The sequence below is a fragment of the Rhipicephalus microplus genome, chromosome 7 (genome assembly GCF_043290135.1).
Source record: "Rhipicephalus microplus isolate Deutch F79 chromosome 7, USDA_Rmic, whole genome shotgun sequence".
Classification (NCBI taxonomy): domain Eukaryota; kingdom Metazoa; phylum Arthropoda; class Arachnida; order Ixodida; family Ixodidae; genus Rhipicephalus; species Rhipicephalus microplus.
Genome location: NC_134706.1, coordinates 146,970,869 through 147,104,141, shown reverse-complemented (window position 1 = coordinate 147,104,141; position 133,273 = coordinate 146,970,869). Strand labels below are relative to the sequence as shown.

The following is a 133,273-nucleotide window of genomic DNA, read 5'->3' as shown; positions in this document are numbered from 1 at the left end:
GTAAGAGTACAATGTCTAGAAATATTTCTACACGCCGTAGTAAGGCACCGGCTGTCTCAAATTATTTCTAGAGACTGTAGTAAGCGACCGGGTGTGACCTTTCCCCATTAGGACCGTTTCACAAGGCACAAAAAGCATAAATCTTGAGGCTTCGAATTCACTCGCAGCGAAACAAAAGGGAATTTGCTCCCGCCGGAGCGACTTGCGGTGAGCTAATGGCATGTTGGAAATTTTCGCTCTGATCGCCGTGGAAAGAGTGACTTACAGCCGAAACCCGCCAAAATAGGTCCAGGCAGGTCAAGCTGTCGAATCTGGGTCGACGTGTTTATTTTAGTAATCGAAGCTGTGCATTTTAAAATAAATTTAGATGACAAAGTGTTCTTGAAAATCGGCAGATCCCACGTACAGTGGGAAGCGATGATATGCGAAGCACGAATAAGAAAGGTTGATATGTTACTTTAAAATCAGCACAACGTTACGAGGTGGAAGTAAATGATGCCGTACATTACTTCCGTGTCATGATTATCATGCTTAGTTGTGTCGTTTACCTTCGTCATTCATTCACGTCACGTGATACCAAATATAGGATATGTGAAGCTAGCGAAATGGCCGCGAGCACGCTATTAGCGTGGTATGTTGCCGTGTTCTTACATGACACGCGTGTCACGATTATCATGTTTGAATACATGTATCAAGTTTGCATATAGTCATAAGTTTCGTCATCCATTGACGTCAGGCAACACAAAACATGGTATATTGGGAGCTAGAAAAACGGGGCGCGAACGCATCATGAAGGGCCCAATGTATTCTAATGTAGCGTTGCAGCACGCGCACACTGGCACAGCGACGCTACGTTAGGAAAACGTGAGCACTCTAATGACGAGAGCACGCCTATCTTGCACCCCAGGCCTTCGGTGGTATACCCTCACTCCCAGGGACGCCATATTGTGTTTGCAACAGCCAAGGCGCGCCTCGCTACTATGGAATGCAGTGGCTCTGAGAGTTTAAAATGCAAAAAAAGCGCCTGTTCTCGCTAGGCCCACCTATACAACGTCATCCGGATAAAACTTACATCTGATGCACTAAAACCAGCGCTATAGGAAAAGATTGCTGAGCACTGCCTGTGAAGTTCATAGTGTATCGTGGGAATCGTGCCGGTGAGGTGTTTTGTGGTTGCACAGATTTCCGTTCTCAACAAAAAACGCCGAGCTCCGCCGCCTTAGGATATAATCGCAGCCAGCGGTAAAAACTACGAGCCTAGTGAAGTGTGCATACAAGTATACTTATTGCGTTTATTCAAGCGCGACTCCAGCTCTTTCACTTTACAGTAGGGATTTACGTGCAGTACACTCTAAGGCAAAATTACACGAAAAAAGAGTAACGAAGCCCAATAGGCGTGCGCCATTAACGGATAGACCATTGAGGAGCAACCACAGAGGGAAGCGTGCCGCGTGGAACCAAGGGATGAACCGCCCGGACATTGCAGGCAGCGCGAAAAGCGTTGCCAAGGTGACCAGCCCTCCCTCTCCTCCTCCGCTGGCTGAGTCTTTCTCCGCACTTTACCGGCGACGGTTCGCATTGCGTCGCGCTCGGAGTGCTCGACCACGGCTGCCTGGATTAGATGGTCTAAGACTTACAACGGGGTGCTTGTGTATACGCTTGGATGAGCGTTGGCTGCTGTTTTTGCGTTTCGCTGCACCCATGACGTCTGGAGCAAGTCTCGACACGTCATCATGCAGCGCTGTATATCTCTGGCTTCAAGCTAGTCACGACCAATACACCACAGCAACAGTTGGGCAGGCAAATATGGCTGCTGAGAAGACAACAGGCCTATCGGATATATATTTCAGTCCGACTCAGGGCAGAAAACATCGCTGGATTCTAAGGCAAGTAGGTTGTCATTCTTTATTCTACTCTACTTGACGCATGTGCGACACGGATCGCGCTTGCCGGCAATGGGCTTGGTCGTGTTGTATATCGTGCGCACGAAATGCATCGCGAAGGTCAGCTTCGGTATCTGCAGGTCGCCTGTGCTTTGCGACTGCCTGGAAAAAGACCGCCATTGCTGTCGGCCTTCCGTACGCTCGCTCGTCGAGTGCTCGGCTGTGTTCGCCGCCGCGATGAGCTCCCGGCTGACGATAGTGGGCTGAGTCCTCGTCGATGTGTTGGGAGTCGTCAAAAACACGTCGTGGGTTCTCGTAAAGGGCTTGGTTGTAGTATGTCGCACGCCGTAAGTGCACCATCATGGGTTGGCGGGGCTTTCGCTAGCGTCGGAACTGAAAATTGGGCACCATTACAGTTGGCTTTCCCGTCAGTCAGTCGCAAGCACCTCGGTGCCATCCATTGGCCGTGGCGGCGGACTCGCGTTTGCGCGCTGCACTCACTCGGGTTTGTGGAAAAGGGCCGCATTACCGTCGATTTCTTCGGCGCTAGCTCCAAACCAGCTCAGTGCTGTACGTGGTGGCAGCCAAGCGTGTGCTCGCTCTCCTGTTCGAAGTTCGCTGGCGGCAGACACTCCGCGTGCAACGCCGTGTTTTGTCTCGCGTTCGCTTGCTCGAGCTGAAAGACGTCGCTCGCTTACGACTCGCCGACTTGTTAGTGGCACGGTGGTTCGCAGAGTTGTGGCTGCGGCCGCCGCTCCTAAGCTGTTGCGCTACGGGGATCGAAATGAGTCATTGACGATGTGTGACATCGCAGTGAAAATATGAGCATGTCATATCTCACGTATGTTTTCATTTCAGCTTGCACGTATTTCTCATGTGCATTTGCATTCATCCTCTGTCACGTGTGACTCGCGATTTTACATACAGGGGGCGCCGACCAGTGCGGACGCGAGAAGGTCGGCTCCCGTTTCTGTTAATGTTTTCGTTGAGATTTTTGTGGTGCCTGTGCTCGAGCTGCGTTTCATTCGACGCAGTTTTTTCTGAGGATCACGTCGATACCAGACTTTTTTCGGTGAGTGGTCTTTTTGCCGAATTATTGGAACTTTTCTTGTGGAACGCGCCGCGGCTCGGCTAACCCTACCGGGCTCATCCTAGCGTCGACGGCGAGGGGCGGGAGAAAAGGGGCAACATGCCCGAAGTAGAGATGGTGGAAGGAGAGAAAATCTCTCACGAAGAAGCCAATCGCCCGGGTTGGACGACAGCGCTGGGCAGGAACAAGAAAGCTCGTGTAGAAACGCCAGTTTCCGCGGGCAACGCATCACATGTGGGCTCGAAGGGAGGCCGCCGCACGGCAGCCCCACAAGGTGCAATGAAGCGCCTCGTAGCTGCATCGAGGCTCCGGCGGCTGCCGAGGGACCACATACGAATTATCGTCAGGCCGAGGGACGGACTTGACGTCAGAAAAGTAAGCCAAATTAGGCTCGCACAGGCTATTGCCATGGCGGCTGCTCTTGCCCCGGCAGAGACGGAAGGGGACATCGTTTGCCCAAACATCGCCCAGGACATTCTCGTAGTTTCCACACCGGAGCAGAAGAACGCAAACGCCTACGCCGCGATCCAACAGATTCGGATAAGCGAAGGAATGTACCATGTGGCGGCATATTCGCGGCCCCCGATAACACCTGTAAAGAAGTCATACGAGGAGTGGACACTGACATCAGCGAGGCCCAGCTCCAAACGATGATCGTCAACCAGCGAAATCCAAAGGCTCTAGAAGCCAAAAGGATCAAGAACACCACCACTGTGGTAGTGCTTTTCGACGGCATGAAGGTACCAAACTATGTCATGTGCGGCGTCAGCATGCTGCGCTGCACGCTCTACAAGCGCCAAACCGACGTGTGCTACGCGTGTGGAGGACTTGGTCACAGGGCCGATGTTTGCCCCAACCCCAACAAGAGGGTGTGCAGGGGCTGTGGGCTCGTGTCTCCACCCGACGATCACCAGTGCTCGCCGAAATGTGCCCTTTGCGGAGGCCCACAACCGACGGCGGACAGAACGTGCAAAGAACGCTTTCAAGTTCCTTACGTCGTGCAACGGAGAAGGCGACGGCGCCGAAAGCGCGTAAAAAAGTCTCAGCACCAGCTGGCCGAAGAGGACCGGTCAAGGGATTCCAGCGTGGCAAGTGCTCCCAAGCAGGGGCGTTCCGCCACGCCGGCTGGCCGCCGGCGCGACCGCTCCAGGGGCCGCGCTCGCACCAAAGGGCGCTCTTGCTCCCGGGCACGAATCCAGGAAGTACCTACCTGGGCGGATCGAGCCAAGTCGAAGCCAGCGACGCCGCCACCAGAGGTAACGCAGGTACCATTGCCAGAGCATAGGGAAGACCCCAGGGTAGCTAAGTTGATCCAAGAGAATGCTTGCCTTAAGGCAGAGATTCAACAGCTGAGGGCTGACCTTGAGTTGTTCCGCAAACATTACTCCTCGCAGGGTGAGAGACAACAGATTCCCTCACCAGGGGACGTGCAGGCGCGCTCGGGAAAACGTAGAGCCTCACCCCCCCCCCCCCCAAAGGGAGTGGGATGCTATGGAGACAGAATCCAACAGCAAGGCTCTGGAAAGCATGCGGCAATCGATTAAACAACTGGCTGATAGCATGACTACCCTACTGAAAAGGGTGTCATCTCTTGAAGGTACACAGGCAGCGCTAGCTACGGGTAGCTCGCCTCCGAAAAGCCCGAACAGAGCACAGTCGCCTGCAGGCGCGGTAACAGTCAACCCGACAGGAGATTGGCTGTCTCAGAACAGTAATTATGGCGGACAACACTAATGAACTGATCGTGTGGCAGTGGAGCTGTGCCAGTTTCAAAAGGCGCAGGGCTTTACCGCTGCACTTTATTGCTTCTCAGGTGGTCAAACCGCACGTAATTGTGTTACAAAAAACTCTCGGTGATGCGCTAACTTTTCCGGGCTATCGAGTCGTCTCAGTACGCGAGCAAGGGAAGCGCGGTTTGGCAACCTTGGTCGCAAAAAAGTGCTCCTTTCATGAACACAAACTACAGCTTGGCAACAGTAAGGCTGAGGTCATTATCCTCGTAATAATCCCCAACAGCTGGCTCAAGAACAGCGTATTCCTCCTGAATGTGTACAGCTCGCCGTCGGACAGGCGGCAGGGGTTCGCTTCGATCATGGCAAAAGCGGTGGCTCTGGCCAGGGGGGGCCCCATCGTGGTAGCGGGAGACTTTAATGCTCCGCACGACGCTTGGGGATACGCCAGGCAGTCCCCCAAAGGCAACAACCTCCTAAAGGCCGTATCTAGCTGTTCTCTTGAATTGATTACGGACCCGCAATACCCGACAAGAATTGGCACATCGGTGGTCCGAGACACAACTCCATTCTTGGCGTTCGTCAAGAACGTCGCCGGAACAGGGTGGCGAAATTTGCAAGAGAATCTAGGTAGCGACCACATCATAGTGGCTATTACCTTAGCAGTCAATGCAGCTCCCTCGAGGCAATTTAAAGTAACGTACTGGGATGCCTTTCGTAAATTGCAAAAGGAGGACCAGGATGAATACGACAGCTTAGACAGCCTCTTTGCAAGGCTCAAGGAGGATGCTAATGCTGCGACCAAGGTTTTCAAAACGAACCTGAGGGTTGATCGGATGAATGCACGCCTTGCGCATCTCTTAGATGCTAAGAATTCCATCCTGTCCCGGTAGAGAACGCAAAGGCTCAATCGCCGACTTCGAAAGAAAATTGCGCAACTCAATCGCGAGATCGAAGCCTACTCTATTGAACTCTCCAAACAGCAGTGGAATGAAGTATTGTCTTCAATTGACGGACAGATGAGAGTGGGGGCCAAATAGAACCTCCTCAAACAATTACTTGATGAGTCACAGTCGAAGGGAAATCAGCGATTGGCTATTGACAGAATCGTTCACAACCAAAAAGCGAAGGGAGTGTCCGAAAAGGCCCTCCCGAAGAGGGTAGCGGACAGCTATCTTCCGCTGGGCCCTTCCGGCAATGTGGACTATCCGCATTACAGGGGTGGATAGGTGGCGGAGCTGGACGCACCTTTCACTGAACCAGAAATCTGTAAGGTCCTCCACGAGCTCAACGGACGCTCTGCGCCGGGCCCGGATGGAATCTCAAATAAGCTCTTACGTAACTTGGATGGCAAATCCATCGAGAAGCTTACCGAGGAAGTCAACAAGATCTGGGAGACGGGGCACGTCCCCGAATCCTGGAAGACAGCTTCGGTAGCACTCATCCCAAAGCCAGGCAAACCTCTGGCTTTGGAGAACATGCGACCCATCTCGCTTACGTCCTGCGTAGGCAAGGTGGCCGAACATGCGATTCACCATCGGCTATCCGAGTACATAGAAAGCAGAGACCTATTTCCACACAATATGGTAGGATTCAGACCTGCACTATCCATACAGGACGTGATGCTCCTTATCAAAAGACAAATCATTGACAACAACACCAGGGATACTTGAGGCATACTAGCTCTAAACCTAGCCAAAGCTTTTGATAATATCTCGCACAAGTTTGTGCTTGAGGCAATTTCGGTTATGGGTCTAGGACAATGGTTCCACGCATACGTTAGGTCTTTTCTCAGGAATCGCAGGGCTACCATTAGGATCGGTCAAATCCAATCCACGGAATTTACCTTGGGAGCGAGAGGCACCCCACAGGTGGCAGTTATCTCTCCTATACTCTTCAATATTGCCATGAAGGGCCTCTCGGAGCGACTCGCTACGGTGCGCGGGGTTAACCATGCTCTCCACGCGGACGATATCACCGTGTGGTGCATGGGAGGGTCCAACGCCGGGGTAGAGCAGGCGCTTCAAGAGGCATTAGACATCACGGAGAACTTTCTAGTCGGTTTGGGCCTGAGCCTGTCATCGGTAAAGTCTGAGTTACTACTATACAGACCCACCCGACAAGGACTGAGGAACCTCACTCATTTAGAACAGATTCCCATAGCTTTATACACACGGGATGGACAGAAAATACCCAGGGTGGACTCCATCAGGGTCCTCGGACTCCTGCTAGAGTCCAAGGGGGGCAACTCACGAACTATAGCCCGCATCACCTCCAAGACGGAGAACATGCTTACGCTCATACTCAGGGTCTCGAACCGCAGGGGTGGGCTGAGCGAGAGCAATCTCCTTCGGCTCTATCATGCATTTCTCATGAGCCACATTAATTACGCCGCTTCCGCGTTGCGCTGGTCCAAAAGAGAAGAGGCAAAAATTGATACACTAATGATCAAAAGCATAAAGCGAGTTTTAGGCTTGCCTATCCACACTAGCACCGAGAAGCTCATACAATTGGGCATGCATAACTCCCTCTCGGAGGTGATTGAGGCCCAGCAGATGGCTCGGGTCATGCGACTATCGTCCTCGAGGGCTGGTAGGCGCATCCTGGAATCCATAGGCTGCGGTCCTACGGCGACTAACCAGCCTAATGTAACACTACCACCCTCGATCAGAGGCACGTTTTTGGTAGCTCCACTTCCAAGAAATGTCCACCCACAATACAATGTAGGGCGCCGCATAGCTCGGCCCGTTCCTTATTAAAATCAGTTGCAAACAGACCGCATCTCGCGACCTTTGTCGATGCAGCCCAGTACGGGCGTTCGGATCGCTTCGCAGTGGTCTCGGTCTATCATAGTGGCACACTCCTATGCTCTGCCTCGGTTAGAAAGGTTTCCGCAATGGTGGCTGAGCAAATCGCCATCGCTATAGCAATGAAGGACCCATCGCGTCCTAATGTCTTTACAGATTCGCGTTCCGCAGCTAGGGCTTTCGCCTCGGGCTCGATCTCGCGTGAGGCAGCGGCCATCCTTGGCTGTGAGGGGGCTGTCGGGTTTCACACCATAACATGGTTCCCGGCCCACATGGGGGCCAACGTACATCCTGATGTCCCCAACGCCAATGAGTTTGCCCATGACCGTGCGCGAGGTATCGCTCACCGCGGCGGTTTTCGCAGATTCGCAGGCGGGGACGCCGGAAGCTACAGGGACTCGCTACTCACTTTCCACGAGATCATGACTCATTATCATCTATCTCGGAGGGCTTTTCCACTTCCTCATTCTAAACTTAGGCGACCGCAATCATCGGCCTACAGGATGCTCCAAACGGGGTTTTTCCCTTCGCGAGGCAGGTTCAGTCATTTTTCGCCCAACATCGAGCCGCATTGTCCGGACTGCGGAGAGGCGTATTGCTCATTACCTCATATGCTCTGGCAATGTCCTGCATTACGTGACGCAGAGTTGAACAAAGAAGAGGACTGGGAGGAAGCCCTTAACAGCGGCGACCTCTTGGTTCAACTTCGGGCTGTCCAGAGGGCCTGCGAGAGGGCGGAGGGCCACGGTCTTCTGGTCCCTACGTGGGACCGGCCCGCAACTGCTACAGATTCCCCCTAAACGGGGCCGTTACAGCGCAGTTCCTCAGGACCTGAATAAAGTTCTTTGTCTGTCTGTCTGGCGCCAGACACTCCTCGTGCAGCGCCGTGTTTGGTCTCGCGTTCGCTTGCTCGAGCTGAACGACGTCGCTCGCTTAGAACTTGCCACTTGTTAGCGGCACGGTGGTTCGCGGAGTTGTGGCTGCGGCCGCCGCTCCGAAGCTGTTGTGCTAGGGGATAGAATTGAGTCTTTGACGATGTGTGACATCACGGTGAAATTATTAGTATGTCATATCTCACGTATGTTTTCATTTCACCTTGCACGTATTTTTCATATGCATTTGTATTCATCCTCTGTCACTTGTGACTCACTATTTTACATACTTATTGTGCAGCTGTGGGCACACACCACGCTGAAGACTGTGTCGCTGGCGTCTGCGATGCCCGTCATCCATTCCTTTCGTCAGAGTAGCCTCAGAAGGACTGTGCGAGATGTGAAGGTAAAGTATTTGTGTGTCATATTTTAACGCTTGTTTTTATATTAACGTGCACGTACTTGTCATATGCGTGCATCTTCATCTTGTGTCACGTGTGTCTAACCATTTTTACTATAATATTGTACGCGCAGCCGTGGGAACACAACATGCACAAGGCTGCTTGCGCTGGCGTCTCCAATGCCTGTCATCTATCGCTTCCGTCGGAGGAATTCCCGAAGGATTGAACAAAATTTTACGAGACAGTACTGTACACTTCACCATGAATTCACTCAAAAGAATGGAGAAACTTCATGTGTATGTAGAAAAATAAAGACTCGATGTCTCACTTTTGCCTTTTGTCGTAGCCGTGACTGCGAAAGCAGTTACACATAGGTGGCTAACTACCTTCTCGCGTGTTCTTTTCTGCGCAATTTGTTGCTCACTGCGCAGAAAAACAGGCGAAAAAGTATTAGGCCTGGCAGAAAATGAACAAAAAGCAATGCTTGATCTAGTTACAAAAAGTCCGTCTGATTGGAGTATTTGAGTTGATCAACCGTGCGTCCGGCAAGGATCAACTGTGAGGACTAACGGTTGCCCGGTAAAGCGTAAATGTGGGGATTAACAATTGCTCTATAACGTGCAAATGTGAGAACTAAGTGTTAGCCCTTTGAGGTGAATTGTGGGACTAACGGTTATTCACAGCGGTGTAAATGTAAGGACTTAATGTTAGTTCCTTGAGTTTGTCTGGGGGAACTAACTGTTAGACCTGGTGCTGTTAGTCCTTAAAGGAAATAATGGTTGTAGCAGCCACTTTAGTCCCGTGTGCTCACATTTGGGTGCACGTTAAAGAACCCCAGGTGGTCAAAATTTCCGGAGCCCTCCACTACGGCGTCTCTTATAATCATATGGTGGTTTTGGGACGTTAAACCCCACATATCAATCAATCAATCAATCAGCCACTTTAGTCCCCAAAAGAACGAACCACATACTCTTTTAACACCCTTTTGCCTTATAAAGTGTATGCCTGTGGTATGAGGCACAAAACCATTACCGTACTCTTTCGCAGGCCGCATATCAATAATAGGATATACGTATTACGACTTACGCGCGGTAGCGCGCACCGCGCATGTTTAGTGCAACCGTTACGGCCTACTATCGCGATGCGTTAACGGCGCCGAAAGTATAGCTTTCGACCCGGTCAAACTGCGACATCCCTTGACTGTCACTAGGCGAATCTACATGTGCTTTCAGCCGGCATCACCTTGCGTGTCATGTAAAACATGCGTGTCACTTGTGTTCGACATGCGTGTCATGTAAAAACATGCGTGTCATGCGTGTCATGTAAAAACATGACTACATGCCACGCCCATGATGCGCTCGCGGCCGTTCCGCTTGCGTCACATGTACCAAATTTGGTATTACGGTACGTGAATAGATGACCAAGTTATTAAACTGGTGCAAACATGCTAATCATTAGACGCGTCTCGTGTAGCAACAAGACTACATGCCACACTCATGTTGTGCTCGCGGCAGTTTCGCGAGCTTCACATATGCCAAAATTTGTATAACGTGACGTCAATGGATGATGAAGGTATGTGACTGGTGCAAACATGAAAATCATGAGATGTGTGTCTTGTGAGAACATGACTACATGTCATAGTGAAGGTGCCAATGTATTTTGATGTGACGTGGTGCGCGTGCTCCCCGGCGTTCATCTCGTCGCTTCACGCCGGCGTTGCCACGCAGGCGCCAGTCTTGCCATATAATCGCAGGCGCGCGCCGCGCTGCGTTGCTTTGACGCATGCGCGTTTCAGCGCGTCCGGCGTCCCTTCGTCGAGAAAACAGGGTTACGCAGTGTTGTTTGGGTAACGCATCGGCACGAAATGCAGGAGGTCGCAATTCACGCCGGTTGTCGTAGGGCCGAGCCGACGGACGCTGGTCGCGACGGTCGCGCCTGGCGTCAGACTCTAGAGTGCTCGCATTTTGCTAACGTAGCGTTGCTCCGTCCAGCGTGTGCGTGCGTCAACGCTACAAGGAAGTATACTGGGTCTTCTATGATGCGCTCGTGGCCGTTTTGTTTACTTCACATATACCAAACTTTCTTTTTACTTGACGTTAATGGACGACGAAGTTATATTACTGGTGCAAACATGATAAGGCTTGCAAGTGTGTCATTTAAAAAAATGACAACAAACTACGTTCATAGCGTGCTTATTAACGTATTGCTAGCTGCACATATAATAAATTTGGTATCACGTGACTTGAATAGATGACGAATGTAAAGGACACATCCAAACACGGTAATCATGATGCGGAAGTTACGTACGCCATAATTTACCTCCACGTCGTAAAACTGTGCTAATTTGGAGTGACATATCAACCTTCCTCAATTGTGTTTCTCATATCATCAATTCCCACTTCACATGAAATTTCCAACTTTTTGTACTTTTGCTTCCACAATGATTCTTTCGGTGCATCGCCTAGAAACGCAGCGCCCAAATGAGCTCTAAAGGAAAGATTAGCACACGCCCATCTTTGCAGCCAGTACCCATACAGCCCCTCAACTGTCGTTTTTTACTATCTGCAGTGCTTGTGAGGGGAGAGGATCCTGCACATAGACACGAATAAGGCTAATTTAGTTTTTTTCAGGGACTTTAGTCACAAACAGCAATTAGCGCCGACTAGAGCGGACGCGTGAACATGGGCTCCAAATTCTCCAAGTATTTTTATCATAAACGTATCCATTCGTCAGCAAAATTTTTCTACCATTTAACGCAGTTGTTCTCTTTTTCGGGACTTTTGACCCTGACGTTGGGTTATGGTTGTTTGGCGCGTCGATTCCGAGCTCTCAAACGCCTCCGTACATTCACTACTCCCAAGTAAGTTTTTGCAAATGAAGTTCGAAGGCCATCATCCCCGAAGAGTACCTAGGATTGGTACGCACCACAGCTTTTTCGAAGCGGAGGTAGCAAAGCTAGCATGAAGCAAGCGTCGGGGCAAGTTCGGAAAAACCCGGCAGCAGACGCGGTGGGTCCCGCACACCCGCCTCAATAGACGTCAAAAAATCGCGTTTTGCCAGCTCACCCACCTACCAAGGAAGCATTTTAGGATTATCATTCCGCCCAGCGGTGCCGTGGACATCAGAAAGATGAGCCTGAGTAAGGTGACACTGGCTCTGACAATGGCTGCTCACCTCGCTCAGACTGAGACAGAGGAGGACATCGTTTGCGCCAACGTGGTTCAAAATATCTCTGTCGTTAGTACGCCGACGGAAAAGAATGTTCGTGCTTACGCGAGAGTTGAAGCTTTACATGTAGGGTCCAGCCAATACGAAGTCAACTCGTACCTTGCATGCCGCATAACATATGCAAAGGGATAGTGCTGGGCGTCGACCTCGACTTTGACCACAACAAGCTGCGCAAAATGATCGTTCAGCCGACGAACCTGAAAGCCCTCGAAGTGAAACGCTTCAAGGACAATACTATGTTCAATTTTCTCATCTATGAACTCAAAGGGCCGAATTAGGTCATGTGCGGTGCCAGCGTGCTTTGCTGTACAACCTACAGTCGCGAGATAGACATTTGCTACGTTCGTGGCAGGCTGAATCACCGTGCCAAAGTATACCTGCTCAGAAGACCATAATTTGCAGGAGATGCGGCACCGCGTCTTCTCCAAGTTGGCCCTCCGTGAGGGGCCTCAGGTCACAGCAGACAAATATTTTAAGCAATGCTTCCAAGTGTTATATATCGTCCGCCGCATAAGGAGGCAGCTGAAGCGCGCAACAGAAGAACCTGCGTCACGGGTGGAATTTAGCTGCCAGGAACATAATTACCTGCTTCTCTTCTTGTTAAAACTTAGTCGAAATAAAAACTACGTCATGACTTCAAATTTCACGAGCAATTTTGAGCAAAGACAAAACAGGGAATTGCTAAATCAAAACGGCAAACAATAGCCTTGCTTTTTGGGCCGAGAAAATGGGCCTGAAATCAATAACTCCCGCTGAAACATCTGTTTTTCAGCGTATTCCAAAATGCGGGCCAGTGAAAACGAAACAGGAAGCGTAGGTTAGTAGCTCTCACCAACCAGCATTCGCGCTAGGGTCGACTGAACCGCCAGGGTCTATGGGAGCGTTCGGTTTTACTTCTTTTTCTCTATTATGAGAGTTTCTTTATGGGAGTGTCCGCTCCTGACTTTTTCGTTCCCTATGAAGAAACGGCGAGGATGCTCCACCAAGGCTTCGGAACGAGTAACAGCATCAGAAACTATGTTGAATTCTTGGAGTGCTTGACTTGCAAGCACGGGTTAACTTCTGACGAGGTGCCAGGGTTGAACGGAACTTTAAATCAACCCATGCCCGGATTCACGTGCTGCTCACGGTACCCTTTACTGGGAGATTGCCTCACCTTTAGGAACGATGCTCTTAGGGTTGTGGGTCATTTCCTCTATTTTAGTAGTAGTAGTGGTATGAGTACTAGTATTAGTAGTATGTAGCCGCGTCTTGTTAATGAATTGCTCAAGAGATGTCGTTGTGTGTATATGTCCTTGGAAATATTATCACTAGATAACGTCAGTGGTTTTCGTATAGTTGACAATTTCGTGTAGTTCACGAACAGACAGACAGGCAGACAGACGAATGGACAGACGGACGGACGGACGGACGGACGGACGGACGGATGGACGGACGGACAGACAGACAGACAGACAGACAGACAGACAGACAGATGGATAGATGGATGGATGGTGGGATGAATGGACGCTTCACTGCACACATCATCATTCATTCCGTGGATATGCTGGGAAATTTTTCTCGCATCGAGGGGTGGTATTATAGAAGCCGATGCTTGCTGTGGGTATTGTTGCCACCTATTGTTGTGTTAATGCATAGACAAAATTGCAGTTCTACTACTAGAAACCTGCTGAATATTAACGATGTGTTTAATAACTAATCATGGATGTCAAAGCCTTCATGCAATACTTTGTTCGGCCAAGAGACCTGTCAAAAGACAGTGTTACATATAAATAACACGTTCCAGAGCATGTGGCCGAAACAAGATGGTAGCGTGCCCGGCCTCAGAAGTCGCACGCCGAAAGTTGAGGATTTGGCTCCCGTTGACGCAACATAGCTTCTAATCTTGTGTATTTCTGGACGTCCTTTCCGCGACGAAAATACGTACCTGAAGTCTTGGTGGACTCCAGCATGAATTATTTTCATTTTAAAAAATTCCTCTTGGGTATTGTGAAGACCTCCATTGCGGCTGGCGTTTTTGAACGTAGAACAGTTCATGGTGACCACCTTTCGGCGTGGATATTTCAGAAATGCCAAGATCACTTAGGACGTCCCAATATACATTGACACATTTCAAGAAGCAATCTCCAGATGAACTCAAGATGGAACTATATCCTTTTAGATCTCATCTTTATTAGGATCAGAAATGTGTTATTTCTCTTGTTGTAACACAGTAAATAGAAAAGAAGTGTGATATCTCTGAAATCCGTCAAACCGAAGTATCAGTCTTTCAAGGAGTCTTAGTAAAGAATGCGTATACTATCAGCGAATAGCTCTGCAATGCTGGCAACAAAAAGGAAATGGAAACCGTGTAGGTGTTCTTGAACCTCTGACAACTTCCATAATCCCAGCTCGAAATGAACACCTGCGTTAAAGAAAATAGAGGTATTATTCAGGCATTGCACGAACAGTATTTGGTAGATTCTGCACTGAAATGTGCCTCGTTAAGGGTGATTCACACCGACTACAAGCACTGGTCGCGTCAACATTTCGACTGGTGACCGAAAATACAACTGGTGTTCACACAGGCAGAGGCTGCAGGTGAGTGAACGGAAGTCGCAAAACCGGGGAGTCAAGTCCGATTCTCGCTTTTGGGCTAGAACTCTGGAGACCAGCGCTGATCAATTGATTGCCACCACCTGAGTGATTATAGCGAACCGAGCGCGCGGTAGTTATTAATTTCGTCCGTTCTGGCACAGCGTTCCCTGAAGCGTGAAGAAGTTTCATTCAAGCAAAAAATGGCAGCATATACACGGAGTGAATGATGGAGAGTGGGGCGAAGAATCTGTCCGTCCATTCGTTCTTGCTTCCGTCCATCCATGCGTGCGTCTGTGTGGCCGCCCGTGCGTCCTTTCCCATCCGTGCAGCCATCCGCGCGTCCGTCTAAGCATCTGTCTGTTTGTCCGTTCGTCCACCTATTCAACACTCCAAGTACCATCATCTCGCATCTTTTCTACAAATATTCCTGGTATAGAAGCACCGCCATCCAGTGAACATTCCAAGGACTGAACGAGAGGAGGCACACGCACACTTTCTTAGGGCTTGCGCTTCGTGTGTCCTTCCCACCTTTAACCACCCCGAGTTCATGGTATATACTAAGGTTAAGGATGTTGTAGGTAGCCGGCGGATCTAGCCTTGCATTTTTTGGAGGCAATCGCCCCATCCGGTTTCCTATTTGCTAAGTGAAGCTAGTCCTTTGTTTGTTTTTTAATTAATTACGAGCAGGCTCTTGCAATAAAAATCGTTCATAGCGCGACGTAAGCCAGCATAAGACACCGGCCTTTATGCTATTCCACGTGCAGTACTGTGCCGGTACTCTATCTCGCTGAACTATGCACCAAACATAATTGTCACTTATCACCAGTCACATGCGAGGTCTGTAGCAATCACAATTTCAGCAGAAGTCACGACACTTGTTTCCTGAAGATCGAGGAACCACGCGGAAGCGCATAAACCTTAGAAGGTTACGCCCAGCGAGTATAACGTAGCGAGCCTTTCTTGTCAGATAGTGCTCAATGTACATGCCAATGGCTTTTAAGGGCAAATGAGAGTAAGGAGAATTCGGCTTTTATTTAACGCGCACGCTGCGAGTTATTACTGTTCAACAACGCACAGCAGAAATCTCCTACAGGCACCACCTTGCAGGTCAAAAGGTAAGACTGGTTACAGACTACGACTTCTACTTCTACTACAAGGTACGAAGGGGCGCCGCTTTAAGCAGCTTCATCCCTAAAACAATACATTGTCATAGCGCTGATGCTCTATGCCATGGTTTCAGCGCTGACAGCACAGAAGCCTCCACAAAAAAAAAAGAAAGCCGGTGGTGCTTGTGACCGTTCCTTCGCTCGCGAGAGTTGGCTGGCCATGCAAGCCACCTACCTCTCGAGCTGCGCTGAGACAGCGATTAGTATTTCCGAAAGTGGTACGTATCCAAAAACGCTCCTTGAATTTAAATTGACTTGTGACAGCTTCCTAAGCAGCAACGCGTCTCGAACGTGGTGTCTTTTAGTGAGGGCCAAAGATTGAACACAAACGCGTTGCAAAGACGCTGCATTGGAGCTGATAAGAAGTAAAGTCAAAGACGAAAAAAATTCTGAATTGAGGAGAGATAGTGCAAAATATATTTTCTCTTTATTTTAATGGTGTTCAGCTTCTTGCAAATGCCGCCACGTTATTTCGACACTTTGCTTGAGCTGCTGCGCTGCGCCATCTACAAGCACAGTACTCCGTGGTGGTCGTGGCGCCACAGACCCAGAGGGAGGCACTCGTTTGTATTTAGTGACAGGAAGCCAGCACGATGAAAAAAAAACAACGAAAAAGTCGCAGCTTTGCCGCATAGGCGAAGCATTGAACGCGAGAGCAACAAATTGAAAGGTCACGCGCAGAACGGCAAGCAGATCGGAACATGCTTCACGTTTATCACGCAGCAATAACGCATGAAACGTACTCACAGGTACAGATGAACTTGAATGTGTCTCAACTGTTACTTCGCCCTGTCTGAAAAGCGCACCCTTTTAATAAACGAATGATGTGCTACGATTGCAGTGACCTTTGTGAGCTCGGTAACTACAACAGAATACGTAAAAGACGTACGGTACTCCCCACTGCAAGATAAGGGTGCGCGTTAGAGCGTACACGCTCTTATTCTCTACGCGGGCCAAACTATGTGTGAGAGATGAGAGCCGCCACGCGCTCACTGTGCCATCTTTCTTATGATGCTGAAAACACAATTGTTCCCTTCGAGATGCCCGCAAACGGAGGTGGTAAATATAAGTAAAGTGGTAGCCATAAATGGCTTGCCGTTTGAACGTCTCTGAAGATACCCCACGGTGGCTCAGTGGTAACGCATCGTATTCACAAGAGAGATGTCCCACGTTCGATACCGCGCGTGGTTGTCTGATTATAGATATGTAGTATACCTATGTGGTGCCCTACATCAACGCCCACGTTGAAGCCGACACTGGTGGTGAAACCTAGCCGTGAGTGTCCATATAATTGCTATTGCAATAAAACGAAAAATGAGCCTGCCTATAATGAAAAGCTGAGGTCACATCTGGGCTTCACTTATTGGTTTCAGCAGTTTAGCGACAGCAGTCGCGCGACAGAAAATCAAGCAAGAAGCGATTAGCCAAACCGGTCGCTTCGAGACTGTTGGCGACCAGTCACGAATGATCACGTGACCGCTGCTTTTCGCCAGTGTGAACAAACCATTAGACAAGCATGTGACCAAGCAAAATTATAGCACATTTGTTCAGGGTAACTGTTTATATAGCACTGAAGAAATTTTTCAATAATGAGCTTCACATTAAGGCTCTGAATGCATAGTGAGACGGATATATCCACTCTATGCAGCACGAAAATCGAGTCGTTCGGACTACAGGAGTGATGTTGTGAACACTTACAGGCAACCCATAACTTTGTATGGACGGCCAACAGCAATTTCAGCGTCATCTCCTAATAGCGATCAAATGGTGGACTACCTAGGTCTAAGTTATATGGTGCGTTGTATGAGGCCAATGAATGGCCTATAGGTCTTATTGATAGTAAATATTGAAAGTGATGAATTGAAGTATCTACTTTATATTACACAGCAGGTGTACAGACACGACTGCTCAAACAAAAGCCAATATTAGTCGGCATCAAGAAATTTCGCCAAAAGCTCAGTCATCTTCTAAGGGGTTTTGTGAAGATACCTGAATTGCTTCGTATGTGCTCTTGCTCATGTCTTCAGTGCTTTTTGTTTTCAACCTATGTGTGAGAACTTTATGTTCGCATTTTTGGCGGCGTCAAAAAAAACGGCGGATTCCTAATCTTCGCTTTCAAGAGTCGAAGGCAATAGCACCATTCTGTCCCTAGTGCCTACTTTAACCACTTGGCGCATATTTTTATCGTATCTTGTTACTGCAGAAGTTTAAATTGTGATTTACCAATAACTATACATAAAGTTTAAAGTAGCTTGTATCAGTCAAGATTTCGCATATTGCTGCATTCTGTGTAGTGCGTAGCGTGCTTCAAAGGGACATTAAAGGCAACTATAGGTGTAAGTTGATTGTTGAACTAGCCATCCAGAAACCTCATAGTGTTACTTTTCTGCCAACGAAGTTTTTATTTCTAAACGAAATCACGTTTTATAGATTCTCATTGGGTTAGTGCGCTTCAAATAACACGCTTCAAGCAGAGAGTGTCATGTCACTGTAGCCGAGCACAACGTTATCCGGCTTTACTGCGTGGCTGCCGATACTAAAACCAGAAGAATAAAAGTAGCGGCAGCCACAGCAGCAACAACGACCACAGCAAACTTTTCTGCCATGACCTGTAAAATGACAGACGTGTTTGGTTCAACTGTCCTCCGCTAGAAGGCACGACTTGTCCGTTCTATAAGGAGGCGAAAATTTAACTTTTAAATCGCTAGCGCTGATCGCCATAGTAATACCGAGTGGTTTTTTTTTTGTGCGTGAATAAAGCAGGAACAAACAAGCAGCATTTTATTTTGTCTCTTGATGCACAGAAGCTTTTCTTTATTTAGTGAAGCTAGTTTGATTACTAGAAATTATTTCTTAGTGGTACCTCTGCCGGAACCAGGATCATTTAGCGAATGGCTGGTCACATCACATGTGTTCTCGCAGTTTACAATAATTTCTTGGAAAGTAGGGCTTTGCTGTTGATGACATGGTCATTTTAGACATTGTTATACAGTGAGCTTTCAATCTGACATAAATTGTCATTAGCAATTTGTGTCCCCTTAAGCACCAGGAATTACGCGCATAAAATCTTTGCGAACTTGCTTTCCGTGCGCATTACGTAGTATGAAGAGAATACCCAAATATTGTGTGTACCATTTGTAATTAGTGGCCGGCTCTAGATCCCTAATTCGTTGTGATAATCACATGTTCCTGCGCTCTAGCGCTTGTACTATGCAACAATAATGGAGTGTTCATTGTTTTATAGTAAAGCATATATATACAGGACGACTGTGTTTGCGAAGCCCGAGATATTTTGACTGCATCTTCAGGCAGACGCGTGACTATGGAAAGGGCATCTGCTTCCCATGCAAACGGCCCGAGTACAATTTTCACTAGGACTAGATATTGTACTTATTTTATGTGGATTGTGCAAAACAATCAGCATAGCCAAGTTGATGATATTTCGGCCACAACCAACGTCGCTGACATGGACGCTACCATTTGAGCAAAACAACATTTTTAACACTTTTGCTTCATCAACTATCCACCAGTTTTCAGCGCCATGATTGGAGCTTTTAATGAAAAAAATTCATGAAGTGAGCAAGAAAATAAGAAAATGGAAATTTAGAAAACTGCAACGTGAGCTGTAGACCACGCTATAGTGAGACGGCTCGCAATAGAGGGATGCGTAGTTCAAAATGCCATTTCTACGAACAAAGCAACGACAGTTCCGTTTGTTTTTGTGGACAATTTGCGGCTAGTTCCAGTTGCGATGTTCACCACGCCGTCCCGAGCAATATATGAAATATTGGTTGATCCTACTTTCATCAAACTTTACAGGTACCTGTCAACAATCTTTTGCAGCCCACGAACCTCCGCCTATATTATAAGTTTTCGAATACGAGTTGACTGCCTCTTTAGAGCCAGTAATATACGTGGCAAGTCAGCGTCTAAGCGACCAAGAGGATAAAACCGTGTAACTCAGGGTCACGCACGTCCGCCACTGCTACTTCTATGATGAAATAACTTTGATCCTTTCGGGGCTGTCTAACCCGTTTTCCCTGTTCTTGAACAAAACATTGTAAAGGACGTTTTGAACTTATATTTATCTGATATATTTATGAAATTTTAACTGAACAATGGGCAGTATTTTGCTGTGGTCGAGAAGTTCTAGGGCTTCGGTGATCTCCATCTTTACTCGCAGTTCACGGGCTGACACGTTTGTGTGGAGTTGTATGGATAAACTTCCTGAGAGTTATAATAATTTTCGTTATACTAGTTTTTAATCCTAATATTTTTATAAACATAACAATGCTTAATTGTTACATCGAAGGCGTTATAACTTATAACATAGATCTAGCCTAGCTTGCTGGTTCTAGTTTGCAATGTTGCTTATGAGATATACGATGGTCACATATGCGCACCAATCACACAAAAATTTACTGGTACAAAGGCGCAACAAATTATTGATGAAACGTCTTAAGCTGTAAAGCATTGAAAAACATCAAAGTCGCTTTGTCATTGCACTTTGCACAGTGCGGCTTTTCTGAGGACCGACACGTTGCCCCAGCTTCAATTTAAGCACCTCTGCAATGACAACATGAAGAATAAAGTGAGAATGGTTTTACTTTCAACTGCGCAGTATATATTTTCATAACGCTGATTCGTGACGAATAATATGTTCCATTCACAAGAATTGTTTTTTTTTGCTGCTAGCTTGAAATTCAGAATATGAGCTTTCGGGGAGTGGGATATGCTAAGCAACACACGCTTTTATGTATGTCATGTTCCCATTTGTTTATTATCATTACGTCGCAAAAGAGCAAAATTTAAATAACAAAAGTGCCCTGTCATCTGTTGAGTTTAAGACTGCTGTGAAATGATGTCGACAAGGACGACAATGCCATTGAGCCACTGTGACACAGACAGAAAACGAAAAGAAGAAGATGAAAGACGTGGTTGACTAACCCTATCTAGAACTAGAGAAGGCCTGTGCAGGGCTGCATGACGTCAGCGCAGTGAGATCAGTTTAAATGTCTGCTTTACTCAATGCTACGTTCTTTCATTCTGAAGTCGCGATTTCTCTACATTATTTTTCTTACTATTTGCTTTGCTTTATGTGCACAGTATATTTGCTATATGGAAGCTTTTCAGTATGTTTTAACTGAACGCTCGATATAAATAATTCACAAGGTACTTGTGGAATTTTTATCAGGACGCGCAGTCATTTCGTGAGGTTTAAAAGAGGCTCAAATTTCGATGTGAGACATATTTTTACATGATACATAATATTCCAAACACCCAGAACCATTCGGTAAAAAGGAACAATATGCTTGAATTGTGCTCAGTTTCCTCTTCGCAGCCTTGCTTTTAGTACAGTTATTTTAAGCTTTGTCCTGCTTTGCATCCTTGCTTTTATTCAGCTGGTTATTTTTAATTTTCACAACTTATTCAGAAGCGTGTTGGCAGCAGCACTGAGAAGATAGTTTAAAACAAGTTCAGATTAGAGGCCACCATCACAGAAAACCAAGTCATCATAGCATTCAACAAGGGAAGTCGCGAGGCTTACAAGAACTTCTTTTTGTTTTGCGCAATGAAAAAATTGTGACGCGTACTTCGGACTTCTCAGTTTGTCAAGGACAATTTCAATTATGACAATGGCGTTCAGATTTACAGCTTGTAGAAATTTCAGTTCACCACGCGTTGCAATTGCTTTCAGCACATCACCTTCCAATTAAATGATCAGATTTTCAACAGTTAAGTTTTCTTGGCAAGAAGAGCAGGCAAGTTTCTTCACTGCAGCATGTACACAATATCCTGCTACATATGTAATAACTGATGCCATTTTCGCTTTTTTCTTCACATCTTCGTCCACAATAGCAACATCAGACTGTTTAAAAAGGAAATTCAAAACAGTGGTAGCAATGCAAGGTGCAATGGTATTCAAGTTTGGAAGATCGAGAAGCTTCTGGAGTTTAAGCTTCTGCTTGGATTCATAAATCTTACGTATAGAAACGTGATATTAGGTCCCAGACAGCTGCCTGTGCCTACCAAGATGTGCTCGTGATGTGCTCGCGGCAGTTTCGCGAGCTTCATTTATGCGAAATTTTGTATAACGTGACGTCAGTGGATGATGAAGGTATGTGACTGGTGCAAACACGATCATCATGAGATGTGTGTCATGTGAGAACATGACTACATACAATAGTGAAGGTGCCAATGCATTTCGATGTGACGCGGTGCGCGTGCTCCCCGGCGTTCATCTCGTCGCGTCAAGCCGGCGTTGGCACGCCAGTCTGGCCATATAATCGCAGGCGCGCGCCGCGCTGCGTTGCTTTGACGCATGCGCGTTTCAGCGCGTCCGGCGTCCCTTCGTCAAGAAAACAGGGTAACGCAGTGTTGTTTGGGTAACGCATCGGCACGGAATCAGGAGGTCGCATTTCACGCCGGGTGCCGTGGGGCCAAGCCGACGGACGCTGGTCGCGATGGTCACGCCTGGCGTCAGACTTTAGAGTGCTCGAACTTTGCTTACGTACCGTTGCTCTGTCCAGCGTGCGCGCGCGTCAACGCTACAAGGAAGTATACTGGGTCCACTATAATGCTCTCGTGGCCGTTTTGTTTACTTCACATATACAATTTTTTTTTTTACGTGAAGTCAATGGACGACGAAATTATATTACTGGTGCAAAGATGATAAGGCTTGCAAGCGTGTCATTTAAGAAAATGACAACAAACCACGTTCATAGCGTGCTTGTTGCCGTATTGCTAGCTGCAAATATAATAAATTTGGTATCACGTGACTTGAATAGATGACGAATGTAAAGGACACATCCAAACATGGTAATCATGATGCGGAAGTCACGTACGCCATAATTTACCTCCACCTCGTAACACTGTGCAAATTTGGAGTGACATATGAACCTTCCTCATTCGTTCTTCTCATATCATCGATTCCCACTTTACATGGAACCTGCCAATTTTTGTACTTTTGCTTCCTCAATGATTCTTTCGGTGCATCGCCTAGAAACGCAGCGCCCAAATGAGCTCTAAAGGAAAGATGAGCACACGCTCATCTTTGCGGCCAGTACCCATACAACCCCTCAACTGTCGTTGTTTACTATCTGCAGTGCTTGTGAGGGGAGAGGATCCTGCACATAGACACGAATAAGGCTAATTTAGTTTTTTTCAGAGACTTTAGTCACAAACAGCAACTAGCGCTGACTAGAGTGGACGGGTGAACATGGCTCCAAATCCTCTAAATATTTTTATCATAAACGCATCCATTCGTCAGCAAAAGTTTTCAACCATTTAACGCAGTTGTTCTCTTTTTCGGGACTTTTGGCTCTGACGTTGGGTTATGGTTGTTTGGCGCGTCGATGCCGAGCTCTCAAACGCCTCCGTACATTCGCTACTCTCAAGTAAGTCTATGCAAGTGACGTTCGAAAGGGAGACCATCATACCCGAAGAGTACCTAGGATTGGAACTCACCATAGCTTTTTCGAAGCGGAAGTAGCAAAGCTAGCATGAAGTTAGCGTCGGGGCAAGTTCGAAAAAACCCAGCAGCAGACGCGGTGGGTCCCGCACACCCGCCTCAACAGACGTCAAAAAACCCCCCACCGCGGCCGTTTTGCCAGCTCCCTCATCTACTGAGGAAGCATTTTAGGATTATCATTCGCCCTAGGGGTGACGTGGACATCAGAAAGATCAGCCAGAATAAGGTGACCCTTGCTCTGACAATGGCTGCTCACCTCGCTCAGGCTGTGACAGAAGAGGACATCGTTTGCGCCAACGTGGTTAAAACATCTCTGTCGTTAGTACGCCGACGGAGAAGAATGCTCGTGCTTACGCGAGAGCTGAAGCTTTACCTGTAGGGTCCAGCCAATGCGAAATCAACTCGTACATTGCGGTGCCGCATAACATATGCAAAGAGATAGTGCTGAGCGTCGACCTCGACTTTGACCACAACAAGCTGCGCGAAATGATCGTTCAGCCGAAGAACCTGAAAGCCCTTGAAGTGAAACGCATCAAGGACACTACTACGATCATTTTTCTCATCCATGAACTGAAAGGGCCGAATTATGTCATGTGCGGTGCCAGCGTGCTTTGCTGTACAACCTACAGTCGCGAGACAGACATTTGCTACGTTCGTGGCAGGCTGGATCACCGTGCCGAAGTATACCTGCTCAGAAGACCGTAATTTGCAGGAGATGCGGCTCCGCGTCTTCTCCAAGATGGCCCTCTGCGAGGGGCCTCAGGTCACAGCAGACAAATATTTTAAGCAATGCTTCCAAGTGTTATATATCGTCAGCCGCAAATGGAGGCAGCTGAAGCGCGCAACAGAAGAACCTGCTACGCGGGTGGAATCCAGCTGCCAAAACATAATTACCTGCTTCTCTTCTTGTTAAAACTCAGTCGAAATAAAAAGTACGTCATGACTTCAAATCTCACGAACAATTTTGAGCAAAGACAAAGCAGAGAATCGCTAAATCAAAACGGGAAACAATACGCTTGCTATTTGGGCCGAGAAAATCGACCGGAAATCAATAACTCCCCCTGAAACATCTGCTTTTCAGCGTATTCTAAATGCGCGCCAGTGAAAACGAAACAGGAAGCGTAGGTCAGTAGCTCTCACCAATCAGCATTTGCGCTAGGGTCGACTGAACCGCCGGGGTCTATGGAAGTGTTCGGTTTTAGTTTTTTTTCTCTATGATGAAAGTTTCTCTATGGGAGTGTCTGCTCCTGACTTTTTCGTTCCCTATGAAGAAACGGTGAGGATGCTTCACCAAGTCTTCGAAACGAGTAACAGCAACAGAAACTACCTTGAATTCTTGGAGTGCTTGACTTGCAAGCACGGCATAACTTCTGAAAAGGCGCCAGTGGTGAACGGAACTTTAAATCAACCTATGCCCTGATTCACGTGCTGCTCACGGTACCCTTTACTGGGAGATTGCCTCACCTTTAGGAACGATGCTCTTAGGGTTGTGGGTCATTTCCTCTTTGGTAGTAGTAGTAGTGGTATGATTACTAGTATTAGAAGTATGTAGCCGCGTCTTGTTAATGAATCGCTCAATAGATGTCGTTGTGTGTATATGTCCTTGGAATTATTATCACTAGATAACGTCAGTGGTTTTTGTATAGTTGACAATTTTCTGTAGTTGACGAACAGACAGACAAACAGACAGACAGACAGACAGAAAGACAGAGAGATGTACGGCGCTTCACGGCACACATCACCATTCACTCCGTGGATATGCTGGGAAATTTTCTCGCATCGAGGGGTGGTATTAGAGAAGCCGGTGCTTGCTGTCGGTAACGTTGCCACCTATTGTTGCGTTAATGCATAGACAAAATTGCAGTTATACTACTAGAAACCTGCTGAATATAAACGATGTGTTTGATAACTAATCATGAATGTCACAGCCTTCATGCATTACTTCGTTCGGCCAAGAGACCTGTCAAAAGACAGTGTTACATATAAATAACACGTTCCAGAGCATGTGGCCGAAACAAGATGGTAGCGTGCCCGGCCTCTGAAGTCGCACGCCGAAAGTTGAGGATTTGACTCCCATTGACGCAACTTTGCTTCTAATCGTGTGTATTTCTGGACGTCCTTTCCTCGACGAAAATACGTACCTGAAGTCTTGGTGGACTCCAGCACGAATTATTTTCGTGTTAAAAAAATTCCTCTTGTGTATTGTGAAATTCTCCATTGTGGCTGGCGTTCTTGAACGTAGAACAGTTCATGGTGACCGCCTTTCGGCATGGATATTTCAGAAATGCCAAGAAAACTTAGGACGCCACAATATACATTGACACATCTCAAGAAGCAATCTCCAGAGGAACTCAAGATGGAACTATATCATTTTAGATCTCATCTTTATTAGGACCAGAAGTGTGTTGTTTCTCTTGTTGTAACACAGTAAATAGAAAGGAAGTGTGCATTATCTCTGAAATCCGTCAAACTGATGTATCAGTCTTTCAAGAAGTCTGAGTAAACTATGCGTATACTATTAGCGAATAGCTCTGCAACGCTCGCAACAAAAAGGAAATGGAAGCCGTGTAGGTATTCTAGAACCTCTAGCAACTTCTATAAGCCCGGCTCGAAAGGGACACCTGCGTTAAAGAAAATACAGGTATTATTCAGGCATTGCACGAACAGTATTTGGTAGATTCTGCACTGACATGTGCTCCGTTAAGGTTGATTCACACCGGCTACTAGCACTGGTCGCGTCAACATTTTGACTGGTGACCGAAAATGCAACTGGTGTTCACACAGGCGGAGGCTGCAGGCGAGTGAACGGAAGTCGCGAAACCGGGGAGTCAAGTCTGAATCTCGTTATGGGCTAGAACTCTGGAGACCAGCGGTGATCAACTGATTGCCACCACATGAGTGAACATAGCGAACCGACCGCGCCGTAGTTATTAATTTCGTCCGTTCTCGCGCAGCGTTCTCTGAAGCGTGAAGAAGTTTCATTCAAGCAAAAAAATGGCAGCTTATCCACGGAGTGAATGATGGAGAGTGGGGCGAAGAATCTGTCCGTGCATTCATTCTTGCTTCCGTACATCCATGCGTGCGTCTCTGTGGCCGCCAGTGCGTCCATCCCCGTCCGTGCAGCCATCCGTGCGTGCGTCCAAGCATCTGTCTGTGTGTCCGTTCGTCCACCTATTCAACACTCCAAGTACCATCATCTCGCATCTTTTCAACAAATATTCCTGGTATAGAAGCACCGCCATCCAGTGAACATTGCAAGGACTGAACGAGAGGAGGCACACGCACACTTTCTTAGGGCTTGCGCTTCGTGTGTCCTTCCCACCTTTAACCACCCCGAGTTCATGGTATATACTAAGGTTAAGGATGTTGTAGGTAGCCGGCGGATCTAGCCTTGCATTTTTTGGAGGCAATCGCCTTACCCGGTTTCCTATTTGCTAAGTGAAGCTAGTCCTTTGTTTGTTTTTTAACTAATTACGAGCAGGCTCTTGCAATAAAAATCGTTCATAGCGCGACGTAAGCCAGCATAAGACACCGGCCTTTATGCTATTCCACGTGCAGTACTGTGCCGGTACTCTATCTCGCTGAACTATGCACCAAACATAATTGTCACTTATCACCAGTCACATGCGAGGTCTGTAGCAATCACAATTTCAGCAGAAGTCACGACACTTGTTTCCTGAAGGTCGAGGAACCACGCGGAAGCGCATAAACCTTAGAAGGCTACGCCCAGCGAGTATAACGTAGCGAGCCTTTCTTGTCAGATAGTGCTCAATGTACATGCCAATGGCTTTTAAGGGCAAATGAGAGTAAGGAGAATTCGGCTTTTATTTAACGCACACGCTGCGAGTTATTACTGTTCAACAACGCACAGCAGAAATCTCTTACAGGCACCACTTTGGAGGTCAAAATGTAAGACTGGTTACACACTACGACTTCTACTACTACTACAAGGTACGAAGGGGCGCCGCTTTGAGGAGCTTCATCCCTAAAACAATACATTGTCATAGCGCTGATGCTCTATGCCATGGTTTCAGCGCTGACAGCACAGAAGCCTCCACAAAAAAAAGAAAGCCGGTGGTGCGTGTGACCGTTCCTTCGCTCGCGAGAGTTGGCTGGCCATGCAAGCCACCTACCTCTCGAGCTGCGCTGAGACAGCGATTAGTATTTCCGAAAGTGGTACTTATCCAAAAACGCTCCTTGAATTTAAATTGACTTGTGACAGCTTCCAAAGCAGCAGCAACGCGTTTCGAACGTGGTGTCTTTTAGTGAGGGCCAAGGCTTGAACACAAACGCGTTGCAAAGACGCTGCAATGGAGCTGATAAGAAGTAATGTCAAAGACGAAAAAAATTCTGAATCTAGGAGAAAATAGTGCAAAATATAGTTTTTCTTTATTTTAATGGTTTTCAGCTTCTTGCAAATGCCGCCACGTTATTTCGACACTTTGCTTGAGCTGCTGCGCTGCGCCATATACAAGCACAGTACTCCGTGGTGGTCGTGGCGCCAAAGACCCAAAGGGAGGCACTCGTTTGTATTTAGTGACAGGAAGCCGGCACGATGAAAAAAAAACAACGAAAAAGTCGCAGCTTTGCCGCATAGGCGAAGCATTGAACGCGAGAGAAACAAATTGAAAGGTCACCCGCAGAACGGCAAGCAGATCGAAACATGCTTCACGTTTATCACGCAGCAATAACGCATGAAACATACTCACAGGTACAGATGAACTTGAATAAGCGTCTCAGTTGTTACTTCGCCCTGTCTGAAAAGCGCCCCCTTTTTATAAACGAATGACGTGCTACAATCGCAGTGACCTTTGTGAGCGCGGTAACTACAACAGAGTACGTACGAGACGTATGGTGCTCCCCACTGCAAGATAAGGGTGCGCGTTAAGCGTACACGCTCTTATTCTCTACGCGGGCCAAACTACGTGTGCGAGATGAGAGCCGCGACGCGCTCACTGTGCCATCTTTCTGGTGATGCTGAAAACACAATTGTTCCCTTTGAGATGCCCGCAAACGCAGGTGGTAAATATAAGTAAAGTGGTAGACATAAATAGCTTGCCGTTTGAACGTCTCAGGAGATACCCCACGGTGGCTCAGTGGTAACGCATCGTATTCACAAGACAGATGTCCCACGTTCGATACCGCGCGTGGTTGTCTGACTATAGATATGTAGTATACCTATGTGGTGCACTACATCAACGCCCACGTTGACGCCGACACTGGTGGTGAAATCCAGCCGAGAGTGTCCATATAATTGCTTTTGCAATAAAACGAAAATTGAGTCTGCCTATAATGAAATGCTGAGGTCACATCTGAGCTTCACTTATTAGTTTCAGCAGTTTAGCGACAGCAGTCGCGCGACAGAAAATCAAGCAAGAAGCGATTAGCCAAACTGGTCGCTTCGAGACTGTTTGCGACCAGTCACAAATGATCATGTGACCGCGGCTTGTGCCAGTGTGAACCAACCATTAGACAAGCATGTGACCAAGCAAAATTATAGCACATTTTTTCGCATAACTGTTTATATAGGACTTGAGAGATTTTTCAATATTGAGCTTCACATTCAGGCTCTGAATGCATAGCGAGATGGATATATTCACTCTATGGAGCACGAAAATTGAGTCGTTCGCACTACAGGAGTGATGTTGTGAACACTTAAAGGCAACCCATAACTTTGTATGGACGGCCAACAGCAATTTCAGCGTCATCTCCTAATAGCGATCAAATGGTGGACTACCTAGGTCTAAGTTATATGGTGCGTTGTATGAGGCCAATGAATGGCCTATAGGTCTTATCGATAGTAAATATTGAAAGTGATGAATTGAAGTATCTACTTTATATTACACAGCAGGTGTACAGACACGACTGCTCAAACAAAAGCCAATATTAGTCGGCATCAAGAAATTTCGCCAAAAGCTCAGTCATCTCCTAAGGGGTTTTGTGAAGATACCTGAATTGCTTCGTATGTGCTCTTGCTCATGTCTTCAGTGCTTTTTGTTTTCAACCTATGTGTGAGAACTTTATGTTCGCATTTTTGGCGGCGTCAAAAAAAACGGCGGATTCCTAATCTTCGCCTTTAAGAGTCAAAGGCAATAGCACCATTCTCTCCCTAGTGCCTACTTTAACCACTTGGCGCATACTTTTATCGTATTTTGTTACTGCAGAAGTTTAAATTGTGATTTACCAATAAGTCATCAATAAAGTTTAAAGTAGCTTGTATCAGTCAAGATTTGGCATATTGCTGCATTCTGTGTAGTGCGTAGCGTGCTTCAAATGGACTATAAAGCCAACTAATACGTGTAAGCTGATTGTTGAACTAGCCATCCAGAAACCTCGTAGTGTTACTTTTGTACCAACGAAGTTTTTATTTCTAAACGAAATCACGTTTTATAGATTCGCATTGGGTTAGTTCGCTTCAAATTACCCGCTTCAAGCAGAGAGTGTCATGTCACTGTAGTCGAGCACAACGTTGCCCGGCTTTACTGCGCGGCTGCCGATACTAGAACCAGAAGAATAAAAGTAGGGGCAGCCACAGCAGCAACAACGATAACAGCAAAATTTTCTGCCATGACCTGTAAAATGGCAGACGTGTTTGGTTCAACTGTCCTCCGCTAGAAGGCACGACCTGTCCGGTCTATAAGGAGGCGAAAATATAACTTTTTATTCGCTAGTGCTATTCGCCATAGTAAAGCCCAGTAGTTGTTTTTTTCGTGCATGAATAAAGCAGGAACGAACAAGCAGCACTTTTTTTTGTCTCTTGTTGCACAGAAGCTTTTCTTTATTTAGTGAAGCTAGTTCGATTACTAGAGATTATTTGTTAGTGGTACCTCTGCCGGAACCAGGATCATTTGGCGAATAGCTGGTCGCATCACATGTGTTCTCGCGGTATACATTATTTCTCGGAAAGTAGGGCTCTGCTGTTGATAACATGGTCATTTTAGACATTGTTATACAATGAGCTTTCAATCTGACATAAATTGTCATTAGCAATTTGTGCCCCTTACGCACCAGGAATTACGCGCATGAAATCTTTGCGTTCTTGCTTTCCGTGCGCATTAGATAGTAGAAAGAGAACACCGAAATATTGTTTACCATTCGTAATTGGTGGCCGGCTCTAGGTCCCTAATTCGTTATGATAATCACATGTTCCTGCGCTCTAGCACTTGTACTATGCAACAATAATGGAGTGTTCAGTGTTTTAAAGTAAAGCATATATATACAGGACGAGTGTGTTTGCGAAGCACGAGATATTTTGACTGCATCTTCAGGCAGACGCGTGGCTATGGGGTAGGGCATTTCCTTTCCATGCAAACGGCCCGAGTACAATTTTCACTAGGACTAGAAATTGTACTTATTATATGTGGATTGTGGAAAACATTCAGCAAAGCCGAGATGATGATATTTCGGTCACAACCAACGTCACTAACACGGACGCTACCATTTGAGCAAAACAACATTTTTAACACTTTTGCTTCATCAACTATCTACCAGTTTTCAGCGCCGTGGTTGGAGCTTTTAATTAAAAACATTCATGAAGTGAGCAAGAAAATTAGAAAATTAAAATTTAAAAAACTGCAACGTGAGCTGTAGACCACGCTATAGTGAGACGGCAATAGAGGGATGCGTGGTTCAAAATTTCATTTCTACGAACAAGGCATCGACAGTTTCACTCGTTTTTGTGGACAATTTGCGGCTTGTTCCAGTTGCGATGATCACCATGGCGTCCCGAGCAATACACGAAATATTGGTTGATGCTATTTTCGTCAAAATTGACAGGTACCTGTCAACAATCTTTTGCAGCCCACGAACCTCCACCAATATTATAAGTTTTCGAATACGAGTTGACTGTCTCTTTAGAGCCAGCAATATACGTGGCAAGTCAGCGTCTAAGTGACCAAGAGGATAAAACCGTGTGGCTCAGGGTCACGCACGTCCGCCACTGCTACATCGATGATGAAACAACTTTGTTCCTGTTGGGGCTGTGTTACCCGTTTTCCCTTTTCTTGAACAAAACATTGTAAAGAACGTTCTGAAGCATTGTCAGACGTTTTGAACTTATATTTATCTGATATATTTATGAATTTTTAGACTGAATAATGGACAGTATTTTGCTGTGGTCGAGAAGTTCTAGGGCTTTGGTGATCTCCATCTTTACTCGCAGTTCACGGGCTGACACGTTTATGTGGAGTTGTATGGATAAACTTCCTGAGAGTTATAATAATTTTCTTTATACAAGTTTTCAATCCTAATATTCTTATAAACATAACAATCCTTAGTTGTTACACCGAAGGCGTTATAACTTATAACAAAGATTTAGCCTAGCTTGCTAGTTCTTGTTTGCAATGTTGGTTATGAGATATACTATGGTCACATATGCACACCAATCACACATAATTTTACTGGTATACAGGCGCAACAAATTATTGATAAAACGTCTTAAGTTGTAAAGCAAAAAAAACACCAAAGTCGCTTTGTGATTGCACTTTGCACAGTGCGGCTTTTCTGAGGACCGACACGTTGCCCCAGCTCTGATTTAAGCACCTATGCAATGACAACCAGAAGAATAAAGTGAGATTGTTTTGACTTTCAACTGCGCAGTATATATTTTCATAACGCTGATTCTTGACGAATACTATGTTCCACTCACGAGATTTTTTTTTTGCTGCTAGCTTGAAATTCAGAATATCAGCTTTCGGGGAGTGGAATATACTAAGCAACACACGCGTTTATGTATGTCAATGTTCCCATTTGTTCATTATCATTACGTCGCAAAAGAGCAAAATTTAAATAACAGGAGTGCCCTGTCATCCGTTCAGTTTAAGAACTGCAGTGAAATGATGTCGACAAGGACGACCATGCTGTTGAGCCACTGTGACACAGACAGAAAACGAAAAGAAGAAGATGAGAAATGTCGTTAACCAACACCACCTAGAACTAGAGAAGGCCTGTGCAGGGCTGCTTGACGTCAGCGCAGTGAGATCAGTCTAAAAGTCTTCTTTACCCAATGCTACGTTCTCTCATTCCGAAGTCGCAATTTCTCTACATTATTTTTTTTAACATTTGCTTTGCTTTAAGTGCACAGTATATTTGCTATATGGAAGATTTTCAGTAAGTTTTACCTGAACGCTCGATTGAAATAATTCATGAGATACTTGTGAAATTTTTAACAGGACGCGCAGTCATTTCGTGAGGTTTAAAAGAGGCTCAAAATTTCGTTGTGAGACATATTTATGCATGATACACCATATTTCAAACAGCAAGAACCATTCGTTTGAATTGTGCTTGAATAAATTGTGCTCAGTTTCCTCTTGGCAGCCTTGCTTTTAGTACAGTTATTTTAAGCTTTGTCCTGCTTTGCACCCTTGCTTTCATTCAGCTGGTTATTATTAACTTTGCACAACCCATTCAGAACCGTGTTGGCAGCAGCACTGAGAACATAGTTTAAAACAAGTTCAGATTAGAGGTCACCATCTCAGAAATCCAAGTAATCATTGCATTCAACAGGGGAAGTCGCGAGGCTTACAAGAACTTCTTTTTTTTTGCGCAATGAAAAAATTGTAACGCGCACTTCGGACTCCTCAGTTTGTCAAGGACAATTTCAATTGTGAGAATGGCGTTCAGTTTTACCGCTTGTACAAATTTCAGTTCACGACGCGTTGCACTTGCTTTCAGCACATCACCTTCCAAGTAAATGGTCAGATTCTGAACAGTTAAGTTTTCTTGGCAAGAAGAGCAGGCAAGTTTCTTCACTGCAGCATGTACCCACTACCCTGCTACATATGTAATAACTGGTACCATTTTCGCTTTTTCCTTCACACCATCGTCCATCATAGCAACATCAAACTCTTTAAAAAGGAAATTCAAAACAGTGGTAGCCATGCAAGGTGCAATGGTATTCAAGTTTGGAAGATCGAGCAGCTTCTGAAGTCTAAGCTTCTGCTCGGATTCATAAATCTGACGTATAGAAACGTTATATTGGGCCCTAGACAGTTGCCTGTGCCTGCCAAACCTGTCTTCCTATCTGTCGGCTTGAACTTTCCCAAGCAAAACATATTTGAACCCAAGTTCTTTATTGCAATACATTGACACCTCAACAAAGGCATGTGAGGTATGTCGCAGTGCCTTGTGCGTTTCACGAGTTGACTGGCCAGCATCTTACTTCAAGCTCTGACATTGGCCACACAAAACTACGATCTTGTTTAGAAACTCATTTTGGTGGCATTGCAGCGCACTTATCAGCTCTTGAAATGGGTCTCGGAGACCAATTTCAAAAGCTTATAATATCTTGACACCGACTACATTCCACCACGTAAAAACAATGTTAATAAATTCGAGTGTAGCAGCTTATCCTCAAATGCAGCTTTCGTGTTTTTTGGTGCTGCAGTAGTTGAACTGTTAAAGATACTCAGTGCGAGCTTTATATTCGGTCGCTATAGATTGAATGAATTCAGTGACTTGAAGAACAAAGTTGGTGCTATTCGCGAAAGGTCATTTTTGTCTCCTTCATGCAACTTGCTTAGTGTGTTAAACGAAGCTGTCAGGAGAGATGAGTTTTTCGAGAGGGCACTGAAATTGGAAAAGAAGACGCATCTTCCACAATTACGCTGATTCAGCCAGTTATTGCGAATGCACTTTAATATATGCACTGAATCCCGAGTATAAATTGAGGGTCTTGATGAGTCTTATGGGTGCCTGTGTACAATCATCACTTTGGAAGGATCAGCAAAAAATGACAGCCTTTTGGTTAATCGGGCTGTTGTCAGACACCACTGCACCTACCCGTATTCCAATGTCTTCCAGGTGTCTTATCAGCATATCTAAAAATTCGTGGAGCTGTTTCGCTTCTATTCGTGCTACTGGATATATATGCACAACATCCTTGTTTGATGATAACAAGCTTTGTATCATGAAGACGTATGCTGTCTTTGTCGCTGCACCAATGACATTACCACCATTGTTCTGAAAGAATTCCTGTAGGTGAATCTTGTTCACTATAGGTGTCACAAAGCGCTCATGATCTTTCAGTATTGATGCTAGCCTTCTTGCGTAAGAGAGGAAGGAATACTATTGATAATCTCTGAATGAGCTAGCAGAATAAGAGGCCAAAATTTGTCTTATAGTCTGTGGATGTGGGAGCTTTTATTTTGCTGTACTCCTAATGAATCTGTATGCGTGTAACGATATTGTGTACACAAGGCTGCAGAACACCAGAAGGTCAGCTGGGTAAGTCGACGCCTTAGTAATGAGAACTTGAAGTTGCCGAGTCACAAATTTGACGACTTGATATTGCCACTCATGCGAAAGAGCTGAAGATGACAGTTGCTCCATGAGTGCCACGACACGCTTCAGGAGAATTTCTAGTTGGAGCTCATTATTTGTAGAATTCCTAGCAACATCTTTCACATCGCACAGAACTTTGTGAAGCACTCTCAAGTTAGAAATTGTCGTAGGAACCACATAGGAACCTAGGTTTTGTAATCTCACTTTACGAACATACACTGCCAAAGAAAGGTCGGATGCCACTCTCACTGCATGATGCACAACTGGAGAACCTTGATCGCTGAATTTGAGAAAAAGTTATTGTTTCTCGGTGACCACCTTGAACCAGAAGTCGACAAGAAAGAGGCCCTCTACTGCTGTAAATAGGTCTTCGAAAGTGGCAATGCCATTCTTTTTTTCTTCCGCTTCGTAAGACTGCTCTGATAATCTCATTGCCTCCTGCAATGCTTTTGCGTCCAGACGAGCGCGCTTTTCTGCTGGGCTCTCGCGTGCAGAAGTTTCTTCACAAGACAAGTAAGCAGGTCAATTAGGGAAAACGCTTGGTATTGCAAAAGGATTCAAGCGCCTCATCTTGAAGAGTACTGCAATTTATTTTGCAGTCATGCTGTCAGTGTAACTGGTGCAGTCTACAAAGTCACTTTTAAGAAATTGATGCTCACGGACCTTGAATGTAAGGTTATACGAGCTGAGTGTGCCTTAATAAAGGTTAAGACAAATTATTTTGCTTTATTCATCTGATAAGTATGGGAACTACGGCCACGCAGTCAACAAGATTGACGACTCACTTAGCGAACCTTGCGCTGAGTCGTTAAACCACGAGCCATCGTTTTTTCGGCACTCAAGTAGTAGCGAACGCCCCACTTGCAAATTAACTACGCTGTCTACATTTTAAGTTCTACACATGCAGATTTACTCGCAAATACATTGCGCCAAATTATATTTTGAATAGGCAAAATCACACATGGGAAACCTGAGCCGTAAACATAGCACTATACACTTCTCAGCACGAACAAAGAACAGTATTACACTGAAGCGCACTTTTTGCTCAGTTGCCATTCCTTATTGTGTATTATGCGTTGTAACTGCTGCATGCGTCACGCAATCAACTAGAGCTTGTTCACATGAGAATCACGACTGCCGGAAAACAAAGGGGAATATTTGCTTATCACAGTGAACATCGTAGGTGCGAAGTTTTCATCGCACGGCCTTCGTCTACACTGAATTTTCGGTGGGGTCCAACGGATATCTGTACACGCGTGCTCGCAGTCCATTAGCGTATTTGGACCGACAATTTGGTGCACAACAGCACCCAGGCATTTTCGACAGCACACCAGAAAAAGCTCATTCAGCACTCCTGAACAATTGAGTACAAAAAAAGAACCTGCATGCCAACATACAAGCTGCTGCATACTGCAGCACTTCAGCGTTGCCAGATGCTTTGGCTGACACTGCTAGCATTGGTCCTCTTATGTATTCAAGCCTCCAGTATACCGCAATTTTTATAAGCAGTACTGCACCACATGAATAGACGAGGACGTAAATTACGACACATAACTTTTCCTTATTTTAAGCATAAAAACCACACGGCAGCCACATTCAATAAACTGTTTTTTACTCCCAACGCGCATGCTGGCAGATCATTTTGGTACTAGTCACAGCCGGAAGCCAAGCCGAGTCGCGCCGTGTTATCTCTCTCTGTCGCGCACATGGCGCGTAGTCAGGCCTGCAGATCTCACAGTCGTGAAGTAGTTGGTGTGGGGAAGGGGACATGCGCGGGCCTTCTGCTAGTTCTAGGTGGTGTTGTGTTAGCGCTCCTGGCACGAGCACTGGGGAAAATAAAACGAGTTCAGTGGAAGAACAAGTAGCGTGGGAGAGAGTTCCCGACGCTTCTGCCGACGCTTAATGTCTCGGGGCCTGTGGCTCTGAATAAAGAAGAAGTCCTTGGGCCTCCCCAAAGTTCACAAGAACGTGCGTAACTACGAGGCACACGCACAATATTCATTCGCGATTCATCGGTTGACCCCAGCGGCGCATCGAGTCCGACTTAACGCCGCGAGGCGTCACATCATTGACGCTCCTTATGTCTCCGGCCGAAACGCACGGTGATGTGACGTCCTTGAATTTTCCTGCTTCTTTGCATGTGAACTGTAAATTGGTTCTATAACTATAGGCATTTATCTGCACATTGTATATAACGCGACTTGCTTGTATAGTTATCCTTCTATGAACTAAATGTTTGAATATGTGTGCGCCAACGAGAATGCCCGCTTCGTCCTTATCATTTCCTTCGAACCTGCTACAGTACATTAACTTCACCGTGACATGCCTCAATGAAGATCTATAAAGTTGAAAAAAGGCACCTTGTTCAGAAAGTGTCGTCTTTGTTCTTCACTTTTGTGGTTCTTCATTTTTTTGAAAAACGTAAACAGAACTCCTTGCAAGATCAGTTCAAACAGCTCATATAAGACTCTGATACACGCCGAACGTTCGTCGAAGCTTGATTTCCTTGAGGTACTAAATACATAGTTCCTAGAATTGGAGATTAAGCATTCTTACGTGTCAACCTTGAGTCCGAGTCCATCATTCTGGCACGTAAGCCGAAGACAAGGAGACCTCAAGGCCAAAACTTCACCATTCTGCATCATGTGGTTCATAAATCTGCATCCTCCTGAAAAATGAAGTGAAATTCCCGTTTGTGCTTGCTACCATTGAGCTCGATGACCGTCACTTTCAATGCGCCACCAAAGGCATCTGCAGCATACCGGGTGCGCTGTGGCGAAATAAGAGTATGTGGTCAAGTAAAACTGTCCGCAACTTGAACATTTTTGATGGTGAGACTACAACCTAAAAGCCTACTTCTTGACAAATTAAATTGTAACCAATGACCTGGAGTGATAACGCGTTCAGATGAGTGAAAACTAACAAGTGTCCCAGTTCTATATTCGCTGTTTATGAAAAGCGTGCTCTTTTCGCTAAGTGACCAGAGTGAACTTTGTGTACCCGGCAACTACAACGCAATTGTTCCTCTTAAGACCAAATGTCCACCATTTATCCACGCCGCACCACAAGTGCACGCGCATGGGCATTTGACCTCCCCCCACCCTCCGCGGGGCAAAGTACGCGTTCTAGATGAGCGCGCGTCGGTGCCCCATAACCAGCCGGGAGCCGAGCGCTCATAGTGCCATCTCGCTGGTAGTGTTCAAAATACGCTGAAATTTTCATCGTTTTCGGCACCGTCAGTGGTAAGTGGTACGGTAAGCTTGCCGTTTGAACGATGAAGGAGGCAATTCTTCGTGGCTCTGTGGCTCACGTCACGCGCTTAGGAACGAAAGGTCAGATGCTCGATTCCGTGTGCCGAAGTCTTTTTACTAGTTATTTTTCTTTCTCCCGTTCTTATATTTAGGGCTACGTATACACATCTTGTGAAGGACGACGGTGATAAATGCCGACGCTGGTTGCAAAAACCAGCTGAGAGTGTCTGTATATTTGCTATTGCAAGAAAAACCCTTGCTAGAGGCCCGACAAGAGACTCCTAATGTGCTCACTCACAACACGTGAAGCCTACGTTAAAGAGAAAACCAGAACGCAAGTTTTTTTTTCAGGTACTCTTGTGCAGGAGACGGTCTAAATAAAACTAGCGTTTCCTGAGGCGAGGATCACACAACAGTTTCACTTAAGCGAGCACAGTAATATTGCTATAGCATTAGTTGGACAGTCTCCTCTGAATGAATATTGCCGGCGCGTCACCGTCACTGACCGTGTATGTATATATATATATATATATATATATATATATATATATATATATATATATATATATATTATATATATATATATATATATATATATATATATATATATATATATATATATATATATATATATATATATATATATATATATATATATATATATATATATATATATATTGAAGAAAAAAAGAATTGTGAAAAAGACTCCGGCGCGTATAATCGAACGTACAACCACTGCATAGTGAATGCGATGCGTTAACCACTGAGTATACAGAAGAACCTGCTTCAATATTCAAAGGGCAAGTTATTTATATATACCATTTCCCAACGTTGGCGGGCACCATGGGAGGAACAATTGTGGTTCAGCATTACCGTCAAGATCGCGCAATAAGCGCGCGTTGCGACATCGTCACGGCGCGGTGGCGCGCGCTCTCATCGGTAACGCGTAATTTGGCCCGCGGAGAGAAAGGGAAGGATTGTACTTCTTGTCTGGACTGGGCTTTTCTGGGAACAATTTTGCTGTAGCTACTGGCGCACAAAGGTAACTGCAATTGTTGCAAGGTCTAGGTTTGCGAAAAGGGTTCACTTTTCAGACACAGCAAAGTAACAACTGAGACGCTAATTCGCGTTCATCCATAGCTGGGAGTTTGTTTTATGCTTCATTTGTGCGTGAGATCTGCATTTGTGCGTGAGATCTGATTTGTGCGTGAGATCTGCATCTGCTTTCTACTCGGCGCATGACCTTCCAATTTGTTGCTATCGTGTTCGTTGCTCCGCCTTTATGGCAGAGCTGCGACTTTTTTTTCTTTTTGCTTCTTGCGCTTATATTGTGTGCTTAGGTCAAAAAGGCTAGAATTGATTTTAGCTCACAGCTTTCAAAAGCCCATTGCTGCGTTGAGAGCCGTCGCCGCTGCCTTGGCAGCGTAACCAATTGAGCAAACGAGGAAGAAATAGAGCGAACGCAGGGTCCATAAATATGACGATCCATTTGCCCTTCACCTCGCTCAATAAAAACGAAGCATTAATTGCTTATTGCTGGCATGTATATCATATATCTAATTATCTATCTATCTATCTATCTATCAGCCTAGGTTTGGGTGCTCGCGTGATCACCACTTGACTTGGCGCCAACCATGTTCAGCGTGGAGGGTAAGATATTGACAATTATGACTCGCCAGTAATGACCTGAAAAAAATTCGGGGTCTCCTAAAGGCCAACACTAGCAATTTTTCAAGCTCGATGTATCTTATTAAAATTGACTTAGCGGGCTCATTTGCATGTTTGCGCCATTCATGAAAAGTTGAAAGCTTGAGTTTCCGCAGTTTTTTTTTTTCAAATGAACTTTATAGCTTGCTTTCAAACGCGCACATCGCTTTACATAATCAATAGCAACAGTGTGTGTGTGACGTTCAGTTTTACCTGACGGAAGTGACGGAGCTGATGTGCCACTGCAGAATCGGCTTGTCTGCTAAGGATTGTGTGGGTTAGCCGGCACTTGCTTGGTTGAGCGTGCGATTTCCTTTTTCTTGTTGGTGGGCCTTTCATAGGCACCAAGTGGTGTTGTGCTGTGGGCTGCACCCGATTTCCTATATATTCACCATAACAGCGTTAGTGTTTTAGCCGATAACCACAGGCACAAACTTAGACGACGTGTACACGTAGTGCCATATGGTGGGCCATATGCGTATCAGGATGTTGATCCAAATGATTACGTCACACGTAGAAGTGCACTCGGTAGGGTTTTGGTATTGTGGTTTTTAACAAATTATACCTTATTTCAGAATTGGTTGAATATTTCAGCTATATGGCACGTGCTAAGAGTGTTTCAGGAACAATAAAACGCAAGGCCGGAACTGAATGCGCAGGAAAGCCAACGCAAAAGCTAGACGAGGAACGTTCTATGGAGCCATTATGATTATCCCATATTCTCACGGCTGAAGGCAATGTGCGTTTGTACCACGCAATATTACTGCAATATTTCATGTGGTATTGTGAATCACGTATACAGAATGCGCGTGTTAAAAAGCATGAAAGTTACTATGACTACTGTTACATGCAGAGAAAATTATTTTCACTGTAATGCAAGGCAGAGGCATGGCTTTTTGCTAGAACACTCACTCGCCACTCAAACGAGCCAGGTCGGAACCCCGCTCAGAATGCTTTAATATTTTATTTGCATCTTTCTTAAGTTATTCATTGAGTATTTATACAAAGATCCTACAGGTTCCACGAGGGAACAGTATGTGAGAGAGTGTACATCCTCCGTGTGCTCAGATTTGGGTGCACGTTGAAGAACCTCAGGTGGTCTAAATTTCCGGAGCCCTCCACTACGGCGCCTCTCATAATCATATAGTGGTTTTGGGACGTTAAACCCCACATATCAATCAATCAGAGTGTACATCCTGATTTACAAAAGTAGATAAAAAAGAATGTATACATGTACATATGTAAATTAATGGCTGTGAATAAAAAAGAAAACAACAAACTAAGCCGCAAACAATAACACTATATCTTGGAACGATAATAAATAAGTGTATATTACAAAATGTGTAAATATTTTTCGGTAAAAGTCACATGAAGCACGTGGCAGCACAAAATTGAAACGAATGAAAGAAACAGCAAAAAAAGCTTTATACAATTGTTAACAATATTACCTACGTATATAACACTACCTATGTATCTGAAGCGTTACAGCGTTAGAGGCTGCTGAATTAAGAGTCAGAATATAGGAGGAGTACATAGGTAGGACGAACACTACTAGTTCAAAAGGCAGTTTTTCATATATTATAATATATATATATTTCAAATATTATAAAGCTACAGGACGCTGTGTGGCCCTGCCTGAGGAAACAGCACCACAACAAACAAGCCTTTCAGTCGTGAGAGCAGTTCATGCACAGCACTGAAAAGTTATGAAATGCTACCTTCAATGCTTTTCTTCCACAAGAACGTTACGATGAATACGCACTGATGCAGAAGAAAGCCATTACTCAAATCGGGCTTGTATGCACCGACGGCAGATACTTGGACCTGCATTCTTAACAATATGCTTCAGTACAACTCTTGAACATACCCTCTAAGGGGCTGAATGCAAGTGGACGAGACAGGAAGGCAGACTACAATGCGACACAATAAACATGTCAACCACCAACCATGAACTTATGCCTGAGTGGATACCGCAAGAAATCGTAAACACTAGATCCAACTCAGCATTGCCAACCGAAATATCGACCTCCCAGACAAGATAAGACTGTTCCGATGACCTGCTGATCATCGACATGATGTGAAACAGCATAGATGCACAGATGATTACTTCTGTATAGGAAGTGAATTATCTGTTTTGTTTTATAAGACTACAGTAAGAGTTAATTGAGAGAAAGGTTTTTTTAAGTTGGCAGCATGACACCGATGAGGAATGGTTAACCCATATATTTCATTAGGCATGCGTGAACAGAGGTCTAGTTCACTGCTACCATATGTGCCTTACAGTGTGCTGTCACAGAGCTATAGGAAGAATCTTCTTTATGACGTAACAGAGACGAGATGTGTAGTCACTGGCAGGAAGGTGGGCCTCGTGTCCATCGGAATAAAAAAAAATGGTCACTGGGTAGACCTACAGTCATGCCTAAAGCAAGTTTTACAGCGTTGCAATCAATGTCTGCCTTGAATGTCATGCACATACATTTCATTATTTGCATTCTCATTGAGAGGTAGGGCTTGATAGAATAATGTGGGTTCATATGGGATTTCTCTATCTGCTGGGACCAAGGTTGACATGAGTGATGCAGCCAGCACCTCTAAAAGCTGAAGGAACAGTGCATAATTTAGTACTGTCTGGAGTAAGAATATATTCCACCAAACGCTGAACCATGCAATCAACACAAGCCTACAAGTTTGTCAGTTGCAAGGCAGCAGTATAGTCAATGGCACGGTAAGATCTTCATGAACGTGGGTGAATCAAGTGTTTTGAGCCTGCAACATTTCCTGCATTGTCAATATGTGATTCAATCTTGAAGTGCTGCAAAGCATTCAGCACAGGTGGTACGTACACCCTATGATGTCATACACCTTATGTTATCTGCGTGGGGAAGCCATGGATTTCCCGTGTATTTGGACATAAAAGACAGTCTAGTTGTGCCCATGTGCCTAGTGGGGCTTGCAAATGGGCATAAATTGTCAGTTCTTGGGTCACAGCATGTGCTGAAGCAAATATGTCTCCTATTACTGGCAAACGACTCTGCATCACTGCAGCAATGTTGACAGCTCTGCGACTCTGCATCATTCTTGACAGCTCCTATGATATGTTTCTGATATGTTTGACATCTGGTGCAGTTCACGGGAATATGGATATCACGATTGTAACTGAGAAAGTGTAACGTGTACTGATAGGAGATGTGGTCACATAATCCATGACAGAGAAATCGCTTAATTTCTTTCATGTAATAATAAAATTACATAAGCACTAACCATTTATGCCCACTTGTAAGCACAATTAGGTATACCACAATTAGAGAATCTTTCACGTACACCCAAGAACAGCGGAAATTCAAAGACTTTCCCAGGTAAATTACATAAGGTGTAGTATAGCATAACGCGGGTACCACCTGAGTTGACTGCTTTATGGCACTCAAGATTCAGTCGCATTGTGACATTGCTGGATATGTTTACAGGGTCAACCACAAGATTTGGTGAAATTTGAGAGGACCTATTGGCTTCAGTCTCCGCCAAAAAATGCTGTGATGCTGCTCAGATAGTGGGAAAAGTGTTTAGGACATGTCAGGGAACTGATTGGCCACCATATGTACTCCTTTGACGAGGCGGCGATGTAGTACAAATTGCATTCATGATGTCGTACGATGATGTATAGTGTAACTTTCATTTTATCTTCAGAAAGTACCATATACTGCCGCGCAAGCATTTGTTGATCCCCAAAAGTTTGTATGAGAGATCTTGGTCTATGGAGCTCAATATATTAGCATTTCTGCGTATCAATAACACAAGTGGAAGGAATATGCATAATGGTCTGGCACCATGATACAAAATGTTAGTGTAGCACGTAGTTTACAAAAATAAGACGAAGGAGCTTGTAGGGCTTGTCAGCATCTAGTATTCGGAGATTGGAAGCTCTCAACACCTTTAAATCTGCCTTCGTAGTGCTGGAAACTTGATGCTTAGATGACAGGGATAGACAAGGTGAGTTTTTGGACATCAAGGGCACACCTGCTTATGCTGACAAATGTGCCTTGTTCAGGTGTTGGATTACAGAATTCAAATGTGAACTATGCTAATCTGACGAACTCATGATGAGTATGTTGTTGAGGCAAGCATTACAAAATTCAAGGCTGGAAAATTCGTAGAAATGTCTGCCTGGAAGTTCTCATGCCACATGGTATATGTAGTGGATCAGACACGATGAACGCTGTCACTATCAGTATGTAATTTGAAATCTACACGTCTTCTGAAAGGATTTGATGATTGGACCGCATAAGGCCAATTTACGAGGAAATCGCTGCATCATATATCTGTGATATTTTATACAAATGTCAGGTGCTGGGTATATTGATCAGGTGAGGTTGCTTTGTTGAAACAGCTAGGGTCAGTTGACTGTTGGAACAATAGCATCAGCATCCCGATTTAGACTTCAGCACCATTCGCAGAACACAGTAACACCAACACACAGCAAACAATTGGCTGAGTGAAGTCAGCGAGATTTGTAGATATATACGTAATTTGGTATGGCTGCCTCGAAAATTCTCCTAAACTGCAGCCCAATTGAGATGTTACTTCTAAATAAATTTATGTTGTACATCAATTTTATGGTTGAGTTATTATCATATGCTATATTCTTGTTTCTCTGTCATCAGAGCCCTGAAGGAACCATCCCATATTGAAGTGGCGGCTCCGTGGTTTATATGAAACAGTGATAATGTAGTGTGCAATAATATCGTTGCAACGAAAAGAAGCAGGCACGTTGCGATGAAAAAAACGAGTAATAATCTGACCGATCGCTCTGCACTAATGCAGAGCTTTTCTTAGCGATTAAGCTGTCAAAAATGTGGAAATTTAGCGTTCGTGTTGCGCACATTCCTCCTTAGTCTTGGTTATTTTTGCGATGCTTTGCTTATACGCTCGCTGGTAGCATAATCTGGTACTTTTTCGTAGTGTATATATGTAATATTGTTAGGCCTAAGTCAATGGGGGACGGGCGTATACGTGGACTGTTACGGCTTTGCGTACTTCTTTCTAATCCATGCACGTGTAAACGCTTAGTTATTGTACTTTACGAGCTGCCGTATTATGTTCACGCGGTCTGTGTATGTTGCCGTCAGAGCGAGCTGTATCCGAGATTAAAAGTACACACACATGTGACCATGCTGGGTCACCTTTTCAAAGGTACATCTGCCTTGCCACGGTGGTCTGGTGGATAAGGTACTCGGCTGCTGACCCGCAGGACGCGGGATTGAATCCCGGCTGTGGCGGCTGCATTTCTGATGGAGGCGGAAATGTTATAGGCCCGTGTACTCAGATTTGGGTGCACGTTAGAGAACCCCACGTGGTCTAAATATCCGAAGCCTTCCACTATGGCGTCTCTCATGATCATATTGTTACGGGTAACTTATTTATTAAATTAAATAAGATGCGCTGTGCTCGGCGAACAAGATGGCGACAGTTCATCAACAACCAGCCACCAACGTCGTCTTTCTGTTTCTTCCAGACAGGCTGTGCCGGCTGTTACGTATCAATATGTTGGTTTTAGGATGCTAAACCCCACAAATCAATCAATCATTCAATTCAAGGGTGCAGCCAGTATTTATTTCTGGTTGAAGTGTCGAGCCCACAGTGTGTTTGAGCCGGTCATATTATATTGAATTGTATAGTTTGAATCCAACCTTGTGGCAACGCCTAGCACCTTAAGCTACGACTTGATTTAATTAGGACAAAAATTGTGCGCTTTTTCGCCTCTTTACGGCCGTCATTCTCGCTTGGTGTTTACGCGTCATTCTCGCACGTACAACTGTGACTTTTCACGCATGTTGAGTTCAAGACTACTGCAGCTGCATACTGTCCGTAACAACGGATGATGAAATGATATTTATGCTGCAAACGGATCAGCTGATGCGGGTTTTCGCGATTTTGCGAGGATTCCCTGAGTTTTCTTGCTGATTCCTTGTAACGGTGTCTTTCGATCGTGATCAGGCCCCTCAGGCTGTGTTTGGCACAAAATCACACAATCATTTGGCGCAGACGTCAGCTAAATCATGGCCTGAGAGTCGGCAATCGTGATGCGCAGATCGCGACTGTCTTAATCCTACCGCTATGATAAGTGTCCGTGTGACACGCAACGCAAGTTTAGCACAGTCATAAGAAGTAGCACGCTTGGTTTTAGTTATACAGCCGGTTGGTGCTGTATAAGAGCTATAGGTTGCATGATAATTTATTTTAAAACATTTCGTTTCGGAGTCTTTTTGCGCCAACCACGACCTCGGTCATGATGCCAACTTGCCAAGCTGAGTGACAGTGAATTTTGGCATTTGGTGGTTGACTTCGCCATCTATGCTTTTCTAAGTGTTAAATATCACTTGTGTTAAAGGGGCTTTCTATCTGATCGATCAATTTAATCTAGCCTCTTATATTAGGGCACTCTGTGATCGTCTCCTCAACTTGACACCTTAGTTCAGCAACTCACTTATGCGTTTACTTAGTCAAGACTCGCTCGTACTCCAATTATGCAATGTGCTTGAGTGAGTAAGGGTCAGAAATATTTTAGCGAGCTTGAGGCCAAGCGAGTATGTTTAAAAAAATGTTGGTAGGTCAGTATGGAGCGCCAGGCGCGAAGTATGTATAAGTCAGTTCAAGTGAGCTAAAATTTTGTGCCTACTGATGTTCGACTTGAACTAAAACTTGCATGACAGGACAGAGTATGTTTAAAAGGGTTTTATTCAGTAGTTTACTGAGATTTTGTTTTCATGTGTTTATTTAGACTACTTAGAATTTTGTTAGAGTGCCAAGAATCTGTGGTTGAGTGTTTTTGAAAAGTCTTATGCCACTGTCACGCACGCGCCATGATCTTGAGCACTTTCTGAGTTTCCTTTTTCTTCGAACGCGCGCGCATACACGTTACGGCCTTCCTCTAACGCTTGCTGCACCATCGAGTATACCAAGGGTCGGTCATCCAGTTTTCCTAATTTATTGGGCGTGAGGCCTACCACCGGAGGCGTGATCTGCAATCGCTGTGACGTGCAGGGTTGGATCACAGGATCTCGCATCGTACTGGCACAAGAGAGGTGGCAGTTGCATGTGTGCTTTTACCATGACTTTTCAGTGTCTTCATTTTCGAACAGCGCTGTTTTGCTCTGTCTTCAGTGTGCGGACATCTGCAGACTACCTAATCCAGAAAAACAACAAAAGTTACCGCCGGCATGCCACAGTGCGCTACGTACTTGAGGGCACCCTCATGGCTGCTTGCAATGGACTGTCACCTCTCTCTTTTTGCGTCGTGGTTGTTATTTCGAGCCAGTGGGGTTACATTAGCACCGACCATGAATGCTCGCATGAAAGCGGAATGTTTAGGTTTCCGCGCAGTAGCCACGCTCCCAACTACAAATGAATGTGCGAATAGTCCGCTTATTGATATTTTGAACTGGGGTGTAGAAGTGTACTTCTGGGGGCCAAGAAGTTGCCGTCATTACATTGAAGAATGGGCGACATTGTTGTCCAAATTGTCGGAGAGTCAGTATATAGCCCAGAAGTCCAATTCTTATCGCTTTATTTTGAATAATTTCACCTTATTCCAGTTTATTTTGTGGCCAAAGTCTTCTGTGTGCTCGGCCAGCACGTTGGACGAAACCTACTTTCTTTCATAATACATGTGCCGCTCCAGATAGAGCTACCTCTCTCGCCAAGGTAACCTAACCGCAGCCTGTGCCACTCAAACCCTCCTCCTAAGCTCTCCCTCCCCATGTGTGTACCCGACCACACGGGTATCCAGCCGCAAGTAGCGTAGCCAGGGAGAGCACCAGGCCCGTGCCTCGCCCCCCCCCCCCCCCCCCTAGTTTTTTCCTATGGTATATAGCGGCACAGAAAATAATAGTCTACCACATCTGCTTGCGTAGCTGGAACTCATTCTAATCAAGGTGGCGCCTCTTCGAAAAGTATTTCTGGCAACGCCCTTGCCATCCGCGACTTCAGCTCACAGGGTTCTTTGCTCATAGATTACGTAAGTAGAACGGGCTCATAGCTACTGTCAGTTTCTCTCAATGTTGTTTTTATCTGCAGGCAAAAACTTGGTAAGCTTTGAAAACTGATTCATCTGCTGAAAGCTGCCGTGAAATATCGCACAGCGTGTGAAAGAAGCTTAAAACAAACTGAACACTCCCTATTACACTGAAAGCTCTAAGCCCTCCTCTTCCTATTTCTATTGTGAAGTTGCGTCATCCAATCCATAGTCCTGGTGACAGACATCCACGGTAATGTCGGCAGGCCAACCGGTGCACGCCGTTGTTACTTTACCTGGTCGAACGTGCCATCTAGATGGGGTGAAGCGTTACCCGACCACACGTTGAAAGAAAAAAAACAACGTGGGAAGTTTGGGAGGAAGAGGTGTAGTGGTTAGAAAATTTCTTGGCTTATATTCTAACCCGAGCTAGGAATCCTGCTTAGGCAGGCTTTCTCGTTTTACACTGTTACCTTGCTGAAGAGCGTATTGAGATTTGGAAAGGGCCGTTATCGCTAGTCACGGCACACTGCACATGTTGTTCAGTTACTTATGCCTTTGTACGCTGCCTCATTCTGAGTATCAGTATCATACTGATGTTTAAATATGCTACTGGAAATAGTTTGGAGCAGTGTATCACTTTTCTCCTTCCCTAAAGAAACCAACCAAATTGTGCACTAGTTCTTTTTTTACCAACCGTACTCTTTGGTCTCAGGAATCTCCCCAATTTAATGGTCGCGAGCTTGGAAAATCCCTATATAAATTCGCAGAGTCTGTCAAATGATTTGACAGGCACAGCAAATGCTAATATGGACTTTATCATTGTTGGCCTAATGGGGTGGTTCAAAAGAACCCTTTAATTGAAATATCAGTGGTCATGTTTACATTGCACAGTTTAGGTGAAGTCGAATAGTTTATACATATTTTGTTTTTAAATGTAAGCCTAGTTTTTTTATACTGCTCTGAATTTCGTATGTAGTGATAAAAATTACATATTTTTCACCTATAACCTGCTTCCATAGGAATATTTTGCTGCTCTAAAACTTGCTCCAAATTATATTTTGACTGTTGCTCCCCTGATTTTGGTAAACAGTAGTTTTCAGTGACGATATGTGCCAAGAGCACACAAGTCGGATTGTCGGAAATTCTTTCCGCATTTCTTCTGGTGCCCCCGTAATCTAACATGCACCTACTTGTCTGACTAATATAACTGTTGGCGTATGAAAGAGAAATCTTGAACACTACTCCTGTAACACAAGGAATGGAGGCGTTTTGGTGTTTCTAACCACATTCACCTTTATTTTTGGTATTGGGTCGGCCCAGAGCAAGTGTGCAAGTGCTGCTCAGCCTCTCAAGAGCCGTACATACCATTGCCGCATCATATCTGGTGCGACACTCTTAATTGTGCGCCATCTTGTGAACTAGTCTAACAAGTGTGTATTTTCATGTACTAATAAGAACTTGTACCAATAAAGTACTTGAACGTAGGGCAGCAGGCTCAGGCGGCTTTCATGATCTTTCTCACAGACCTTGCATTTGCTAAAATTTTTTATCCGTCTCGCCGCCTTTACTCAGGATCTAGCGACCACATATACTGGCAACCCTGCTGTTAGGAACGTCTGGATCTGAGCATGAACACTGCTCAATACCTTGTGCCGACATGACTTGCACACAGCCTCCTGTACCGAAGATGCAGCCAATTCATCTTTGATCACTTTAAAATAGGCTGATGTGTAAGGCAAAAGAGGCTTTTGTGAACTGGGCCTGTACTGCCCACACGTATGCATTGGCCAAGGGTGAAATGCACATATTGCGCAATTTTGTTACATTTCTTTTTCTTGCACCAAGCTGCTCTTAAAGCATAAATATCAAGATAAATGCACCGAACTGCTCCAAAATAGCCTCGAAAGCTAAAATTTGAATGCCAACCCCAGCTTTAGTGGAGAAAAAAGGGCGAGTTTTACTAATAAGACGCACCCAATTGTGTTTTGTTTTCACTTTGCACCTTTCTGGTGACAAAGGCTCCAGTGGTGCCGCCATAATCTTTAAATTTTAGCAAATATGCGTGACACCGCAAATATGTGCTGCCGTGCATCGAGCGTGCTGCTTCTACTAGCTAGGCTGTGTGTTCAAGTGCCACCGTCGGTTAGCGAAAACCACCGAGTTGGATGGCAAGCATAGCGGCGTTGACTCTCCGGTTCTCTGTTTTGCGTAGTGCGTTCCTTCAGTCACTGTGGCTTTTGAACCGATGCTGCTGAATGGGGTCACCTACGAGTACCTGTTTGCTGTGAGCGATTAACTGTAATTGTGGAGCCTTTTTTCCTGCATCCGACGCGTCTCCCAGATGCTCTGGTGCGTGTACATGGGTTTTTGAAGTGGGTGCCGTCAGCGGCAGAACGTGTGCAACCCATTCCTGATTTACACCCATAAGCTGCTAATTTAGACAGGCGACTTCTCTTTGCATTTTTCACTCAAAAAAGTCATCGCAACGAAAATCCGCACATCGGTGTCTGCAGGTAGAGAAAAACACTTGGTTACATGTGAAACCGTGTTAAAAAAACGAGTGTTCAAACCACTGTAAACGATATTACCGGCACATTGTTGCTTTATTCATGACTCATTACGCATCGGCAATCACTTGGAACAGTTTGCATGAATGGCAATTTGCCACTGCTCTGTTTTGTAATGAACACTCGCAACAAGGCGTCGCTGCATGCGTGCTGGCCCCGTGCTAGACGAGCTTTTGGCTTATCTCATTCGGTGTTTCGGTTGGCGGCAGTGGGACTCCGTTTTCTTTCTTTCCTTTTTTTGCAATAAAACCTGCCTCTCTATGTTCAGCGGCTTGTTTGCGTAGACATGGACTTTTTCACCTGTGCTGCGCGAGCACTTCACGCGAGTCACGGAGTGGCGCGAGCAGCAATCACATGTCGATGTAATATTGGGAGTTCTTATGCGACGGCGACGACCTATAGGTAATGTAAAAAATATGGAACGTGCCCACTTGTGCTGTATTAATGAGGCGTATTTGCTCATGTGTAGAGGCGTTAACTTATTGGTATCACTCGCTTATTGCTTAGTGGCTTATGCACGCACTTTATGAGATAGTCGATGTGGTGAGATGTCTTGGCTCTCACGCTGCACTCTTGGAAGTGGTTCTGCATGATGTGGCCGTGAATGGCAGTTCAGCATGCGTTTTTTGTCTGTTAAAAGCTCTTGACGCTATCATGGGAGGCTTTACTTTCTGTGAACAACCACTGTTACATCACTAAGACTCTTATGCAACCACAATTTTTTAATTTCTCTTTGAGTGTGATGCGTTTTTTATGTTTGCGCGAGACCTAGCTTTCAACAAAACATTTTTTTAAATATCATTTCACATGTTACGAGAACTAGATAGGTCACGTAGTATGCAAAAAGGTAGTTCAGTTAATAGCTATTGATAATCTGTTTAAAAAGTTTTTTCGTAATCTGTTTTAGTGTAATATGTATTATAAGCCAATAAAATATGCACTGGTGCCCCCAGGTTGCTAAACATTGGTATTTTTAAGCTCCAAGGCAAACCTATAAAGGCTGCTAACTACTCCAACACTGAAATTTTACTGCTTCGAAAACTTCTCCCAATTTAGTTTCAGCTGTCTCCTCCCTGTTTGAGTAAAAGGCTTGCCTTGGATAAAAAAACTGAAGCTTTAATTTTTTCAGCAGTTCTGTCTTAAGGTAAATTACGCTTTCAATCTCTTTATGGAGATACTAAAGAGCAAAAATTTTTTTTCTTTTAGTAACTGTAATTTCACAATCCCCAAAACACCTCTCTTACCGCGACATGATGCTTGGCAACAGAGATAACAAGCAAGAAGAAAACTTGGGTGGAGATTCCACTGAGATTCCCGTGCCAATCACAGTGACGTACAAAGTATTGAAAGCGTGCACTGGGGGGTCCAACATAGCTTCTACTCAATAAAAATAAAGTACATTGTCTTCAATGGGTGCCCTAGACTAAGCATACGAAGGTTTGGAAAATTTCATTGAGCCATTATCGTAAAAATACTTAAAAGACGTTTCATAATTTGCTGCGTGATGCACAAAAGCAGAGGTGCAACAGCGCTGATTGCGCCAATTTGATAAAATTCCTCATTTGGCCGCCAAGCTGAGCCGAAATCATGAAGTTTGCCGAAATAGCACCACCCTGCGCCGAAATGCCCGACCAGCCTCAAACTTTTCTCCCGTGCCCGAATTTGGGCAAGAGATAGAGACACCTTTGCCAACCTGTAGTTTGCGTCATCAATCTGTGTGAGCAGACTCTAAACGCAATGTAAGATAGCTTGCTCATTAGGCCAAGACACTCGCGAATCGCGATCGAAAAGATTAACTAATGACGACGCGCACCTTTCAGTCTGCTGACCACCGCAGATATTTACCGGCGGGATGACGCAACTACAACAAAAAAGATGTGTTGCCGTAGCCAGCAACACTTCGTGAGAAAAATGAATTTCCTAGTCAGCAAGTGCGGCCATGGCATGTTAGGAACCATTAGGAACTAAAGCTGTAAGTCTACAAACTCTCAGCACGTCGAGCTTGTACGCTTCCAGCTTTAGTTCATGCCGTGACCACGTCTGTTGCCATAGCAACGCCACATGTGATAGATATCTGGTGCTGGTGCGTGGCGAGGTCAACAGTTGTGCGCGATTATTATTTTATCTTGTTAGACGCGCCTTGCAAGCAAACCGAGAAGTTGTGCCCTAAAACTAACGCTTTCATGAAAAAAATGCAGGAGAGAGGGAAGGGTTTGTGGTTCGAAAATATCTTGGTCTTGTTCTAATCTGGAGCAGAAACAACGCTTAAGCCACTTTCGACATAATACATGGGTGCCGGTGAAAAAGCGTTATAAGACTTAGAAGGGGCTCATAGTTGTCTCTAGACACTGCACAGTTTGTTCAATGACTGATGCATGTATACGCCAGATAATTGTGAGTACTAATATGCTCGCTGATGTCTAAAAAAAGTTACTGGCAAAATGTTTTGGAGTACAATATGACATCCATGTAGCTGTAAAGAGCCAGTTTTTTTCCAGTTTTACAAATCTCATGGTCACCATCTTGGGGGATCCTCATTTGAATTCTCAGACTCCGTGGAAAAAATTTCACAGGCATGGTGACTTCCAATGTGGACCTTATCAATGTTTGTTGGGTGGGGTTGATAAAAAAAATACTACTTTGTTGAAATAGCAGTTCTCATATTCACTGTGCATATTTAGGGAATGGTAAATGGCTTGCACATATATATATATATTTTTGAAATTCTAAGCTTCATTTTCAAACTGCTTGAAATTCGGTCTTTCATGGTAAAAAATGAATGCTTTTTGTAACCTCCTCTAAATTTGGGTTTAGAGCTCCGAAAGTAACATTTTACTGCTCAGAAAATTGCTCCAACTTCTATTTCAGCTGTTGCACCCCTGGCAATCGTTTAGGCACAAAAGTTAGCAATGAAACTTTGACCTTGATTTTTATTCATTATTAATCATACGATGACAGTGAAGCTTCTAGCATTATAATTTTCATACTGGAGTTTGTCAATTCAAATCAAGTCATTTTGTCTCTTTATTGTCCCGAGTATATCTACGTGCGGCCGGTCAGCAGGCGAGCGTTCGATTTCTTTACGGCATGTGTACAGGAAGGAGGCTCTGCTTCTACCTATCGCTGAAGTCTCACTCCAAACTAACTCGTCACCGTTCATTGCAAAGAAAGGCTAGCGCGTTCAAATAATGTTGAGGTTCATTTCTATTGTTGCACTTCCTGGTGGTACCAACGCAATAGAAACATAATAGAAAGCATATATGACAACTCTTGCTGATACTTCAAGAAATGGGTGAATTGATGAATATTCCATTCTGCATGCATGTACCATAGTACGTCACGTTCAGAAGGCTCGGCCACAAGATCCGTCACCAACTGGTAGACAAAAGGACAGACAACGTAATCTTTACTTTTTTTTTGAGAAAAATGGTTTAGGGACAGTTTACTTTGAATCCATATGCCGGCATCCAGTGCCCATGAAGATGATAAATGTTCCACATTTTTGTGCATGGTATCGCAGTTCATGCCAAATGAAATAAGTACTTCCAAAAAGTGAAAGTAAAAGCAAAATATGGATGGCTACAATTTGCTCAAGTAGGTACGAATAGCAATCGTAATAGCAGGAGTAATAACAATAATAATAGGAATGTCAACAAAAATAATAAATATTCAAAATGAAAACACAAAAGGTACAAACATGAAAGAGCATATAAGGTTAGAGTGTTAGAATGTCGTTATAATACAGTAAAAAAAACCTAAGCCGAAGCACACCACGTTGAGTCCTTGCAAACATACAAAATCCCAAGCCCACAGAAGCCTATACGCAAACTTCAGTGCCCATGAAAAGATGTGAAACATATTTTATGCAATAAAGCTCGCCATAGACGCAGGGGAACAGTACAATTTTAGAAAATCAGAAAATGTTCTCATTAGTACTAACATATTTTCATTGCAACTGAAGAAAAAAAAAGCACTATTGGCAAAACGCTGTCGTGAAGCTTTTAGATGAAGCAGCGACATTGCTTCTAACCAGAAATGCTTTTGTATTGGCTTATAAAAAAAAGCCAGGCGGCATGTCATTTTGATCCGTTAGCATTTTTATGCAATTAACCTATAAGAATAGGAAGAAACGTTTCAGATGTAATTAGCTCAGACCCTTCTGCCTGCCTCCTGTTCACACTTTCTAGACAGGCCAGTAGCAGTGATTCTTCAATGTATGGCTCAGAATCAACTGCGATTGTCAGAGATTTTTGTTCGAGGAAGTTATTTCACTGATATATTAATGCAGGACGCCATTGCGGAAGGCTTTGGGAATTTTCACCAGGGGGAGTTATTAAACGCGCACCTAAATGATAAATACAACCACACGAGCCTCAAGCATTTTCGCATTCAACGAATAGAATGTGTTCGAGCCTTCAAAAAAATTTTTGTGCTGTTGCATGTGCTTATTCATTACCCAATGCATGAGTGCCAAAAATGCTAGCTGTGCCCACACACACCTCTACTACTCTCACTGCTTCCTACAAATGTATAAGTAATTGGCACGACAAAGTGGCCGGGGACAGCTGATTTACAATGCAATGCCTATGCGGCAAAAGGCGTTTTGAAGAGTTGGCTCTAGACGCCCTCATGTGGAGTGCGCTGTCATTGTATAAAAACAACTATATTTTACTCGCGACGGCTGCTTAGGTCAATAAAGCAGAGAGCGAGCCAGCGCCTATACACCAGCCGTGATCTACCATCCACTCATTATTATTTTTCCCTTCACAATTGATCAGGTAAACATGCATGTACCGAATTACATAATGCCAAAGCATCTAATATTACTATCTTGATTCATGTTGTTGGCATCACCTAAAGGACTACTGAAACGAATTTCCAATATTTAAGATTTGTTGTTCTATAGAAGACGATTGGTTTCAAAAAGAGAGTTTTGTGTTGCCTGGGAGAGCATCGCATATACTTTTAATACTGCAGCCATCCCTGAGAACCCTACTGCCGACTCCTGGCTACGAGCCGTGATCCGCAACATGATACGCCAGGAACCACAGTCGCTCGAGTTTACAGCGTGTCAGTTTCCTTCTGACACCCCCAGTACCAATTTACGGGATGTCATAAAGGAGGAGTTGACAGTTATGACTGTTAATGCGTACACAGACCCTCACCTCTGTAAAGCCGCACTGGCTTACGCGGAAGTCGCCGCAGATACTCCAGCCTTCATTCCACCAATACCACCGATGACGACGCGAGCCCATCTGGTATCCCTGGCGCCCAGCACGCAAAACCTGGCCTACTATGCTCCACCGGTGCCAGCACACTTGGATTTCATAATCCCCAGCCGAAACAACCAACCCTACTATTATTCATGGCGCCCGACGATACCTACATGCTACTATTGCGGATATCGTGGACACATCGCACGTGTCTGTCACGAGCGTCACCGTGACGAACGTCGTGGGTGTGACACTTACGAACGGGACGACTATGCCTTAGCAAGCACTTTCCAGCCCCATCAATACGCTACGCTTCTCGGTCGCTCTTCCTCGATATCAGATAGATAGATATGTGCAGTTGAACGTCCCAAAACCACCATATGATTAAACGAGACGCCGTAGTGGAGGGCTCCGGATATTTCGGCCACCTGGGGTTCTTTAACGTGCACCCAAATCTAAGCACACGGGCCTACAAAATTTCCGGCTCCATCGGAAATGCAGCTGCCACAGCCAAGATTCGAACCCGCGACCTGCGTGTCAGCAGCCAAGTGCCTTAGCCACTAGACCACCATGGCAGGGCTTTCTCTATATCAATAACTCCTGAAATGGCTCCTCACTGTTGTGATGCTAGGCATCGCTCGCCGTCCCCTCTCCGTCGCTCTACGTCACCACCTCTACAAGCGTCACAGTTCGCCGACCGTCGCCCGGAAAACTCAATTACGCAGCTTCGGGGAGAAAAGCTGCATTCAGCGAAGTAAAAAAAAATTCCTCCAGAATATTCTCATATTATGATATCTGTTTCGGTGGTAGGCATAAAAGTGGAAGCATTAATAGACACTTGTGCTAGTTTCTCGGTCATTCACAGAGATTTGTGTGCGCGTCTCCGCAATGTTACTACGCCCTACGATGCACCTAGGTTGCTCGCTGCTCAAGAGTACGCCATCCGACCTTCCGCCATGTGCACTGTTCTTGTCTACATTGATGGACTTCTCTGTTATTTGCAATTTGCAGAGCTTATTTCGTGTACTCAACAGCTAATATTAGGTTGGGACTCTCTTTCCACGGCGTACACGTCCATCTGCTTCCGGCAACGCGTCCTTCACATGAACAATACCGCCTATTTGCTTCACGCAGATGACGCACCACTTCTTTTTATGCTGCGGAAGAGACTGAGCTACCTCCGCACAGTCAGCGACTTGTTAGACTTTTGTCTGGTGTCATCGACTACAGCGATGTGCTAGTACAACCCTCCGTACACTGTGTCACTAGAGGAATAGCCTTCGCATCAGGTATAATATGTTTCGAAGATGGCTTCGCATTCGTTTGCGCAACAATCCCAACGCTAGAAAAAATTCTGGTTCCGAAGAGCTCAACGTTGGCTTGCGTCGCTACACCGGAGCCTTTCTCTGTGGTAACTTTTCAAGACGCTTCTCCTGGAGATTCCCCTGTTGCACGTTCCCTATCCACCTCCACTCTCAAAACCACCATCACCTCTGGCCTGACCCTTTCAGAGACACAACTGCTTGCCTTGCTAAGCACGTAGCTTTGTTTGACGTCGATTCGCCCGTATCGGCACAGACGTGCGTCACCACACATTGCACTGAGACGGAGGGTACGGCAATCGTACGCCGTCAGCCATATAGCGTATCAGTAGCTTACTGGAAGGGTAGTGAAGAAAACGTCGACGACATGTTGAGACGAAACATAATACGCCCCTCTGCTAGCCCTTGGGCGTCACCTGTCGTCTTCGTTCGAAAAAAAGATGGTTATGTGTGCTTCTGCGTAGATTACCGGACGCTAAACAAGATCTTGCGCAAGGATGTATAATCTATACCACGTAGAGATGACGCCTTCGATTCGCTACAAGGAGCTCAATACTTATCAAATCTCAATCTACGTTCGAGATAGTGGCAGATAGAAATTCATGAGGACGTTAAAAAAAGACGGCATTATCGACACCAGACGGACTTTACGAGTTCAATGTAAAGCCATTCAGCCTGTGCAACGCACACGCGATATCCGAACGCATGATTGACATCATTTTGCGCGGCCTGAAGGGGAAAACGTGCCTGTGCTATCTGGACAACATCACTGCTTTCTCGTCAACCTTCTCTCAACACTTACACCATTTAGACGAAGTTCTTATGTGGTTTTGTGCGGCTGCCCTTCAGCTGAACACGAAAAACTGCCATTTTTCCAGCAGGACAATTAAGGTCTTAGGCCACATTGTGAGTAAGGATTGCATTTGTCCTGATCCCGCTAAAGTGTCGGCCGTTCTTCATTTTCCTCGTCCTAGGAGGACCAAGGACTTACGCAGTTTTCTCGGCCTGGCTTCATACTTCCGTCAATCGATACGACACTTTGCCTCGATAGGGCCACGTTTCCCCAAGTTACTCGATTCCGGCGTTTGCTTTGTGTAGTCTCCTGCCTACGAATAAGCGTTTAGCCATCTGAAAAAAAAAATGCCCTCACATCTGAAACAGTACTTCGCCATTTCAATGAAACAGCACCCACACTCTTGCATACTGACGCTAGCGGTTACGGAATCGGAGGTATTCTACTAAAGCGCAATCATTCACTATGTGAAAGGGTCCTTGCGTGCGCAAGCTGCACCCTGACCAACACCGAAAAGTATTACACCATTACTGAACGGAGTGTTTAGCTGCCGTGTGGTCGGTGGGGAAATTTCGACCTTATCTTCATGGCCGTCATTTTACCAAAGTTACAGACCGTCATGCCTTATGTTGGCTTTTCACGCTCAAGAGTTTGTCAGAACACCTTGGTCGATGGAATATACGTCTTCAAGAATACGCCTTTACTACTACCTACAAGGTTGGCAAAAAGCACCAGGACTTAGATGCGCTTTCTCGCTGCCCGTTTTCTAGGGCGCCGTTCACTGCTTCCTTTACTAACTTCAGCGAAGAACGCTTGAATAGCCCTTCCACATCTGTTTCGTTCTTAGCCGCCATTAACAAGATCCTTCCTGACGGCCACGGCTCCATCATAATGCATCAACTCGCTGACGGTTACTGTGGAGGCATCACAGATAGCCTTCAGGGGAAATCGTGATCGCTTACTGTCCGCTTTCGGCGACAGCTCAGGCATTTTGAGCTCAATAACCGCATTCTTTACCATCACATCTAACACCCGAATGGTCAACGCTGGGTACCCGTTCTGCTTTGCTCTCCTCGAGCCGATATTTTTAACGTTTACCACGACTACCTCACTGCTGGTCACTTTGGGTTTCAGAAAACATACGATCGCATTAAAGGTCATTTCTACCAGCCAGGGATGTCCGCCAGCGTAGCAAAGTACGTCGCCTACTGCAACATCTGTCAGCGCCGAAAGCTTGCGACATCACCTCAATATAGAGAGTTGCAACCACTTCCATGTCCGTCGGCACCATTTTAAGTCGTTGGCATCAATTTATATGATCCCCTTCCCACGACTATCATAGCAATCGATGGATAGTAACAGCTGTGGACCTCTTGACACGTTACGCTGAAACTTCCCGCGTGAATTCGGCTTCCGCGTTCTGGCGTGGCTACATTTATCTTTGAAGCCTTAATCTTGCGACACAGTGCTCTTCGTGTTATCCTTAGTGACCATGGAAAAGCTTTCCTTTCACAAGTTGTGGAGTAGTTGCTAAAAGGCTCCGGCACAAGCCGGTGGCTTATAGAAATTGAAGACAACCTTCAGTTATCACCCCCAAACCAAAGGGCTCACTGAACGCTTTCATCGTATTCTGTCCGACATGATAGCCATGTACCTTGAGCTATACCAGACCATCTGGAATGCGATTTTGCCGTTCGAAACAATCGCTTATAATACCGTCGTAGAACGCAAAACTGGCTACTAGTCGTTCTACGTTGTCTACAGCCGATCGCCATCTTCCTTTCTGAACGTCTCGTTCTTGATAGCCCCGGTTACACCATCTGCCTCCTCCTGTGAACAATATGTGTCCCGCCTCCATCACTGTTTCCAGCTCGCCAGACTCAACGCTGAGGAGAAACAACAAGCCATAAGAATCTGCATGACGTATCCCACACCACTGTGACCTTCCACCCCAGTGACATGATGCTACCGCGGACACCAGTTCACACCCCTGGCCCGTGCTACAAATTTCAAATTCGATTCCTCGGCCCATACACACTCTTAGAGCAGACCTCGTCCGTTAATAATCGCGTTCAACCTGCGATTGCTCTAAGTGACCGGCGCTGTTGCGGTACCGAGATAGTGTACGTCTCGCGTATGATGCCTTTCGCAAAGCGTTCTCTGCTTCTATAGGTTGCGGTCAGAATGGCCACACTCATGCGCGGAAAATTCGTGTGGGCATTTGAAGCACGCCTCTTCATCTCCTGTACAAAACCATCATCACCATCATCATATTCATTGCTAGTGGGGTTGACCCTTGAGCCGGTTCTGTGCCTCAGAGGTAACTGTTTTGGCCACGTCTTCCAGGCCTAATAAAGGCGTGTAAAGGACTACGTCGCAATACGTCAACCTTCAAACGACACTTTCAGTTTCGATATGAAGTTGATGACTTCTCCGTGACATGACAAGGCAGTCTGACAATGCGAGAACTTGGCAATTCACTACGTACTAATAACAGATAAGAGGTCTGCTCGTGGTACATATTGATACAAAACAGCCGCTAAACACGGCTGCATGAAAGAGGAGGACGAAATGGGTTTTTCCGTGGGATGCTGGTCTGGCGCCATCTTACTCGTCGAGTTCTGCGCGCTCCAAATAGAACATTAAACAAGTTACTCGTAACACTATTGGTGGAGGTCGACGACCCCTGTACTTCGATGGAGACGCGCAGCGGTCGCACCATCGGCGAGCTTTCGACTGCTTCGACTGCTGGTACTTCCTCTACGCCGCCCTCGTCAGTCCAAGCCACCACCTACGTCACACTCCCGCACCTCCGGAATCCCGGCACTTTCTCCGGTGATGGTACGATCGACCTAGACACTTGGCTGAAGCGGTACGAGCGCGTCAGTGCAACTCACCGCTGGGATCCCACGCTCATGCTCGCCAACGTGCTTTTCTACCTGAACGGCACTCCCCGAACATGGTTTGAAAGCTACGAAGCCGACATAACGAGCTAGGATCTCTTCAAAGAAAAGATACGTGACCTGTTCGGCGATTCATCTGGTCATCAGCTCGCTGCGAAGAAGGCTCTTGCCACACGGGCCCAATCTTCCACCGAATCGTACGTCTCCTACATTCTTGACGTTTTGGCCCTTTGTTCCAAGGCCGACCAGTCCATGTCCGAAGACGAAAAGGTTAACCACGTCTTGAAAGGCATTGCCGACGATGCATTCAACCTGCTGGTTTTTAACAAAATCTCGAGCATCGACAACATCCTTAAAGAATGCCGACGTCTCGAACAAGCTAAAGCCCGCCGTGTAGCCAAAAACATCGTGCGCCTTCCGAACACAGCGGCCACCTCTTCGTGTGACGACGTCTTCCACCAGGCCCCTCCATGTGACAACCTCACACGCATCATTCGTCGAGAGGTCGAGGCAGCACAACCGGTAGCCACGCCACTACCGACGCCTACGCCTTCCCCGACCACGATTTCTTTGATACAAGCCGTCGTTCGTCAAGAGCTATCGAATGTTGGCCTACATTCTGTACCTGCCGTATACTCTGCTGCGCCTTCTTTTCGTCCCCCTTCTGCTCCTCGCATACAACGCAATCCGTCCGAATGGCGTACCCTTGATGACAGGCCCATATGTTTCAACTGTCGACGCGTTGGTCATATCGCACGTCACTGCCGCAGCCGCTGTGCTCCACCGTCCCATTATGCACCTCAGTATTACACCACTTCTGCTCGCGAATCGTCCCCATCACTTTCTCCATCAACGCCGACCACGTTTTCCGCTCCTACAGCACCTCTCAGCAGACCTCGCTACAACCGGTCACCGTCCCCTGCTCGTCGTCAGTCCCGGTCGCCCCCACAACGCCGTGCTGCCTCGCCGACCTATTCGCAGCATCTCCGACCGGAAAACTAGGCCGTGCAGCTTCTGGAGGTGGAGCTGCGTTGACGACCTTCGTAAGAAATCCTCGATTAACGTTAACAACGAACCGGAACATTTTGGACGTTACTGTCGACAATGTTCGTGTCCGTGCGTTGATAGATACTGGCGCGCATGTGTCCATTATGAGTGCTAACCTTCGCCTCCGACTTAAAAAACTTGTCACGCCCGCCCTCAACCAAGCTGTACGAGTCGCCGATGGATGAACTGCCGCAATTCTTGGCATGTGCTCTGCGCGAGTGTCTATTGGGGAGAGAAGCACTGTTGTTCTTTTCGCTGTTATCGAACATTGCCCTCATGAACTCATTCTCGGTATGGATTTTCTAGCCACGCACTCTGCCCTCATAGACTGTTCAGCTGGCTCTCTCCATCTCGATTTACCCCTCTTTTCCGACCCGCCTAGCCCACCGCAAACCAGCCTCTGCTGCATTGATTTCACGCGTCTCCCTCCTATCTCCGTCACACATGTCGACTTATCCTCCACGCCGCCAGTACCTGATGGTGATTACATGGTGGCCCCGATTCCTGCAGTGATGCTTACGCAGGGGGTTGCTGTGCCGCATATGACTCTGACGATTAAGAGAAACCGCACCTTCCTTCCACTGGTCAACTTTTCACTCACCACCCAAGTTCTGCCACAGGGTATCTCCCTGGCCAAAATTGCTGCTCTCCAAGATGACCATGTCGAGCCCTTCAGAGTTGACAATTGCTGCAGCTCAGTCAGTGGTTCCACTCCATCACGTTCTTGGGGTGCCGACATTGAGCGAATAGTGTCATCGGACCTCACGTCTGAGCAAGCTTCAGCGCTTTGCCACGTTCTTAAAGGCTATCGTAGGATTTTCGACTTTGCGAGCAACTCTTTAGGCCAAACGACCACTGTCACCCATCGCATAAATACTGGCCATGCAACCCCCATTCACCGACGCCCCTACCGTGTGTCGGCGTCGCAGCGTGCAATATTACAACATGAAGTCGGCAAAATGCTTGCGAAAAACATTATCGAGCCTTCATGCAGCCCCTGGGCTTCTCCAGTCTTCCTTGTTAAAAAGAAAGATGGAACATGGCGCTTTTGTGTCGATTACCGTCACCTTAATAAAATTACCAAAAAAGACGTTTATCCTTTACCTCGCATCGACGACGCCCTCGACTGCCTGTACGGTGCCACCGATTTTTCAACTATTGACCTTCGGTCAGGGTACTGGCAGATAGCCGTCGACGAGATGGACCGCGAGAAGACCGCATTCATCACTCCTAATGGTCTTTATCAGTTTAAGGTGATGCCCTTTGGACTCTGCAATGCACCAGCCACATTTTAAAGAGTGATGGACTCATCGCTCCAAGGGTTGAAATGGTCCACCTACTTGTGTTACCTTGACGATGTGATTGTCTTTTCGCCCACATTCGACTCGCATCTTGATCGTTTGTCAGCTATTTTGAACGTTTTTCGTCGAGCCGGACTCCAGCTTCACGCCTCCAAGTGCCACTTCGCTCGTCGCCAAATTTCCGTGCTTGGTCACCTTGTCGATGCCCAAGGCGTGCGTCCAGATCCAGAGAAAATTCGTGCAGTCATGAACTTTCCCGTTCCGAGGACCACAAAGGATCTCCGCAGTTTTGTGGGGTTGTGCTCGTATTTCAGACGCTTTGTTAAGGACTTTGCGACCATTGCACGCCCACTCACAGACCTCTTGAAGAGAGACGCCTCGTTTACCTGGGGCCATGATCAAGCATCATCGTTTTCGCAACTTACGACACTGCTTACAACGCCACCAATCTTGGCTCACTTTGATCCATTAGCTCCAACCGAGGTTCACACGGACGCCAGTGGACACGGCCTAGGAGCTGTGCTATTGCAGCGACAACGCGGACACGACCGTGTTATAGCCTACGCAAGTCGACTACTATCTGCAGCTGAGCGCAACTATTCCATCACGGAGCGCGAGTGCCTCGCCCTTGTATGGGCAGTCGCCAAGTTTCGCCCATACCTGTACGGGCGCTCATTCCGTGTTGTCACGGATCATCACGCGCTCTGCTGGCTAGCCTCCCTGAAGGACCCCACGGGACGTCTCGCTCGTTGGGCTCTACGCCTTCAAGAGTACACGTTCTCTGTAATGTACAAAACAGGGCGATTACATCAGGATGCGGATTGTTTATCCCGCTACCCTGTTGACGAAGCAACCGATACCGACGCTATCACGGACGTTTTTTCTGTGTCGCAGCTGTTAAACATTGGCGAAGAATAACGTCGGGCTGCTTCTTTACGAGCCATCATTGACAAACTGGAGTCAACGCCACGCGACCCGTCCCTACGAATGTTTTTGGTGAAATACGGGATCCTATATCGCCGAAACCTTGATTCCTTCGGATCAGGCTTACTTCCTGTCATCCCAGCGCACCTGCGTTCCTCTGTCCTGCACCAACTCCATGACGCTCCCATAACGAGACATTTGGGCGTTTCTCGCACGTACGATCGAGTACAACGTCGGTTTTTTTTGGCCTAGACTTGCCCGCTCTGTTCGACGCTATGTCGCCGCTTATGAGCCCTGTCAGCGTCGCAAAACGCCGTCTGCCCTCCCAGCCGGTTACCTTCAGCCGATCGACGTTCCCAACGAGCCTTTCTTTCGAGTTGGTCTCGACCTGTTGGGCCCTTTTCCACTCTCCACAGCCGGAAATGAATGAATTGCTGTTGCCACAGACTATGTGACGCGGTACGCAATCACACGAGCACTCCCGACAAGCTGCGCTACCGGCGTTGCGGACTTTCTGCTGTACGACATAATATTAGTGCACGGTGCTCCCCGTCAACTTCTCACCGATCGTGGCCGCACGTTCTTATCAGCTGTCGTTCATGAAATCCTGAGGGCTTGTCATACCAAGCACAAATTTACTACGTCGTACCATCTCCAGTCAAATGGCCTCACGGAGCGCCTTAACAGGACCCTAACCGATATGCTTGCCAAATAAGTTGCGCCAGGCCACCACGATTGGGACATTCATTTGCCGTATGTGACGTTCGCCTACAACTCATTTCGTCACAACACTGCCGGATATTCGCCCTTCCATCTACTATATGGCCGGGACTCAACTCTACCTTTAGACACGTTACTACCTGCGGCCACTGAATATGCTGGTGAAGCCATCGCCCGCGCCGACCACGCGTGCCAAATCGCCCGTAACCGTCTACAGGCTTCACAGGCGCGCCAACAACAGCTCTACAATTCTTACCATAGGGACGTGCACTTTTCTCCGGGTTCTCTCGTGCTCCTCTGGTCACCTACTCGGCGTGTGGGACTGTCGGAAAAACTGTTGTCGCCCTACACTGGACCATTCCGTATCGTTCGCCAAGTGACAGACGTCACGTACAAGATTGTTACAACTGATCCAACAAAGTCATCGTCAGCTCCGAGCGACATCGTTCACGTGGCTCGGCTAAAGCCCTATTACCCCCCTTCGACATCATCTGCGTAAATTTAGCACCGGGACGGTGCTTCTACCGCCGGGGGTTATGATACAAAACAGCCGCTGAACACGGCTGCATGAAAGAAGAGGACGAAGTGGGTTTTTCCGTTGGATGCTGGTCTTGCGCCATCTTACTCGTCGAGTTCTGTGCGCTGTAAATAGATCATTAAACAAGTTACTCGTAACAATATAAACGATGAGTGCATTGTCCCTATTGACCTTGATAGTGATTTCTTTAATTTAGGCTGCATAAAAACTTTGTTTGCAAACTCGGAAGAACCTTGATGATTAGTCACGATAAGGTCCGCTCCCAATACTGTGCAAGTAAAATTTTAATATCAAAGTAACTATCCGTGCACGCTGCCTGACTATGTGTGGTATGTGGTAATACTACTTGCATACGGATGAAACTAAAATTGTCCCTGTTGCGCTGTCTAAAAACTGCCTCGGTACACCTTTAAAAAAAACTAAAGCAAGCAATATTTTTCGCGTTTTAGTTAAGTACAATCTCTCAATCCAGGAAATACCACTTGTACCACGAAACGACGCTTGGTAAGTGAGAAAACGCACGAAAAGGAAATGTGGATGGAGATGCCGCCTTGATCTTCTTGCACGAAACCGTGCGACATTATCAAATTCAAACGCGCGTACTGAGTGTTATGTAGATATTATTTCATAAAAGTTAAGTACATTGTCATCTGTCAGTGTGATGGACCTAAATACGAAGTTTCAAAAATATTCATCGAGCCAATGTTGCGAAAATACAATACATTTTCAAAATTTGAGCATCATGAAATTCAAAAATAAACTTCAACCCTAATTTTCTCCACTGATAATGAACTTAAGATATGAACAATCTCGGTGTGCAGCCTGTCAGTCTAAACAGAGACATTGGTTCTCTTTAGTGTACCTTTGAGAAAATATTGCCAACTGCTGGTTCAACACGAGTCATTGCAAACACTGCTTTGAATCAATATTTGATTTTAAATCTCTACAAAACTAGATTTTATGTAAAACAAAAGAGGTTCACTGATATTTTAGTCCTATTATTCCATTGAAATTGGCCTCGTCGTTGACCTTGTGTTCTAGTAACTAAACAGCGGTCATGAGTTCTTTTTGGGGCATGGTGTAACGTTATTATGATCCTTTTCTCGTGCCCGATTCAAGTTCTATTGTGATATTTCTGAGGGCAGAATGATCCGAAGACATGCAGTGAATTCAGCTTAGATGTCGAAGATCTCTACTACCGTGCATTGGGATTACCTTGTGACAAATTTTTCATGTTTTCCTTCCCTTGGTGGAGAATCGTCAACATAAAGACAAATGAATATTGGCACAACCTTTACAAAACCTTCCCTCGCACGACGGAACGTTCTACCGATCCGCATTATTAATACAAATGGCTCTATTGAGGTCGGGAGCTGAGGTGGGGCAAATGACTCTACGTCATGGGGGGTAACTTTGTGGCAACGTTGTTTTTGCCTGAATATGATTGGGGAAAAAAGTCTAGCACAAAGCTACACCACCAAAAGTTCATTTCAGGTATCTACAACTGGTCTCTGTTCTAGTAACCTCACAGCTGTAAGAACATTTATTCATACATTTGCTTCCTCAACCAAAACGTTCAACCTCGAAGATACTCCAATGCCTACTGGCCTAGCGGATTCAATTGAATACAAAATTGCGTCTTCGCAGTCTGGCCATCTCCAGTTTTTTTGGGTCCTCCGCATATTACTGATGATGTGCATATCAGGTTTCACTGCTGCTGCTCATCCCAGGTAAAGGGGTCGTTCAAAGTTTACTATGTCGAAGTTATCATTCTCGAAAGTTTTTCTCCGGAACCCACACTATCGAATCCGAAACCTTGCTAGTATAGAAAAGCAGCGCTGCAGTTTCCACGGCCACCCTGGAGGTGAGAGCGCACACTTCTCAGCCGCTCCCGCAGATGAGAGTGGCGGCTGGCAGAGGTAGTGTGTGCGCGCACCGCCGTAACAAAACTAAAGCAGTGGCTACTTGGGCTGGTTGGTATTGCATTTTTTGAGAGAAATATACTTCCTTAGTGCACAGATAATGTTCAAGATGGCACATATAGCAGAGAGATAGGACAGAGCGGACACTTACAACCAATTTTATTGCACAAATGGCGGCAATATATGTAGTGTCAAGAGGGCAAAGAGATCACACACAGAAAAAAGGACAAACGATGGCGCATGCGCCAGACTACTTTATTCCAATTCTAAAATGACAACTTAACTGAAAAGATACCTGTCAATCTAGCAGCAACTAGACTTGTGCAGTCCTATGCTTTATATGCGGGGAGGGTACTTGGCAATGCAAGAAAAAAGGCGAAAATGGACGATTTAGTGGAATAATGCAGTGTTTCTACACTAAGTCAACCAGTTGTCAGTCGCCTTGATGTATACTACACTCGAAGCTTGTACGGGGCTGCTATAAGCTGCTAGGAGGAGTTCTGGCGGCGTAATGTAGAGTCTACTGGCTAAGGAATTTCAGCAGTAAGAAGCCCTTAATAATATCAGTGGAATATTGGCAAGCCAATGGTAGCCAATAGTCGTTGAAAGCGAATGTGTGCGTAATAATGGCATTTCATTGGCAACAATGGGGTCCGAAAATGGTCATATGTTTAATGTGTGTTGTCAACTGTGTCGGTGAAAGGACAGCTATTAATTAGTATATGTAGAGCGGGCCGGCGTCGGCTGGATATTGAAAAATGCAACGGCAGAACGTCGGGCCCATGTCGGCTTGAACATCGCTCCTACAGCATAGGAAGTTGCACTTGGCCGAAATGCCAAACTTGGGCCAATATCGCGGCCGACGTTAGCCGATATGGGTCCATGATTGGTTCAATTCCGGTGTGGTGCCTGGGTAGTTTGCTCGGGGGCACGACGCAGCGGCTTCTCCACTCCAGTGGCGGCGTCTGGCGTGGAAACGCCGCACTAGCACCGGTGGCCGCTTCCCATTGAAATCCGCTTCTTCGGCCGGGAACTAAAAATACAGGAGGCACTGGCTGCGTGTACGAAAAGCGAGTGGCTGTTTCGGCAGGGAATATGAATTCAAGTAACAGGGCCACACCAGACCCTATTATCTGCTTTTTTTTTCTTGGCACGCTCCATGGAGTCACGCCGCTCTTTCGGCACGAAGGGTACCGACGTATTCCTTGCCTCTTCGGAGGCACTGGGGGCCCGCACGTGCAAGCTGGTAGTTCTAATTCTGGGCCTCCCTTCACCTCAAGATCTGAGGACCCTGAAGTCTTAGGTCTCTGTTGGCGAGTAGGCGGAGTAGTTCAGACTACAGCCGCCTTGTGGGCAGGCGCCAGAACCACTGGCTCACAACGCTCGGGTCGAAGGAGTGACGAGGGCTGGTGCGCTGGTGTCCCTGACACACCGCATCAGCGTATGCTGTGCCATAGAATGGCGCGACACTTTCTTGCTTCCTTGAAAGAAATGTTTTCTTTCACCTTCAGCGTTATTATCTCTTTTTCGTTCTTCCAATATAGACTGGAATGCGAGTACACGGCATGGTTTCCGTCACAGCTTACGCAGTGTGGCTGCTCTTTGCAGTTCTTAGACACGTGGCCCAGGACTCTACATTGTGGACAACCTTGGCAATTACGACACCAATTATAGCCGTGGCCACATTTTTGGCATTGGAAGCAACGACAAGGGTTTGGTATGGATGGCCTGACAGAGGTCTCCGTGTACCTTGTTTGAATGGTTCTGGAAGTTTACAGGAAGAAAACGTGAGTATTAGGTGTTTTGTTGGTGCTTGCTTGTTATCTCTCCTGATGATGATTCTCTGTACACTAGTCACATTTTGGCCCTTTCACCCCTCTAAAAGTTCAGTTTCGGTAAGGTTGAGTCTGCATCAGATACCACTCTGCGAGTTGTCTTCATTTATCTGTGGGGTCTTACGGTGATCGGTACGCCACCGAAAGTTGAGAGGTCGCCTATCTTTTCAAATTGTTCTTTGTCCCGAATTTAGAGGAGGAGAATTCCACTAGCTTTTCTGGTTACCTTGTATTCAGCCCTAACAGTTTCAGTAGGACACCTGGCAACTACAAAATAATATACGGTCCTGGCTTGCTCACCTTCACCTTCAGCGTTATTATCTCTTTTTATTTCGTCCACTATAGACTAGAATGCGAGTACACGGCATGGTTTCCGTCACAGCTTACGCAGTGTGGCTGCTCTTTGCAGCCACATTGCGCTTTGCAGCCACACTTGGCTGCTCTGCAGTTTTCTCACAGTGAATGACGTGAAAGTGAAGAAATGTTTCTATGGGCTGGTTCAAAAAGTTTATTTCACTGGTTCGTACCCGCTTCAAGCCGATACGATCGGTAAGTAGTTGAAATGCTTTATGCAATACAGTCTTATTTTTATTCCGCAGCGTCGGCGACCAGCCGTTATGGAGCCCTACGATGGGACACTACAAATTTGTGAATACTAAAAACTTGAAGACGCCTATCATAAAACGCTACCATAATCTTATTCGCCTAGACAAAGACAGTCTATTAACACAGGGTTAACCCTCACCACCAGACAAATTGGAAGTGAAAAAAAAAAAGAAACAGGAAAGATAAAAAGGGATGAAAAGATGCAGATGTAAAGAGAGAGAGAAAGGAATAGAAAAAAGCGACTACAATTTACCCTGGGTGGGTCAGCCCAGGGGTGAAATTTATGTGAAGACGGGGTCAAAGGGGCATCTTACCTCAGCCGGGGGGCCTTAAAGGTCCAATAAACTGTCGCGGCTCAATGCCCAGGATCCCATTTTTTCCGCATACGGCTCGGCCACGCACATCTAGGCGTGGGAGGGAGTCAGAAACTCTCCCGCTAGCTCGGGTCTGTGGTACCGCTACAAACCAAACGCCTGCCTACACAGACGCCCCTGCGGGCTTCGGCAAACTTTTTCTAAAGCTTGTTAAGATTAGCATATGATAATTGCGACCATATAATCAAATGGCACAAGTTTTCACGTGGATTCCCGTGAAGTCACGCCACGTAAAAGGCACAAACACGAAGGCTCTCTACATCATGTTTACGCGGCACCGTCTTGTACTGCCATTCAGAAACGTTTTTGGCCTATATAGCGCTGTAGACGTTTTTCTCACACAATAAAAAGATATAGCTTACCTTCAAGTGAAACAAAGGCAGAAATGCAAAGTGTTAAAAATGGGTGTGCTTGTGACCAGTAACCGAACAATGCAGGCACAGGTAAAGTTTTTACAAAAAGGTACTGAACAAACATAAGGTTGTACATGCTGAGCTCTCTTTTGGCAATATATTTTCACAGAATGTGCCTGTGGGGAAACTAGTAACACTATTGAATGCTTCTTGGGGATGTTTTTGCAATGTACCCTTAAAGATATTGTTACGGGAAGACAGCAAAAGTTACGGGCAGACGCCGCATTGCATAACAGTATCAATGCAGGGCCGCGCATTGTTTTGTTGGACTATAGAAATGTGCATACATATGTATACATGAAGGAAACGTTACGAAACACAAGGTAGCTTGGTGACGCATCTCGTGCAGTTTATTGCAAAGGCGCCCGTTTGTCATGGGTAATGGTGACAGTTATGGGTGACAGCCCTGTAATTGGGAAGTGGAGGCGGAGTATGAGGTGAGACGGCACGCAAGCTGGCGCATACGAAAGCTCGCACTGAAATCAGCAACCGCGGCAGCGTGAATACGCGTAGAGAAGTGGTTTTTCATATATGCGTGCGAATCGACTACACTGACAGAAGGCAGAACAAGAAACGAAGAGTTGGGTGGTGGCCTTGGCACCGCCAAGAGAAAAAAAATCACAAGACCTGATGAAGTAGGCCACCACCATACCTTAACAGGTTAAGTACAAACGGCATAGAACCTTGGTAGCGGAAAGAATAGACAAAGTACGCTACAACACAGTCCATATAAGGAAATAAATGGAGTAGGCGGGTTGCTTATAAGCGTGCCCTGCTTGTGATCTTCCAATGATTGTAAAACTACTACTTTAATATTGGTATATTTGACTTACAGGTCACTAATGTGTATAAATTGAAAACTCTGCGTATAAATAAATGTACTGTATTTCAAAAAATGAAAAATAATTATTCTATTCCCTTCTATTCCACGAAAAATGCGCTTAATTCCATCGTCATTTCTTTCGTTCAAGTGTTTTCCTTAATTCATTCCCATTTCATTCCGAAGTCCCGAAAATGTGGACTAATTGTGGAATCATCTTGATTCTGGAGTGACAACACCGCAACAGTGGCATCCACGTCTCTTCGCGGTAGTGGCTAAATTCACGACTTGACGGAAGTTTCCAAAGAACAACCGCCCAGCACCTTCACCAGATGTCATTTCGTCAAGACGTTGACGAATGCAGGAGTTGGTATGTCAAGACAAAACTGATGAGATGGCAGAACTTGGGGCCAAGTAAAGAATCACGCCATATCCACCGAGTAAATTATGATAAGTGGGTGAAGTTTGAGAGGGAGAGGTCATCGGTAAACTGTAACTCTGCCGTGAAAACATTATAGATCATTAATAAGACGTAAGGCTGTGCGTGTATAATACAAAACAACTTTAGTCTTATTCTTACTCGTTTGTTGTTTCATTTCTTTGTTGGTTGTTTTCATTTCTTCGTTATCGTGGTGGCTGTATTGCGAGGTCGCGTCAATATTACGGCTTTATGATCCGTGAAATAGAGTGAGAGGGAATTCTCGTGCTGGCTGCAGTGGGAAATTTGCAAAGACCGAGTGCGTGCACGTCCCTCCGATTGTGGTAGGTTGCATATCAATGAATGAGTTAGTATTCGGAAAGCATGTGCTACACGATGCAGACATTAGGAATGATGTCCATCCTTGCATGAGTCCGTGTGGCCTTAAGTCTATGCACCCGTCCGTGCGTCTCTCCGTGCGTCCGTCCGTGCACGGAAGGACGAGTGCGTTCGTCTGTCTGCCGCATGCGTCCATCCATCCTTACGTCCATCTGTGTGTTCACATATATGTATGTCTCTTTGTCTCTCTGTCTGTCTGTCTCTCTGTCTCTTCTCCGTCTGTTTTTCACTAACACTAGCATCACCTGCTGAGTGAGTCAAACAACTAGGTGGTTACGAACCAGTCAAAAGAGGCGTGCAGGAACATACCCATGACTTTAGGAGCTTCATCCCTAATACAAAACATGTGACCTTTGCATACAACACGACAGTGCAGGAGATTACGCCAGTGCAGATATGTCGACATGCAGTTCAGTATACGGAAGGAATACCTTAACGACGCTCGACGCGATGCTGCGAAGCATCGCTGACAATGAAATCTTCTACTCCGCCGTCTACCTTCAGCGCGCTGAAGAAGCTCGACAACTCGCCAGATGAAAATCACTATACAGCACAAAAACACAACTGACACAAAGAACCTAACGCAAGCGAGCACCATGTTGCAGAAAGCACCTAATAGCTCAAAAACAAATATTTCTGCAGAACTTGTTCACCTGTGCATCATAAATCACCAGACGACCAACAGCAGCTGTTACACTCTTCGACAAAACTTCGTGGAATGGAAGCTCGGTGACCGCGTTTGGGTATGAACGCCGATAAGCAGACGTCAATTAAGTCAAAAACATCTTCTGCGATACTCACGGCCCATACAAGGTGCTTCCACATGATCACAGTTTTGATTCCTATGTTATCCCATACGACATTACTAACTCTGAACGGCACCGAACTCGACCGGCAGTCATTCACCTCCTGCTTCTAAAGTCGTTTGCGCCCTTGAGTGGATGTGGGGATTGTTCTTGTAGCTTTATTTTACTTTCTTGGTTTATGCCTTTTTTTTCGTTGGATGCAATCCCCCTTGCCCTGGTATTCCGTTTTTTTGTTCTTTTTTTAAGTATGAGTTGCAGTAGTAGCCCATCAAGAACACTTTGTATATATCCCTTGGACAGTTACGTCAAGTGGTGATCACACGAATTGTTGATTCAATTAAAGTACACTTACTCAGGTTCTGTGATAAAAAACCCGCAATTGCCGATGTCCAGTATGGAACTACAAAAATTACTTCATTATGAACAAAAAAACCCGAAGAGTTTTATGGCACATTTTGTTGCAAACTAGGGTGAATAAATTACGTAAGTGAAACAGACAAAGATGAACGCCAAAATGTTGCCCCAGCCTCGTCGTGGTGGCCTAGTGGCCATAGTACCTGGCTGCTGACCCGAAGGTCGCTGGATCGAATCCCGGTGGCGGCGGCGGTGGCTGCGATTTCGCTAGAGGCCAAAATGCTGTAGGCCCCCGTGCTCAGACTAGAGTGCTTGTTAAAGAACCCCAGGTGGTCAAAGTTTTCTGAGCTCTCCACTGTGGCATCACTAATAGTCATATGATGATTTTGGTACGTTGCCCCCCACATATCAATCAAGAGATTGGCACAGTAGAGGAGAAAATGGCCGTGCAACTCGCAAGCGTATGTTTTAATTGAGCAATTACTTGGATGGCAGGAATATTCCTGTTTTTATGCCTCAACATGTGCACCTTCTAAGGATACATGTAAATACGTTTGTTATTGAACGTGTCACAAGGATTTTTTTCCACGTCTTGAAGAGGTTGTGACCACTCATTTCGCACACCGCTTGATTTGAGAAGGACGCTAAGCTCATTTCGTTGGTATTTCCAAAACAATTGCATAATCTTCTTCTAAACAACAAGACATGTTGATAAGAAAAACGAGAAGTTAAATCACAGCGCTCTGATGTGACCGCTCTTTTCCTGCATACGATGTTGTGCGCGTCCAGCAACTCTAAATTAATTAACAAAAGTACGCACACTACCAGAAAATCCAATCCAGAACAGAAATATGGTATCTTTGGGCAAATATTTCTTAATGTTAGAAGAAGTAAGAGCTATAAAGACAGGAAAAGTAGTGCCACAAGTACAACAATATATTGGTGGGAGTTTAGTGATATTCAGTAGAGTTATGCTGCTGATATATTTTAAAGGTAAGGACAATTTTCTCTCTGCTTCAATTTGCAACTCAATTGTGTTTCAGAAAGATTGCTTTTACAGTACTGCTGCAGTATAGTATGCAAGCGTGCACTATTAGTTTCTCAATATGCAGAATACCAGTAGCAAACATATCAGCGTTTTTTTAAGAGTTGTAGTCAGTATCACTGCGCTCAGGCAAAACTATTAGATACGGAGTCCAAACTACTATCTCGGCTTTCACAGTGGTCTTCTCAATGCGTGAGCAGCTATGCTATACATCATTACTGTACGGTATCATCACAGATCTTCAATTCAGAGTCTTCAATGCTCCTTACTTTGAGGGTCTCCTCTTGCTATGCACCCATCACATAAAGCAAGAATCATTTGCGATGTGAACACGATCATCACAACGAAAGCCTTCATGTTGATACAAGATGATCAGTTTCTCTCATGTACCTGTTGAAGAAGGTTGCGATGCTTGTAATTCCAATGGCGAAGTACAGTAGTACATTGGCATGAAAAAAATAAAGGATATCCAAGAGTGGTCTAACTTAGAACTATTCTATTCTGTTTCTCTTCCATTAAGTTTGACGTGCATTTATTGTTATTCTGAATGCAAGCTCATGCGGCGACGAGCAATTGTATTTTTAAGTGGCCTAAGCTAACGCTCCTTCTGTTGTCCTAAAATCAGCTGGTTCATTAAAACGTCACGTGTTAAAGATAACGAGATAGGTAGCTGGCTTTTTGTCTGTGGCCGTCATATGGAAAACTAGTTCAAGAATATTTAAAAATGCTAATAATATTTAAGGTTTAATTTTTCAAAACCACAATATGATTATGAGAGATGCTGAATATAGGGCTCAAGAAATTGCCACCACCTGGGGTGTTTTAACGTGTCCGTAAATCAAAGTACACGGGCGTCAAAGAGTGTCGCCTCCATCAAAATTGCAGTCATAGTAGCCGGGACTTCATACCGAGAACTTCCGTTTATCAGCCCAGCGCCAAAACTAGTTTACTTTGACGATAGAGCAGTTCATAAAACGTTATTGTGTCATATGTCTTCTGCTTCGCTTTGCACGAACACCTTTACGCTTTTTAGAGAGCTTGCATTTGCAACACCAGATGGCAAGTTGCATTGTAAAAGCTTTGCTTATGAATGTTTTGATGACATAAGTTGAAGGAAGTTCACCAGCGCGAAATGCAGTGTTGTAAAAACTCATTAATTACAATATCATACGCCATCTGTCGAGTGTCACTTCAGGGATATGCGCAAGATCAAATGTCACAGGAGACCACAGCTCTTAGTTCGAACTACGGAGAAGAAGGCCGACACACAAACTCCTCCGAAAGAATGGTCAGGCGATGCCCTTCAAAGCGCACCTTTTGTCCCTTTGCACCATCTGTCGGGTAATTGGGATCAGATCACAGCCATGCTGAAGCACTACAGAGATCAGCGTTGAAGCGACGACATATGGTGTATATAACTGGTCCATACTAAATGCACGAGCTGTTGTCGTTGATGGGAGCAATATGTGGTTGTACAACTAATATTCATATTATCATAAATTACTCCAGCGGCTTTTTATGAAATCGAAAACTTCGATTTTTCACTCACGGGTGATTTTTCGCTCACTACCAACGCTGCCAACGCCAACGGCGCAATTTCTGCGACACGATCTCTCAAACGCTATAACAGATAATGTGATTGTGGTAGGGCCTGCCATTTCGTGAAGTCTCGTTTAAACCGAACAGTATTGCTTCTGTGAGAAGTAGTCTGTTGCGACCCGGGTTGACGTTATCCAACCACTGCCACCAGTTGTTGCGATTCTGTGTCCCACGGGTCTCAGTTAGGTAGCGGGCCACCGTCCTAGAACCCCTCGTTAAAAAAGCCAGGTGAGGCGCTCGTAAGAACGGTAACAATTTATTTACATGGTTAGTAACTGAGAATTTGAAAGGAGAACGAGAAGTCAAAAACAGTACAGGAGCATTGTTGAAATGTAAAACTTAAAATATACAAAAGTGTTCCGCCTATATAGCGCCACGTTTCAAACCCTGGGCGCATTTTCCGTGTATTCGGCCTATACGGCGCTATGGTTTAGGTGCTCCACCCACGAATGAAGGTAAAGACACCATTAAATGTATGTGTACAGAGCACAGTTAACACGATGTCAAAATATGGTCACAAGAGCACTGCACTGACTTTTCGCACACGTCACCAAGATTTCGCGTACGTTTGATGATCTTAGATAACATTGGTTTCTAAGACATTTCTGACAGTTGGGTGAGGTTCGAAAAACTGGCTCCCAGTTCACGTGTCAAACTTGCCTGACTGCGTTCGGGTAAAACAATGTAGTGGTCCGCCAGCATAACGTCAAAGCATGCCGCTTCATTCAGGCGATATTATGGAGAATGGTGAAAGAAGGAGTGGTCGACTAATCCCTCGTCGTGGAAGCCGGCTCCCGCAGCAGATATTGCCTTTTCTTTTCCTTCAACCCCACATTCGATTCCTCGTTGATTGCTGGAAGGTGAGGCTTAGCTGCGAATTTCCGGGGCTCCGCTTTTCCATGCAAGGTGCACTCACAACCAGTTTGGTTTTAGTTTTTAGACCAAACTGCAAATACTACGCCGGTTCCGGTCTGTCCAGATCCTCGGTGACCTCAAAAATGGTCCCGCTGTTTCCTTGTTTGCCTCGAAAGCCTTGCATAAAGTCCAGCTCACAAGGGCCTTTCTTGGCTCGTGCATTTTTTTGCGCGAACTGGTACCGGACCCCTCGTGCACGTTTCGCTGACAGGGAATCGACCCGCCTTGACGGTACACCCTTGCTTGGAATGCGTCGAAATATTTTTGTCCAGTTCACAAAGACCGAAAGACTTCGACAATGATGACGGTCATAACAAGTCACATAGTTCAAATGTATTTCTCGTTCTTAGTGATAGCAAGGGGCAGAGACAGCACTTTCTTGAGGCAAGGTCGTTGATTGTTGCCAACGAACGCCTGCCTATATGGCCACTTTGGACACCAGTCTCACATTTCTGTCTTTATGGCCACGTTGCTCAAAACCATGGCCTCCTGCCACCTTACTACAGCCTGCCCTAAAATCCCACTGAACTCGAACCTTTGAAACACTCACTGTCCACGCAGTCTCTTAAGATATTCTGACTGCCCCTTGAGGATTTCCGCACCACATGGCCACACCACTGTGTAAGAAAAGTTAAAAAAACAAAGCGAGAGGCCGCCCACTTACGTCTTCTTAGACTGATGGTACCATTGCCTTCAATTGGTCAGGACTGACTGTGTGTGTTCCCCCTCTAATTTTTTGCGCCTCAATATTGTCTGACAGGCCAAAAATGCTCAATTAACATAATATATTTTTCATCAGTTATGCATTTTCAGTTTTAATTGGTCACCCTTTCTCTTGGCGCTAATATTTTGTGCAAACCAAGTAACTTCTGAGGTTTCTCTGTTTTGTTTGCGACGACTCATTTCATCCCTTTCACTTACTTTTTACCTTTCGTATATCTGAACTAGGTTTTTTAGCATGTACCTAATTGGACAAACTTGAAGTTATCCCGCCTTTGCAATATTCTTGCAGAAAATTCACCAAAACGCATCAAAGAGCTTCTAAGCTGTCAAATAAAAATACCCATGGTGGTCCACGTTCTACTGCAAATATTCAGTACTTCAAGAGAAATCTAGGCAGCACAGAACGTTGGGCCAGTGTTGGGGATAGAGTGGCAGTTCATGGCCCAAGGAGGGCCTAGTTTGACAACGTACCGACAATGATGGCTGTGCCAGCCGAAGAGAACGGCGATGTTGGACCAGCATAGACAACGTACCGTCAATGACAGCTGTGCCAGCCGAATAGAACGGCGTTGTTGGACCACATTGACAACGTTCCGCCAATAATGGCTGTGCCAGGCGAATATAACAGTGATTTACGACCAGCATTCAGAACTTTCCGCCATTATTGGCCGTGCCAGCGTATTAGAACGGTCACATTGGACCGAGTTGTAGAACCAGTAGCCAATATGAGCGGAGGCTTGCAATTTAGACTGGCATTATTGGCCCGTCTCGAAACTTTATGTCGACGTCAGCTAAAGAGTCAACCTCGTTGGATAAACATGGACCGGTATGAGCTAATTTCTGGGTCTGCTGCTTTTGGCGCTGTTCTGTTATCACTCACGTGTCGATTTTTCAAGTTCGAGAGAGTAACGTGCTGGGCGCATGAGTATAATATTTTTGTCATAAAATCATGCACGCCTAGTTGATAGGCATAATTGTTGACTGAAGACTATTTTACCGATAAACATGGATCGAGTTTGTCGCCTGTAAGACGCCCGATTCAGTGCTTTCCCAAATGAAAATTGTGCAGATCTGTGCAATTAAGCAACCACGGATGCCACTGCTGAACGCGACCCACTTCGGAGAGTTCATTTTGTCGCATCACGCTGGCGATGGCACACCAAGTGCTTTGGACGTCGCGGATATCGGCCGCGAAGCATATCTCATTGTGTGTCCTGCTATGCTATCGCCACGACCGACTTGTTTTTTTCGCGTTCACAGCGCTTGCCAGTTAACGGCACAAAAGTGCTGGACGTGTGGGAACTCGGGGTTATTAGTTGCGTTACGATGATTGAATTGTACAACACACGCATTTGCTGTAATTTGACAAACGCACGGACGCTCGCGTCCGGTGTCGCAACGGCCACACGAATCACCTACAACGTTGCAGCGAATGGTTGGTAAAGTGTGGTGGAATGCGTGGGCGTCGGGCACCTTGCCTCCATGGGTCGTCGCGAGTTACAATTTTGTTGTGGGACGTATTTTTGTTGATTATTTTGACATATATGCGTTGCCCTACTGCAGCCAAAACATCAGCTAGCTTATGAAGTACGTAGACTTAATTGAGCCCGGCCGCAGTACGACGTGCTAAAAAAAACGTTTCCGTGAGTTTATATGTGCTTATGCATAGAACACATAACAAGTAGGCTAAATTGTTTATAAACAAGAAACACGCATGCCAACGGTGCCGTGTAGTTTAATGAAATACAAGACCACAACCCCTCTCCACCCCTCTCCCTTCTGCTTTTTTTATGTCTGTCGAAAAAAGGAAGTGCTCTGCACAGACCTGGCAAGCTGGTTCCTGTAAAGTAGAGAGTTTTATTTCAAACTCGCTCTCCTTTATCAATTTTCCGTTTAGAGGGATGGTTAAGGACAGCTGGTTGTCTTTCGAGAAATCAATGGATGTACACATACAAATCAGAAAATGTGTCAAAAATCGCTTTAATATCGAGCACATTAGAAGGGTAATTTGACAACTGGTGTCAGGACTGGTCCTCAAAACTGAAAAGCAATATGTATGAATAAATCTTAAGGTACGAGTGAGTGACTGATTCTAGTACTGAAGATCATTGTCTGCGCTGTCAGCAGCTGTGCATGTTTTTGGTATATTTGGCATGTGAGATCTTGAACTTTGTTTCTGACATATATTCTCAATCTCGCTCAGTTGTATGATTATACATTCCTTTCTCTAGGCTCAGTGCAGACGAGCAAACAGGACTGTTCTGATCAGCAAATAACTAGTTTATTTGTCTTAATTATCACATACTCTGTGTGCAATTTTGTGGTGTATGTGTTTTGAGGACGTCCAATAATAAGTGGGAAAGCCAAACAGAACTAACAGCAAGGAACGGCTCAGTTGGCGAAAGTAAGTGGCGCATATTACTCTTCCCATATTTTAGTCTGTGGAAAGAAGAAAGTGCTCTGCGCAGATCTGGCAAGATAGTTTCTGTAAAGTAGAGAGTTCTGTTTCAGACCCGCTGTCCTTAATTATTTTCAGTTTAGTGGGGTGGCTAACGCCAGCTGGCTGTCTTTAGAGAAATCAATGGACGCACACGTTACAAACCGGAATAGGTGTCAAAAATTGCTGTAATCTCCAAAACATCAGGACGATCATTTGACAGCTGGTGTCAGGACTGGTCCTCAAAACTGAAATGCAATATCTATGAATAAATCTTAAGCTACGAGTGAGTGACTGTTTGTAATACTGAAGACTGTTGCCTGTGCTGTCAGCAGTTGTGAAGTTTTTTGTATATTTGGCATGTGAGATCTTAAAATTTCTTTCACACGGTGTTTCTCAATCTAGCTCGGTCATATTTTTATAGTTTCCTTTCTGCTAGGCTCTCTGTGGCGCTGCATCCAGCTGGTACCAGGAGGCTTCAGCGACAAAGTCGTAGTTACAAAACCCTCACCAGCTGAGAGGAGAAGTACTGACGTGTGAACCATACGAAGCAGATTGCCGGAGAAAGCAGCGACAATTACTTTTACAGTCCACAAACCACGCTAAGAGTTGAAAGTTGTAACGTTGATGAATTTCCAGCTAAGGATCAAAGTACACTAAGAAAAGATACTGAGGATACGCCATAAGCAAATCACAAAACAAGAACTGACGGAGGTTTGTCTTCATCACATGAACAGCCTTCGACTGATAGGGCGGTTAAGTAACTGACAAATAAGAGTGCACGAGGGAGAGCTGTCACACGAGGTCGTCAGCAGTCAAACGATTCAGGCTGGAATTGGGGATGGTGCCAGGGTAGGCACAGGGAGACTGGAAACCCCGTCCTCTCCCAATATTTGCCTGACTCCTGTGTTGTATTATGACTATGCGTTACGACTATGTTCCCAAGAGGGAACATAGTCGTACTGTAACACAGTTGTCCAGTTACCTGCCTTTCTGCTCCCCTTTAAGGAATTCGCTTATCGAGGGGTTCACGCCTGGTATATAACATTTTTTGCCACCAACCCTGCTAAAATACATTATGAACAACAGAAAACTCAGAGCAATTGTTGCCACCATACTTTGATTTTTTGCTTTGTGTGCAAATGGATCTAGCGAGAAGTATGTAGAACACCAAATAAAAGCACCACATTCATCACCTGCTAGTACCTCCTTTCATATTAGTACAAAGTACTGAAGAAGCATGCCAAGAGCAGTCCTACGAAGCGAAATAATATAAAGCAACAGGAGGCTGAGTGGTCCTAGTATCGTTTATCTCAGAGACAAGACGACGATAAACACTTGGCTGGGCCTCGCCATGACGAAAGACCCCTCGCCGTTTATTTGCTGGGCTTAAATATCCGCGCTCACAGCGGGGAAGGGGGAAAGAAAGAAAAGGAAGGAACGTAAAGTGCACGAAACGGTGGAGAGGAGGAGAAGACGATATCGCCTAGGGCGAAGGCTGATAGCAGATAGTCCGGTCTGTTACAGTAATGACTGGTACAACACCACAACAAAAAGACCTTTCAGTCATGTTAGCAGTTCATGCAGGGCAGTGAAAAGTCATTAAAATTTACCTTCAATGCCTTTCTTGCACAAGAACATTAAAAGAAATGCACACTGATTGAGAAGGATGCTACTACTCTAATCTGGCTCTTATGCACTGATGAAACATACTTGGACCTGTATTCCTAACAACAGCTTCAGTACAACTCTTCAACATACCCTCAAAAGTGCTGACTGCATGTAGACGAGACATGAAGGCAGACTACGATGCGACACATTGACCACGTTAACCAACAACCATGAACTTAGGCTAGAGTAGATGCCACAAGAAATCTTGAACACTGGGATTTCCGAACCAAACTCTTGACTTCAGAAACACAATAAGAATGTTCTGATGACCTTCTGCCCAACGTCATGATGTGAAACAGGGGCATACACACACACACAACACATCTTTACATGGTAAAATGCCCTTGCTTTTAGGTTTATAGAAAGTGTCTCACCAAATTTCTCTGTAATAAGCTCACCACCTTCATCGTTGCTGGGAGTGTGTTCAAATTAAAGGAGACAGAGGGCACAGAGGGTGGGGCTGCATGCAGATGGTGTTCTTCGAATAAATAAGCAATGGCCTGCATGGTCATCTTTGACCACCTTTCACTTCTGAGCTATTTGTTACATTCAAATTGCCATATTAGTGTAGTAGTTGTGCCTAATGAAAGGTGTAAAGACATATATATTAGTAAGAAAGGCGTGTAAACTTTGAGACGTCTTTTGATTATTGGAAATTGAAACTGCGTGAGAACTAAAATTACAAATTGATTGATATGTGTAGTATAACGTCCCAAGACCACTATTTCATTATGATAGACGCCATAGTGGCATAGTGGAGGGATCCGGAAATTTCAACCACCTAGGGTTTTTTAGAGTGCACCCAAATGTGAGCTCATGGGCCTACAACATTTTTCCTCCATCAAAAAAAATACAAATTGTTGCTTTACTGACAATGTGTGTATTATAGAGAAGTATTTTTACCGTGTGTCTGCTATCTTTCCGCTTGCATTGAGTGGATAAATGCAGGCTTGCTTACGCTAAAGTGAGGCTTGAAAGCTGATCAAAGAATGGCAATCAACGTGCTTTCTTGAATAGCCCCTGTCAGCCTAGGCTCTCATGTTCATTAATGTTAATATTGAATGTCTATAAATAGGGTGCGCATGTTCCTCAATTTATATGGCCTTTTTAAAACCTAATGCTCTGCCCTGCTGCAAACAACTTTTTAATAAGAAAAATGCCATCACTAGCTGTCCTTTTACTTGATTGGCCTTGAATAGGTGTTTGATTCAGTGAACTGAAGGAACACTTGCTGCATTGACTAACTATCAGCGACAAATTGAGTTCATATTACTAAAGCTTCCGGGAATCTAAATGTTAGCATTACTTCAGTGTGCTAGATTTGACTCAGAAAAGAACTTCTCTGGCAGAAGATAGACAAGAATTATGGCAACAGTTGAGTCGAAAAGAGTTCATACTAGTGGATTTTCACATAAAAAATTAGGGGAAGAACTACTATATGTAATCTTGAGATCCAGTAAGCTTCCTGGATTTTAGACAGGCATGACAAAGAAGGAAAAAAGACTATTGAGAAACGTTTGCGAGCACAAGCTTCCTGAGTTGTTTCGTAATGAGGTTTTGAAAAAAAAGGCAGCTTCATGCAGGCTAACAGGAAGTCATAGGTGCTTGCTTGACCAATTGCAGTATATTTATTCTGCACGTCAGATTCAACTTCTTCAGGTCTTGTGCCAGCCCGAAAGGCATGGAAGATCGTTTCTTAGAATTTGTGGAACACTGGCGGCTTGTTGCGCTGCCACGTGGAGAATCATGGATCATGCAGCATTTTGCATATGATGCACTTGTATACTTTTAACGAGTGAAAAAAAATTTTTTGGGGTAGTTTAGGGCCCCTTTAATAGACCAGAGTGGTGGCCGGATTTGAAAAGAAAGATTGCTTTAGTGATTTGCTCTTCTCAAGAGGAACAACGCAGGGTGGCTGCGAAGAGCCTATAGCGAAACACAGCTTCGGGCTAAGGAGGCTGTGTTACACCTTTGCAAAGCTTAATTTACTAGAAATGGTATATGTCGACGTGGATGTTAATTTGTAAGCGTTTTATTTAGACTCAGAGGAGATACATTGAACGAACAAGAGGAATCAAAAAGCTTGTAGGTAAGCTAAAAGAATTCGGAAATGCTTTTAACACATGAAAAACGTATAGAATGAATATAGCGCGCCATCAATATTGGCAAATGTTGTTTTTTAAAGCTTGAGATTGCAGAATGGGATGACTTGAGCCATTTATTTGTGTCTTGAGTAGATTCTAGACGATGTTGCTATTCGGAAGAGTCATTTTGTGGTGATTTTCACAGCAGGGTTAAGGTAAGTCAGGTGCAAAACAGGCTAACTGTATTCTTTGGGCTCAAGTGCTTCATTTCAGTCGAAACTACGTTGTTCGGATACCACTTTGTCTGCATTTTATTGACGCAATGCAGCCTCCACCTGTTCTATGCACCTTTCATGGCTATTCTCATGTTTTGACCATGAAAATAGCTTTGACCAATCTAGTGTGGCTCCCTTTCATTCTTCAGTTTCATGTCTGCCCTGTTGTAGATAGAATACCTACGAATTAGCCCCTCCTATTTATTGTACATATAACTTGAAAAGAAACTTTTTACTCTTTCTTTATATTCAAAGAAACAATGCTTTGATGCTGTAGTCATGAACGTACGCTATTTTAGCATTAACACACAAATGAATTTCTTATAACTTTCAGTCTTCTCTGCATGAAAAAGAAATTGAAAAGCGTATCCATGAAGTAGGTGCTGATTAGCTGGTACTTCATTGAATACCCTTTTTTTTGGGGGGGGGGGCTTGTGCTCGTAAACAGCACTGTAGTTATAAAATATTTGCGTTCACGTCTTCACTTTCGGTGCTTATTTGACCTTACAATTTCACATCGTTTGCAGCTGGGAAGTTTCGTATCGCCTACTGAACAGTTGCGAAACAACCATTATGCATGAACAGTGAGAGCGCACCCACAGTTAAGGGTAACGAATTTGCCAGAACAACAATTTTTTCAGTTTTGAACAGTGTGGACACAATTGAGGCATATATAAACATTTCACGGCACACAAAGGTGGATACAAGATTTTGTATGAAGGAGGATCACCATTTGGGAAAACATATTTACTCTTCTTGGGGTGTAAAAAATAATATTAACAGGGAGAGGGTCATGTCATTCGGGTCGCCCTTCTGAAATTGCCTCCCCCCCCCTTCTGAAAGAGTACATGGAATGCTTGAAAAGTAAACACAGTGAAGCAATACGTTTGCAAACCACACCACCAAAGGCTAGCTTATTAAACTTCACAATTACCAAGTAACTATAAGCAACATGTTTGAGCACAACCGGTCCATTAGATGAGAATCGATGGCATGCAGAAGCTACAAGGCTATAATGTAATTGTTATCGCAATGTAATCGGGAATGTAACGCTGTAAACAGCAGCAGAGGCAAGCATGAGTAGGCCTGGTGCAGCTTCGAAGCTCATGCACAAGGCCAGTTTGTCTGTGCCTGAATTCACACGGTGCGAAAACTGTTTCATTATGGCATGACATAAAAGAGCGTGCTGTGATGAGTGCCTATGCTCTGGCACATCTGGATAGAACAGAGAACATAAACACGCATTTAATTGTAAGCAGCAAATTGGGCAACAGATCTGGCCTTTCACGTCAGCCATGAGGAAGTCAACTAACATAGAGGTTAATTTCCTGCAAATATTTTTAGCATACCAGTTTTCTTAGTCTGAGCAACAAGGCACACGAAAATTTGTTGGCACTGCCACCCCTATAAGCTTCCTCCATCTGTGGTAGGCCTGAAGACAACAGAACGCCAGTACCGCTTTGTTTCTTGCAGCATACAACTGCGAAGGATGCCTGGTCCATATTCTGTGCATTTTCATCTGAAGGATTGGAGCCATCTTGTTCCTCCCATAGTCTCTCGTTCGCAGGGCCATGGTCTGTAGTTCCTTCTACAGAGACTTCCGGAGTAGTAGTTGCCGCCGCTGCCATAGTTGCGGCATCGAGTGCATCTGGCGGTGTTGTTTCGTGCCGTGGCAGGTAAAACACAGGCCGTCTAAAAGTTCGTTTGACGTGCTTTTACGGGTGGGCGGGGACCTTCAAGCCATCACGGTGTGAGTACGAAGCACAAACAAGTAATAAAAACTTTTAGACTGTTGAAAATAGCGACAAATTACGAACTGATCTCACACATGTAATCTTGTCTTGTCTTGTCTCGTAGGAGATCCTGTAGTGCTTCAGAACATCTTCGTCGTCTTCAGTTGAAAGGATGATGAAGGTATGTGACTGGTGCAAACATGATAAACATGACATGCGTGTCATGTAACAACAAGACTACATGCTACGCTCGTGATGTGCTCACGGCTGTTTCGCTAGTTTCACATGTACCATACTCGGTATTACGTGACACGAACGGACAACATAGGTAAATGACACCTCCAAACATGATAATCATGAGATGCGCGTCATATAAGGACATGGCTACATGGCACTCTATAGAGGCGCTCGCGGCCATTTTGCTAGCTTCACATGTGCCAAATTTGGTATTGCGTCACGTCAATGGATGACGAAGTTGTGTGACTGGTGCAAACATAATATTCAAGAGATGCGTGTCATGTGAGAACACGAATACATACCACAGTCAAGGTGCCAATATACTTCGACAAGACACAGTGCGCGTGCTCACCGTTATTCATTTCGTCGCGTCACACCGGCTTTCTCACGCAAGGCGCCGGTCCTGACAGATACTCGCAGGTGCACGCCATGTTGCGTTGTTTTGACACATGCGCGATTCAGCACGAACGGGTGTCTTTGTCCCGAAAAAAGAGAGACGCAGTATTGCCCAGGTAAGGCATCGGCTTAGAATAATGTTACTGTGTGGCATCGGCGCGAAATACAACATGTCGCATGTCGCAGCAGTTGCCGTCGGGCTGCGCCGACTGACACTGGTTGCGCTGGTGTCAGACTATAAAGCGTTCATGTTTTGCTAACGTAGCGTTGGTGTGACCAGCGTTCGCGCGCGTCAACGCTACATAGGAGCATATTGGGTCCTTCATGATGCGCTATCGGCCATTTTGCTAGCTCCGCATATACTAAATTCGGTGTTACGTGACGTGAATGATTGATGAAAATTATGAATGGTGCGAACATGATAATCTTGACACGTGTGTAAGTAAAAAATTGACAACAAACGACGCTCATAGAGAGCTCACGGCGTTTCGCTAGCTCCACATGTGCTAAATTTGGTATCACGTGACGTGATTAGATGACGACGGTAAACAGCACATCTAAACTTGAAAACAGGACACGGAAGTCATGTAACATGGAAGTCATGTACGGCATCATTTACCTCCACCTGGTAAAGTTGTGCTAATTTTAAAGTGGCATTCGAATTTTTCTCATTCATGCTTCACATATCATTGATTCCCACTGTACGTGGGATCTGCCAACTTGTTTTGTTTTCTCGATTATCGTGTCGTGCTTGAACTCCGAGTATGATAACATGAACTCTACAGCTGTATGAAGCCTGCTGCGCGAGTGCCACTGAGCGTGAGACAGACCGAATTCAAGGCATGACGTGAGATCGGGTAAGTGACAAGCTCGCGCAATCAGCGCGCACGTAAACGTTAACTGGAAGCACTCTACAGCCCGTAACACGCACACACGCGGTGCGTGGGAAAGAAAACCGCACACTGGGAAATGTAATATAGTTCAGGTTAGATTCAGCGGCTCGACGGAGTGCCTACGTTATGAAGCGACAAAAATAGAACCAACCAGCCCTGGCGATATCGAAGCTTGCTGAAAATGCACGACGTTCCTTTAAGCACGATGATGCAGCCTTTTTGATGCGTGATTTGCAGGCGGCAAACCTGCGACAGTGCGCCCAGTTCAGTTGAAAGCAACCAACAACGAAACGCTAACTGCGGTATGACCTATGCATCGGTGAACATCCAAGAACAACACCTACGTCTCACAAACACGAGGACTTAAAGCACAAAGTTGTTTCAACCTACTGCCGAAACTTGACTTTCACAATGCGGGGAGACAGCCAGCTCTATTATCACTCCAGTCGTCGCATGGTCGCACCGTGTTACGTACTGATTCAGGAAGCCGAAGCGAATGATTCCAATTGAATTGAGACAATCAAAACGAAAGACGAGATAGAGCTTTAACTCACAGTTATTCTTCTAACTTTGGTGATGCGGACTTGTTTTATTTCTCTAACGTACGAATTGTAAGGCAACGAATAGTTTTACAAGTGGATCGCTTGTCTTGCACTCTTCTGAAACAGAACAATACTTAGGCTCTCGCTGACGTTCCCGTACGGTCACTTCTACCATTGCATCCAAGAAACGTCGAAGAGTGAGCGCCCTTCTTTAGCGCACTGGGTTGACGGCACGCCATCCCAATACGATGATGATGATGATGATGGTGGTGGTGGTGGTGGTCCTTGCTACTCAGGCGCACACCCACAAAGGGGGATTGGCCAAGAACCGGGCGGCAGGATCTTAAGTAAAAGGCTTATGCTTTTTCAAACACAAAGTAATTTTGGACTGAAAAAAATTATATAGAAAGAAAAGCCAAAAACGATCAAGGAATATATCTGAGCAGGGAGCGATGCAGGCTATCAGATGCGATTTGAGACAGAGGTAATGGTGGGTCTAAAACAAATATTATTAATATATATATATATTTCTTGAAAGTCTTCCTGGATTCCGGTCGAGTTATAAGTCACCAGAAGAAGCGAACGAGCAAACGAAAAACGATGCTTTATTGCCAACGTTACGGCCGGGGACCGGCCTTCGTCAGGGCATACGTGCACATTACACTGACACGCACTTCTTAAAGACATAGCATGGGGGCCCCCAATTGTGAATCATCACTCTTAGCATTATTAACATACATGTTAACAAAAAGATATTCAGATATGCGCAGCATTTTGTTGATAGCGGAGAAGCAGCGCGCTATACAGAATATGGTAGGCCAAGGTGACTTGAAAGCATAGATACAAATAATGTGATGGACACTTGTGATATCGCAACATTTGTGAATGAACAAAAAACAAAAAAGGCAATGCCATGGTAAGTTACGTTTGTTGTCAATGAAATATACATGAGCATAATATCACCATTGATGTCACAAATGTAGTAACAGAGTGTGCATGCATTCTGGTCAACTAACTAATGTGTCAACAATGACACCGCAACGCAATCACGGCAGTGGACAAACGTGTATGTGGGCTACGGCGGTTGGTTTATCTGATTTGCCGGTAAAAACGTAAGCCTCCCTGGGTTTTCGTTTATTCCAGACGCTATGGCGTTAAATTTATGAATAAGAAAAGATTCACGAACTTCTCTTTCGTAGTGCGATTTGAAACCAGATTCGAGTATTGTGGCAGTTATGTTGTCGAAAGAGTGTCCCGAATAGCGAGGTGTTTGGACAGGGGAAGGCTAGACAGGCACCTGACATGTAACCTGTGATTTTTAAAGCGCAACCGGAAAGCTGTCTCTGTTTGATCAATATATTGGAGGTCACACAATGAGCATTGGAGCAAGTAGATTGCATTTCTCGTGTCACAGTCGAAATTGCCTTTTATCCAGAGAGTGAAGTTCGACGCAGAGCTCTTAACAATACGCGACGTGGTCATGTGGGGGCACACCTTGCAGCCATAGCGTCTGGAATAAACGAAAACCCAGGGAGGCTTACGTTTTTACCGGCCAATCAGATAAACCAACCGCCGTAGCCCACATACACGTTTGTCCACTGCCGTGATTATGTTGCGGTGTCATTGTTGACACATTAGTTAGTTGACCAGAATGCATGCACACTCTGTTACCCCATTTGTGACATCAATTGTGATATTATGCTCATGTATATTTCATTGACAACGAACGTAACTTACCATGGCATTGCCTTTTTTGTTTTTTGTTCATTCACAAATGTTGCGATATCACAAGTGTCCATCATAATATTTGTATCTATGCTTTCAAGTCACCTTGCTCTACCATATTCTGTATAGCGCGCTGCTTCTCCGCTATCAACAAAATGCTGCGCATGTCTGAATATCTTTTTGTTAACATGTATGTTAATATTGCTAAGAGTGATGATTCACAATTGGGGGCCCCCATGCTATGTCTTTAAGAAGTGCGTGTTAGTGTAATATGCACGTATGCCCTGACGAAGGCCGGTCCCCGGCCGTAACGTTGGCAATAAAGCATCGTTTTTCGTTTGCTCGTTCACTTCTTCTGGTGACTTATATATATATATATATATATACGTTCATATATATATATATATATCAATAAATATATATAAATATATATATATATATATATATATATATATATATATATATATATATATATATATATATGTGACGTATGAAGCGATGATTGGTAAAAGCCGAGAAGGAAGAAGTGCTTGAGAATAAACATGGGGTATGAGCCACGCCACGTCTCCCAGTCATCATAGCGTCACACAAGTCGACAGGATGAGACCTGGCAGCCCCTTCATCAGTCGCACATCATCGACAAGGTTCTCCGCAAGACACCCTGACCATAAGTGAACTACCAAACCAGAATCTAGCAATACACATCGGCGAGCATCATGACGAAATCATCGACCGACCTTCTCATCCCCAAGTACACCGGAGCAGCGGACGATGCACCTGTACAGGACTGGTTCGACCTGTTCGAGCTCCACGCTACCGCTGCATCATGGTCGGAACGGGAGATGGTCACCAACTTTACCGACTACGTCACTGGTGAGGCTTTTAAATTTTACCTCACCCACATATTCGACAACGACGAATCATGGCAAAAAATCAAAGAAGAAATGATCATTCGATTTAAAGATTACGATGAGGATTCACTTACAACCCGTGATCTGAAGGCAATCGATCTCAGTTGTCACAACCACCAGCAGTCTTCAAGCACTAAAACAGCCAAATCGAGTCGGCCATTCCCATTCCGACAAGACCTCTTCAAACATCCGCTCACTGAAAGACATCAAGGTCTATTTCCACGAAGAGTTAATCTTCCACCTTGTTTTGCTACGGCACGACAATTGACCTCCACACCATTACTGCACCATAGGACTCGTGTTACCGAACCATCCAGTGCACTGTACTCCCCGCAACGTACACTTGGCCCACCACCTGGTTTTCCGTCACTTTGCTCTTCAGTTACTGACAACGCCCACCTCACGCCTCACATGCTCGCTACGGTTGGTATACAGCTGAGGAACTCCGAATGTACTCAGCCAGGCCCAGGGTCTACCGTCCATATTCATGCATCAGAACAGTCAACCTGCAAAGTTGCGCAGACAGAGAAACAATCCCAAGCAAAATCCGACCAAATCAAGCGTTTGTCAGTGTCGCCGTCGAGTTCCCAGCCACCTAGGAGTCCAAAAAACACAAGTCGACGGAATGAAGACCTGGCCGCCGCTCGTCAGCCACACATCATTCACGAAGCCACCGGCAATACGCCTCAACTGAATATCGACCACAGAAGAGGTGATCTCAAGCGCAAGCAGTTACCGGCATCATGGCAGAACCATCGACCGACCTTCCCATCCCCAAGTACACCGGAGCAGCGGACGATGGACCTGTACAGGACTGGTTCGACCTGTTCGAGCTCCACGCTACCGCTGCATCTTGGTCGGAACGGGAGATGGTTACGAACTTCAGCGACTACGTCACCGGTGAGGCATTTAAATTTTACCTCACCCACATATTCGACAACGACGAGTCTTGGCAAAAGATAAAAGAAGAAATGATCATCTGGTTTCAAGACTATAATGAAGATTCGATTAAAACACGCACTCTCAATGCATTCGAACTCCGTCATCGCCGTCATAAGCAGCCTTCACGCATTCGACCACGGATCATGGATTTACAATTCCCTTCAGGTGAAGCTAGCCACGTGCTAATGGAAAGACCACGCGATCGTTTTCACAACCTTCCACCTGGTTCCTCATCAGCGCAATTATCGCCAATGCTTACCTCTTCGCTGCATAAAAGATTTGAACCCACTATTTATGACCCAGGTGCATTTAATACTTCGTGTGGCATGCGTACCTTGCAAACTAACTTGGTATCACCTGTCATCAACATTACTGATAAACCTGAGGAAGCACCTCATAAGACCGTCGAATTTACGCATGATGAGTTAGTAAATCCGCGTGGAACCAAACCAGACAACAAATGTTCACAGAAATCTTATTCGGTCAAAGTATTCAGCTCAGCAGCTCAACAAAGACAGAAGCATTCACAATCAGCATCTTGTGAAGAAAAGTCTTTTGCAGAAGTGTCTGGTATTCATCAATCAAAAGATCGAAGCGACGTCAATCCAGTGCACGACCCCACTGCCAACACTGAAAACAAAAGCGTAGGTGCGACTTCCGAGGACGCAAGTACGCTTCAGGCAACGACCAACAATGAGCGGTTTATGAATACGGAAGATTCATGTGCGCGAAACACCCCACATTGTCTTGCACCAAAAACAACTGCATTGGTTGGCGTCGTAGAAGCCTGCGAAGGGCTTGCTAAAAATCCGGGCACACCACGATCAATGTCACACCACCAAGTCGACGAAACCAAGAAACGACAACGTCAAGGTATACCTCAACACTGTCAACGATGAAAGAAAGCTTCATCGAAACCAATCTTAAGGTTCAAAGAACATTGCGAAAAGGCCCATCGTCCTGGATACATTATCCACCAGAGATTGAAGATGCGCCTTCGATCAGAACATCTGCGACATTGCCGTAGAAAAATCTTCAATCGGAAGGAACACAGGCAGCGCCCAATCAACCTGGATCAACGCACACGCGAGCTGCCTGCACGGCCTGTGTATCGCCCACGACGAGGCATTCGATGCCTACAATATCGGAACTGTCGATTCTGCAAGATGTTCGAACCTCGTTCATTCTTCACAATAATTCCAGCTGTTACCCCTATCTCCACGTCCAAAGCATTCTTGTGTTATCCAGGACGCAACCATCAGCCTCGCCCACCAGAACGCCTGCGTTAACCGGACTGCTGCACTCTTTCGTGAAGCTTTGCGAGGTTACGGAACACCACGGGGCCATGAAACCAATTGTGCATTTTGACATTTGTGACTTCTCAAACTCTCCTTGTGTACTTTTCCTTGTTCGTAATCCATGCCTTTTTTCGGGGGGAGGGGGAATCGTGTGACGTATGAAGCGATGATTGGTAAAAGCCGAGAAGGAAGAAGTGCTTGAGAATAAACATGGGGTATGAGCCACGCCACGTCTCCCAGTCATCATAGCGTCACACATATATATATATATATATATATATATATATATATATATTGGCAGTTTACCATGGCAATCGCTTTGTTCGAATTAGTTAGTCAATTACCACACAGCAGACGTCCCTGTGGCTATCACCAAATTTCATGCTGCCAAACGATAAAATTACTGCCACATTTATTTCTAATCCTAATATTTCAAGTTGAGCTTTCAGGTCTTTTTTTTCGCTGATAAGAATATTGTCGACAGAACAAAAAGAAATGATCTAACTTTTCTATTTCCTCGCAAATCTGACATAAAGGTGACGCCTTTAGACCAACTTTGTGCAAATAATAAATTAGTTGCAGAACACTGCAACGACATCTTGTATAAGCAACTTGCTATTGCCGTTTTACGCACCACTGCCTATCCCAGCAGCATCTTAGATGTGCGAAATCTTGAAATTAATCCAATTAGTAGCAGTTGAATTCACGCAAACAGAGGTTTTTGAACCTTATTGCTGTCGCGTAAGCCGTATCAGGCAAAATCGGGATAAGGGCACAGCTAATAGATATTGTATCTAGTGCATCCGCCATCTCATTGAGAGATATGCCACGATGGCCTGGTACCCATAAGAGCTGCAGTTTTTGCAACTTGGTCGGTATGAGTTGTCGAAACACGTGCATAAGTGTTAAGTTGGCTGCTGAAGACAGAGCAGCAAATACTGAAAAACTAATGTGTAATTGCGACTGCTTCCGATTTGCCGAAGGGAAGTCTCCGTAGTGCCAGTACAATAGCAAATAATTCTGTTATGAATATTGGTGTGTAATCAGGGAGTTTCACCAAAAAGGACCAGTCAAGAGAACGTGAGAAGATACCTGCGGCAGCCTTTTCATTTGATACGGGTGCATCAGTCGCAATTATGTTTTTCATGTTCACGTGTGCCAAGTAATACTGAAGCCGATCATTTAGTTATTGGATTGGTATTTTTTGCGTTAGAGGCATAAATATTCTCAAATTCTATCTGAAGATATAAATTACAGTTATTTGTAGACAAATTATGTTTGATTTTGACGTTCAAGGGTTCTAGCAGCGATTGAACGAACATAATCTGCGGGCAGTGGAATCGCGACCACCAAGTTTCAAAAAACAGGCTTGGATCTTCAATAAATGCATAAAACGACTCTCTCTGGGGCAAAGTGTATAGTTTTAATATTGTTTGGATAGTAAGCATTTTGAATTGATTCAACAATGACGGTAGACGCGCTTTAATGTATGGCAAATTGTTAGCAAAAACTTGGGCAGTCCAAGGCACAGTCGTAAAGCTTCCCTTTCTAATAGTATAAGCCATCTCATTTTATAAGAAGCACTGCCCGAAAACAAGACACAGCCGAATTCCATAATGGGACGCATGTACATTTTATGGACCGTTACCAATGTATTTCTTCGCAATTCTGTTTTTCTGTTGCTGAGCTTGCGTAACCACCCCATGGCTCGTGTTGCTATGGACACAATGTAGTCAATGTGACTTTTCCAATTTAAGAAGCTGTTATATATGATGCCTAAATATTTGAGTGAATCCACCTGGGGAATCCGGTCTGTGCCATACATCAGAGAGATTGTGACAGGATTCTTGACCAAGAACGCTAGAAGCACACTTTTCTTTACGTTTAGAGACATTCGAATATTTCAAGCCATTTCTCTATCGTGTTTAGGTAATGCTGTGATATCTGATAAAGTGATTGCAGATCACTGTTTGTCGCAAAGAAAGCAATGTCATCTGCATACATCATATAAATGAATATTGCCATGTGTTGGAATTGAACTGAGGAAGATGTTAAACAACATCTTCCTCAGTTAACACAACAGCTTCCGCTAGGGCAGCAGCTCAACGTTGTCATCGGTCCGCGAGCTTCAGCTTTGGGTCTCTATCGCATTCCAAAAGAGAATGTCTACTGCACAGAATGCGCCATTAACGTGGACATTTCAAGTGAGTGCTCAGATTATTTTCTGTGCCCCCTTTTCGAAAAGAGTAGGGCTTGCGAATGATTATTAATAAGAATCGACGTAATGGCCAGAGGTCACCAGCGTTACCACCCGCTCAATGGTATTCTTTCGATGACCTTCGCTCAGCTGGCATCGGCCAACAAAATGCATTGTGATTGCCGATCATACATGCGTTAATTTCCGTCAATTTTTCTTCAAGACTACTCTTTATTGCCCTCCAGTCTGAAAAAAAGGTCGTGTGCACGTTTAAAACAGGTCGAGCACATTTGTTTGCAAAGTTATGCACAAAAAAGCGATCTTTTGAGCTGTTCGATGGCGGCATGCATATGAAAGTTGTAATGGTGAACTGCCGCTGCAAAACTGTCGTTCACCACGTCATTTTGTTCGTGAACACCATTCGTTAGAACCTATAGCCATGAACCGTTTCACTGCCAACGTTTAATCTTGCTCAGTGCGTGCGAGTAGGTGTGTGGCACGTCACCCGCGCTGGAACATCGCAATCTATTTGTGTCTTGCACTCGCGACGAGTGGCTTTTCTACAAAGCCATTTAACTTAATGGCCAAACCATGCGCAACTTTGCGCCCGTAGGAAGCGAATGCAGTATCAGTAATATCCTGTAGGTTTACTGTACAAAATATGGTAGTAAAGGGAAGATGAAATCTTGCGATGAAAAATCCTGAAACAAGGCTTGTGTTGAGTCTTTATACTCATAAGCCAGCTTGCCTTCCTCAAGGGTAATAGAAGAGAACTGGTTTCTTTCGCGCTAGCAAGTGCGTACGCTTCATATGCCTACTTCTCCATATAAATAAAGAAAAGGAGGGGCAACATTGGACACACGAGTGTGCCAGAGCAGGCGAGGGGTGCTGTGAAGCATTGTATGACTGAAGAAGGAAAGATCTTGCGTGAATACAAAGAAAGTAAGGAAGTGGTAGGGAGGTAAAGAGGACTTACATCTGGTGCTGAATCTCAGAAGTCGAGCCGGTTGTCAGCAGTTATCAATCGTAGGTTTAAATTTGCTAAACGGAGGGCTTTCGCAGTGGTGTTCTACGTGTATGTACCATACCATTTGTAATCAAGAGCCCATTGAGAGACGTTTATACCCACTGGCTGGAGTTTATAGAACATGTCAATAAGTTACAACTGCGTATATTTTCCTAGTTAGCTCTGTACTTGTTACGCTACATGGCTTCTTTCTAAACACATCCCCCCCCGCACTCAAGTATCTTCAGTCTTGTGAAGCATGAAATGACTGTCATGAAGTTCAATGAAATATTTTATAGCCAATCGAATGACAAAAAGTGTTTTTTTTTGTCCAACCTGGTTGCAGACGTGTTAAAACCCTGTCCTAATGTGGGTGATCGTAGCATACATCCATTCATCCTAATTGCTGGGCAGGCATCTACGTTGCTTAGCTAGGCCCCTTTTCTGAGTCTTCGTGAAATCCGCTCGCCCTCTCAGTGCGCGATTTTGCGTCACCATCAAAAGATCGTGTGACGAAATCACGCAACCACATAAAGTGACAGTGGACACATAAACATGAGTCCAAAAATCCCACAAGGCTGAAATCATTGTAAAATATTGAATCAACAACGCTGGGTGCCAATGTATTGCCACCAGAGCCCTTACCGTCAATGAGCGAAAAAGGCCAGACGTGAAGTTAGGTAAAAGACACTGACTATGATGACTGGGTCCACCAACTCAGTACTATAATTAGTGTGAGGGAGGCCGTAAGCAAAGTGTAATCGTGACTACAGTTACCACCCTACACCACAATGCATTTGTCTACAATACATGCAGCTCCTATTTCAGGCTTACTTCACCTAAAATTGCAAGCACAGACTAAATTAATCTTGGGATTGAACCGGCACTTTCGAAAAAGGGATTTGTATGTCGCTTTCGTCCCGTGAATGTGTGCTATTGCTTCAAAAATGTAGATAGACAATCGAGCTCTCTATGTTGCAGTAGATACTCGCACGGTGGTGTGCTCTCTGCAGCTGTATTGTACTACTCTTAGACGAGGCTTGTCCTGCGGGAGCCAAACGTGTTCTGTATCATTCTCGGCGATTAAAAAGCGAGGGCGCCGAAGTCGTGGTTAAAACGGGTCGTCTGAACGCTTTAATTTGCAAGTGCTGCCTGATGTGGCTGTGAACTTCGTTAAACTACAAGGTGTGACCGAGTCACTGAAACGGGCACGCAAAAATGACCATTCGTCTAACAGCGTCAATGTACCCGAAATGAGAAAAGGTAGCAGTATCGAGCATGAACGCAGTCACCTCGCACAGCCGTAAAGAAAAAAGAACAAAAAAACGTTTCCAATCAATTAGGTAAGATAGAAACCAGCAACACTACGACGAGGCCCGTCACTATAGGCTACGGTGTTGAAACAGGCCACCTCATAACTACATCATTACCGCAATGCATTAATTTCCTCGATGCGGTAGTGTCTGTGAACATGCAACCAACGGCATTGCTAAGGAGGTGGCGATGCCGATGAGAGAACATTTGGAATAATGAAGTGAAACAGACAGCCTTGCTTGTTTTTCATCATTCATTTAGTGAACTAATTTTGTTTTTTATTTATTGTGCTACTTTTCAAACTGAAACTTCAATATGCCCTTCACCATTTGTCAGTTACATATATTTCTTCTGCAACGTTGCGGTCAACACTGATGTCGCATTCCAATTATAGCTTTGAGTTCTCAAATTTTCTCCGTAATTTTCACAAGAGCAATAAAGGCGAATCATGTAATCAGTGCTTTTTTCCGGATGGCACATTTACGTGAAAAAAATGGACAGATGAAGGAAAAAGTATACGCCTTAAGGGGAAAGCGTCAATTTTGTCTGTTACACTTCTCTTTTGACGTCATTCGTTTCAATTGCGTTTCTCTGAACCAGTGTTTTCTTGAGAAAAGATAGTTCTCAATGTTGTCTGCTAGCTTTTAGTAAACGTTGTTCTTTCATAGCCACTTACAAAATATAAAATAATTCTTACTCACTGATGATTCTTCGTGGCCAAGCTGATTTTTTAAAATACCGATGTATTCCTAATACATTACACAAGTGCGGCTTCCTTGTTAGCAGCCAATATACTTAATGCGTTAGGCCTCCCTTCGTTCGCATTCATATGACACTCTCTATGTTGACCAATTTATTTCGCCACCTATAATGAGCCAGCCTTCCTCATTTCATGCATATACCATTATCATTGTTCACAATAATGACTATATGTTCGTCATCTTCCTGTTCACGTGCTTAATAGAAAAAAAACTGCAAACATTTCCACCGAAATTGGCCTTGACTAACAATCGCAAGTATCAGTATAGGTAATCCACTTGACTATTTTTACCTCATACATTAATTGATGCAGTAAAAAATCCATTTCCTACTGTGCATATGTTTCTCACGTACAACTTTCCACTGTGGCCTTCGTATTGATGAAGTCAATGCTTTAATTGTTTGGTAAGGTACGAAAACCTATTATTCTTTTTCATTAGGCATCACTCGCTGCGCAATCTTATTTAAGCATGGCCATTTTAATAGTTTACCTTACAAAAATCAAACATTTTAATTGTTAACTATAACTAGGGATCTTCATTGCATTCATCCTCATCATTTGGTTTTCATTCGATGAAATAGGACTTGCTCTTCCATATATTGGTACATAATTTACGCCAAAATATAAGATAGTTTAGCTTAATATTTGATAATGTAAATGCCTAATCATAACTGCATGCCTTGATAAATTTGATAACGGTTTCGATAGAAATAGCTTGCTGTAATAGTTTTGCGGAACAAAGAATCGTGCGAAGAATGCTCTAGCACTATGAAGTTCCCTCAGAATAATTTCTCTACACAAAAGCATTGTTAACGTATTTACTGTTGTTCAGAATGAGAAAACGCTTATTTGAGTATCGCCTTTTCTGAAAGCTAATACATACTGAATTTTATGCACGCGTAGGAGTACAAGTAGTGTAAGTAATGTCCCACTTTTTCACCTCACTCACCTCGGGATCAAGCAGTTTTTAATTCAGCTCCCATGTGCTGGTAAATATGGGAAGGCTATCGACTTAGACTGACTCATCATACTTTACATGTATTTCGAATGTGTCCAAACAGAATGAGAAATTGAGTGCTGATGACATCCATTATGAAAATATATTGTGACAAAATGCCCAGGCATTTGAGGACTAGAAGAAGCAACTGTTTACGTAAAAGATCGATAATTATTCCGATCATCTTCTGCAATCTGGATCAAAAGGCACAATATGTGTTGCAGGGCTTACTTACCTCTTTGCTCCCTTGTTTAAACTTTTTGAGAAAAGCAGGGCCAGAGAAAAACGTATTATCTATGAGGCCAGCAGCATTGTTAAGATTCGGCATGTGTTCCACAAACGCCTCCTCTATTCTTCAGTGCCGGATAAAGGCGCGGATTTCATTGGGAGGCCGCCATCGGTGCAAGGGCGGCGTTTTGCCGCCAGGCGCTGCAACTGGAGCAGAGATGCCGCCGTGTCGTCTCTAGCCCAAACGAATGCCGCGGCAGTAATTGAAGCTGCTATACAACTCAATTTTAGCTGCAATTGTATTGTTTAAGGTGTAATGAAAACTTGAAAAGGATAATCAAGAAGCATTTGTTGTTCTGGACACTCAGCTTATTTCAAAGGCTTGAGTAGTTCGCGACTACCTGATTGAAGCGCTCGCGTGTCGTCTGCTACCTAGGCCATTCATGTAATCCGTGGAAGATCGTTCTTTGACCGTGGCGTTTGCTAGAATAAAAGTTGCTACCTAAAAGTCGATTTTGAGAGAAGTATCTGCCAGAGACTAATATTAGAGCTTGGGTGCCTAATGTTCCCCGATGCTTGCTACTCTCTTGTGGCACAGCACATCGTGCGCAAGCCTGGAGTTCTTGCAATAAATAGCCCAAAATGTCACTAAGCTGCTTTCAGGAATAAAGGTCCTCATCCGTTCGCAAAGCCTAAATTGTGTTGCAGTTGATAAAAAGAAAGTGTCAAAAAGTGAGTAGCCATGGCAGGTGATTTCACCGTTTGAGAGCTTGAAGAATGAAATCATCATAAAATAGACAAGAACAGCTCCATAAGTAGCGCAATTTCTGTGATCTTTGCTTGTGCTTTTAACAGATGCTGTGAAAGTCTGACGTCCAGTGCCGACTCTTAAATTGAGCTAAGGTTATATGCATCACAGATGCGGCCTGCGGTCTGTTGCTTGAGCGTGTCTGTGTATTGGTGGACGGATTGTTGTAGTCTTAATATCCCGCTGCTCAGCTCTGTTTCTTTCTTCTTCTATCTGGCATCTTAATTCTGTAGCAAGCAGAGTAGAGGCCAAATGATTGTGTGGTGCCGATGAGCTACCATTCAGCTTTGGGACGTATTGTTAGCACACGGCAGCGATCGTGAGACAGTGTTGCTACTGACAGACTCATTTGCTGACTGTTGGGATGCAGCGTGCTCCCGTTTAGCGATTTCAAGTGCCACGTTGCCAAACGTGATGGGGAGTCGGCAGCCAACACTTCTCATAATCTATAAAATACCAGGGTTGTAAATGACGGATGCATATTAGAGCGTATACGAAGATTTAATAGGAGACCAATTGTTCTGCCTCATTACTGCAAGCACACTTTCCTGGAACACCAGCGGAAGCTGCTATTTCATGGAGCTGCAGCCATACGGTCCAATAAGGGAATAACTCTAAATGTCTCATCAAAAGCGAAAATTGATCGGCGGTGGCGTCAGACGTCTTCTTGCGCCGGCAGCATGAGCACGAGCGATGCGAAAAATCATCGTTACGTGATAACGTCATCTAATGGTGTCACATATCATAAATGTTTGTAACGTATCGGAATGTCACTTAACTTGACGGTACCATGTAACATCTTCTCTTAGTTGGAACGGGCCGATCAAGAGGGCAGCGCATAACCAGCTGAGGGGCAGAAAGCTAGCTTTGTCTCCAATCTTTGAGACAGAAAGAAAACGACGTTTGCGCCGAATTATCTTGGAAGGAAGTAGGAAACATTTAAAGCATTGAATGGAAAGAAAAAGAGGATAGTTTTTGCCTTTCAGTCGCCTAAAATTTCCAGAGAAATATTAGTGGAGTTTGTCGGAAAAACTTGAAGCTGATACCTCCAGATATCGGTGCCGTGTTTCCTCATAAAATTTCTATTCACACTAAGCTGGTCTTACGCTATTCGCTCTTTATCCGTTCTGCAAATAATCGGAAACTATTGAACATTATTTTGTCTGATGTCGTATCTACGCAGTAATTAGTAAAATGCTTCTAGCAATTCCGTTTGCGAAGCTAGGTTTAAATTCAACAAAAAAAAAAACTGTTCTGAATTTCAGTGCCTCCATTTTAGGAAATAGCCAAAGAGGTGTATTTTTTTGCGGTGTTCAATTTGTATTCAGACTCTAAACGCATTTCAACATAAGGCCCCTGCTAACAAATGCTCAAAAAAGACTCAGAAGGTAATTTTCGAAATGTCAACGTATAACAGACATACATCCCAAATTATTCGGGTTTGGCACACTCAGCTGTCTGGCCGGCTCCTAAAATCAAGGTATACTTTTTATATTAGTGAATAATTGAGTTATTCCTCGCTCTCTGAATCTTCATATTTTTTGATGATATCTTGCTTCTACATCTTTTTCTTTTCTTTTTTGTAAGTAATAGTGCAGTTACTAACTACTCTGTGTTTTCTTGGCCGATATCCAAAGGTGGTATGTGCCGTGGATTCCAGGCTACAAACAAAAAATTGGCAGATCCCACATTTATTGGCAATCGATGATATGCAAAGCATGAATGATAAATGTTGATGCGTCACTTTAAAATCAGCACAACATTACGAGGAGAAGGTATATGATAACGTACATGAGGTCCGTGTCATGAATCTCATCTTTGGATGTGTCGTTCACCTTCGCGATCTATTCACATCACGTTGTAACAAATTTAGTATATGTGGAGCCAGCGAAACGTCCGCGAGCACGCTATAAGTGTGGTATGTCGTCATAACTTTACATGACACGTGTGAGGATTATCATGTTAATGCCAGTCATATATGTTGTCGTTGATTGACGTCACGTAACACCAAATTTGGTATATGTGGAACTATCAAAATGATCACCATAGCATCATAAAGGGCCGAATATACTACAATGTAGCGTTGACACACGTGCACGCTGGGCGCGGCGACACTACGTTAGCAAAACGCAAGAACTTTATAGATTGACGCCAGGAGCGACCGGCACGACTAGCGTCCGTCGGCGCGGCCCAACGGTTCCCGGCGCGAAATGTGACATGCTGCATTTCTTGCTGATGCGTTACCCAGATAACAACACTGCATGTCACTCCTTTCGTGATGAAGGGATGCGGACGCACTTAAACGCGCATGCGTCAAAGCAACACAGCATGGCGCGTGCGTGCGAGTATATTGCCGGACTGGCGTCTGGCGTGGGAACGCCAGCGTGACGCGACAACATGATCGCAGCGAGAATGCGCAGCGGGTCATGTCGAAATGTATTGGCACCTTGAGTGTGGCATGTAGTCATGTTCTCACATGACACGCATCTTATAATTATTATGTTTGCATTTGTCACGTACCATCGTCATCCATTGCCGTCATGTAATACGAATTTGGCATATGTAAAGCTGGCGAAACGCCCGCGAGCGCATCGTCAGTGAGACATGTAGCCACGTTGTTACAAGACAAGCATGTCGTGATTATGCTGTTTGGAAGTGTCGTCTACCTATATCGTTCATTCGCGTCGCATAATACTGAGTTTCGTACAAGTGAAGCTAGCCCCGCCGCGGTGGTCTAGTGGCTAAGGTACTCGGCTGCTGACCTGCAGGGCGCGGGTTCATATCCCGGCTGCGGCGGCTGCATTTCCGATGGAGGCGGAAATGTTGAGGCCTGTGTGCTCAGATTTGGGTGCACGTTAAAGAACCCCAGGTGGTCGAAATTTCCGGAGCCCTCCACTACGGCGTCTCTCATAATCATATAGTGGTTTTGGGACGTTAAACATCACATATCAATCAATCAACAAGTGAAGCTAGCATAACTTCCGCGAGCGCATGATCAGTGTGGTATGTAGCCATGTTTTTACATGACAAGCATGTCATGATTTTCATGTGAGGGTCTGTCACTCGTGTTCGCCAATCAATCATGCCATAGCATACCAGTTTTGTGACATGCAATGTGAACGAAACCACCTAAAGAGCTGCAGGATCATGAAATGAAAATTATGACATTCATAACACACATTTCATAATTTTCTTGTTATCACTAGTCATATATGTTCTTCGTGCAGTCATGTTATGCCATACCAAGTTCGGTATCAATACCATTATCAAAACAGCAATGATAGCTAAAAGTCTCCGGCGGCTAAATAGATAGATAGATAGATATATAGATATATATATATATATATATATATATATATATATATATATATATATATAGATAAATAGATAGATAGATAGATACTCTCAATGTCGCAGAAATTCTCTAGGAAATGCGTCGCATTTAAAAAAACAAACAAACAAGCTGTCACAGGTGCATTCTGTAACAGGACCGGCCAGTTTTTTTTCTTTTCTAGCAAATGAGAAAGGAAAAGAAGACAATCTGTTTTTGTTCGTCAGATATGCAGAATGTTACACAGCAATATTATATAATGACGCATGCAAATAATGGGGTTTCAATAGTTTGAAAATTGATTGATTGATTGATATGTGGGGATTAACGTCCCGAAACCACCGTATGATTATGAGAGACGCGTCGTGGAGGGCTCCGGAAATATTGATCGCCTGGGGTTCTTCAACGTGCACCCAAATCTGAGCACACCGGCCTACAACATTTCCACCTCCATCGGAAATGATGCCACCACAGCAGAGATCTGAACCCGCGACCTGCGGGTCTGCAGCCGAGTACCTTAGCCAGATGGACAGATCCTACGTACAGTAGGAGTATATGATATGCGAAGCACAAATGAGAAAGGTTTATATTTCACTTCAAATTAGGCCACCGTTGCGAGGTGGAGGTAAATGATGCTGTATATTGCTTCCGTCTCATTATTATCATGTTTGGATGTGTAGTTTACCTTCCTCATCTATTCACGTCACGTGATACCTAATTTCACATACATGTAGCAAGCGAAAAGGCTGCTAGCCCAAAAAGGCTGCGCAAAAGGCTGCGCGTGCCTGCGAGATATGGCAGGACCAGCGCTTCGCGTGGCAACGCCGGCATGACGCGACCGAATGAACGCCGGCAAGCACGCGCCCGGCGTCACGTAGAAATCTGTTTGCGCCTTGACTGTGGCATGTATTCATGTTCTCACAAGACACGCATCTTACGATTATCATGTTCACACCACCGACATAGCTACGTGATCCATCGACGTCACGTACTACCACATTTGGCATATATGAAGCTAGCGAAACGGCCACGAGTGCATCATAAGTACAGTGTATAGAAGTATACTGCCAAGTGTGCTGAGCGCGCGCACTCCGTACGAGAAAGGCTGGCTGCGCATGTGATGACTGCACTCAGATGCCACAAGCGGCACTGCGTGTCGAGAGAGTGCACGAATGCGCAAAATTCCTCTCGTCTTGTTGGTGCCGGAGCCTCGCCATGTTTAAAACCAGTGTGTGACAGAAGCAATCTAATTTATTGTGAAGTTCGACGGAGATGTTAAAAGCTAAGTGGCAATGCAAAGAAAGGACGTGTAATGCGCCTCTATGTCAAAGAAGTTATCGGTCGAACAAGGAAAAGGTGTCTTGTTCCCCGCACTAACGGATCCAGCCCAGTTTCCTGAATGAAAAAGTAGGATCAAGAGGGCAGACAGAAGGCTGAATGTGAAGGCTGTCGTGTGAGAAAAGCATTTTGAGAGTGGTTTCACCGAACTATTTTTTTTTGTATTAGGGTGAACGACGTCGGAAATGAAATCGCCGTTTAGACAAAATTTCAAATATAATATTTATCTTAAAATCGGAAGTACCCTTTCGAATTTCAATCACACAGTTTTTCTGCCATGTCAAGGTAGAACTCCCTTTCCAACAACGTTTTCAGAATCATATGCGGTGAGTGTCAGATTATTCATTGCATGTTATCATTCTTTGTTTTCACTCGAATCGTAATGGAATGCAGGCTAAGAGGTGAAGGTTTTTGGGTCTTCTGTGATAATTCTTGCTCTCAAGAACAAAGCACATCTTTAAAAATAACTCTGGTGGTTATAGTGTGAATGGTTTTTAAAATTACTTTTCTTGCGTACCGCAACCAGTTTGAGCATCTATCTATCTATCTATCTATCTATCTATCTATCTATCTATCTATCTATCTATCTATCTATCTATCTGTCTATGTGTCTATATATCTATCTATCTATGTGTCCATCCGTCCATCCGTCTGTCTGTCCGTCCGTCCGTCTGCCCATCTGAGTGCCTGTCCGTCCGCCTGTCCGTCCGTCCATCAGTTTTTTCTGTCTGTCTGTTTATACGTCCGTCCGTCCGTCTGTCTGTCCATCTATCCGTCCATCCGTCTGTCTGTCTGTCTGTCTGTCTGTTTGTCCATCTGTCCGTCCGTCCGGCTGTCTATCCGTGCCTCCATCCGTCCATCCGTCTGTCTATCCGTCCATCCGACCGTCCGTCTATCTATCTATCTATCTATCTATCTATCTATCTATCTATCTATCTATCTATCTATCTATCTATCTATCTATCTATCTATCTATCTATCTATCTATCAAATCGCCTACGTTTTGGTGCCCTCACGATCATCCCCTTATTTTAGACTCTTTGAAATACTTTGTAAGAAGAGTCAAATGTTCGTGAAACGCCGATGCTAGTTCCACTGTTGACTATCCCATTTCTTGCATATATTTAGCGCCACTTCATAATGTTTCACTCAATAAAAAGTTACAACACAGTCACATTACACAGCATTGATTCCCAAGTTACGTGGGATCTGATTTTTTTTGCGGGCGGTAGCGGATGGCGAAACGCATGCCACGAAATGATCTTCATTTCGTATTGCAAAGCACCAGTACTGTGAAAGCAATCGAGTAGTTCTTATACAATAAAGCATTCTGTGCAAAACACTCCGAATAATCAGGAAAGTATTAGTTGGCCTTACGCGGCTGAGCATCCTGCAGGCTTCGCAGCGCTTGCGGAGCGCAAGGATTGAGCGCGAATGCACCCACTCGCAGAGCAGCGCACCATGCGGTTAGTACCCTTGCGTGCAAGGGCCGTGAGGCAAGTGCTTTCCTGTGTAGCCACCGCAGCAAAACCCTCTATAGAGAGGTCGTGCTACGGTATGTCCGGGTATATGATGTGAAAACTATGAATTTCTTTAAAAAAGGTTAACAATGACTTGTGACTAAAAAGCGGTTCCCTACCGACTAACATTGCAGGGTGCAAAGGTATATGTTGTCGGTAGGGTAATGGAAAGTGTTGTTTTCTTACAGTGTCCAATTGTTTGCACTCAATTAAAATGTGAAGGACTGTCAATACTTCACCACATCTGTCACACAATGGTGGATCGCCACCGGACAAAAGGTGTGCGTGTGTCGTGTATGTGTGTCCTATCCTGAGTCTCGTTAGTATTACCTCTGTATGACGCGATTTCGATACAGGCAGCCAATGACCAAGGTGTGGCTTAATAACGTGTAGTTTGTTTTGTGTGTGTGTATCCCACTTGCTCTGCCAGTATACTCTGAGGTTTCGTTTGAGAGACGGCTTAAGATCAACGGCCGGGATTGATATGGGTGTAGGGGCAGTGCTTTTGTGGACGGATGCAGCGAGCTGATCCGCCCTCACGTTGCCTTGAATCTCACGGTGCCCTGGCACCCAGCACACTACAACATGTTGTTTGAGTGTGTATAGTGTGCATAAAATGGAGTAAAGTGAGACAAGGACTGGGTTTTTGTGTTTTTTAAGAGTGTGCAGGCCGTTACTACACTGAGGGAGTCTGTATAAATTACTGCTTTTTGTATTTGTAATTGCTTGATGTGTATAGCCGCCACAAGTATCGCGTAGGCTTCCGCTGTGAAGATACTTGTGCCTGGATGTAGAGGGCCAGCATCCGAAAAGGATGGGCCGACAGCAGCGTAGGACACAGAGGAGTTAGACTTGGAGGCATCTGTAAAGAACTCAGGACGTGTGTATTTGTGTTGAAGTTCCAGGAAGTATGTTCGGATATGGGCAATAGGCGCATGTTTTGTAACTTCAAGAAAGGACACATCACAGTCTATAGTCTGCCATTGCCACGGTGGCAGATATGCTACAGGAGCCATTAAACTATGTTCAAGTGAGACTCCAGTTTCCTCAGCTAGACTTTTCAGGCGAACTGAGAAGGGCTGCCTCATCGAAGGCCTGTTTTGAAACAGAATGGAGCTCGACAATTAAATAATAGTGGAGTATGAGGGGTGCTTCTTATCTGCTTTCACCTTAAGGAAATAAACAAACGACATGTAAGTTCTCTGCAGATGAAGCGACCACTCATTCGACTCAACATAAAGGCTTTCTACGGGGCTGGTGCGAAAAGCACCCGTAGAAAGGCGGATGCCCAAATGGTGCACGCTGTCAAGAATCTTCAAGGCACTTTGAGTGGCAGACTGATAGACAACGGCCCCATAATCTAAGCGGGTACGAATAAGGCTTCTATAGAGGTTCATGAGGCATTGCCTATCACTACCCCACGTAGTACGTGACAACACTTTTATAACATTCATGGCTTTTAAACATTTTGTTTTTAAATACTTGATATGCGGTACGAAGGTCAACTTGTTGTCCAAGATTAAGCCTAAGAATTTATGCTCGGCTTTGACGGACAGACGTTGCCCGTTCAGCCGAATTTAAGGTTCCGAGTGCATGCCTTTCTTTCGAGAGAACAAGACACATGTGCTTTTTTGTGGGTTAAGTCGAAATCCGTTTTCGTCTGCCCATTTGGAGACCTTATTTAAACCCATCTGAACCTGCCGCTCACACATGGCTAAGTTGCATGACTTGAAGCCAAGCTGAACGTCGTCGACATATGTACAATACAACATCATGCGGGGAATGGACAAGTGCAAAGAATTCATTTTGATGATAAAAAGTGTGCAACTAAGCACACCACCTTGTGGCACGCCTGTTTCCTGGACAAATGTTTGGGAGAGCACACTGCCTAGACGGACACGGAATGTCCGGTTTGACAGGTAACTTTCGATTATATGAAACATTCTTCCGCGCACACCAAGGTGGGACAGGTCTCTTAGAATTCCGAAACGCCAAGTTGTATCATACGCCTTTTCGATATCGAAGAACACAGAGAGAAAATATTGTCTATGAACGAAAGCGTCTCTTATCTGTGCCTCGATACGAACGAGGTGGTCTGTGGTGGATCTACTTTCTCGAAACCCGCACTGAAATGGGTCGAGCAAATTGTTTGTTTCAAGAATATGTAGAACTCAGCAGTTTGTCATTTTTTCGAATACTTTGCACAAGCAGCTTGTAAGTGCAATAGGCCTATAACTTGAAGCTAAAGAAGGGTCCTTGCCCTCTTTCAAAATGGGAATAATAATCGCCTCTTTCCAGGAGGTAGGGATAGTGCCAGAAAACCAGATAGCATTGTATAAACAAAGTAAGGTTTTTCGTGTTTCGGCTGGTAGGTTTTTTTACATTTCATACACCACACGGTCAGAACCTCGGGCAGAAGTACTGCAGGAGTTAAGAGATAATCGGAGCTCAGCTAGACTGAAAGCTTGGTTATATGCCTCGTATCTAGTGTATTTATGTTCTAGTTTCTGTTTTTCTATTCTTGTTCTGTATTTTTGGAAAGTGTCAGTATAGCGGGACGAGCTTGATACCCGTTCAAAGTGTGCCCCGAGGAAGTTTGCCTGTTCTTCCAAGGTATCACCTTGAGTGTTTACGAGTGGAAGTGTGTGTACTTGTTTCCCTGCTATCCTACCGACCATGTTCCAGACTTTTGCCTCCTGTGTGTATGAATTGATCCCCGACAAAAACTTCTGCCAGCTTTCTCTTCTGGCCTGCCGACGCGTTCTCCTTCCTTGAGACTTTATTTTCTTGAACGTGTCAAGATTTTCCGCTGTTGGCGAGTTGCGCAGCAATCTCCATGCCCTGTTCTGTTCCTTTCGCGCATTACGACACTCCGTGTTCCACCATGGGACGGGTCGTTTGCCGGGCATTCCAGATGTTTGCGGTATGCACCTGGCTGCTGCGTCAGTTAGAAAAGCTGTGAAGTACTTCACAGCTTCATCTATGTCTAACCTACATATGTCTGTCCAACTCAAACGTGTAGTGTTGTGGAACTGTTCCCAGTCTGCTTTGTTCATCAGCCGTTTGGGAACATGTAGAGGACATTCATATGTTGTTTGTGAACTCAACACTACAGGAAAATGGTCACTTCTATATAGATTATTTATGATTTTTCATTTCAGTAGGGGTAGGAGTGAAGGCGATACGATGCTGAGGTCTATAGACGAGTAAGTTTTGTTGGCAACGTTATAGTATGTTGGCTCTTTCCTATTCAACAAACAGGCACCGGAAGAGAAGAGAATTTGTTCAATGAGACGACCTCGTGCATCAAAGCGAGAATCTCCCCAGAGTCCACTATGTGCATTTAGGTCGCCAAGAAGCAAATAGGGTTCAGGCAGTTCGTCTATTAAAGACTGAAATTCACGTCTTTCAAGACGGTGGTGGGGAGGTACATACAAAGAGCAAATGGTGACGAGTTTGTTTAAAAGTACCGCTCGAACAGCCACCGCCTCAAGGGATGTCTGGAGTGGTAAATGTGTACACGCTACTCCTTGGTTAACAATAATGGCTACGCCACCGGATGACGCCACAGCATCATCTCGGTCCTCTCGGTATATGACGTAAGCACGTAAAAAATTTGTATTGGAGGATTTTAGGTGTGTTTCCTGTACACACAGCACTTGATGTGAGTGTTTGTATAAAAGCTCTTGGACGTCGTCGAGGTTTTTAAGCAGGCCTCTGACGTTCCAATGAATAATTTGTGTTTCCATATTGGAAGTAAAGTAGTGCTGTGTGTACGTTAAGGGAGTGACTTGTTTAAGGTGAAAGGTCAAGCTCAAGTAACAGGGCTATTATCAGGCCCTGTTATGAGCTTCTTAGTTCTCTTGGCGCGCTCCAGAGAGCCGCGCCACGATTTTGGCACCGAGGGTGCCGCCGTATCCATTGCCTCCTCGGAGGCACTGGATGCCCGCTCATGCGAGCTGGTTTTTCGAAGCTTGGGCCTCGCCTGGCGAGGTGAGGCCTTGAGACCCGAGGACCCTGGAGTCTCTGGTCTCTGTTCAATAGTAGGCGGAGTAGACTCAACTACTGCCGCCTTGGGGGCAGGCGCCACAGCCAATGGCTCGCTCTGCGCAGGCCGAAGGAGTGGCGAGGGCTGGTGCGACACTGCCCCCTGGCGCGCCGCATCAGCATATGTGGGGCCATAAAGTGGCGAGACTCTTTTTCTTGCTTCTTTAAATGTAATGTTTTCTTTTATCTTTAAAGTGATGATCTCTTTTTCTTTTTTCCAGAAAGAACAGGAACGTGAGTACGCAGCGTGATTACCCCCACAGTTTACACAGTGTGCAGGTGCTTCGCAGTTGTAGGACGCATGGCCCACGACTCCACACAGAGCACAAGTTTTCCGGCCACGACAGCTTTGCGAGCCGTGGCCATATCTCTGACATTGGAAGCAACGGCGTGGGTTGGGAATATATGGTCTCACGGATGTCTTTGTGTACCCAGTCTGAATAGTTTCCGGCAAATCGCTCGAAGCAAAGGTCAGTACTAAGTGTTTGGTTGGGATTTCTTTTTGATCTCTTCTGATCTTAATACGCTGTACGTTTGTCACGTTCTGGCTTTTCCATCCTTCCAGAAGTTCAGCTTCCGTCAGCTCAAGCAAATCTACGTCCGATACGACCCCACGAGATGAGTTCGTGGACCTGTGTGGCGTAATACTGATGGGTGTGTCTCCAAACGTTGTGATGGTGTTCAGTTTATCGAATTGGTCTTTGTCACGTATTTCAAGAAGTAGATCTCCACTGGCATTTTGATAACCTTGTACCCGGCACCGAGAGTTTCGGTTAAGCATCTAGAAACTACGAAGGGGGATACAGTTCTGGCTTGCTTGTTAGTTTTTTCGCAGTGTATCGCGTGAAAATGAGGAAACATTTGTCTTGGCCGGATGAAAAAATTGATGTCTTCGGTGCGTACCCGCTTTGAGGAGGCACGATCACTGAGTAAAGGGAATGCTTTATGCATGCTAATTGTATGTTGTTCAGCAGCGTTGGCGGCCACCCACCACGGAGCCCAACGAGGGGACGCTACAAGTTTGCGGATGCTGAAACCTGCAGACGCCAGCCGTACAACGCCACTATAACCCAATGCGCCTAGACCAAGGTAGGCTATTTGCACAGGGTTAACCCTTGCCGCCAGGAAAATTGGAAGTAAACAGAAGAGAGAAGTAGACAGGAAAGCTGAAAAAGTAAGAAAGACGAAGATGTAGGGAGAGAGAGATAGGAAAAGGCGACTGCCGATTTCCCCTGGGTGGGTCAGCCCAGGGGTGCCGTCTACGTGAAGCCGGGGCCAAAGGGGTGTGTTGCCTCTGCCGGGGTGCCTTAAAGGTTCAATCACCCAGCGTCAGCTCAACCCCCAGGATCCCCTTTTCCCCGGACACGGCGAAGCCACGCACGGCTAGGCGTGGGAGGGAGTAGAAACTCCCCCGTTAGCTCGGGTCCGTGGTGTCGCTACACACCAAACGCCTGCTTTAACAGGCGCCCCTGCGGGGATAGATAGATAGATAGATAGATAGATAGATAGATTGATAGATAGATAGATAGATAGATACTCTCAAAGTCGCCGAAGTTCGCTAAAGAGTGCTTTGCATTTAAATTAAAATGCGAATGCTATAAAACTCGAACGCAAATATTGAACCGGGAGCACGGTCTAAAAGAGCCGGTGACAACAGTGTGCCTCTAGACTTTAAGCCAAAAATAGCCCAAATGGGAGCAACAGTTGTTTTTAGTCCTTCAGACCACCTGTTGCTCCCCGAAAGGACCAAGCGGAACAAGATGGCCGACATGTTCGATAATGGGGGAGCAACTGTTAGTCTTAAGTTTCTAAAGGAGCAATAGAAGAAACCGCTGTAAATGCTCTCGTTACGCAACGGTTACTCCCCTGAAGGACACCGCACACAAATATGAATGCCACCGACATCGATACTCACGGGCCAGATTATTATTTGTTCTGTGTGCCTAACTTCACCAAATCAAAACAGTGGTTTATTTTCGTATCCGCAGATAATAAAATATCAGCGCTGGCTGAACACAGAAGGCCTGAGAATACAGCTACCGCCAGGTGCCTAACACACGCCACAACAGCATGGAGAGTTGGCACGTCAAAGCGGACCAAACGCCAAAGCACGTGCAAAACAAGGATGTAAAAAAAGCCTAGACACGCTGTTTGTCTGCTAGGAAAGGGCGTCCAAACCAATCAAGCACCAAAACACGTGCAAAGGAACCCCCTCTCTCCCAATTATATCGAATAAAAGAAAAACACACCCAGACACGCTTTTCACAAGCCGTTAAAATTAGTAGCACGCTTCAACGTGTAGTTCGAGGGCAGAATGACAAATCTGCGTCATTTGCGCCAGCACGACAAGTGTGTCGCTAGTAAAGCAAGCGATGTAATTGACAAAGTGATCATTATTCAATGTTTATGTATACTAGCACTGAATAAAAATTAAACAAAGTTTTTTATAAATAATTATGAGTTTTAGTTGACCTAAGTTTTTATAAGTGTATTAGGAGAACACACTGAAAGCATTGTGCTGATGCCTGTGCTGCCACTGCTCAACGTTTTTTTTTTTTTTGGCACAACTAGGTTCGCGTTCGCACTACTCATATTCTTATGGATTGTGGTCGGCGAGCACATGAACATGCGAGCTTGTTTGCTATGTTTTGATCACGCATGTGTGTCGCAGATTAGCGTTTCTCTTTATTAATGGTGAAGCTTAGTGTATATTTATATTAAGAGAGTGCAATGTTGCTGTAGATTTTGCTGCTGGATGGAACAAACTCAACGTAAACACGTCTTCAGCTATCTGCAAGCCTGTTCACTTGTCGGACAAAAGACTATGCATGCATCAGCGTGCAGGTGAGTGGCATTTCCAGCAACATTTATAGCTCTTACAGTGTGAGGAATTACAGTCTGGCATTGGTTGGGGCGTTTTCAACACCAACTTTATGCTTGTTCAGAGCTGTGAAAAATATTGAGTTCTTGAACAGCCGGCTCATTGTTTTTGCTCCAAATACATTGTTGAGTGGTTGCGCTATCAAAAGAGAAATGATTTGCTCTTTCGTATATATCGTATCCATTGCTAGCTGTATTGGACTAAATTACCTTTATTATTACCGCCTGCACACCCTATTGCTTCCGCTGTCACCATTGAAGTGCCAGTGTACTTTTACAGTTAAAAGTTCTTTTCCGGAACAATACTTCGCTTGAAAAAAACATTGGGGCGGGGTTGTAGCTGCCTTCATACTGGTGTCTGTCTCTCATTGGCTTTATGTAACGTTAATTCTGGGGAGCTGGGGCCTTCGGCCACGTTTTTCAGAACTGTTAAGTGTATTTAAACCAGTAAGTGAACAAATCATTTTCCCTCGATTCACTGGCATAGCCAGGCGGCGGCGCACAAAATTTTTTTATGCCAGGTGTAGGGAGCCTAATATGACGAAAAAATTTGCTTGCCCGGCCTCCGATTCAGATAAGCGGATCCCCCCCTCTCCGCACGCCTAAAAACAATTCCTACATTACTGCGTCACTTGCTTCACCTCTACGCTGAACGTATTATTTTATAAGCGCACCATGAAGCGAGCACTTTGCATATAAACAGAACAATAGGAAAGGAAGGACCCAAATCTTTTAGATTTCTTTAGTGATGCAAAATCTTCGCAAAGCAGTATATTGTGAAAAACAATCAAAAATGCTGTAGGTTCACGTTGGCGCTCTCATTATTTTGCATGATGAAATCTTTATGCGCTGTACAAACTTGGCAAGCCGTTGAAGTCACATTTTGACGTTAATACAAATCGACAAAAATTTCGACAACCTCAATAACAACGTTTGGGATTCGCCGCATGCACGTATTTAGACTGATTCCCACTTGGCTGTTCTTAACCAGACTTCACTGCTACCAAATAAAAGAATTTTTTATGCATGTCCTTCACTACTTTTTTTCAGGTGTATGACATGAATTTGGTCATATTGAAGATAATGATGCCCCTTATGATGATAAAGTACAGAAAGCAAGTGAATTTTGGTGAGTGCAGACTTTTTGTACTACGTATATGAAAGCATTGCTTTCTAGGGGCAAACTGCGCATGTGTTGGCCAGCGAATAGTTTATCATGCCACAAGGTTACTGTGGCACTGACAATTTGACATGGCTCCGCTGGCCCGTGTGTGTGCTTACACTGTTGCCGATAAGATAAAATGTTTGTTTTCACTGCAGGGATTGCTGTTTGTACTGGAAAGCCAACTGCCAAAATTTGTTTACGCTGGTGCTACTGAAAGTACACCTACTCTATTTACACGGGTTTCGGCTTGCACAAAGCATAACACTTAGGCCTAGATTCACAAAGCTGTCCGTGCGCCGGCCTTCATAACAGCATTTCTTGACTCGCCTTTACCCTGTTTTCTGCAGATGTTTCGTGGGTTTAAAAGTGCCACAGCATGTTGACGTCTCCCACTCTGAAAAATTCTCGTACAAAGTTCTGCAAGAGTGGGCTTAACTTTCTTGTGCACCTCCTTGCTGCTCCTAGATTCTGAATTGTTATGCTCTTACTAGAGGTGGCAGTGTTCCTAAAGTTTGTATTTGTATCACGTTGACCAAGTATGCGATGGTGGCTTGAATGGTAGCACGTCCTCAACAAATGTCTTTGGGGCACATGTAGAAGGCAGTACAAAATAAATAGGCAGACACTCACACCGGGCGCTAACTTCCAATAATGCAATAATGCTTTTTTTTGAAAACCACGGTGCACTTATTCTAATTCGTCCAACAGAGCAGTAACCTGTTTGGCTGTTAACCAACAAGACATTGAACTAATGAAAGCTTCACGTATTGTTCCGCTCAGTGTATCGGCAAGCTATCTGTGACACTGTCAAACAAAGAATCAGAATATATGTGCATGCCTTAAGATATATTGCTTCGTTCAAATATCTCGTGGCTGTGACTCGTCAACCGAGTGAACAAGTGCGCCCTAGTTTCCTAAATATAAGCATTTTTTGACGGTAGCACGGTCTACACTTGTTTGTCTATAGTTTTGTCCAGCCGTTTGCGTCAGGTACAAGGAATTATACTGAAGATTATCAAGTAGCCTCTGAAGAGGGTTGCTTTCAAGCAGGCTTTGCATGATTGGCAAGTGCCTACAGGTATAGCATAATTCAAGACGCTGCAGCGTATGATAGAACAGTAGAATCGAGAGCAACTATGTGCACGAGCTAAATATGTATTTTAACATGAGCGCATGGCACGTGTTATTAGCCACACACATGATCTCGCTTAGAATTCCTATTGGTGAATGGGCACAAAAAATGTCTCTCAGCTGTGTATAAGAAACTAGTTAACTGACCTAGGGGTATCTTTATCTGCTACAAATATGCCTTATCGAGTTGTTGCACAGTTTCTTCAAGAATATTGCTCTGTGAGACATCATGTGAAGAGCGTCTACCACATCAGCATTTATATGGCTTGCCAAGTAACGTTTTACCGAACCTACCAATGTTTTACATCTCGTTTTGCAGTAGACATCCTAGAATGTAAGCGCTGCTGCAGTGTGAGTGAGTCATTCTTTTGTATTGATTATGGCATGTTAAACCTCACACTTTTATTTTTTTGCAGCAATGAGATGATGCACATATGCCTGTGGTGACATTCCGCTGCACTAGCCTGATGTAAACACCAGCTGCGAAACTCGAGTCCATCAGAATTGGAGAAGTTGCCCTTTTCTCACCAATGATGACACAGACTGTCTTATGCCAGAAAATCAAGATTGTTTTCCCACGGAAGACGCAGAAAACCTTTGATGTATTATGGCGCTTGTTCAGTGCTGGCTGTGGTGTGGCGAAGTCTACTTCTACGTGTGCTCACATGTCGCCCCCCCAAAAAATAAAAAAATAAAGCATTTGTTTTCCTTTCAATTTTGTCCACTATTTGTGTTAGAAGCCAACAAGCAGTGCTGTTCCAATGAGCTCTCACCATGTGTTAAGAAGCATACTCGAATAGTCATTTCCACAAGGAGTAACTGGACGCATGTGCAGATAGTCCACAGAGAGTACCTCCGAACACTCGGGAGGAACAGTAAAGAGAAACCGTTGGTCTTAGGGGAGCAACTGGTGGGAGTATTGGTTGGTCCGCAAAAAGCAACTGGTGGGAGTAACTATTGGTTCGTACGGAACAACTGGAGAGAGTAACTGTTCATCCCCCGAAGGAGGAACTGAAAGGAGAGCAACGGTTCGTCCCTCTGCAGTTACTCCTTTTAGCAGAGTAATGGAAGTTGTAATGCAAGTGCTCCCTGAAAGGAACAACCCCTACAACCCCTGCTGCTACCTTTTGGCTTAGAGCATATGCTCGTGTTAATTTTCATCCTCCCTGCATCTATGCACTCACACGAAAACAGGAATTCGCAATTTACTAAACACGCGCGGCCGTTGAGCGCCAGCACCCCATTGAATAGATGGATGAATGGATGGATCTATCCGGCTGTGCTATTTAGATCGAGTGGTGGCTCACGCCACCTAGCCATAAACTTAGGTACTATTACTGTGTGCTTAAGGATTGAATTTCACTCACGCCTCGCTTGTAGGCATCAATCAGTTGGCCTCCCCCTGGTTATTTCGACCCATTTAGGGCCTACTTTGCCTTCTCTGTCCCTAAACCCCAATGCTTTGAAAAATTCGGCGCTATTATCTTCGACGATAGGGTGCAACCCTTTACAGAGCATCGTCAAACGATGAAGTGCTTTCTTCTCTCCAAACGCACTACATACCGTGTCTGTGACTTCGTATTTGGCTCCTTACATATTGGCTCACAATTTTCCCGTTCTAGCTTCGAAAAGCAGAGAAATACCCCGAGAATTGTCGTAGATTTTTCCTCTTGCAAATACTTGCTTGAAAGTTCGTTATGTCTCTAGCGATAATTTTGTAAGCAATCAAATCTTCCACATGTCTTTATGTGTTTCATTCACCTTCTTCTTAATCGATGTTTCATTTGGGCTTCGTACTCTGCTGTTGTCTAAATACTTGCTTGACAATTTCTTAGTTTGCTTTCTTCATTTATTATAGACATTATTCGTGAATAAGGAGCTGAAAACTTTCCTAGCTCAACGCTCACCTCCCATTGTTCTCAATCGCTCCGGAAATTTTTTTCTTGCTGCTAGCTTCCCTGCCATCAAACGATTTACATCCTTTGTCAACCTGTACCACCTGATTTGCGGTAATCCTTTGCACTCCCAAAACAATTTCAGCTATGCCACCTTGTTAAATTTCCAATTCGCTTGAACCTCTGATTTCATGCAGAAGACCACACTGCTGAACGTCAAACCCGGGACCATGACACCTTTCCGAATTTCTCTCATGACATCATACCTATTGTAGTTCGTCAGTGCCCCATTTCTCATTACGGCTGCATTCCTGGTACCCTTAGCCAATACGTATCTTTCATGCTCCCTTAGGCACTCAGCACTGTCACTTATGTATTTCCTTGCTTGACAAAAAATGTATTTTCCTTGCTTGACAAAAAAGAGAGGCTGAACCCGAGTCAACTCCCCTATAATTTGGCTTCTAGTCCCTCGAAATACAGCATATATAAGAAGGGTGACAAGGCATATTTCTGTCGAAACCCGCTGTAAGGAAAGGACACAAAAGTGCTGTGTTTAGGTACGATTTGTGGCTAAAAGGACTTAAAAGCGCCGAGGGACGCCAAACCGAAACTGAAGAAGACGAGCGCAGGGCAGGTGGCACGAAGGCGATAACAAGAAAGGAAAAAGAAGAGGAGAAGAAGGAACGTGCGAAAAGCGAGCTCGAGCGTGGAGGCCACGAAGGCAGACGAAGCAGTGCACCGCTCGAGAGGCCGAGTTCCTGGGAGCGTTCCTGAGCCGGACGTGGGACCCGTACGTGTCGGCCAGGTCGAGCTCCGGCGTGTTCGCTCGGGGTCGAGTCCGCCGGCCGGTACAAGGTGCAAGGACGGGGCCTGCTGAACGGCTCCTGCCTGGGTGCAGTGGCCGGGAGCAGGTTCGTAGCGAGGCCTACCGGGCGTGGTCCTCGTGAGCCGGGGCCTGACCCTGAACCTCAGGAGTTGCGACCCTGACTGCTGGCCGCGACGTCTGACTAAACGGCGCTGCACACGGTAGCGCATCCGTGTGCCGTAAGCCGTTCCAGCCGCTCCAGCCGTGCCACCTTTGCCCTCGCGCACGTCGACGATCGCATCATGTCGGGACGACGGGGACCCAAACTGTGAGGCAGCGTTTTTCTCTTGCGAACTGAGAACTCTACGCGCTGGACTCGGAGTAAGCGTAGCCGCGAGCTCTCCGCATGCTAGAGGTCTGACTCTCGTACGTGTTGCGTGACGCGTGGCGTGTAGGGTTGGACATATAGTTTTATTTTCACCTGCCACTTCATTCTCTAGTGTTTAATATAACGCTTCTTTTGTTCGCATCCATTGTTGATGTTAATCCTTTTCGTCCGCTATCAACAAACACAGTGACGAACGTCCTTAACCATCACAATATCTGGCGTCCGCGAGACAGGACTCAGCTCTCGCCGTACATCTGAGAGCCTCACGTTATTTGTGTGTGGCGGACGAGGATGGACGATAAGAGAAAGCTAGTTGAGCTAGGGAAGGAGATGGGGCTGAGTGGTGAGGCTTTGCTGGCATGGGTGAGCGCTGAGGAAAAAGAAATGAGGGACCAGAGAGCGAAAGATCGAGAGGAGGCACGGCTAGCAGCACAGGTGGAGCATGAGCGTGAAATAGCTCGCATGGAGGCTGAAAGGCTCCTGCTCGAGGAGCGACGTCGTGTCGCAGAAGCGCAGCGGCCGAGCACGAGTTCTGCGGACGATAGTATGGGTGGTGGTCAGAGTTTTCGCAGCCCACACAAAATGATTCCGCCCTACAATGAGAGTAGGGACGAACTGGATGCGTACATCCAGAGATTTGAGAGGGTTGCCATGAGCCAAGGCTGGCCAACCGACCAGTGGGCCCTGTCACTGAGCTTGTGTCTAACGGGAGAAGCCTTGACCGTGGTAGGACGGATGTCTGCAGAAGACTCTACGGACTACGCAAAGCTCAAGCAGACGCTCCTCCAGCGGTTCCGTTATACAGAGGAAGGATACCGCACGAAGTTTAGGGATGCCCGGCCCGAGAATACTGAGACAGGTCGACAGTTCGCGGGACGTCTCTGTGGATACTTCGACCATTGGCAGGACCTGGCGAAGACTCACAAAACATATGATGCACTGCGAGACAAGATGGTGTCCGAGCAATTCCTCAGGCGGTGCGACGAGAAGTTGGCTGTCTTCCTGAAGGAGCGAGGATGTCATAACCTGGACACGTTGGCAACGACGGCTGATCAATATTTGGAAGCTCAGGGAATGGTGAATCTCGCTAGAGGAAAAGGCGAAAAGGGGAAACCGATGGCTACAGCTAAATTTGACACTGTCAGCGGAAGCAAAGGAAAACCGCTTTGTTTTCTCTGCAACAATCGGGTCATCGAGCTTCCAATTGCTGGACAAAGTCTCGAGCGCCCAAGTCGACGTCGTGCTGGATCTGTAAGAAGTCAGGGCACAGATCCGATAGTTGTCCCTCAAACTCAGGCAAACGTAGAGAGGCATCATGCTCCGTCTTGGGATACCAGAAAGCGCAGCATGGGAAATCAATGGAAGATGCGCCTGACAATCAGGATGAGAAACATTGTCATGACATGTGTGATGGGACCCAAAGCAACGCAACTTGCGACAACGGGTCAAAACAAATGCCAACTGTAAAGGGCTATCTCGAAGGGAAGCGGGTTACCCTATTGCGGGATACCGGTTGCAATACAGTAGTGGTGAAACGATCGCTAGTTCCTGACTGCAACTTGACTGGCAGCACCCGTACCATTCGCTTATTGGACCAATCTGCAAAAGTCTTACCAGAAGCAGAGGTGTACATAGATTCTCCGTTTTTCAGAGGTCAGGTGCTTGCTGTTTGTATAGAGAATCCATTGTATGAAGTCGTGCTTGGCAACATTGCGGGTGTACTATCAGCTGCCCGACCAGCCCCGAAGCAGCCAGCAAGACGTCCAAAACTAGCACAGATTCACCATGATCCAGTATGCACTGAAGAAGAACCTGAAGATGCAACCTCATCAGATAGAAGACGACAAGATGACATGTCGGCGGCTGCAGCAAAAGAAAGGAAAAAGCCCAGTGAACTGATTGTTCCTCGGATCCAACCCCTGGATATCAGCCGGGAAGCGCTAAAGAATTTACAGCACGCAGATCCCACGCTGGAAACCTGCTTCGCCGCATTAGGAAAGATCATATCTAAGAAGCCAGCAGTCACTAAGTTTGTGCTGGTGCGTGACATTCTTTTCCGGCGCCATCGCACGGCAGAAAGGCGAGACTTGGAGCAACTTGTAGTACCCAAGGATCTTCGGAACACAGTAATGAAGATGGCTCATGAAGGCCTTCTGTCTGGTCACCAAGGGCAAAGAAGGACAACAGACCGTGTCCTTACAGAGTTTTATTGGCCGGGTGTACGGGCTGATGTGATACGGTTCGTGAAGTCGCGCGACGTATGTCAGAGGACCGTGCCTAAACACCTCGTCGGACGAGTTCCATTGGGAAATATGCCTATCATAGACACACCTTTTCAGCGGGTCGCCATCGATATTATTGGCCCGCTGTCACCAACGTCATCCAAGGGCAACAAGTATGTCTTAACGATGGTAGACTTCGCTACGCGTTACCCGGATGCGGTGGCACTACCGAGCATCGAGACAGAGCGCATAGCGGAAGCACTAGTAGAGATGTTCTCCCGCGTTGGAGTGCCCCGTGAGATAGTGAGCGACCGTGGAAAGTCGTTCACCTCGAGTCTCATGCAAGAACTCGGTCGGCTACTTTCATTTCGTCAGCTACCCACAACGCCTTATCACCCCATGGCCAACGGACTTGTGGAGAGATTTAATGGCACTCTCAAACAAATGGTTCGCCGCATGTGTCAAGAACGGCCGCAACATTGGGACAGATACTTGGCTCCCCTACTCTTTGCATACCGTGAAGTTCCCCAGACGAGCCTTGAATTCGCGCCGTTCGATCTCCTCTACGGCAGATTTGTACGTGGCCCAATGTCGATCCTTAAGGAACTGTGGACAGGGGCCAACATCGATCCTGAAACGAAAACAACATACGAGTATGTAATAGATCTCCAGGAGCGACTGCAAGACACCTGCAAGGTAGCACACGAAGAACTCCTGAAGGCGAAAATGACACGGAAGAAATGTTACGATAGGAAAGCAAGAGTTCGACAACTATCACCCGGAGACAAAGTATTGCTGTTGCTACCATCAGATAAGAATAAATTGATCTTGACATGGAAGGGACCGTTCACAGTGCTTGAAAAACGCAGTGACTATGACTACGAGATAGATTTCGGAACACGGAGAAGTCTTTTTCACATTAACCTTCTCAAGAAATACCACAAAAGGGAGCCCATTGCTTACTGAGTATGACTTTGTGGTTGAGTACATTAAGGCCTCCGACAACATAGGTGCCGACTACCTCAGCCGCATTTGACTTCTCCGCTGGTTAGCGTTTAGTGGTGGCAATATTTTTTTTCATGTCAATTCACCTTTTCTCTAACGGAATGAACTTCTGTAAATAGTGTTTTTTTTGCTATGTTTTCGCTTTTGGGTACTCCACCTCGCGCGCTTGTGAAAAGTTGTTTTCCCCCTCAACAACTTTCTTGAGCAGGGGGATATTTGTAAGGAAAGGACACAAAAGTGCTGTGTTTAGGTACGATTTGTGGCTAAAAGGACTTAAAAGCGCCGAGGGATGCCAAACCGAAACTGAAGAAGACGAGCGCAGGGCAGGTGGCACGAAGGCGATAACAAGAAAGGAAAAAGAAGAGGAGAAGAAGGAACGTGCGAAAAGCGAGCTCGAGCGTGGAGGCCACGAAGGCAGACGAAGCAGTGCACCGCTCGAGAGGCCGAGTTCCTGGGAGCGTTCCTGAGCCGGACGTGGGACCCGTACGTGTCGGCCAGGTCGAGCTCCGGCGTGTTCGCTCGGGGTCGAGTCCGCCGGCCGGTACAAGGTGCAAGGACGGGGCCTGCTGAACGGCTCCTGCCTGGGTGCAGTGGCCGGGAGCAGGTTCGTGCCGAGGCCTACCGGGCGTGGTCCTCGTGAGCCGGGGCCTGACCCTGAACCTCAGGAGTTGCGACCCTGACTGCTGGCCGCGACGTCTGACTAAACGGCGCTGCACACGGTAGCGCATCCGTGTGCCGTAAGCCGTTCCAGCCGCTCCAGCCGTGCCACCTTTGCCCTCGCGCACGTCGACGATCGCATCATGTCGGGACGACGGGGACCCAAACTGTGAGGCAGCGTTTTTGTCTTGCGAACTGAGAACTCTACGCGCTGGACTCGGAGTAAGCGTAGCCGCGAGCTCTCCGCATGCTAGAGGTCTGACTCTCGTACATGTTGCGTGACGCGTGGCGTGTAGGGTTGGACATATAGTTTTATTTTCACCTGCCACTTCGTTCTCTAGTGTATAATATAACGCTTCTTTTGTTCGCATCCATTGTTGATGTTAATCCTTTTCGTCCGCTATCAACAAACACAGTGACGAACGTCCTTAACCATCACACCCGCGTTGATCTCTTTTGAAGCCCGGTTCCGATAGCTGTTCTGCCCATTTTATAACTACCTTGTTCCTTTTAGAGATATTCTTTAGAAGATTAGTTATTCCATTTTCCACGTCTAGAGTGTCCAGTATTCCCCATACGTCTTCTCGAATCACACTATCGTATGCTTGCTTGATATCTAGAAACGCCAGCCAGAGGGGCTTGTGTTCTCTTTCTGCTATTTCCATACACTTCGCCGATGAAAACAGATTGTCCTCCAGCCTCCTTTGTTCGGGGAATCTATATTGTGTTCACCCAGCACCTCCTCATTATTCAACCATGTCTGTAGTTTTGGCTATCTTCATCGCCATTCTTTAAACTACGGATGTCACTGTTACAAGGAGGTAGTTGTTTATATCGGCTTTGTCCTTTTACCTGTACAGATCATGCTCGTCCTGTTTAGTTTCCACCCATTGGGGCTGCAACCACGTCAAGCTGCAATCAGAGTCTTGTTAAGCGTCAACTCGTCGCCAGCGAAACAAGCAATCATTTATTAGACTGCAACCACCCCCCCCCCCTTCAAGACTATACGCAAGAGCCGGTAATTGTCTTGAAGAGGAAGGGAGTTGAGATCTTGCCAGCAGTTCCATTTTATCAACGAGTCCTTTTTGCTCGCCACGAAATGATGCGAAAAGAGACTGTGGTTGCTCTTACTCTCTCTTGAACACACTGCCAGCAACAGCCTTAGCGCCCAGGCCACGCACTGCCGTGTTCCAATTCATAAACTTTGACACTGTACATACACAATCCAGCCACAAAGGAAGTGCTGATGTACTCAAATATGTACAATTGATAGCTCCGTGCTCCAAGCAGAAGTGACATATATTAAGGTTAAGCACTGTATAATGCCTCATTTTTCACAATTTTCGGCTTGTGATTCTTGTGATCAATACAAAATACATATTGTCATAAAGATGTTCATTGTTGAGGATCCCTAATCACACGTTGATCTGCTAGATTATCTGTGTTCATGCAATTTATCAAGTATCCAATTTGAAGATATATATACATGAAGCGATTTTCCCCTTTATCCTTTACTTTCTTATAGACAAATAAGCTTTGTTCACACGAGTAATACCCATTTAAGCTTCAAAAGAATATAATGTGAATTAGACGAAAAGGTGGCGTAAAAGTAAGACAGACATGTTAACCACGTTGAACTTTTTATTGGAAATTCTCAGAAAAAGAATCACACACCAATGCGCAAGTGATGTTCATGCACACACCACAGTGTAAATCAATGATGACACTCATAAATACTCATACCTTCTCCCACTTATTCATTTTCACTGACATCCATACTCATACCGACTGACTCTAACGAGTACTCACTTATTTTCATACTCAGGTTCGCTCATGCCCCTCATCATACTTGCGCCTTTCAAATGAGTGTGCTTACTCATGACTTATAAATGAATGTACGTCAAGCTGTAACCGGCCCATCTTCTCTAAGTCTGAGACATATCTACACAAGTATGATTGCAAATGAGTCACGTAACCGAATTGAGTTTTGTATTGAAAAAAAGTATTTGTCTGCGTTCATGGACCTGTTCTACAGAAACAAAATTATTTTTCTACAGTTGGGTACAGTGCGAAATTACTGCTCATAAAGGGTGCCGATCGGTACAAAAAAATTCATATCAAAAGCAAACGTTCTTGATGTTGGTGGTGACAGATTCTTTGAGAATAATTGGCATGGTGTGGTTGTAAACGTACTCAATTTTTGTTGCGAGATCTGTACTGTGGTTTTGAACGAGGCACAGCACTATCTGCAGCAAACTTTCAAGGTGCCGTGTGATAGGTTACAGACACGATTTTCACGCACATCAGAGAATTCAGGTAAAGACGAATTGGAAAATGAAAAAACATAAAAAATCTGCCGTGCGTTACGCTGACGTTATTAAAACCCCTAATTTTTGAAGCGAAGTGGTTGGTGACGTTCCTCATAGCCAACTGAAATTTACGCAATTTTATAACCAATACAATAAGTATATACATATTATTCTGTGCAGTAACAAGGCTGCATATAACGTCTACATCGTATTTGCGTGCTTCCGTTGCTCCTTTAACACCTAATACACAAACTTGTAGTGTGCAGCATCACTTCATAAATAACGATTGGTAAAGGTATCAAGTATATGTGAAACAAGAATCTTTGCTGTTTATATGAAGACAAATAGGGCCACCAATAAAATGAGTTAAACTTTCATTGGGTTCGCGTACTTGTCGGGGCGAGCCATATATGCAGCTTCAGCAACGGTATATTTCAGCCTGGTGGTTATACAATTCTTTTCTGCACACAGCGCAAACGCTGCGATGTACCCTTTCGCATATGATCGCGTCAAGTATATATTTACCTTGAGGAAAATGGCGAATGAAATTTCTTGCGACAACTAGTCACTGGCACGAGTGCTAGTGTCTTCGCAAACAAGACTCATTGTTATTCACTCCTGCACACATCGCGCACAATATTCTCAGTCGGTCAACCAATATTCTCGATTTCATTGAAGGCACAGTGCGCACCACGATCAACAGTGCAGATTTTTGAAGACGATGCCACAGGTTTTCGCACAGGCCACCTGGTATGTTCACTTCTTCAAGATAAACAACTAGCATGGCAAATATATTATCATGCAGTTTACGAAACAGCTAGATGTGTGCTGAGGTTTACTACAGTTATGGTCGCTATAATAGCGTAAACTTTAAGCTTAAAAAAACATGCTCGAAACACCGAAAGACAGCACCGCAATGAGCCACCAGCGTAAGTGTTTGGCCAGCCACACCTTTTACGTGTGCCAGTGACATCACGCTGTGGCGTAACTTAGTAGGGGCCTATTGCTGTACACGTCATGCGATTGAGGGTCTAGTTATAAAAACGACCGCAAGGGAGCACGTAGTATTCGTGCTCAAGCTCGAGCGAGAGCAGTGATCGATGAATGTATCCGGCTGTGCCCTTTATATCGGGTGGTGAATCACGCCACCTAGCCGTAAAGTTAAGTACCATCACTATGTGTTTCAGGATTGAATTTTACTCACGCCTTTATTGTACTCACCAATCATTTAGCCTCTTTCTAGTTATTTCTACCCGTTCAAAGTATATTTCACCTTCACTGTTCCTAAACTGAATGCTTTGAAAAAATTGGTTTCATTATCTTAGACTGTAGGGTGGAGCACTGCACATAACGTTATCAAATGTCCTGACGTTTTTTCCTCCTCTCCACATGCACTACATACCGTGCCTGTGCCTACGTATTTTTCTTGGTACGTCTTGGTCCGCAATACTACCGTTCTAGCTTCAAAGAGCAGAGAACTACTTCGAGAATTATCGTGGATCTTTTCTCTTGCAATTTTCTGCTTAAAAGTTCGGTAGGTCTCCAGTGAAGATTTCGTAAGCATTCCCATCTTCCACATGTTCCTCCCTATTTCCTTCACCTTCTTTTTAATCGATGCTTCTTTTGGCTTGGTATTCTGCTGTTCTCTAAACACTTGCATAAGAATTTTCTAGTTCGCTTCCTACATTTAGTATAGACATTCTTCACGTACAAGTAGCTGAAAACTGTCCTAGATCGACGCTAATCTTCAATTTTGCTCAAATGCTCCTGAAATTCTATCTTGCTGCTAGCTTCCCTGCACTCGACGATGTCCATCCTATATCGCCGTGTACCCCCTGATTTCTACCTATGTCTACCTAAGTCACGTCGTTTAATTTTAAATCTTGCTTGAACTTCTTATTTCACGCACAAGACCGCATTGCCGAACGTGAAACCTTTTATGTTTCCTTAGATACTCAGCACTGTAATTTATCGATACGCCCAAGTACTTGTATTTATCCACTATTTCTAGCATGACTTCCTGTATGTTATGATCACTGCCTTTGTTTTCATTAAAAATCAAGATCGTCATTTTTTCTGCTAAACTTTGAATATAACTTATCTCCCTCATTACAAGAGATGTCTATTATTCCTGCAGATCTTCCTTGTTGTCGGCTATTATTACTATATCATCTGCATACCTCAATGCTAATAATTACTGTTCAATGTGTGTTCTTTGCTTGACAAAAAAAGAGGCTGAATCCCAGTTGAATTTCCTCTATTTTTGCTTCTAGTCCCTGGAGATAGAGCTTAAATAACAAAGGTGACAAGGGATATCTCTGTCGAAGCCCGCGCTGTATCTCCATATGTTCAGATACTTGTTCTTCCAGTTTCGTACCTACCTTGCTGATTTTAAAGATATCCTTTGTAAGATCAGCAATTACAATTTCCACATCTAGTGTGTCCAGTATTCCACACAAGTCTACTTGAACCACACTTTCGTAAGCTCCCTAGATATCTATAAATGCCAGCCACAGGGACTTCTGTTCTTTTTCCTCCATTTCAATACACTGCATCAACGAAAACAATTTACTCTCCAACCTCATTCGTTTACGGAACCCATATTGTAGTTATCAGAGCACCCCATCATTCTACACCCATGGCTATTGTCTTTCTTCTACTATCTGCTTCACCCCCATGTAAAGTACTATCTGCATCACCCCATGTAAAGTACTGATGTCACTGTTATAAGACGGTAGGTGTTTATAACGGCTTTGTCCCCCTTTTTTATAGCTCATGCTCATCCTGCTTAGTTTCTACCCACTTGGAGCTTCATCATTCATTATTGCTTTGCTCGCTGCCTGTCCTAATGTTTGCTTAGAGTTCGGTCCTAGTTTTTTTATTAGCATGATTGGAATTCCGTCAGGGCCTGTTGATGTGCCATTAGGAACTGTTATCTCTTTCCTTTCCCACTCTCTTTGTCCCAGTGAAGCCACTGAGCTAATTGGTCCATACCCATCTTGTAATGTGCATGCAGCGCGTTGTGTTTAAACTTTTCTGTATTCACTGTTTTTATATATCCCATTTCTTCATCCCCTTCAAGTCTGACCCTTTGAACTGTAGAAGTGAACCTCTGTTTTATGCTTGTCTTATTACTCGGATAATTGAGATGGTTTTGAAACGTCGCAGCTGCCTTTCTATGCTTTTTGTTTACTTCCACCATCCAATTGCCCCCTTTCTTCTAATCTTCTCAATGATAAAATCAGTCGTTTCCCTTCTGCAGATCAAAAAGTTATCCCATTTACTTTTGACATTATCTTCCGGTTCACCCCTCTGTTTAGCATACCTGTGTTTCCTGAAAGCTTCCTGACATCCTAATATGGCTCCCTTAACCTCCTCAGGCCACCAGCTCTCGGGATGTGTCTGCTTTCCTCGGTTAATTTGACTCGCACTTCAGCAAACTCTAGCTAAAACAATCGAGTTAGATTTGTGTACGTCCACTCTGTTTGAGTATCCTCGGTGATTATTTTCTCAATATACTTAGTTGCTATTTCCATTTGCCTTTCTGAATAAATATTACTGCGTGGTTACCCGTGATGCCACCTTTCTGATTTAATCTCTCTCCCAAAACTCAGGTTGATACGTTTGTTATCACTACGTAAGCTTGTGGACACATATTCACCTATGTTCATCACCCTTAGCCGATCATACATCCTATGTGACATTAATCCGTAATATATCGCCGACTGCAGCCTTCCCACTTCCCACGTTTTCTGCCCTTCACAATTCTCGGTGCTGTTGCAAATAATTATTTATGCCCTTCACACATATCCATTTGCATTCTGCCTGTTGGGTCAGTATATCTCATCCATATTTTCTATGAGCGCATTCATATCTCCTCTCATACTTACCTCACACCATTCTCCTAGTTCTTCAATGCTATTTCCTGTGCACTGCACCATTTGCTGATTTTCTTCTCTGGCTTTTGCTCCTGTCCTTAAGTATACCAAACCCACGAGCGTAATTTGCCCTGCCACTTTACCCTTCAGCCGTAAATGTTCCTTGCAATCCTGCTAGACCCTTTGCCAGTCTCTACTTTATGAATGAAAGCCCCAATACCATTCCCACGCATAGTCCGGATTGTTAGGAGATTGTTGCATGTCCCTAAGATGATGTTTCTACAAAACCGTATACCATCAGCCTCTCCTCCCTTAGCTGTTCTTCTATATCTTCCCAGTTCACCCTATTTCTGCCATCATGCATGTTAATATACCCTATTGTTGAATTGGCTCGGCCCGAGTGGCTACGCTGATTTTTGCCCAGGACTCTACGTGTCTTAGATATTGGTGCCACTTAGTAATCGTAGATGTCTAAACCACTTGTCAAAAAGGCCTCCTGTTTGTTTTCCTCGTTACTAGCTATCCTGTGCCCCGAACAGCCAGAGTGTCCCCCAAAAAAGCTAATGCGCATCCTTCAAGTCGCCAACAAACCTCATGACCTAGCCTCCTATAGAAGTAAATTCTGTTTCGTTGAATACCATGCCACCTACGCACCTCTCAGTTTATTTCCATCACCTCAAAGCCCTTCTATCGGCTCATCCGCCATATCTCTTGGTTTGTGTTGACTACCACTCTTTGTAGGTTGCCGTCACGCACTGGTACCTGCGGTATCGTGCATATCACTACCTGTCCCTGAGGAAAAATGGTGTGCATGTCATCGACCCCTTTCGCCAGTGTGGTCGCTAGTCCATCGTATATTTATTTAAGGCATCGTTTAAACGGCATGAAGTTATCACTTGGTTTCGTGCATCAGCTGCAGTTTTCAATTCAATACAATTCATTTCAGGTTTGTGCTCGCTTGCATCATGACTGCCTCCAGCTTGCATCCGGGGAACATCCCTACTGCAACACTCTTGCCACCTCTTACCTTATGTTTGATTGCTTCAGCGCAACGATTTAAATTCGAGTCCGCGGCGATTATCACGTGGTGTCACGTTTCAGCCTGAGCGTCCTGCAGCTCGAGGCTACTTGCACCTATGACCCCGGCTGCTTAGTCCCCTCCCAGCCCCACCATATTTCGCTGAAGATGGGTCTTGCGACCATTGCGCCGGCTGAATCTGCTTTTTCCGAACTTGCTTGCGCTTTCTTCTCCGCCCTTCTGGTTACCGGTGCCCTAGGATTTTCTCTATCGGCCACTCTTTTGTTCACCTTCGCTCGTGCTTCCTCTGCGGATTTGAGCCTTTCTCCCATAGCTCTCGTTTTCTCCTGCTTTGTCGCCAACGCAGTGTCCAGCTCGGTGATTCTCATCAGCACTTGACTCTGGGCAAACATCATTTTCAGAACTTTTTTTCAACCTCACAATGCCTACGCTTGGCGTCAGCCTCTTTTTCATTTGCGAAGCATACTCGCGCAGCGCCATCATGCGGCAGTGGCGAGTGGAGGCGGAGCGCACGCTCGACGGCCTGCAGACAGCGTTCGCCCGGGCACTGAAAAAATAGACGAGGCGCTGGTTCTACCTAAAAAGTAACATGAGAAACTCTAGATATTTAAAACGGATATACTGGAACACCAACTTATCTGGGTACAGCAAAAGCCCTCAAGTAACTTTGTTCAGAGTTCAAGCAAAACGAACCTGCTTCAAAAAAAACTACAGCAGTTAGGTGCCACAACTTAACCATTGAAAAGGAAAAAGCTCTCAATTTATTCATAAACAGGAAGCTACAAGTAGAGAATACCTCTTAACAGTAAGATTGAAACGTGCAGGCATATTCACAAGAGAAAAATAATGGACAGCACAAACACCGAGTGATTATTGTGCACTGTGCTCACGCGGAAGTATCTGTTCTTACCCGATAAGCCAAAATCCGTGGTGACAAAGAATACAGGCACTGTGATAGCCAGTGTGTACCGCGATAGCCGTGCTGGAAAAACTGAGGGTGCCCGAGCTTTTATGCATTGCAAATAGAAGAGGTGGTAAGAAAGAAAAGTAATGAGAGGTAGACAGCCTATGGTTGATCACCATTGGATGATCCGGAAGGCTAGAGATACGCAGGAATCCAGCAACCCCTTGTAGATCCCCATTAGAAGAGCCGGTACACCAAAAAATAGAGCGAGCCAGCAACCTTTTTCGATTACCATTAGAAGAACCATTAAGCTGGAGAAACAGGGGGAACAGCAACAATTTCTGAGTGATAATTAGAAGTGCCGAAGGCCGCTAGCAGGCGCCGAACAATATGGTCGGGCTAACATAGGCTCCTGCTGTTTTCAGTGGGTTCGGCCAGAATTTTTCCTCCGACACACGTTGCTTTTAGGTCAGAAGGCGTCTAAAGTGAAAGCAATTGCGCCGATACCTTCATTTTTACTGTTGGATGGACATTCTTCGTTTGATTTCCACTTTCAGGTTCCAGCGCACCAGAGAAGGGTGCAGGTGTCCATTCTTGGCCTCGCCACTGGCAGAGCTTGTTTCACACTAGGGCGACACTGGTCAAAGGTGCTCGGAATAGAAGTGACTGTGGAAGGAGAACACATTTCCGCCGAGCTCGTTTCTGAAAACTTAGGATGGCAGCAGAAAATTTCTAGGTACTCTGGAAAACGCGGGGAAGCTGCTCTCACTATCGTTAAAGGAACCCTTGGCACTGAGCCTCATATTGAAGGGACGCACCTTGGTGGTGCCCATGCTGCGCAACTCAAGCGAAAGCTTCTCAAGGCAGGGCAAATGCCCCGTTTACCTAAAGAAGAGGCTAAAGTCAGCGTAAGACTGAAAGGAGAACTCAACATCGCCAGGTTGGGAGCCCCGATGATCGCAAGTGCGCTAATACGTGCGGCCCGTATCAATGGGAGTGAAGCAGAAGGGTGCACTATTTATCCCAATGAACTGTAGAACATTGTCGTCACCAGCACACCGAAGAGAGAGAACGCTAACCCGTACGTGAGAATGAAGGCCATTGAGCTAATTGGCTAGAAATACGAGATTAGCGCCTACGTAATGGCACCACATAACAAATTCAGGGGCGTTAACCGTGACAACACCATTAGAGACAGGGATGTAGATGGGCCACGCCGACCAAACAACAGAGAGAACCCGCTAGCCCTCGAGGCTAAACGCATAAAGGACATAGGCACGGGGATTGTGGCGTTTGTCGAACACTGGTTGCCAAATTTCATTAGGTGTGGTCGTACCCTTGTTAGATGTATGCTGTATCGCAAGCAAGTGAACACTTGCTATCAATGTGGCAAGCTGGGGCACCGCACGGACGAATGCCCAATGCCCCAAGCGGCAATCTTTGTGGAGGCGCCCACGCGACTGTGGACCGCTACTGCAAGCAAAGATACCAGGTACGTACATGGTACGGTGCAGAAGAGGGGACAAGGCGGCGGTTTTGAGCGACACCGAGGTACCACATGGCAATACTGATTTCCAAGGCCATTGACTCTTGGCCACGCCTGAAGACCGGCGCTTCAGGTTCACGAGAACTGAGGGCCAGCGACCACCCCGAGGGAGCTCAAGATCCAGTGGGCATTCCTGGCCTGGTAGACGCTCCGGCTCCATTGGATGATCCAGGTCTACAGGGCGTTCTGAGGCATATCCCATGACAGATCCCATGGCAGATCCCTCTCGAGAGGGGGTGACCAATCCAGGCAACACTCGACTTCTGGATCCAAGGGCAGTGGAACGAACCAGATGCAATCTCTGCAGGACCACTACCAAGGAGGCAGACCGACCACAACCGGTTCGACGTGGGCCGAGCGAACGCGGGCCACCTGCTCAAACAAGTCAACCACAGGTGCGACAACGGGGCATCTGAGTGATGGTAAGTTGGCTAAGTTAGCAAACGAGAACTCGCATATGCGAACGGTGATTCAGAAACCTATGAAAGAAGTTGAGGACCTCAGGAGTGGCAATGCAGCTAGTGTAAAGGCTTACACTAGTAGCTAGTGTAAAAGTGTAGTAGCTAGTGTCTGCAGCTAGTGTAAAATCTTAACTACGACCGATCCCTAATGAAGGCAATAATGAAACATAGCGAGAGGCCTACAAAACGCAGGGCTCCTAATGGCGAACAAAAATCGGCGGTGGAAGGGGGCGCTAGCTCCAAGATTCGTGATATGCTGATTGTGCTCAGTGACAGTGTCAAGCAGCTAACGGTTACTCAGCTGCTGACCCGCTGGTCGCGGGTTCAAATCCCGGATGCGCCGGCTGCATTTCCGATGGAGGCGGAAATGTTGTAGGCCTGTGTACTCAGATTTTGGTGCACGTTAAAAAGCCCCAGGTGGTCGAAATTTCTTGAGCCCTCCTCTCCGGCGTCTCTCATAATCATATGGTGGTTTTGGGACGCTGAACCCCACAAATCAATGAAGCAGCTAACAGAGTCGGTTGAAGGCATGCAATTCATCATCGCTCGTCTGAAACCAATGTAGCCAGCTTCCAAACTAATTCGAACAGTCTACAAAGTAAGCTGGCGGCTATGGAAGAAAGTTACAGTCAACGCTGCAGCACGATTGAAGCGCGCTCAACAACTTGAGGGACTCTTCACGGATGAGCAAGCAGCTGAGTACTACATATCGGCCTCACGGTTTGAAGACAACGCAGCAGTGACATTGTCTCTTCTGTCTTATCACATCGACCAACATCAGCCTGAAAGAATGGTGATCACAGGCCTGCCAGTACCCAACGATGTTGCAAACCCAGATGTGAGTGATTCTTCAAGGCTGGTTGCCGGTGCTTCAAGACTTCCGAAGCTAAACTTTGTACACTTCAGCGGAGCAGTGCTACAGTGGAAGCCGTTCTGGAACATGTTAAAGCATGCCGTCCATACAAACGCCGTACTGACAAACGTCGAAAGATTGGCCCGCCGTGGTGGTCTAGTGGCTAAAGCATTCGGCTGCTGCCCGCAGGTCGGGGGATCGAATCGCGACTGTAGCGGATGCACTGCCGATGGAAGCGGGAACGTAGGCCCGTGTGCTCAGATTTGGGTGCACGTTAAAGAAGCTCAGGTAGTCAAGATTTCTGGAGCCCTCTACTACGACATCTCTCATTAATATATGGTGGGTTCGGGAGGTTAAACCCCCACATATCAATCAATGTCAAACGACATCACTACTTGAAATACCTTTAGGCGT

At 45.3% G+C, this 133,273-nt stretch overlaps 1 long non-coding RNA gene across 2 annotated transcripts; it reads right to left on the bottom strand.

The window, feature by feature from the left end:
* Positions 1-14,163: 14,163 nt before the first annotated feature.
* LOC142767100 (uncharacterized) lies at positions 14,164-97,524 on the bottom strand. Of its 2 annotated transcripts, none has more exons than XR_012884750.1 (4): positions 97,394-97,524; positions 74,064-74,184; positions 37,062-37,173; positions 14,164-14,415 (listed from the first exon to the last, which is right to left on the bottom strand). It is a non-coding gene; the product is annotated as an uncharacterized LOC142767100 (long non-coding RNA). The 2 variants fall into 2 exon arrangements; XR_012884751.1 differs by lacking the exon at positions 14,164-14,415 and adding an exon at positions 25,593-25,846.
* Positions 97,525-133,273: the final 35,749 nt, after the last annotated feature.